At 41.9% G+C, this 144179-nt stretch overlaps 7 protein-coding genes and 2 pseudogenes across 12 annotated transcripts; 5 read left to right on the forward strand and 4 right to left on the reverse strand.

Moving 5' to 3' along the window:
- Positions 1 to 20452: 20452 nt before the first annotated feature.
- On the reverse strand, positions 20453 to 29257 carry LOC115171438 (zinc phosphodiesterase ELAC protein 2). Of its 2 annotated transcripts, none has more exons than XM_029728251.1 (23): positions 28743 to 29257; positions 28563 to 28613; positions 28407 to 28477; positions 27241 to 27305; positions 27015 to 27141; positions 26699 to 26845; positions 26067 to 26122; positions 25920 to 25978; positions 25760 to 25832; positions 25534 to 25646; positions 25320 to 25418; positions 25049 to 25187; positions 24802 to 24887; positions 24450 to 24571; positions 24100 to 24196; positions 23839 to 23977; positions 23692 to 23730; positions 23477 to 23586; positions 23273 to 23372; positions 23026 to 23146; positions 22362 to 22440; positions 21594 to 21738; positions 20453 to 21253 (listed from the first exon to the last, which is right to left on the reverse strand). In XM_029728251.1, exons 1-23 carry the CDS (start codon positions 29084 to 29086, stop codon positions 21008 to 21010), a joined length of 2628 nt encoding a protein of 875 aa, XP_029584111.1. In that variant the 5' UTR covers positions 29087 to 29257; the 3' UTR covers positions 20453 to 21007. The 2 variants fall into 2 exon arrangements, with proteins under 2 accessions (XP_029584111.1, XP_029584110.1); XM_029728250.1 differs by having other exon boundaries at positions 24429 to 24571.
- A 2300-nt stretch (positions 29258 to 31557) lies between these two features.
- Positions 31558 to 51287, reverse strand: LOC115171440 (dual specificity mitogen-activated protein kinase kinase 4-like). Of its 2 annotated transcripts, XM_029728252.1 has the most exons (13): positions 50799 to 51286; positions 49068 to 49103; positions 47528 to 47560; positions 45471 to 45573; positions 42460 to 42631; positions 42116 to 42235; positions 41840 to 41959; positions 41682 to 41733; positions 41383 to 41510; positions 33863 to 33940; positions 33553 to 33701; positions 33179 to 33224; positions 31558 to 32984 (listed from the first exon to the last, which is right to left on the reverse strand). In XM_029728252.1, exons 1-13 carry the CDS (start codon positions 50911 to 50913, stop codon positions 32871 to 32873), a joined length of 1266 nt encoding a protein of 421 aa, XP_029584112.1. In that variant the 5' UTR covers positions 50914 to 51286; the 3' UTR covers positions 31558 to 32870. The 2 variants fall into 2 exon arrangements, with proteins under 2 accessions (XP_029584112.1, XP_029584113.1); XM_029728253.1 differs by lacking the exons at positions 47528 to 47560; positions 49068 to 49103 and having other exon boundaries at positions 50799 to 51287.
- Positions 51288 to 51386: 99 nt separating this feature from the next.
- On the forward strand, positions 51387 to 53487 carry LOC115171443 (transmembrane protein 220-like). Its single transcript, XM_029728257.1, has 6 exons — positions 51387 to 52015; positions 52217 to 52246; positions 52363 to 52423; positions 52643 to 52766; positions 52858 to 52917; positions 53033 to 53487. Exons 1-6 carry the CDS (start codon positions 51905 to 51907, stop codon positions 53160 to 53162), a joined length of 516 nt encoding a protein of 171 aa, XP_029584117.1. The 5' UTR covers positions 51387 to 51904; the 3' UTR covers positions 53163 to 53487.
- A 322-nt stretch (positions 53488 to 53809) lies between these two features.
- LOC115171441 (protein SCO1 homolog, mitochondrial) lies at positions 53810 to 56660 on the forward strand. 2 transcript variants are annotated; one of them, XM_029728254.1, is made up of 7 exons: positions 53810 to 54176; positions 54329 to 54448; positions 54611 to 54701; positions 54884 to 55081; positions 55275 to 55367; positions 55473 to 55588; positions 55712 to 56660. In XM_029728254.1, exons 1-7 carry the CDS (start codon positions 54015 to 54017, stop codon positions 55844 to 55846), a joined length of 915 nt encoding a protein of 304 aa, XP_029584114.1. In that variant the 5' UTR covers positions 53810 to 54014; the 3' UTR covers positions 55847 to 56660. The 2 variants fall into 2 exon arrangements, with proteins under 2 accessions (XP_029584114.1, XP_029584115.1); XM_029728255.1 differs by lacking the exon at positions 54329 to 54448 and having other exon boundaries at positions 53811 to 54176.
- Positions 56661 to 60342: 3682 nt separating this feature from the next.
- Positions 60343 to 61468, forward strand: LOC115170692 (myosin-3-like; annotated as a pseudogene).
- A 342-nt stretch (positions 61469 to 61810) lies between these two features.
- Positions 61811 to 98686, reverse strand: LOC115171439 (myosin heavy chain, fast skeletal muscle-like; annotated as a pseudogene).
- Positions 74399 to 79411, forward strand: LOC115171442 (myosin-7-like). The gene is given in 6 exon segments (XM_029728256.1): positions 74399 to 74639; positions 74707 to 74746; positions 74749 to 74807; positions 74988 to 75083; positions 75204 to 75322; positions 79241 to 79411. Coding segments are annotated over 6 exon segments (603 nt in total). The 5' UTR covers positions 74399 to 74435; the 3' UTR covers positions 79326 to 79411.
- Positions 98687 to 115137: 16451 nt separating the features above from the next.
- Positions 115138 to 134141, forward strand: LOC115171446 (growth arrest-specific protein 7). 2 transcript variants are annotated; one of them, XM_029728259.1, is made up of 11 exons: positions 115138 to 115433; positions 117245 to 117307; positions 122606 to 122704; positions 123385 to 123500; positions 125327 to 125401; positions 125530 to 125608; positions 126350 to 126478; positions 127097 to 127220; positions 129227 to 129306; positions 129439 to 129537; positions 132022 to 134141. In XM_029728259.1, exons 1-11 carry the CDS (start codon positions 115416 to 115418, stop codon positions 132133 to 132135), a joined length of 996 nt encoding a protein of 331 aa, XP_029584119.1. In that variant the 5' UTR covers positions 115138 to 115415; the 3' UTR covers positions 132136 to 134141. The 2 variants fall into 2 exon arrangements, with proteins under 2 accessions (XP_029584119.1, XP_029584118.1); XM_029728258.1 differs by lacking the exon at positions 115138 to 115433 and having other exon boundaries at positions 117085 to 117307.
- Positions 134142 to 136978: 2837 nt separating this feature from the next.
- On the reverse strand, positions 136979 to 138878 carry LOC115171447 (recoverin). 2 transcript variants are annotated; one of them, XM_029728261.1, is made up of 4 exons: positions 138789 to 138878; positions 138336 to 138717; positions 137865 to 137976; positions 136979 to 137712 (listed from the first exon to the last, which is right to left on the reverse strand). In XM_029728261.1, exons 2-4 carry the CDS (start codon positions 138714 to 138716, stop codon positions 137594 to 137596), a joined length of 612 nt encoding a protein of 203 aa, XP_029584121.1. In that variant the 5' UTR covers position 138717; positions 138789 to 138878; the 3' UTR covers positions 136979 to 137593. The 2 variants fall into 2 exon arrangements, with proteins under 2 accessions (XP_029584121.1, XP_029584120.1); XM_029728260.1 differs by having other exon boundaries at positions 138336 to 138730.
- Positions 138879 to 144179: the final 5301 nt, after the last annotated feature.

Genomic DNA, 144179 nt, shown 5'->3' on the forward strand with positions numbered 1-144179 from the left:
CTTCAGATCCCAAGATGCAAATGCATCAAACAGTGGGAAAATCAGCATGACATAGTGTTGGGGCTGTTGTGCCTGCTTCTGCCAGGGTTGTCATCTCTTGATAGGTTTGCAGTTGATGGCATTCTATTGTGCTGGAGGAATTAACTCATTGTAATCTACTGTTGTGACATCAAATGTAAAGAGATTATTATATGCAGAGCTACTCTGGCGCTTGTAGTAATGGAAATTTCAAGCTATGTACCGGAGGAAAATGAATGGCCTTGGATAAGCTCAAGTCCCATAGGTCTTCCCCTCATTGCAAAAGACCTGACATACATTATTAAAATATGAATCAATACAGAGCCTGTCTGCGTTTTGTAGATCTTTATTCTGATCTCTAGCCCAGATGGAGGTAGGCAGGGAGGCCAGGGGGCTGGAGGCCTGCTCTGGTCCACCCGTTGACCTGCTGTGTGTCCACTAGCCTCCTCTACGGATTATGCAGAAATTTCTCCGGCTTGTCTGCGTTTTTCCTCCCCAACAGTGGGACACCTGTTTCTGCTGCCGGCAGCCCTAGACGGGTCATCTAAAGACGATTATGTCAGGAGGCAAAGAGATGAACCGACTCTGCAGGGGAGAAGTGCAACTGACAGTCAAGATCATTTCTTTCTCCCTCCCTCCATCTAGCTCATCTCTCTTTTTCATGACTTTTTTTTAATTCCCGTTTCTTTTGAGTGGAGAATATGGGATTTATCCCTCCAGGGGATCAATGAAATTTTGAGCCAAAGTGAAGAAAGAGAGTAAAAACAACAGAAAATATAACTCAATATAATAGAAGATTCCATTTGGATTATGACAGAGAGCCAATGAAGCAGAATGATCATATTATTTACACTGTAGGCTATGGGTGCTGGTGGGTGCTGGTGGGTGCTGGTAATTTAATTAAATGCTGTATAGCCTTTTATACTGTATACCCTGCAGTCAGGAAAGAGTAAATATTCAAGAAGGAATTTCGAATTTAAATTGCAGCCTTCACACCTACAGTAGCTCCTCTTTACTGCACCCGAAAGGAGTGCAACTACTGTCTGCAGGTATCACTAACAAAAGTGATTATGAACTCTCTTTGGCAAGCAAACTACCTTTTACAAGTATTCAAATGACCTAATTATCCAAAGTGACAAACATTTTAAAGTGCTTTTGGGTGTATTCCAATTCCACCAACAATAACATTAAACTCTGTGAGTTGGATGCTCATCAAGGTTTCTTCTTGCCCTTGAGAAAATCAGAGGTGGAATTTGGAGGCCCATTTTCAAGACCTGCTGATACAAAGTGCATTTGAGGCAATTGACAGGCTGTAAGGACAACATGCTAATCTGCTGAGAAATATAGTGCCAAGGTTGATCAGAGAATTGATTTGGCACAGTTTTGCAATTATTGGGCAATGCAAATTGCAAGGGCTCTAACCTTAAGGAATCTTGCATTATGTTAAAAAAACTCTTCATGCTTCATTTTATAGGAAAACAAGGTGAAATTTCAAACAGCTCTTACACTATAAGTACATTATCATCATTTTCTCAATTTCACAGCATTATTCCAACCTCATAATGTGGAAATACATATAAAACACAAGAAAATCACATTTTTGACTTCACTGCCCCTTTAAATGTAAACAGAACATAGAGCATTATCATTCTTATTTGTGTTACTTCTGCGGTGCACAAAATGTCCATATGTTAAAATAAAATTTCCTTAGAATCAATAGAAAACCACCAGACCAATTTAAGGCCACGTGACAAACAATAATACAGGCACTAGGGATGGGGGTGTGAGCATGCAGGTCTGGGCAGATGGGATGGAGTCGTTTGTGTGCGTCTGTAAGTTTGTATGTGTATGTTTGTATAAGAAGTGAGAGGAAAAAAAGAAAAAAAAGGAAAACCACCAGTCCATCAAACATTCTCTGACTAACCGCCATAATTAATAACACAATTCTAAGACCTGTCGTTCATAGCCATATGTCAGGAACGCTCTGCACTTTAGCTGCATTGTCCGTTATGCTCTGGTTTACACTAAGTGAGGGGGCATTCCTCAATCATTTACATTTCCTTGAAATATTTCATTATGGTCCCAAAAAGCAATTAAGCCACATTAACAAGCAATGGTTTGGCTATTGTCTCTAACGTCAGCCATTAATGTTAGGATTAAGGTTTGTCTCTCTATTCTCATTTGAGACAGTTAATGGCTTTCTGCGTCTCTGGCAATAATGTGATTTATATGTTAGGCCATTTTCCTCCCTTTTAGCACAGTGCTAGTGGATATACATCAATTCTGTTTTTTCCCTGTCAAAGACTCATCACCCTCGGTATTAAGTTATACTTTCCATCAATAGTACAGCTAAAGTCAGTAGCTTGTGTTTTCATCTAACTAGCAACTATTTTTTATTTTTTTATCATGCACTTGCTCCTATTTTGGCCCCATATTTCTTAAACTGTGTGTTGCATTGGTGAAAAACACGGTTTTCATCTAGGCTTGATGGTTCTCAGCATGACTGAGTCAAGTCAGGGCCTTAGTGAAATCAGTGGTTTCCCAATATAAAAAGTGGCTGCTATAACTCCAGTCCTGGGATAGTATGTGAGCTGACAGTAAATCAAAACCAAGGACACTCTTCCACAGCACCGGGGGACTTAGGAGAGACTGAGATGATATCACCATACAGTACAACGATAATAAGCCTGCACACATTCATCACCCCAGGCAGAAAGCCTTACCTCAGCTAAAGGCGCCATTCATTTCCACTGAATAGCCACAGTCTAACTTCATGATCATTCTATTATTTCTGATTCCTCCCATGTTAAATTAAAACGTCCTCATCTTGAAGTTAAAACGATTGGCCTGCTACTGGCTTCTTGTTCCTTTGAGAAGTGCTCACTAGCTATTGTATTTTCAAACTGCCATCATTTCTTTCTCTGCAGAAATAGACAGCTATATTGTTTGTACTTTGTTTCACTTGCAAATATGATCTGTCGTGTGCTGTTATAAAAACATTACCATATGCTGCAATGCCAATACATGATTTTGTTTATATTGTATTGAGCAGTATGTGAAGACAGAGGAATTAACATAGAGCTGAGCATAGCTATTCAGACGGAATACAAGTGAAGGTTATTGCCATAAGAAGGACTTTCTCTATGATGATTCATCATTTAATAACTAATGCACAAAATAATGCAAGGATTGCAAATGTATACCATTTTCTCAGATACCCTTGGTCTGCGTTAGGCATACTAATCATCTGAATAGATATGGTCCTGAATAGTTTCTTCCTAAGGATCATCTCTGGGTCATAAGTTGTTTACGATTGCAATGAGAATCACAATGTATTATTCAAGAAGACAACGCTTCAGAATGTGCTGCACATAAAGAAGGTAAAGCGGTCAGATGATGCGGATGCTACGCTACAGGACTGTTTTGCTAGCACAGACTGGAATATGTTCTGTAATTCATCCAATGGTATTGAGGATAATAATAATAATACCACCTCAGTCACCGGCTTCATCAATAAGTGCATCGATGACGTCATCCCCACAGTGACCATACGTACACAGCCCAACCAGAAGCCATGGATTACAGGCAACATCCACACTGAGCTAAAGGCTAGAGCTGCCGCTTTCAAGGAGCGGGACACTAATCTGGATGCTTATAAGAAATCCCGCTATGCCCTCAGAAAAACCATCAAACAGGCAAAGCGTCAATACAGGACTATGATTGAATCTGACTACACCGGCTATGAAGCTCGTCGGATGTGGCAGGGCTTATATTACGGACTACAAAGGGAAACCCAGCCGCAAGCTGCCCAGTGACGCGCCTACCAGACGAGCTAAATGCCTTTTTTGCTTGCTTCGAGGCAAGCAACACCGAAGCATGCATGAGTGCACCAGCTGTTCCGGATGACTGTGTGATCACGCTCTCTGTAGCCAATGTGAGCAAGACCTTTAAACAGGTCAACATTCACAAGACCGCGGGGCCAGACGGATTACCAGTGTGTGTACTCAGAGCATGCGCGGACCTGCAAGTGTCTTCACTGACATTTTCAACCTCTCCCTGACCGAGTCTGTAATACCTACATGTTTCAAGCAGACCACCATAGTCCTTGTGCCCAAGAATGTGAAGGTAACCTGCCTAAATGACTACCGCCCCGTAGCACTCACGTCAGTAGCCATGAAGTGATTTGAAAGTCTGGTCATGGCTCACATCAACATCATCCCGGAAACCCTAGACCCACCCTAATTTGCATACCGCCCCAACAGAGCCACAGATGACGCAATCTCAATTGCACTCCACACCACCCTTTCCCACCTGGACAAAAGGAACACCTATGTGAGAATGCTGTTCATTTACTACAGCTCAGCGTTCAACACCATATTGCCCACAAAGCTCATCACTAAGCTAAAGACCCTGGGACTAAACACCTCCCTCTGCAACTGGATCCTGGACTTTCTGATGGGCCGCCCCAGGTAGTAAGGGTAGGCAACAACACACAACACCGGGAACCCATCAGGGGTGCGTGCTCAGTCCCTTCATGTACTCCCTGTTCACCCATGACTGCGTGGCCAAGCACGACTCCAACACCATCATTAAGTTTGCTGATGATACAACAGTGGTAGGCCTGATCACCAACAACGATGAGGCAGCCTATAGGGAGGAGGTCAGAGACCGGGCAGTGTGGTGCCAGGACAACAGCCTCTCCCTCAATGTGAGCAAGACAAAGGAGATGATCGTAGACTACAGGAAAAGGAAGTCCGAACAGGCCCCCAATAACATCGACGGGGCTGTAGTGGAGCGTGTCGAGAGTTTCAAGTACCTTGGTGTCCACATCACCAACAAACTATGGTCCAAAAACACCAAGACAGCTGTGACGAGGGCACGACAACACATTTTCCCCCTCAGGAGACTGAAAAGATTTGGCATGAGTCCCCAGATCCTCAAAAGGTTCTACAGCTGCACCATCAACACCATCCTGACCGGTTGCATCACCGCCTGGTATGGCAACTGCTCGGCATCTGACTGTAAGGCGCTACAGAGGGTAGTGTGTACAGCCCAATACATCACTGGGGCCAAGCTTCCTGCCATCCAGGACCTACACTACCGTTCTAAAGTTTGGGGTCTCTTAGAATTCTTTTGTCCATTAAAATAACATCAAATTGATCAGAAATACAGTGTAGACATTGTTAATGTTGTAAATGACTATTGTAGCTGGAAACGTCAGATTTTTTTATTGAATATGGCATACGGCATATGGAGGCCCATTATCAGCAACCATCACTCCTGTGCTCCAATGGCAGGTTGTGTTAGCTAATCCAAGTTTATCATTTTAAAATGCTAATTGATCATTAGAAAACCCTTTTGCAATTATGAAAACTGTTCTGATTAAAGAAGCAATAAAACTGGCCTTCTTTAGACCAGTTGAGTATCTGGAGCCTTAGCATTTGTGGGTTCGATTACAAGCTGAAAATGGCCAGAAACAAATACCTTTCTTCTGAAACTCATCAGTCTATTCTTGTTCTGAGAAATGAAGGCTATTCCATGCGAGAAATATTCAAGAAACTGAAGATCTCGAACAACACAGTGTACTACTCCCTTCACAGAACCCCGCAAACTGGCTCTAACCAGAATAGAAAGAGGAGTGGGAGGCCCCGGTGCACAACTGAGCAAAAGGACAAGTACATTAGAGTGTCTAGTTTGAGAAACAGATGCCTCACACCAGTCTCGACGTCAACAGTGAAGAGGCGACTCTGGGATGCTGGCCTTCTAGGCAGAGTTGCAAAGAAAAATCCATATCTCAGACTGGCGAATAAATAGAAAAGAGTAAGATGGGAAAAAGAACACAGACACTGGACAGAGGAACTCTGCCTAGAAGGCCTGCATCCCGGAGTCGCCTTTTCACTGTTGACGTTGAGAATTGGTGTTTTGCGTGTACTATCTAAACTTGGATTAGCTAACAGCGTGCCACTGGAACACAGGAGTGATGGTTGCTGATAATGGGCCTTTGTACGCCTATGTAGATATTCCATAAAAAATCTGTCGTTTCCAGCTACAATAGTCTTTTGGGGTGGCAGGGTAGCCTAGTGGTTAGAGTGTTGGACTAGTAACTGAAAGGTTGCAACTTCAAATCCCCGAGCTGACAAGGTACAAATCTGTTGTTCTGCCCCTGAACAAGGCAGTTAACCCACAGTTCCTAGGCTGTCATTGGAAATAAGAATTTGTTCTTAACTGATTTGCCTAGTTAAATAAAGGTTACAGGCTGGATTGTAATCAGATTTCAGATACTTCTGAAAAACTACATGATTACTTATTGGATTACATTTAAATTCAAAAAGGATGTTTGCAACAAAAAAAAGACACTATGAAACCTTTCTGTTCTCAATGACATTCAATTGAAAAGAGGTGCAAGTTTAAGTTTATTCCACCTGAGCGAGTGTTGACCACAAGTCAGAGACCACTATGATGACACACCAAATGTGTTTGACCCTTTTTGTCTTCTTCGAATGATTCTTAGGGGGAAAGTAATTGAAAAGTAACTGAAAGTAATCCAATTACATTACTGAGTTTGGGTAATCCAAAAGTTACATTACATATTAATTAATCACTGTATTTCTGATCAATTTTATGTTATTTTAATGGACAACAAATGTGATTTTCTTTCAAAAACAAGTGACCCCAAACTTTTGAACGGTAGTGTATATACTAGGCGGTGTCAGAGGCCATAGACTGTTCTCTTTGCTACCGCACAGCAAGCGGTACTGGAGTACCAAGCCTAGGTCCAAAAGGCTCCTTAACAGCTTCTACCCCCAAGCTATAAGACTGCTAAATAATTAATCAAATGGCCACCCGGACTATTTACATTGACCACCCCCCACTGCTGTTTATTATCTATGCAGTCACTTTACCCCTACCTACATGTACAAATTACCTCGACTAACCTGTACATTGACTCGGTACCGGTACCCCCATATACAGCCTCGTTGTGTAATTTTATTGTGTTCATTTTTATTTTATTTTTTACTTTGTAAATATTTTCTTAACTCTATTTCTTGAACTGCTGGTTATTTTTGATCTATTTAACTAGGCAAGTCAGTTAAGAACAAATTCTTATTTACAATGACAGCCTACACCGGCCAAACCCAGACGACGCTGGGCCAATTATGTACCGCCCTATGGGACTCCCAATCACGGCCAGATGTGATACAGCTTGGATACAAACCAGGGACTGCAGTGACACCTCTTGCATTGAGACGCAGTGCCTTAGACCGCTGCGCCACTAGGGCTTGTAGGTAAGTGTTTCACGGTAAGATCTACACCTGTTGTATTCGGCGCATGTGACATATACAATTTGATTTGATTTAATGTTGTAGCTAGGCATTGTCTTACGTCAGATAGCGCGTTGATTCCGCCTGCAGGGACGAGCGTCGAAAAGGAGCGACGCCATCTGACGTAAGACAATGGTAGCTAGATTGCCTTGATTTTCATGACCAAGCAGCTTGTCAACTATAAACGGACAGGTGCATTCCTTCTTCATCACAATTAAAACATGCTGTTCATCACATGGCCACCTTGAGGGTAGAACAGAGATTTGGCTCAGAATGTTAGGGTGTTTGTGTCTCTTAAGTTTACAAATGAAAGAATTCTGGAAGTGGAAGAGGCACTGAATTCAGGCTTAATTATCCCAGAACTTCTTAAATCAACCTTTCACATGATGCCAGTGTTTGGGTAGATAAGACAGATTCATCTTTGTCTACCTCTGGCTGTCTTCCTTCCTCAGGAGCAAGCTTATCTCTTCACACTATCTCTGGACAGATGCCACACCATCTTGTGATTGGCTCCCACTCATTCTGGCATTTACCATTAAGGGGAAAATGTAGCAACACATTTTGGCAATGTATCATACAGTATTATATCCACGGTTGAGGAGTTACTGATTACCTGTTAAAAGTTACATGTAATCTGATTACCTTTTTGTTTTTCTTTACATCACCAGCAAAAATATTGTTTTAATTTTTATTTTTATTTAACCTTTATTTAACTAGGCAAGTCCAGTTAAGAACAAATTCTTATTTACAATGACGGCCTACACCGGCCAAACCAGGACGATGCTGGGCCAATTGTGTGCCGCCTTATGGGACTCCCAATCATGGCCGGTTGTGTTACAGCCTGGATTGTAATCAGATTTCAGAAACTTTTGAAAAACTACATGATTACTTATTGGATTACATTTAAATTCAAAAAGGATGTTTGCAACAACAAAAAAAGACACTACGAAACCTTTCTGTTCTCAATGACATTCAATTGAAAAGAGGCGCAAGTTTAAGTTTATTCCACCTGAGCGAGTGTTGACCACAAGTCAGAGACCACTATGATGACACACCAAATGTGTTTGACCCTTTTTGTCTTCTTCGAATGCTTCTTAGGGGGAAAGTAAATGAAAAGTAACTGAAAGTAATCCAATTACATTACTAAGTTTGGGTAATCCAAAAGTTACATTACATATTTCAATTTTTGACAGGCAATTAGTAACTGTAACAGATTACATTTAGAAAGTAACCTACCCAACCCTGAATTTATATCATAACGAATATACCTGTTCATTTCCTCATCTTTGTGTAACACCAATTCATCTTGATTCATCTGAACCAAACAAACTCATATTTTTGCTTGAGGAAAAGCTTTTGCTTGAAATGGAAACATGTGTTAGCTGGGTAACAAGATGTCAAAACTTGCAGGCCTAAGTAATACCATAATGAAGTATGACAGTTTCCTCTTCGCAGTTCCAGGTAGACAGTGTGTGAAGACAAGAGCAAGGACAGCTGTGTCAACTTGAACAGCCTCAGAGGCCCACGCATGTGTCAGGGCTACATGTGGGCCCACAGGGAAATCAAAGCAGGGGAGGGATACGTGCAAGCGGAAGGCTAGTGAACTCTAAGTGCTGAGATCTGACACAATGAGATCTGTAGCGCCGGACCACCTGCGGTAATTGTGCTGAAGAAGAGATAGGAGACATTTGTTTGATCTGCTGGATATAATCTTTTTTTTACACTCTTAGAAAAAAAGGTGCTATCTAGAACCCTTTTTGGTAGAACCTTGAACCAAAAGGGTTCTACCTGGAACCAAAAAGGGTTCTTCAAAGGGTTCTAGATAGCACCTTTTTTTCTAAGAGTGTAGCTGTCTGTCCCACAACCACCAGTGAGAGTTCAGCATGCTGACACCACCAGCCTGCTACAGCTTATGCTATTTTAGCTGGAGTTTTGTGTATTCTAAGGTAACCCTATTGGACCCACATCCGACACAAACACACACATAACAGTATCACATGCAAATAGTACATGTACATACACTTTAAGCAGAGATAATGTAACTCCTAAAGACTGCCAGTTGTTCTACTGAATCTGTCCCGTCTTTAACTGTTTTTCAGAAACTCCCCCAGACGTGTCTTCAAATGAGTACTGCTACTACATCTACAATTAGATCACCATTCCACAAGGTGATACAAATTAACCACTGGTCTTAACACAGAATGCATTGTAAGGCGTTTTCTATGTATGCCTCTTTCTCCTTTTGAGATTAAACTGTTAGAATCATGCTTTCCTTTTTCTGAACAGAAATTAGCTATCTCTCAATAGATTCTATGCAGCAAACATCCAGACAGACTCAGTGTGTGGTAAATCTCTAGTTCAATAGTTGGCATTGAGTGTTGGCCACACAACGTCTACGAGTCTCCCCATCTCCCTCAATATGATATTTTAATATCAATTTAAGGGCCTTATTGGCATGAGAAACATATGTTTACATTGCCAAAGCAAGTGAAATATATAAAACAAAAGTGAAATAAACAATAAAAAATGTACAGTAAACATTACATTTACAAAAGTTCCAAAAGAATAAAGACGTTTCAAATGTCATAATATGTCTATATACAGTGTTGTAATGATGTGCAAATAGAGTACAAAAGGGAAAATAAATAAACATACATATAGGTTGTATTTACAATGGTGTTTGTTCTTCACTGGTTGCAGGTCACACATCTTGCTGCTGTGATTGCACACTGTGGTATTTCACCCAATAGATTGTTTTCAAATTATTTGTGGGTCTGTGTAATCTGAGGGAAATATGTGTCTCTAATATGGTCTTACATTTGGCAGGAGGTTAGGAAGTGTAGCCCAGTTTACACCTCATTTTGTGGGAAGTGTGCACATAGCCTATCTTCTCTTGAGAGCCAGGTCTGCCTTCGGGCTGCCTTTCTCAATAGCAAGGCTATGCTCACTGAGTCTGTACATAGTCAAAGATTTCCTTAATTTTGGGTCAGTCACAGTGGTCAGGTATTCTGCCACTGTATTCTCTCTTTTTCGGGCCAAATAGCTTTCTAGTTTGCTCAGTTTTTTTGTAAATTCTGTCCATTGTGTCAAGTAATATTTTTTTTGTTTTCTCATGATTTGGTTGGTCTAATTGTCTTGCTGTCCTGTGGCTCTGTAGGGTCTGTTTATGTCTGTGAAGAGCCCCAGGACTAGCTTGCTTAGGGGGCTCTTCTCCAGGTTTATTTCTCTGTTGGTGATGGCTTTGTTATGGAAGGTTTGTGAATTGCTTCCTTTTAGGTGGTTATAGAATTGAACAGCTCTTTTCTGGATTTTGATCATTAGCGGGTATCGGCCTAATTCTGCTCTGCATGCATTATTCGTTTTTTTACGTTGTACACAGAGGATATTTTTAGCAGAAATCTGCATGCAGTCTCAATTTGGTGTTTGTCCCATTTTGTGAATTCTTGATTGATGAGCGGACCCCAGACCTCACAACCATAAAGGGCAATGGGTTCTTTAACTGATTTGAGTATTTTTAGCCAGATCCTAATTGGTATGTCAAATGTTATGATCCTTTTGATGGCATAGAAAGCCCTTCTTGCCTTGTCTCTCAGATTGTTCACAGCTTTGTGGAAGTTACCTGTGGCGCTGATGTTTAGACCGAGGTATGTATAGTTTTTGTGTGCTCTAGGGCAACGGTGTCTAGATGGAATTTGTATTTGTGGTCCTGGGAATTTTTCATTTTATTTTAGGCCAACAAGCTGTTTTTAAAACAACTTTGCAAGACAGGCAATTTACTGTTAAAGAACTGATACTAAGTTCTTCACTGGCGAGGCTGGTCTTGATCTGCTGGTATGAAGAGGGAAGATGGATAACGAGGTGTTTTCACAGCATGTAGTCAAAAAGCACAAGGCTCTCCCAGGTCATGGGTGCCATATGCGAATATGCGAGTACCTTATTACACTGTCTTGGAGGCTGGAAGACACATAAAGCAATGAATCATAAGTAGACAACGGTTTAACCCAAAAAGGTAATGATATCCATGATACTGTAGCAACAGATCCAAGATGAGACTGTAATATGTTCTGCCATAAGATACTGCCCATTACTCATGTCATAATGAATCAATGAACTATGCAAGAGCATAGACCATCAATTTCTGTTAAGTGCCTCTGTAGACTCGTCCCTAATTTATGTGCTGTCTATCACCTCCGGCCGCATGGCAAATGGCCCAACAAAACAAAAAAGACAATACCCAAGGACTAGTCAGCCCTTCCACCTCTGATGTGCCAAAATGTATCTCTCTGTTACAGTAACCAGAGGACTGATTATTTAAATGTGTGTTAGTGATGCTATTGCTTCCATGTCTGGTATCTATCTAAAACTTGCCATCTATATGGATGTATGATCTCTGTGGTAACTTGTATCTGGACAGGGTTAACTCTAACTGGTCTATGCAAAGGGTTGTATAGTCTTTAGCAATTCTGCCTTATCTCCACTGTCTCATCCCACACACAAGCCTTTAGATGCTGTGACATCCTGTGGAGATTGGGCCTGGGTGATCAGGTTACTGTAACTTCGTATGGTTTAATTGATCAATGGTGGTTGGTTTTGGTTTGAAAGTGTCACACCTTCAAATGTTATAAATGGAATTAAATGCATTTATTCTGCCTCTTATCCTGTATCCTGCCCATGAACTAAGATTGTATGTATGCTTCTCTTGTAAGCTTCCCAGGCCTTCAGCTTGAGTAGGCCTGTTATGTTCATGCTTGGCTTTGGTAACTCTAGGATCTTCATGCCTAGATAATGCCTTGTAATGCTTGTTAATGCTTTGTAACTTAAGCTTATGCCTTGTACAATATAATAATTCATTTTACAATGTTAAATAAATCTATTTGCCTTTGAAAGAAAATTCTTAGACCTTTCTTGATTGCCTATTACTGTAACTCAGCTATAGTTTTGTGCATAAATCTAAATCCTCTTTATGGAGTCAGATAAATACATTTAATAGGCTAAGTGCATAGTCTTATTACGGGTCGCATGTGAGGAGTGTATATAATATACACATATCAGATATTACCCCACTACACCTCTCTTACCATAAGGTAGGCATGAGAAATGCATCACAATCAGAGTCGCGGTGTGAAAGTATTATCAGGATTATCAACAGCAAGAGAGCCCTACCTACACTACAGTGTCAACAACAAACTATACCATCTTCCAAAAAGACACTCAAATATTGATGTAAAACTGGACTGACTGCTATTATTACTGAACAGAGAGAAAGTTTACTTTTGAAGGGCACATTGAAACTTTAGCAGGACATTTTGAAAATAGGATATTATAGAGTGGTTATTCACCATGCATAAACTGAAGTCCATGGCAATGTCATTAGGGACAGAGTGATATGCTGCTGCTTTAGGGATCACTCAAATACTGAGAAAGCAAGTCAACGTCAGAGCAGTATTAAAAGCTTTCCACTCAATGCACAGCGTTTTTCGTTAAAAGCAAAGGATTTGCAAAAAAGTATTAGGCCCCCTTGCAAGATCATTCAAATTAGGCGTCTTCTGCTTTGAATTTTGAAACAATGTTGACAGAGAGAGAAGTGGAAGGGGGAGAGAGAAAGAGGGAAGGAGGAGAGAGGGAGAGGGAAGGAGGAGAGAGGGAGAGAGAAAGAGGGAAGTAGGAGAGAGGGAGAGGGAAGGAGGAGAGAGGGAGAGAGAAAGAGGGAAGGAGGAGAGAGGGAGAGAGAAAGAGGGAAGGAGGAGAGAGGGAGAGAGAAAGAGGGAAGGAGGAGAGAGGGAGAGGGAAGGAGGAGAGAGGGAGAGAGAAAGAGGGAAGGAGGAGAGAGGGAGAGGGAAGGAGGAGAGGGAGAGAGAAAGAGGGAAGGAGGAGAGAGGGAGAGAGAAAGAGGGAAGGAGGAGAGAGGGAGAGAGAAAGAGGGAAGGAGGAGAGAGGGAGAGGGAAGGAGGAGAGAGGGAGAGAGAAAGAGGGAAGGAGGAGAGAGGGAGAGAGAAAGAGGGAAGGAGGAGAGAGGGAGAGGGAAGGAGGAGAGAGGGAGAGAGAAAGAGGGAAGGAGGAGAGAGGGAGAGGGAAGGAGGAGAGAGGGAGAGAGAAAGAGGGAAGGAGGAGAGAGGGAGAGGGAAGGAGGAGAGAGGGAGAGAGAAAGAGGGAAGGAGGAGAGAGGGAGAGGGAAGGAGGAGAGAGGGAGAGAGAAAGAGGGAAGGAGGAGAGAGGGAGAGGGAAGGAGGAGAGAGGGAGAGGGAAGGAGGAGAGAGGGAGAGAGAAAGAGGGAAGGAGGAGAAAGGGAGAGAGAAACAGGGAAGTAGGAGAGAGGGAGAGAGAATTCAGCCAGGGGCCTCATCTGATCTCTCTGGTCTTCTAAATCACAGCTCAAATAAAGTGGTATTTTGGCAAAGGATTTAATAAGTAAATTAAGGGCATGATTTTATTGACTTGTTTAGAATACTACGTAAGTGTACATTGATAGAAATACATCCTCCATCACTACCTACTGTAATGGACCATGGGCAAAAAGGGGTCGTACAACGTGTACTAAGTACCATGAAATTATTCACTTTTCTGCTCTCACTGTTGGCTGCTGGCCATTCTTTCATCATATATTCCCATCAGTCTTGGGTTTGAATAAGAAATCAATGCTACAGTCCATCCACCTAAACCTTCTATGGCAGTCTGTCATTTCATGCAAATGTGCTCTCTAAATCTGAAACTTTGTCAAGCCAGCACATCCCCAATCCCTTCCTGCCCCTCTAATCTCCTGTGTTTTGCATTTATGCGGCAGGTACTTTTTGTTGGGTTACTGCTGGTGAATGTAAGAGCACCCTGTCGTTCGTGGCTGCGTGGGGAGAATCCAACTTCATTCACATGCAGGGCCAGGTAACACCAGTGTTGTTCATGTCTCCTGAGGTTTCTCCTACAGACAGTCTGTTAATGCAGCTTCGTCGTGGGGAAGACAGGCTGACCCTGGCCCTGCCACGTGGAATACTAATGCCCTCTGTCATGCAGAGACCCCTTATACACACCTTATTTCTCTTGTCTTTTCGTTGTGTAGCATTAAAAAGTCTAAAAATCTATTTTCACCGTGTTGCAAAGTTATCAAAGATCTGGCTTGGAACTCTGATCTCCATTTCACAGCTTCCCCCTCTCTCTTTCTTCCTTGCAGGGGAGGGTTCTAGATAGGTCCAGGTTGGATCTTCCTCAGGCGTTAGGATCGACGGAGTAGGACGGAGGGTAATAGATGGATGACAGAGGATGAGGGGTGGAGATGAAGAGCTCGGTATGAGGTGACAGCTGAGTGACAGTCACGTGGGGGTCTCAGGCGAGTCGCCAGGGATGGCTGTCTGCCCACAATTACTGACCTGTCCAGGTGAGCCGTGATGAGTTGGCCAGAACCGTAACCTCCAGTTGGAGCAGCTTAAAGTCCCGGTCCCTCTTCAGTCATCGAATTTCACAGAAGTCCCCTCAGATTCTCACACTTTGATTCCTTCTGGCAGAGAATAGGGCCCCTCTTTGAATCAGCAGCCAGGCAGAAAATGTGAAGAGAGCAGAGCAGGCTGCATAATTGACTTTGGACTGAGGCGACATTCAAGTCTGCAGAGGTGTATCTGATTGGAGGCTGCCCTCCTGCCCCGTTCTGTTTACGTCTGCCGTCTCCCCTCCCAGACAAAAATAAATGACAAACATTAACAATGAAGTGGCTCCCTGTTTGACGATGTTATATTTTAATGACATTCTCTTTTATCTATGGCTATGTGGGGTAGATAAAGTCTCCAGACAAGATAGTTGAATGCAGAGGTGATGGAGAAGCTTCTTTCCTTTATTAGACTTCATTTAGAAATAATCCCTTGAGGGCCTAAACCATATCCACAAATAACCGCTATGAAAAAGAAAGACAAACACCGCACACCTGCCAAAGAAATAACATGCAAATGCTTCTCAGAGAAAGCTAAAACTACTTGTATGGTTAGGGTCAATACCAAAGCCAAATTGGCCCACTAGGGGGCTTTGTCCTGCTAAAAAAACTAAATGCACAGACAGAAACAACCAGACTAGCAAATGAATGATACAATTAAAACGGAAGCTTCATACTATCTGTGTTTTAAATATATGTGCAATGAATGCAAATGTTGACTGCAGATCCAGTACTTCTTCACGGTCACTTTCTGTCTGACAAATTCTAGACACAACAAAAGCTGTGAGAGGGAGATTTAGCCTACTCTGCCCCACTGCTTGTGATTTAGGTGCCCCCAGATAGATTGGGCCATTGTCACTAGAATGGGCCCTAATGGACTGGGCCTGGAAGCATTGACTCTTCAACAGACTGCTTCACACTCCAGAAAATACGATAATCACCTGTCCGTTGAGCCCACTAAGCCCAGAAAAACACTCACGTTACATTCAACTGAGAGTTAAAGCACTTGTCTTATCTACAAAAGGAAGGAGTCTTCTTGATATGTATGCCACACCCTTACACATTCAGCAATGCCTTTTTTGTTGCTGTTTCAGGAAATGCTAAAGGAAAACCTGATAGAAACGTATTGGGAGTACAATTAACAGACACAGAAGTCCCCCAGATTTTCATCTAGAACCTGCTTATTAATCATTCAAGGCCCAGCTAATATTCTGATGGAAATCCATCTGATTGCAGGTTGTGTTGGAAAAGGTCTGCAGTATTCCAACAATTGTGTGCCTCTGACATGACATATTGCACAGGGCTAAGTATCCTCTGTTTCCTGTGAGATGGAGGCTACAGTAAGCCTCAGAACTCCAAAGCTCCCGTTTCAGTTCTCTCTCCAGGTAGAACTTGTCATGTCTCACTTGGGTAACACACACAGACACACTATACTGGAGCTGTGTCATAGGGGGATAAGACCGACGGGCTGAAATAGCCTCCTTGAAGACATGAGACAAAATGTATACACACTTCTTATTCAGTAAAGACTTGCATTACAGAGATAGGGTGGCTGGTAGCCAAGCGGTTAAGAGTGTTGGGCCAGTAACTGAAAGGTTGCTGGTTTGAATCCCAGAGCCAACTAGGTGAGAAATGTGCCCTTGAGCAAGGTGCTTTACCCTAATTGCTCCTGTAAGACTGTCTTGATAGAAGTGTCTGCTCAAATGTAAATACCAGCTTTCTGGAACCCTAATGATGGACTATTGTGGCTCACCACTGTCTGCTATTCATAATTTTAGGAGTGTTTTGTAATTATGTGCCATTGATGATTGGCCCCTCTCATGGGTGAATTCCCTGAGCCTATATGTGCCATTACCTTGTGTTGAGTAGATTTTCATGGTTACCGCTCCCTCAAGTGGTAAATGGAAATAATGACTCTACATCAGTCTCTCTCACGATGCCACTGCAGGATTGGAGCAGACATTAAGCTGCAATGACTTGCAAGTCATATTGGTATTGTGAAGTGTGAGATTTGCCGCAAGACAATTTTGCTACTTCATTGAAGCACAGGTTAGGAAATCTCATATCCACTCGTATTTTGGGAACGAGAGTAAAGATGTCATTGTGTAGAGTCTTAGGCTCATAGTATTATACCTCTCCAGACAGACTCAGAAATACAATACAAATGAGCTCACAATTATAACACAGAGATATTGACTAAATTCTTACTCCCAGAGTATATTTGATACCTCAGTTTTCTAGTTTAGTTTCAAAACAATCATATAGGGAGACACTACTCTGAGTAATGCCACATAATGCATCATGGGGTGGCAGGCAGCCTAGTAGTTTGAGCGTTGGGCCAGTAACTGAAAAGTTGCTAGATCAAATCCCGAGCTGACAAGGTAAAAATCTGTTGTTCTGCTCCTGAACAAGACAGTTAACCCACTGTTCCTAGACTATCATTCCTAGACCGTCACTGACTTGCCTAGTTACAACAAAAAATGATACCAATAGTAGGAAAGTAGGATAACAGACTTTGGGCAGTTCCAACATCATGAATTATCACTGGCCCTTCAAATGGCAACACAACAACAAGTCTGAGATAATCACCTAGTGCTGGATCTAGTCCTCTAGGTGGAGAACGATCAATGTGGAAAGATCAATACCCAATTGAAATGCAAATGTTACCCAAGGGACATGCAGACAAAGTGGCCAGCATTGGACAGGGGATCATGACTGGCCTCAGCTGTTCTCTGTAGGGGTTTTAGTAAACCAATGCAAATTCAACCTCAGTAAACTCTGTGAACATATTCACACAAAAGAGCTGGGACAGAAAACTCTGGCATTACACTACTGTTTACAATAGTTATCAGACTGGCAAGTCTAACAGAAAACAGGACTTTTATTTTAACCTAGTCAGTTAAGAACAAATTCTTATTTACAAAGACAGCCTACTGGGGAACAGTGGCTGAGCTGACAAGGTAAGCCTTATGGGACTGCCTTGTTCAGGGGCAGAACGACATATTTTTACCTTGTCAGCACGGGATTCGATCCAGCAACCTTTCAGTTACTTGCCCAATGCTCTAACCACTAGGCTACCTGCTGCTCCAAGAGAGCATATACATTCCTCACTCCCTCATGACTGCACGGCCAGGCACGACTCCAACACCACCATTAAATTTGCTGATGACACAACAGTGGTAGGCCTGATCACTTACAACAACGAGACAGCCTATTGGGAGGAGGTCAGAGACCTGGCCGTGTGGTGCCAGGACAACAACCTCTTCCTCAACGTGATCAAGACAAAGAGGATGATTGTGGACTACAGGAAAAAGGGGACTGAGCACGCCCCCATTCTCATCGACGGGGCTGCAGCGGAGCAGGTTTGGGAGTTCCTTGGCGTCCACATCACCAACAAACTATCATGGTCCAAGCACACCATGGCAGTCGTGAAGCGGGCACGACAAAACCTATTCCCCCTCAGGAGACTGAAAACATTTGGCATGAGTCCTCAAAAGGTTCTACGGCTGCACCATTGAGAGCATCCTGACTGGTTGTATCACTGCTTGGTATGGCAACTGCTCGACCGCAAGGCACTACAGAGGGTAGTGCGAACGGCCCAGTACATCCCTGGGGCCAAGCTCCCTGCCATCCAGGATCTCTATAGCAGGCGGTGTCAGAGGAAAGCCACCCTAGTCATAGACTGTTTTCTCTGCTACCACACAGCAAGTGGTACCGGAGCGCCAACTCTAGGCCCAAAAGACTTCTTAACAGCTTCTACCCCCAAGCCATAAGACTCCTGAACATCTTGTCAAATGGCTACCCAGACTACTCACATTGCCCCTCTCCTCCCCTCATTACGCGACTGCTACTCTCTGTTGTCATCTATGCATAGTCACTTTAATAACTCTAACTACATGTACATGTTACCTCAACTAACAGGTGCCCCCGCACATTGACTCTGTACCGCCACCCCCCCTGTATATATTGTTACTGCTGCTCTTTAATTACTTGTTACTTTTATCTCTTATTCTTATGCATATTTTTTGAAACTGCACTGTTGGTTAGGGGCTCGTAAGTAAGCATTTCACTGTAAGGTTTACTACACCTGTTGTATTCGGCGCATGTGACTAATAAAATTTGATTTGATTTAGTTGGTGCATTTAGTGTAGGCAAATGATCTCATCTGCAGTGAATTACAGTCAACACTTCATGTCATTTGAGAGACTGACCAGTAAACGGTCTTTGAAATGGAAGGTGGTGAGGCTGTGGCCCTTCCCCTCTCAGACAGCTTCCAGTAGGTCATTGTTGGCCCATCTATAAAATAATAAAACAATGACAGCTCGATACAGCCACCATGTGGAGGGACAGTACTGCATCACACTAGAGTATAGGCTACTGTGCTCTCTGGTATAGACAAAGAGCTGTGATACAGGCACCATGTGGAGGGACAGTACTGCATCACACTAGAGTATAGGCTACTGTGCTCTCTGGTATAGACAAAGAGCTGGGATACAGGCACCATGTGGAGGGACAGTACTGCATCACAGTAGAGTATAGGCTACTGTGCTCTCTGGTATAGACAAAGAGCTGTGATACAGCCACCATGTGGAGGGACAGTACTGCATCACACTAGAGTATAGGCTACTGTGCTCTCTGGTATAGACAAAGAGCTGTGATACAGGCACCATGTGGAGGGACAGTACTGCATCACACTAGAGTATAGGCTACTGTGCTCTCTGGTATAGACAAAGAGCTGTGATACAGCCACCATGTGGAGGGACAGTACTGCATCACACTAGAGTATAGGCTACTGTGCTCTCTGGTATAGACAAAGAGCTGTGATACAGGCACCATGTGGAGGGACAGTACTGCATCACACTAGAGTATAGGCTACTGTGCTCTCTGGTATAGACAAAGAGCTGTGATACAGGCACCATGTGGAGGGACAGTACTGCATCACACTAGAGTATAGGCTACTGTGCTCTCTGGTATAGACAAAGAGCTGTGATACAGCCACCATGTGGAGGGACAGTACTGCATCACACTAGAGTATAGGCTACTGTGCTCTCTGGTATAGACAAAGAGCTGTGATACAGGCACCATGTGGAGGGACAGTACTGCATCACACTAGAGTATAGGCTACTGTGCTCTCTGGTATAGACAAAGAGGCACTCAGTTATCCATCATTCTTTGTACATACTGTACAGGGATCAGAAGCAACAGGTGGGAGGAGCTGTAAGAGGACAGGCTCATTGTAATGGCTGGAATGCAATTTTTGGAATGGAGTCAAACGTGTTTTCATGTGGTTTCCAAACAGGATGTTTCCATATATTTGATGTGTTTGACACCATTCCATTCCAGCCATTACAATGACCCCGTCCTCCTATAGCTCCTTCCACCAGCCTCCTCTGATAGGGATCCATTTAGATTGAACTGTCAGCTGCAAACTCCACCTGTCAGTAAAGTTGCAGTTGCCCCATTAATTGGTATCTAAGCGGCCCTAACTTTATTCTGATTACTGCAATAAATATTACATCAATACATAGTTGTCACACAGAGAGAGCATGCTGCTGGCACAGTGCTTTAGGGGGTCTTGTCTCACTGAAAGATCAGGACTGTTTTTGATGGATATCACTGTTTAATTTTTCATGTTTCAGGCTAGAACAATAGCACATATTGTATTTCATATAAATTATTTACAAAAAGGAAAAAAAGTTCATCTGGTTCGTGAAGCTTTATATCATATTCATACCATCACACAGCACTCCTAGTCCATCATCTATGATGAAATGCAACCTCAACCTTTGCCAATAACTGTTAAGCAACGAGTGACCATGGTGCTGTATGACTTATGTAATACTACTTATCCATGTGTGACAACTTCACTAAATTCCTTTGTTTGGATGCAACTTTTAAGGGTGTGGTTTAATAGGACATAAACGTTGTATGAGTTGTTCACAATATGTTGCGAGAAAACAACAGGCCAATACCATGAAGCATGATTGACATTACTTTACTTTTTAAATGCAAAATCAATGTCTATGTTAATTACATGTTTTATATACACAACAATGGTAATGACAGGAAAAACAGAAATGCTTTATTCACAAGCGATGAAGGCAGCCAGTCCAGCCAAATGAAAATCTCTTATTTTACAGAGCATCCCTCATGCAAGTTTCTCATAAAAAATAATTAAAATAAAGCAAACTCAGTAAAATAACAGTCATTTGATTTCCACTAATCTCTGGTGTAACCCAAAGCTATGGTCAGGGTCTTAGTTTGTTTTGAGTCTCTTACTTCCCGCGTCCTGTGTTGGTTCCTCTGGCTCTCGCTTGGCACCTTTGACCGTCTCGCCTTCATTGGGTATCCTCTGCTCTTCGTTGCTTTCAGCAATGACTCCTTTCATCTGTTTAAGCTCCCTCCTCCCTCTCCTCTCCTCCATCTCTCCGATCTCCTCGGCAAACAGGGCTTTGAGGGGGGGGATGAGTCTGGGGAGGATTCTAAAATCTCCAAACCGAATCTGAGGAGAGACAGGGAATAGAGATCACTCAGAGGAGGTCTTTCAACATACCCAGCGTCCTCTGAGGCAGCTGGAGATGTATCTCTGATAGGAGTCTAACACATTCCGAATGTTACCTTAAAATGCTACCTCTAGATTTAAACTGAAGTTGTCCGAGAGTATTCTACCTGGACTAGGGGCATCGTCTGATCATACCGTAATGAATCATGGTCCTAATTCATTCTGAGGCTACACATATCCAGTGGAAAAGTACATTTCAGATGTGCAGAACCTGCATAAACATTTCAATGTTGCTATGCATAACAAGTGGACTAAAGTACACCATTCACCACTCACTTACCCTCATGTGGTCAAAAGATATTCCCACTCTGTCGTTGAAGTCCTCACTGAAGAGGGGGATCTTGGCATAGCGCTGGCTGAAGTGGTTCAGCATGATGAACTCAGCATTCATCTTCATGCCAATACCGATGGCCTGGGAGGTGGTACTGTCATTTTGGGAGGCAAGCAGAGAAGTATGATGCTACTCTGCTACTATTATAAGAGTAATTACCAGACTTAACCCCATGGTAAGCTATACAGAGTTTGTTCAGTTCAACTCAATGACTTTCAAGTTGTTTTCAATACGAGATGGAGCTCTTTAACCAAAGTCACTGAAATTCCAGCTAGAAGGCAGAAGTGCCTTCATTACCTCCAATACAGAGCTCCAAAAATCAATGGCAATCTCAGAGAAGAATGCAGCCAGTTACAATGCCCTCTAAAAATGACTGGCTTCTCAAAAGCTCATTGAGTTTCTTTGTCAGCTGAAAAATGGCACTAGTCTATTTCTGTTTACCTCCTTCAATGCATGTCATATTTTCACACTTAGGGCTGGATTCAATCAGTATCACAGAAGTATCACGGAAGATATGCATTATGGCTCGATTGAAATTTAAAGGCAATGTCTCCGCGTCTGCGGAGACTGCATTCACGGTAAACACTGCATATGTCGACTCAATCAGAAACGTTTTTACGCAGATCTTCCGCGATATTGATTGAATCAAGCCCAAGAAAGATAGTTTTCTAATAGAATAACGAAGGACACCTCTGAAGAGAAGATCCATGTACTAACCTATGTCTCTTCTCCACAGCCTCGTCCTCCAATCCATCTTCCAATGTGGCTTCATGAATAAGTAAAGTTGCATTCTTTCCTTTGAAAACACAATGACAAACATGAATCACACGACTGCTGCATGGCGCAGCACTTCCAGCCTCTCTTCCTCTCCCAGAGGAAATCAATCACACAGCTCTGTGTAATAAACCATCAGCCAGCCCTGCTTGTCTGGCACACCCAGGCCTCTATAACTCTCTGGGAGTCTTCCGCTGGATCACACCCAGTCAAACAATTTAAAAATGTGGGAGACCTTGTGATTCATAGCGAACTTTGGAACCGATCGATAGCATTAAGCAATATCTGGTAAATGATGCCAGACAGCATAGAGCTTGGATGACAGGTTCAGATCAGACTGGCTACTGTAGATGTCTAGTCCATTAACAGTAATCTATATGTATATCATACCACCAGCAACTGTGTAGAGGATACACTCTGGGTCCAAAATTCGAGTATGGCTCTGTGGAATGCACGCAACGGCAAATCAAATGGCAATGGTGAGTATTTACCATTTGATCCGGACGTCACAAGTGTGGTTCATAGAGTGTGTAAATCTTTTCACATCACACAAATTCTGGGAGCTGTACAAACATTACAATTGGGGTCGAGAACTGTTGGTACTGACCCATATGTGCGAGGGCATCGCAGGGCATTGTGTCCCCAGAGAAGACTAGCTGCCAGCCAGACTGGTGAGTGATGCTGCAGGCAAAGGCATTCTTACAGTGACGCACCGGACAAGTCTGGAACTATGAGAGAAACAAAATATATGTATTTAAGCTTTTACGATAGCCTCAATAAACAGTCGTTGAACCTAACAAGAGTGTAATGAGTCGTATTGAAGCACGAAGAAGCCTGTTCAAGTCTCCACATACCTTTGCTAAATCAGATTTCTTCAGCAGTGCTTGGATGAATGCCTTGGTTTTGAACTTGGACACCTCAGCCCCCTCACACAGGACTTTGCTAGGGACCATGCTGAAACATAGTCAGAATACATCAATATTAGAGACCATGGACATCATATCATCAGGTTTGAAAGCATCAATTGAACAGAGTAAGACGTGTCTTTCCTGACATACTTGACATGGCTGAGGATCTCCTCACAGTGGTCATGGTACTGGTTGAGCCAGGTCATCATCTGGACAGGGCCTATCAGATAGATGGGGCTGAAGGCTTTCCCAAGAGTTGCCTGAACGGTAAAGAGATAAGGACATACATTCATTAAAGTGTTCCATTTTGCATGAATTAAACAGGACTCATCTTCAAATCTGATAAAGGGAAACTCTTTACTGACCAAGGCTCTCTCTCTTTGAAACAGCAAACTCAACAATCCCTGCAAAATAAAGTCATATTCCTTAAAAGTGATTTGAAATTACTTTATGCCAGAATATATGCTATAACTCTGTAATAAACAAATATTTATAGGAAAAATAATCCTTACTGTGTGATGGTCCGCGTGCATGTGAGAGATGAACACGGTTGAAATCTTTGCCAGTGTCTCGTCCACAGTGTCCCCATAGTGTCGGCACAGCTGGCCAAAGGTGCCCTCTCCACAGTCCAGCAGCATTGACTGAGTGGCACTGAAGGACATGGGATATAGCATAAACACAGAGAGACAGACAGACATTTATACTGGCTACCTCACACAGACATATCTTTAAGGATTTTATATAGTAATATGAGTCTAACTGAGGGCCATTACCTGATGTTGACCAAGTTGCCACTAACATTCCTGATCTTCATAGGAAGAGCCGATCCAGTTCCTAAAAAGACCACCTCTGGGTATTTTTCTGCCCGCCCTGCAAGAAACACATTGTCATACGATACAACACATGTTTCTATGCCACTGAAATTTCAGACGTAAAACTATGATATTCTATCAGACAAAAGGACTACAGGAAATTAAACTCTGTTACTTTCTTAAATGCCCAGAGTGAAATGTTTGCAACTCCACTCAAGGAGTAAAGAGAAATTGATGGAGCTTTGTTGGACTGAGCAATGTAACATCTCCCCTTGGGCTTGTAGCCTGACCTGTATCAGAGCAGGGCTCACCAGACAGCACTGCGGCATCAGTCGCACGGAACCGACGGCACTCCTCCACTTCTTGGAGGAAGTTAGGGGCCTCCGCAGCCTCTTTAACAAACTCTTCAGTGTCACAAGAGGGGATGGCATCTCTAATGAATAAGAAACAGTAGAGCACACACACCACTCATCACATAGTGCTGAGAGGGGCAGCAACGCTCTCATTTGACTTTGACAGTGTTTGGCATCTATAAGATCATAGAAGAAATAGTAAGTCACACTTGAAAGTAGTGTTTCATCTGAAATGGTTTTCTTTGACAAAGCAGCCCTTCGTAAGTGGAGACTAATGTCTGGCAAATTGTGGCCTGAAGGACATACTCACCTTTGCCATTCAATCTTGGGTCTGAGCTGGAACTTCAGAAGACACTCGGCTCTGACATTGGGGACATGCAGGGCAGCCTGGGTCTCCTTGAGAAGACCAACAACAGAAGTTTTTACGAAAACAAGAGTAGAAACAGATTAGCACAATACAACGCAAGCTACAAAAGGTTTCCAATGAACACGCTTATCTCTGTGTAACAGCAGGTTACAATGGTGAATAATTAAAGTTCTAGCACTTCACAACTTACCTTTGTTTTATAGTGCTGGAGCTCTGGAAATATCTCTGGATGAATCAGATTGAGCTGAGTTTGAATCTTGTGGCTCCTGACGTTGTGAACAGTGCAAACTTGCTCATTCAGGATCAGGTGCTCCGTGGTAGATGGAAACCTAAAATACAAAAACACACAAAAACATTAAACATGTAGAAAGACCAACAGAAAACAGAGAGACAAGTGAATTGCAGAATATGGAATATGTAAACAGTCTGAAACTGAGTATTACATATGGCTGATTTTGTACCTTTCCATCCATTGCTTGTATTCATCTGTTTTCAGCACAGACTCAGGGCTCATGTGGACTACTAAGGCAGCAGGGTCCTCGGTTCCTCCACGTTGGTATCTGCAGATGAGACAAATAACTCAGAACTTAACTACACTCTCCTAAAGAAGGAGTAATGACGCAGGATGCAGAAGCAGCCGTTGACACATTTGGCCAACTTCGCTCAGGCCATTACCTGCTCAGCTGCTGATGGATGCAGATTGGTTGAACAAACTCCTCAGAGGGACACTCCACAACTATGAAGGCTGGTCCTGGATCAGTGGGAGTGCACACCTCCTCAGGATGGATCTGTAGGACAACCATCAGGACATCATCAGAAAACATGACAATGTATCTAACATTTACAATAGCTAATCCAAAATGCCAGAGCCCTAACAATCAACCAAATATAATTGAAGTACCTCTCTTCCTTCGTAGGTAACACTTTTCCCATCCTTCAGAGCTGCAATGAGAGGACCAATAGCTGCAGTGCCTCTGTGGAGAAAGTGCATCAAAAAAGTCATTATCGGCTCAAGTTTGTTGAGCAGGCAAAACTGAATTTGTATTGAAAAATCAACTTACACTGGTAACCCAAGGTTTTTTGCTTGAGCAACCAAGAAGTTCCCCTTCTTAGGATGAAGCTGCAAGTCAAGGACAAAACTTGACATAAATTTCATCAAAATGCAATAATTCAGTATGTCACTGAGACAATGAGATTGTGTTTCTTACCTTACAAACGAATGCCACAACTAAAGACGGATCCCTTGTTGCTCTTGCTTTTCCACCTGAGATGAAAATGCAATGTGAGAAATGGTGCCCTTTGGAGCTCAACATACTTGAACTAGGGCACTGATGCCCCTGATAGCGCTGCATGCTCCTTTAGTCTCGTGGGTCATCCTTCCCAATCTCTTCCCGTTGACTTGACTATTAGAAGTCTGGATAATATTAGTATTGAATTTTGCGTTTGAATGGGAGCGCTTCCTGGGTTAACACTTGCATTTGATTGGCTCTGAGTATAAATTATATTTTCCTTTAGGAGAGGCATTTCCTTGTGTTTATTTTTTGTTTTTCCTTCCTTCCTTTGTTCGTCAATATCTTCTCCTACTGTTTGTACAACGTTTTAGCAACCTGTTTTGTATCTTATGCTACCTAGCAAGTCAGAAACATTTTCAGAAAAACAACCTGTTTGGAGCTCCATCCTCGCAAAATACTTGATTGGTTTGATAAGCATCACAAGTTTCCATCTAGACTCCAACGTACTTCACCTCTTTCTTATCATCTTCCTGAGATCGTCCCCAGGCTTTCTAACAGTCAGAGTATGCGCAGCCTGGGCTTCCGAGCCCACATGCTCCTAGTCTTACCTGGGCTGGTTGCTCTCTCCTTCCTGCTGTCTGTGCTGGTGTCCTCAAAGTCTTCCGACCTCCACAGCTCCCTCCTCTGGGGACTACTGGAGGGGCTGCTCCTCCCTGAGTTAGAGGAGCACTTTGGCCCGTCCTCTTTGAGCTGGGCTGGTATAATTGGGGTTAAGAGAGTGTCAACTACCAACTTCAGCATGAGAACACAAGTATTCACCATTTTACCCGTCCTAAACTTAACATGCTTTAAGATAAAGAGTATGAGTAACAGTAAATTACTCAATGCTAAAAACAAATTACAACAGGGATTTCTAGTACTCACCAAATATTGGTATTTGACTAACTGTCATTGTGTCATCTGTGTATTGTTTCTCAGTGTATGGTCGAACAGCTAGCTTGATTTCTTCCAGTGGTCCAGAAAATACTCTGATGGCATTCACATATTTCTCCTAGATCAAGAGGAGGCAATGACATATTAGACTCAGGGTACCACAAAAACAGTTGACTCATTACAGACAATCTTTTATACTGCTACAATGTCCACTCACCAGTTGTGGTGGTCCAGAGAGAACAACCTCAGGGACACCAGTGTCTTTCAGTGTCAATATCATCCCTAAACCAGAGAGTACACAGTTTATCACTCCTAAGGACATATGCGGAGACATAGGCTAAGCATGCAATAAGCTTTGACCTGTCTATCTAGTCATCTGAAAAAGCAAGTACACCCCCTGGAAAGTGGTCTTTTTTTGTACATATTTGGACAGATGGCTATGTAATCTTCACTTCAACACTATTGACAGATAAAGGTAACCTAATTTAACAAATGACACCGAAGGATCATACTTTGCAATCATTTATTCATCAAAAATCTACAGAAATGCAATTCCATAGTGTAGGAAACATAAGTACACTCCTAGCTTTAATAGCTGGTTTTGCCCCCGTTGGCTGAAATAACTTCCTGTAGCCATTTCTTGCAACTGTCTATGTCTCTTACATCCACTGGGAGGAATTTTAAAATACTCTTCTTTACAGTACTGCTTCAATTGTGTCATGTTTGAGGGCTTTTTATGCATGTACAGCCCCCTTCAAGTCCCCCCACTGTTTTTTGACACAATTGAGATCTGGGCTTTGACTCGGCCATTCCATACCCTCAATTTCTTATTTTTTTAGCCATTCTGTTGTAGTTTTGAATCATTGTCCTGTTGCAAGATCCATGTTTGGTTAAGTTTCAGCTTTTTGACAGATGGCCTCACATTCTCCTCAATAATTCTCTGGTACAATATTGAATTCATGGTTGACTCAATAATGGCAAACTGGCCAGGCCCTGAGGCAGCAAAGCAGCCCCAAACTATAATGCCACCACCTCCATGCTTTACGGTTGGTATGAGGTTCTTCTGTTCAAAGGCAGTGTTTCATTTTAGCCAAACAGGGCATTTGGCATTGCAGCCAAACATTTTTTTTGTGCATTGTTAAATTGGTTTACCTTTATCAATTAATGTGGTTGGAATTTAGCTCAAATAAATGTGCCCAAATATGTAAAAACAACAAAAAGACCACTTTCCATGGGGTGTACTTACTTTTTCACATGACAGTACACATAGACATAAGCTAATAATGCAATTACCTTTGACCTGTCTATTATCTATGCACAGTTGTTTCCAGGTTGACAGATAACTGACTTGATGTCAAGTGGCTAGAATAACAAGCAACTTACCTGATAGACCACCAACATTCTCCCAGCTCATTCTAGTGAGGAAAATATTGTCCAAGCGAGCAGCTTTTAACCTGACAAGAGGAACATTGAGATTTATTGAGCTGAGACTGAATTATAGATTTTAGTTGAACATTGACAGGAGGCAATTCAACTTACTTGTGCTCTTGCATCAGCCTCTGTGTTCCCTCACCACAGTTGAACAGGTACCTTCCAGAGAGGAAAAAGGGTAAACAAATATGCTGCAGCCAAGTGTCTTTCTGATGATACCCACTGTACAAATATATTTGGCAATGTTACAACAAATTGTCAGACACTCATGTTCACTGGTTAAGTTACCTATTGAACTCAGAGAAGACATAAAGTGATGCGCCATTATCTCGGCTCCCTGCCCCGACGACCTGCGCGTAGACAGTGGCTGGTCCATGCACATCCACTCCACGTTTCCTCTGTTCTCTAGACTTCACATGTCGCAATGTTTCTTTGGGTGCTCTGGGTTTCTTTGATCCCCGATGTTGGTTGTCTGTTGTGTTCGTAGACATTGTCCGCAGAAACTGGAAAATAGTCTGGGGAAAACGATGTTCACTGCATGCGAAGCTTTGTAGGCGACCCGTAGATGTGTGTCTCACAAATAGCCATGCAATAGATTTACAGGGTAGAGACACTTTAGTCATACTAAACATTCGGTTTAATGGAAGTCAGTTCTGCTCGTCGTACAAGACAGCAAACTTATCAATAATCATTGCATAATCTTTATGAAAATACAATTTATCCTATTAGCACACATATCATTGAAATATAAACATTCAGTCAGGACTTCAGCGGTTGAGACACGTGATTTGACGCTCAACTGTGTTTCTTCCGGCGTAGATTGATGACGTCTTTATCACACTCTCGATCATTGGTGTGTTTATTTTGTATTTATTTAACCTTTAGCAGAACATGTCAGTTAAGAACAAATCCGTATTTACAATGACGGCCTACCAAAAGGTATCCTGCGGGGACGGGAGCTGGGATTAAACATTTAAAAAATAGAATATAAATATAGGACAAAAAAACACATCACAACTTCATAAAGAGAGACCTAAAACAACAACATAGCAAGGCAGCAACGCATGACAATGCAGCATGATAGCAGCACAAAGCATGGAACAACCATTATTGGGCACACACAACAGCACAAAGGGCAAGAAGGTAGAGACAACAATACATCACGCAAAGCAGCCACAACTGTCAGTAAGAGTGTCCATGATTGAGTCTTTGAATTAAGAGATGGAGATACAACTGTCCAGTTTGAGTGTTTGTTGCAGCTCGTTCCAGTCGCTAGCTGCAGCGAACTGAAAAGACTAGCGACCCATGACTGTGTGTGCTTTGGGGACCTTTAACAGAATGTGACTGGCAGAACGAGTGTCGTATATGGAGGATGAGTGCTGCAGTACATATCTCAGATAGGGGGGAGTGAGGCCAAAGAGAGTTTTATAAAAAAAAAAGCATCAACCAGTGGGTCTTGCGATGGGTATACAGAGATGACCAGTTTACAGAGGAGTATATAGTGCAGTGTGATGTGTCCTATAAGGAGCATTGGTGGCAGCCTCCAGTATTTATGCTGCAATAGTTTGTGTCTGGGGCTAGGGTTCGTCTGTTATATCTGGAGTATTTCTCTCATATCCGGTGTCCTGTGTGAATTTAAGTATGCTCTCTTTCTCTCTAGGACCATGCTTCAGGACTACTGGCCACCCCTCATAGTCTGGTTCCTCTCTAGGTTTCTTCCTAGGTTCCGGCCTTTCTGGGGAGGTTTTCCTAGCCACCATGCTTCTACACCTGCATTGGACTGGCCACCCCTCATAGCCTGGCTCCTCTCTAGGTTTCTTCCTAGGTTCCGGCCTTTCTAGGAAGTTTTTCCTAGCCACCGTGCTTCTACACCTGCATTGCTTGCTGTTTGGGGTTTTAGGCTGGGTTTCTGTACAGCACTTTGTGACATCAGCTGATGTAAGAACGGCTTTATAAATAAATTTGATTGATTGAAATCAGATGGCCGAATGGTAAAGAACATCTAGCCGCTCGAGAGCACCCTTACCTGCCGATCTATAAATGATGTCTCCGTAATCTAGCATGTGTAGGATGGTCATCTGAATCAGGGTTAGTTTGTCAGCTGGGGTGAAAGAGGAGCGATTACGATAGAGGAAGTCTAGATTTAACTTTAGCCTGCAGCTTTGATATGTGCTGAGAGAAGGACAGTGTACCGTCTAGCCATACTCCCAAGTACTTGTATGAGGTGACTACCTCAAGCTCTAAACTCTGAGGTAGTAATAACACCTGTGGGAGGAGGGGCATTCTTCTTACCAAACCACATGGCCTTCATTTTGGAGGTGTTCAGAACAAGATTAAGGGTACAGAATGTTTGTTGGACTCTAAGAAAGCGTTGTTGTAGAGCATTTAACACAAAATCCAGGGAGGGACCAGCTGAGTATTAATAAATGTGGGAGGTCTCACTGTTATTTTGCATTGATTTGCAATATAGCAATAAAACAACCAATAAATAAACTGGAATATTTTTGATAAAAGCTAATATCTGACAACGTTCCCTTCAGTAATATAGCAGAGCTTATCAATAGCCTCATATGTAGCAGGCCAGGTAGACCGATAAATTGTATGGCAAATTCATGATGTTCAAAAATAAACATTTTATTTTGGATAGTCATATATTTATAAATATGTTATGAATTTAAAATACAATATCCAAATGTTTATTAATATCATAAATTTGGCATTGTATTTATAGGGCTACAGACTCTTCACACTGGCTTGCGAAAAGAGAGGGACACCATTGTGGGCTATTTGTCTTATTTTACCATTTATCCTGCTAGCTTGTACCCCTTGACCCCTGAAATAAGTTATTAATAAATGAGATATTGTCATTGCTATTTCTTTGAATATCAATCTTTTTTATATTACATTTTTCTTCATATTGTGCTTCCAGACTTACAGACCGTTGCTTTCCCTTATTGTGCAGCAATTATCCTGACCAAAAGGAATGGACTAAATAATTCATTACAAAAGAGAAAAAACGAGTAAATAAGGTCTTACATCATGTGTTTCAAATGCTCCATTTCCACTTGCCAGAGTTACTCTGTATGAACACCAGTAAGGCAAATCCATGTACATGTTTTATTTGTTGGATAGTTCTTACATTTTTCTGTGACACCAAGCTCAAAATGTACACTTATATTTTCACAGTCAGATGAAAGATAAATGTATACATCATCCTTATATTTCATAAGCTCATTTTAATATTCTCAGGTCATTAAATATTTTACACATTCTGCCCGGCAAGATATTCTAATTTGAATGTTCTACAGTAAAACTGCAAACATTTGAATGCACGTTGTGTGCAATGATATCCAGCCAATTTAATAGTTTACTACTGTACCAGTATTTTACCAGCAGTCAAGTTTCAATTATATATGGTCATCTAAAAAGATGTGAACTACACTGTGTGTACTAAACCTCTAGATTCTGTGTACATTATGAATATTATCGGAGTCAGTCTGAACACAGTTCAGGTGCCATGCATTTAAGAAACAAATACTGGCATATCAGCTGAAATCATTTGGGGCCGGTCGGGTGCATTAGAACGGTTGCAACATCCAGAACAGCAGGCAATTTCATTACAGATAAATGTGTGGCTATATACACAGGGATACAAGATGGCATTATGAGTAATTACAGATCAACAGCACCATACATACATACAGCTTAGCTTTTAAAAGAGAGTGTTGCATATGCCATGGCTGAGAGCCAGTGAGTGTGTTTGTGTGGTTGCTTGCCTTCTTACATCAATGGATTAACCTGAGCTCAAATAGATGCAGAGTAACTAAATGTCTCTCAAAGCACAATTATTTCTCTCTTTATTTATATATCAGCACAAAGTCCATTGCACAGTGACGGCAGCATCCTCACAACATTGGATGGAGGCCATATGATCCTGTCCATCAATTCTGTTACGTTTTAAATTGCTTTACACCAAAAGAAGCAAGGTTTCATTTAAGATACAAACCACAATGCTTAAAGTCACATACATGGAAGAGGTGGGAAGATTCAAAGAGCATGATTCCAGTATCTCCAAATCATATATTCCACAAGTGATTAAACACTATAAATACATTTCCAGATTTTAAAATCACTGTACTGTATCCACATTAGAGATGAGGTCTCACATCGAGAAGAACCAAGACCATGGTATATTCATTGTTACTAGTTGTACTTACATGTAAGTGTGTGGGTGTAGGATAGAGAAAAGTGTGTGAATGTTGATATCATACAGACATGACTGATCATCAGTCTTAGTACACGTGGTGTTTTAGTTTGTACATTTCCTGTCTTAGTTTAACACTGCAGTATGGGATGAAGCAACTCTTTAGGTCATTGTTTTGTTGTTCCAGGCTTCCATTTCTACTTGTTCTACAGTCAGTCGACGTACATGGGGGAGATGGGAGAAGTAGGCATCTGATCCAGGATTCTGCAGACGTAACTGGCAACATCCACTGAGCGCTCCTCATACATCAGAATGAAAGCATGTTTCTGTATTGGAGACACAGAAACATGTAATGCTGATATAAGTATCTCTGCATGTAATACAATTACATTAATTAATATTTTGTCATTTAGCAGACGCTCGTATGCATACATTTTCATACTCCCCCCGTACCGTGGGAATCAAACCTTGAACTGTAAGTGCCATGCTCTACCAACTGAGCCACACGGGACATACATACCAGAAGCTCTTTGTACTTTGGCCTTTTTGACTCATCCTTTGTAAGGCTAAAGGGGGCAAAGGGAATAAATAATTAAAATTCTGCTCTGCAATAAACTAAACCACATCATGGTTCTTTTCAAGACACTTAAAACAGACATAACATGTTTTGTCCACCAGGGGGAAATCAAATCCAGAGGATGTCTCATGCAAAAAAATGCAGAAGATTCCTTATGAATTTCACATTTTTGTTATTTGTGGGTGAATACTGCGAAAGTATGCACTAGTTTACATTGAATCACTGCAGAGCAATATTGTCAATGTACTTCAACTTATACTATATCATCGTGAAAATAACATTGAAGCAGTGCCAGCAGAAGTATCTTTGTCCTTTACCACAGATTGACAAAGTTGATGAATTTGGGGGAGAACTGCCTGTCTTCTGAGTTGGTAAGCTGTGGAGGTTCTCCCTTCACCACCTGTGTCAACTGGTCAAACACACTGTTCCACTTTGGGTAGGGAAACCGCCCAGTCGCCAGCTCGTACTGTAAAAAAAAACCCACAAAGACAACATGGTGAGTCTACAGTTACAATATTACAAAAACACAAAGAATAATATACTATCTTGTGGTTTTAACATTCAGTGCATCTTCAAATAGCTCTTTGAATGTTAAAAACAATGTGGACAAGAGGGTTGAGGACCCACCAGTGTTATCCCCAAACTCCATACGTCTGACCGGACGTCATAGCCTTGTCTGGAGGCACTTGGATCTATTCTCTCAGGCTGTGGAAGAGAAATGGAAAACATGTTAAAATTCATCGTAGTGATATCATAGATGGGCCTTTAAAAATAAAAAATAAAATGAAGTACAAACAAAAATAAAAATGTTCAAAATAGACAACTTGGGGAGAAAAAAAAAAATCAAAAACAGACAAGTGTGTATACAGTCCTCACCATATGCATTTGGACAGTGAAGCGCATCTTATTTTGGCTCTATACTCCAGTATTTTGGATAATCAAATGATGACTATGAAGCAATGGTATAAAATAATAAAATATATTTGTGGGCATCTGTTTTATCCTTTTGAAATAAAAGCACTTTATATATCTAGTTCCCCCATTTTAAGAAATCACAAGTATTTGGACAAATTTACAGTAATCTGAAGGTTCGTTTTTGGTTCCATATAATTTTTCACACAACTATATCATGCTTGTAACTCCATAAACGCTTTTGCTTTTTGGATGCATTTGCAGTTTGTTTTGGGTGTTTACCTTTTAGGCCAGGTCTTGTTCAATTGTAAGTGAATGGTGAATAGTAGTGATGAGAAAGGCTTCGGTGCTTTCACCGAAAAATGGTTCTACACAGAGCGTCATTATCTGTTCACAATGCACATTAGTGGCATCTGCGTGTGATTATCAGAATATTTTTTTCTCCACTGTTTTCATAAAAATTCAGTGGCACGACGGTAAATTGTTGGATTTAGTAGCCTATGATCAGTTGGAATACCAGGTTCACATCTGACGTCAGGCTTACTTTTTTTGCCCTTCAAGTTAGCCATTTCTCAAAAACACAATCTATGGCATTATTTTTTTATTTTTTTATTTTATTTCACCTTTATTTAACCAGGTAGGCAAGTTGAGAACAAGTTCTCATTTACAATGGCGACCTGGCCAAGATAAAGCAAAGCAGTTCGACAACATACAACAACACAGAGTTACACATGGAGTAAACAACATACAGTCAATAATACAGTAGAAAAAAATAAGACTATATACAATGTGAGCAAATGATGTGAGATAAGGGAGGTAAAGGCAAAAAAATGCCATGGTGGCAAAGTAAATAAAGTATAGCAAGAAAAACACTGGAATGGTAGATTTGTAGTTTGAAGAAAGTTCAAATCTAAATAATATGGTGCAAAGGATATTTAGGATGCTAAAGACAAACGTTTACTATACTAAATGAAACTAATTATTTGAACAGTGCAGAAAGTGTGGTTTGACAAAACACATTTTCTAAATAGTGTGTCTTCAATGGTATTCGACCTCATACCCTCACGTCACTAATGCTGCAGATATTTGCTTTAAAAGCAGTATCCAAATCCATAGGATGTAGTGATCACAATATTATAGCCATATCTAGGAAAACCAAAGGCTGGGCCTAAAATAGTGTATAAGAGGTCATACAAGATGTTTTGTAGTTATTCATATGTTGATGATGTAAAGAATATTTCCTGGTCTGTGGTGTGTAATGAGGAGAAACCATACGCTGCACTTGACACATTTATGAAACTACTTATTCCAGTTACTAATAAGCACGCACCCATTAAGAAAGTAACTAAACTGTTAAATCCCCTTGGATTGATGAGGAATTGAAAAATTGTATGGTTGAGAGGGATGAGGCAAAAGGTATGGCAGTTAAGTCTGGCAGCCCAACTGATTGGAAAATGTACTGCAAATTAAGAAATCATGTGACTAAACTAGATAAAAATAAACTACACTATGAAACAAATATAAATTATATAAAGAAAGTAAAAAGCTTTGGAGCACCTTAAATGACATCTTGGGGGAAAAAAATCCATTCATTCATTGAATGGAGCGCATTCATCACAAAGCCCACTGATATTGCAAACTACCTCAATGACTTTTTCCATTGGCAAGATAAGCAAACTTAGGGATGACACGCCAGCAACAAACACTGACACTACACATCCAAGTATATATCGGACCAAATTATGAAAGACAAGAATTGACAAAAGAATTTCAGCATGCTTATAGGGAAGGACACTCAACAAGCACAGCACTTACACAAATGGCTGATAATTGGATGAGAGAAATTGATAAAATGATTGTGGGGGCTGTCTTGTTAGACTTCAGTGCAGCTTTTGACATTATCGATCATAGTCTGCTACTGGGAAAACATGTGTTATGGCTTTACACCCCCTGCTACAAATGTGGATAAAGAGTTACTTGTCTAACAGAACACAGAAAGTGTTCTTTAATGGAAGCCTCTCAAATATAATCCAGTTAGAATCAGGAATTCCCCCGGGTAGCTGTTTAGGCCCCTTGCTTTTTTCAATTTTTTACTAACGACATGCCACTGACTGAGTAAAGCCAGAGTGTCTATGTATGCGGATGACTCAACACTTTACACGTCAGCTACTACAGCGACTGAATTGACTGCAACACTCAACAAAGAGCTGCAGTTAGTTTCAGAGTAGGTTGCAAGGAATAAGTTAGCCCTAAATATTTCTAAAACTAAAAGCATTGAATTTGGAACAAAACACTCACTAAACCCTAAACCTCAACTAAATCTTGTAATAAATAATGTGGAAATTTAGCAAGTTGAGATGACTAAACTGCTTGGAGTAACCCTAGATTGTAAACTGTCATGGTCAAAACATATTGATGCAGTAGTAGCTAAGATGGGGAGAAGTCTGTCTATAATAAAGCGATGCTCTGCCTTCTTAACAACACTATCAACAAGACAGGTCCTACAGGCACTAGTTTTGTTGCCCTTGACTACTGTTCAGTCGTGTGGTCAGGTGCCACAAAAAAAGACTTAAGAAAATTGCAATTGGCTCAGAACAGGGCAGGAAGGCTGCCCCTTGGATGTACACAGAGAGTTAATATTAATAATATGCATGTCAATCTCTCCTGGCTGAAAGTGGAGCAGAAATTGACTTCATCACTACTTTTATTTATGAGAGGTATTGGCATGTTGAATGCACCAAGCTGTCTGTCTAAACTACTGGCACACAGCTCGGACACCCATGCATACCCCACAAGACATGCCACAAGAGGTCTCTTCAGTCCTCAAGTCCAGAACACTATGGGAGGCGCACAGTACTACATAGAGCCATGACTACATGGAACTCTATTCCACATCAAGTAACTGACGCAAGCAGTAAAATTAGATTAAAAAAAAAAAACACCTTATGGAACAGCGGGGTCTGAAGCAACACAAACATTGGCACAGACATGCATACACACGATAACATACACTATACATAGACATGGATTTAGTACTGTAGATGTAGTGGTGGAGTAGGGGCCTGAGGGCTCACAATGTGTTGTGAAATCTGTGAATGTATTGTAATGTTTTTGTTTTTTAAATTGTATAAATTGCCTTAATTTTGCTGGACCCCAGGAAGAATTGCTGTTGCTTTGGCAGCAGCTAATGGGGATCCATAATAAATACAAATACTGTATGTTCCATAGTTCCCTACTCCATATGCTAAACTACTTGTCAGGTGAAACTACATGTACAAAATCCTAACTACATTTGTAAGTACAGTGTCCAGTAGAAGTCGGTGTTTGAAAGCAGCTTGGGTTTGAAGAAAGCACCGGAACCACGAAATCAGTGGGATCTCGCATTTTGCAACACACGGTTTGAAAAAGCACGTGATCAAACAAAGCGTCGGACATAACGGATGACATACTTCTGATAAAAGATACATGCATCGGCACACTGCTTCGAAGTTATCACTAAGCAGCTTTCGAAGCATGCCTCGGAGCTCCGGTATCAAACTTATCACTATCAAATCATATTTTATTAGTCACATGAGCCGAATACAACAGGTGTAGACCTTACAGTGAAATGCTTACTTACGAGCCCCTAACCAACAATGCAGCTGAATTTATTATAATTTTTTTAATAGATAAGAATAAGAAATAAAAGTAGCATTAAAGAGCAGCAGTAAAATAACAATACTGAGACTATATACAGGGGGTACCAGTTAGTTGAGGTAATATGTACATGTGGGTAGATTTATTAAAGTGACTATGCATAGATGATAACAACAGAGAGTCGCAGCAGTGTAAAAGAGGGGGAGAGGGGCAACGCAAATAATCTGGGTAGCCATTTGATTAGGTGTTCAGGAGTCTTATGGCTTGGGGGTAGAAGCTGTTTAGAAGCCTCTTGGACTTAGAGCTCCGATACTGCTTGCCGTGCGGTAGCAGAGAGAACAGTCTATGACTAGAGTGGCTGGAGTCTGACAATTTTTAGGGCCTTCCTCTGACACTGCCTGGTATAGAGGTCCTGGATGGCAGGGAGCTTGGCCCCAGTGATGTCCCGGGCCGTTCACACTACCCTCTGTAATGCCTTGCGGTCAGAGGCCGAGTAGTTGCCATACCAGGCAGTGATGCAACCAGTCTGGACGCTCTCAATGGTGCAGCTGTAGAACCTTTTGAGGATCTGAAGACCCTGCCAAAGTTTTTCAGTCTCCTGAGGGGGAATAGGTTTGGTCGTGCCCTCTTCACAACTGTCTTGGTGTGCTTGGACCATGTTAGTTTGTTGGTGACGTGGACACCAAAGAACTTGAAGCGCTCAACCTGCTCCACTGCAGCCCCGTCAATGAGAATGGGGGTGTGCTCGGTCCTCTTTTTCCTGTAGTCCACAATCATCTCCTTTGTCTTGAATAGATTCACTGTCCAAATACATATGGTGAGGACTGTATTATTGAGTGCATTAATTATCATAGGCACTCAATTCTGTCTATTCAACAGAATACAACATACACCCAAGGGCTGACCCCATTTAGTCAACTGGTCGATTGTTTAGTCGATAGGCTGTTGGTGAACTGAGATGTTTTTAGTCGAGCAGTCATAAATGTTTATTTTATGGCACACCTGTCTGATTTGCGCTACTCTGAGTGGACTAATCCATTGAGGAGGACTCTGGGCTGCCACGTTCCTAGAAAAAGGGGCGTGTGGCTAAAATCAGAGAGGAAGAGAGGCCCAACTCGGTGGAAAATCTTTTTTTTGTACCTTATCAGTATATCCATAATCTTTACTAAAATGCACGTCTCTCGAGAATGCGCTCTTGCGCATTCACTGTTTCATAACTTCATTGTGTGAACTGTTCGCCCTAATTATTAGTGTATATCAATTCCCCATTGCATATAATCACCAGTAGTAGCCTACATTTACCATTCATTCCCATGTCTAATCTACATTTTTACATTTTACATTTTAGTCATTTAGCAGACGCTCTCATCCAGAGCGACTTACAGTAATGAATGCATACATTTCATTTCATGCATTTTTGTTGTTCTGGCCCCCCATGGGAATCGAACCCACAACCCTGGCGTTGCACACACCATGCTCTACAATGTTTGTTTGGTTACGGTCATTTCTGTTAATGCATTCAATATATTATTAGTCGTTTACCGTTCCCATTGTCAGAGTGGACACATTTGCAGAGCTCACCACCTATGCTACACGTGTGAGAGGGGGTGTGTAAACGATCTTGATCACTGGCTCCCTCGAGTGTTGTGTGTAATTATATAATCAAACTGTGCTTAAAGTACCAGACAAGCTCAATACACATAGTTGATTTTAATAAAACACATAGGGTGAGTATATGAAAAAATGTAAAATGTAAACATTTTAGACCAATACAATGGTCGAAAGAAAAGACTACTGTTGATCGACCAATATACATTTTTAGTCTGGGACAGCCCTATGTCCATGTCCTCATTGCCTGGTTCTACATGCCTTTCATAACAACCACCTCAGCCAGTTACTTCACCTATGACCTCACCTCCACACATATAAAAAAATGCAATGGCAATGCAGTGGTTCTAAACAGTGCCAAGGTCATCAGAAGCAGACTTCTACCAGCCATGCTGCTGAGTGGAGGGAGCACCTCCTCTCCTCTGGCTCATTCATTCATTCATTCATGCACCAGAATTAGATGATGTCACCCATTCACAGCAGTGGGACAGAATTCTCTGACCGCAGCACTGATGTGTTTTATGGCATAGTGGCTACAGCACCAGCTCACCTCTGCCAAGACTGAAAAAGATCTGGCTGCCCAGCTCTCACCTAGGACACAGCTCAGCTACTCAGACTTGTTATGAACTCAAAACACAACTACACTCAGTGTATATTATCAACTCAAAACGACATCGGTGCAAATTTCATTTAGATGTGTAATTGCTTTCAAATACAAAAAGTATTTCCTAATTAAAATGACTGAACTGTTGATTTAAGAATGCTTTGGTACATAATGGTAGTAGCAACATTAACCTGACACTACAGTGTGCAAATGTATTAGTGAGCATATTCCAACATAAACATTCTAGACATGTGGCCCCTTGCCAGCTAAATGAACTAAATCATAACAACCAGAGAGGAACAGAGCTAGACTGTCACCTGAACCAAATACCATGAACCAAATCTAACCTACTTAATTGTAGTGTAGTACATTATATTCCATTGAAGTGAAATCAATCCCTCTCTAATATCTAGACCAAACAGAGACAAATGGTGCTAAAGCAATTAGCAATGGGGTGGCCAAGAAGCACCTGGCAGGTCTGCGATTTTTATATTTGAAAAAGGAAACTGGAGCCATGTGGGTTGGATTCCTGCACTGTGAGCTCACAGCTGTGGGAGCACCCACCCAAACAGCTTTATTCTGACAGACATGAATGAAGTAACCCAGCCCTTCCTTGGCCTTCTGGTAGACGAGTGGCAGAGATATGGCAGAGGTGTGCCCTACGTCCTGATAGGGAGATGCCAAATTTAGAATGGAAACTGGAGGGGCAGGGGCTCCCTTCTCCCATCAGCAATACCCCCGCCAGAAAATAAACCCTGTGATGACGACACGATGAGCTCCTTCCACTGCACTGCCAGCAGTTTGGACGACTTCAACCATGTCACATACACACAGACGGCATGAGATTACTCTGCAGCTAGTCCAAAATAGGAACAAGACAACAAGCATCAGCAAGAACAGATATCAGTAGCAACCATAATATAATTACCAACACTGCCATCAACAATAGGGAAAGGGGAATCAGAGAGGTGTAGGGGGCTGCCTTATATTGGCATCCACTTCATCTGCGCCCGGGGAGCAGTTGTTGTTAACTGCCTTGCTCAAGGGCAGGACGGCAGATTTTTCCAACTTGAATCAGATTCGAACCAGCGACCTTTCGGTTACTGGCCCAACAATCTTAACTACCTACCTCCCCTCAATAACAACACTACAGTCTCCTTACAACTGACGATCGCCACCAAGTCACTAAGTACCAAAACAGTTGAATTCTTATTATGTACTGGATCGTGTGAAAGTGAAATGTATTCTTAGAAAGAGCCTTAGTTGTACATCTTGCACTTGTCTTGTCTTCCAGCCATTAATGAAACATTGCACCGAAATCCCCATATACATATACATATACATATATACATATATATATATATATATATATATTAATATTACTTACTGCCATGTACGGTCTGCACCCTGCATCTCTGGTTTTGGCAATGGAGTCCACCAGCTGACCACTGATGCCAAAATCACAAAGCTTAATGTTGCCATTCCTGTCCAGGAGGATGTTGGATGGCTTGATGTCTGAGAGGAGAAACATATAGAAGAGATGACAAAGCTAGGCTAAGAGTTCTGGGTAAAGGAAGTGCCACTTCTGTTGTGGTACAGTAAATAGAGCATTGTGAGGTAAAAACGGCAATACACATCTCAAATGAGGAAATAAAGAACAAGGTCTCCATTCTGGACTCGTCTTACCTCTGTGAATTATTTTCAAGTATTCTTTTAAGTGGTTAAGTGCTTTCACAGTCTGTAATAAAAACACATAGCAACTAAATTAATATAGAGAAATATGTACCCTTCCTGTCAAATGAATCAGTGTAAATTATGTAAGGAGAAAATGCATGAAAACTTACAGCTAATGTTATTTTGCCTAATATTTCCTCTGGAATCACATCATCTAAAGCACAATATACATATTTGTAGAATTTGTCGAAGGAGGTAGACATAAGTTCCATACATATCCAACAGTCTCCCTGACAAAGAAAAGAATCATAAAGCATAATATTACTGCGTGAAGACAATACACTGCTTATTGCTAACTACACAGAACGATTGATTGACATCCAATGCATTTCCTATATAAAGAAATCAATCAACAAAACAAAGAAGTGAAAAACTTGCATGGTCACCTCTCTGAAAAGAGCCCCGTAAAACTGAACTATGTAGAGACAGTCACTACTCCTCATGACCACATCCAGGTCCATTAGCAGCTGCTTTTGTTCCTTCTCATCAACCGTTGACCTAATCCTCTGTGGGAGACACACATTGTAATCAGATGCATGTTGCTTTCAATTGTGACCATAGTTGGAAGTCACAGGAGGTTGGTGGCACCGTAATTGGTGAGGACGGGCACGTAGTAAATGGCTGGAGTGGAATTAGTGGAAAGGTATCAACATCAAACACATGGTTTCCAAATCTTGCCCTGAACACTTCCTGTAGTTTAGTCAATAAGAGGTCAGTAAGGGGCAGTCACCTTGACAGCCATTATCTGGTTGCTGGGTTTGTGCACCATCTTGTTGACAGAGCCGTAAGCGCCCCGCCCAATCTCCCCCAGGTCCTTGAGGTCCTCAGCCGTGAAGTCACAATCGCCACCGGCGGTCTTCAACTTCCCTGATGACTCGATACTATGCGTACGCAGCCTCTCTCTGGCCACAGAAATAGGTGGGAAACAGATTAGAAACACAATCTTTGTTAGTTAAGTTAATTTCACCTCAATCATATACTGAACAAAAATGTTACTGCAACATGAAACTATTTCAAAGATTTTGCTGCGTTACAGTTCATTTAAGGAAATCAGCCAGTTTAAATAAATTAGGCCCTAATCTATGGATTTCCTATAACTGGGCAGGGGTGCAGCTATGGGTGGGCCTGGGAGGGCATAGGCTCCGACGATCCCGCAGGTGAAGAAGCCGAATGTGGATGTCCTGGGCTTGCGTGGTTACACGTGGTCTGCGGTTGTGAGGCCGTTTGGACGTACTGCCAATTTATTTTTAAATGCCGTTGGAGGCGGCTTATGGTAGAAAAATTAACATTAAATTCTCTGGCAACAGCGCTGGTGGACATTCCTGCAGTCAGCATACCAATTGCATGCTGCCTCAAAACTTGGAGACATCTGTGGCATTGTGTTGTGTGACAAAACTGCACATTTTAGAGTGGCCTTTTATTGCCCACAGCACAAGGTTCACCTGTGTAATGATCATAACATTTAATCAGCTTTTTGATTTGCCACACCTGTCAGGTGGATGGATTATCTCGACAACTGATAAAGTGATCACTAACAGGGATGTAAACAAATTTGTGCACAGAATTTGAGAGAAATAAGCTTTTTGTGCGTGTGGAACATTTCTGGAATCTTTTATTTCAGCTCATGAAACCAACACTTTACCTGTTGCGTTTATATATATATATATATATATTTGTTTATATACACTGCTCAAAAAAATAAACACTTAAACAACAGAATGTAACTCCAAGTCAATCACACTTCTGTGAAATCAAACTGTCCACTTAGGAAGCAACACTGATTGACAATAAATTTCACATGGTGTTGTGCAAATGGAATAGACAACAGGTGGAAATTATAGGCAATTAGCAAGACACCCCCAATAAAGGAGTGGTTCTGCAGGTGGTGACCACAGACCACTTCTCAGTTCCTATGCTTCCTGGCTGATGTTTTGGTCACTTTTGAATGCTGGTGGTGCTTTCACTCTAGTGGTAGCATGAGACGGAGTCTACAACCCACACAAGTGGCTCAGGTAGTGCAGCTCATCCAGGATGGCACATCAATGCGAGCTGTGGCAAGAAGGTTTGCTGTGTCTGTCAGCGTAGTGTCCAGAGCATGGAGGCGCTACCAGGAGACAGGCCAGTACATCAGGAGACGTGGAGGAGGCCGTAGGAGGGCAACAACCCAGCAGCAGGACCGCTACCTCCGCCTTTGTGCAAGGAGGAGCAGGAGGAGCACTGCCAGAGCCCTGCAAAATGACCTCCAGCAGGCCACAAATGTGCATGTGTCTGCTCAAACGGTCAGAAACAGACTCCATGAGGGTGGTATGAGGGCCCGACGTCCACAGGTGGGGGTTGTGCTTACAGCCCAACACCGTGCAGGACGTTTGGCATTTGCCAGAGAACACCAAGATTGGCATATTCGCCACTGGCGCCCTGTGCTCTTCACAGATGAAAGCAGGTTCACACTGAGCACATGTGACAGACGTGACAGAGTCTGGAGACGCCGTGGAGAACGTTCTGCTGCCTGCAACATCCTCCAGCATGACCGGTTTGGCGGTGGGTCAGTCATGGTGTGGGGTGGCATTTCTTTGGGGGGCCGCACAGCCCTCCATGTGCTCGCCAGAGGTAGCCTGACTGCCATTAGGCACCGAGATGAGATCCTCAGACCCCTTGTGAGACCATATGCTGGTGCGGTTGGCCCTGGGTTCCTCCTAATGCAGGACAATGCTAGACCTCATGTGGCTGGAGTGTGTCAGCAGTTCCTGCAAGAGGAAGGCATTGATGCTATGGACTGGCCCGCCCGTTCCCCAGACCTGAATCCAATTGAGCACATCTGGGACATCATGTCTTGCTCCATCCACCAACGCCACGTTGCACCACAGACTGTCCAGGAGTTGGCGGATGCTTTAGTCCAGGTCTGGGAAGAGATCCCTCAGGAGACCATCCGCCACCTCATCAGGAGCATGCCCAGGCGTTGTAGGGAGGTCATACAGGCACGTGGAGGCCACACACACTACTGAGCCTCATTTTGACTTGTTTTAAGGACATTACATTAAAGTTGGATCAGCCTGTAGTGTGGTTTTCCACTTTAATTTTGAGTGTGACTCCAAATCCAGACCTCCATGGGTTGATAAATTGGATTTCCATTGATTATTTTTGCGTGATTTTGTTGTCAGCACATTCAAGAAAAAAGGATTTAATAAGATTATTTCATTCATTCAGATCTAGGATGTGTTATTTTAGTGTTCCCTTTATTTTTTTGAGCAGATATATATATATATATATGATACTGCACCTGAAAAAGGATGGCTAGTTGGCATCCATTTGTTCAGTTTGCATTATCCAGCATCAGTAATTTGCTTGTCCAAGGTAACTTAGCAGGCTCATGTTATCATCTAATTACACAGCCAAGACACAGGGCTTATTCACAACAATGGTGTTGCTCAAACAGGTACTTGAGGCTACATTCAGTTACTCTCTGTTTTCCCATGAGCAGGTGGAGATAGAAATACACCAACTGCTAATCATTCCAACCTCACTTAGCCTGTCTTTATTGTGACACATTGCCTGGGTACCTATACAGTACTGAATGTTACATTGACAATGTGTGGCTTTGGAGATGAAGAGTCTCAGCAGACTAGAGTGCAGAGTCATATAACAATTCATTATGCAGGAGTTTGCATTGTGGCTAATGCAAATTCCGCTCCATGTACATCTTCAGAAAACCACATCCATTGCAAAGTTTGGAGGTGAACTTACATGTGGGGGTTCTGGAATGGGGGTCCTGCTGTATTCAGAGTGAATCTGGTCGTTGGTTTAATCGGGGGATTGGCAAAATTTAACTTCAGTGCTTTGCGTTTACCTGATAGGGAAGAGGCAGAGTTTATGTCAGATTGCACACAAGACATCTATGGCAGGGGTAGAGCCAAGGGCCAGAAAACAACACTTACACACTCAAAAACAACATGAAAACAAACAGTTACCATACCACAGAATGAGAGACCAGTAAAGCAATGGAGAGGTAAATTTAACATGAGTATTCAAGTAAATTTACTGAAGTCATGCAATCCACATCTAGGGACGATGGATGTAAGAGTAATGACCTGCTTCTTACCAAAGACGTCCCTCTTTATATTTCTCTGTGAGAACATAGATTTCTTCTATAGATGCTGATTTTGAGATTTTGGCTGATACTGAACTATATGGGATAGTCAACAAAACAGGTCTTGACCAAATTAAAATGAATCACGAGTAGGTCTAATAACAGGTTCTCAATCAAATATGTGTATGCTATAGCCTCAGTGGCCAGGAACAGAAACCCCCTGGAGGTATTTTTACAAGACATGTCCTGGTTGTACCAGTGACTCATTGCAGATGGTAGGTATATACTTTGACCAGTTCACTGAAGTTGATGCAGAGGCATACACTTCTCAGTAGACACCTGCTGTAAACCATAGCCTAGTACTAGATCACATCCCATACCGTGGCTATTCAGGATGGAGGCTTAGCTACAATCCAACACTCACCTACCATGTTTTAGTAGGTTTTGCTTGGTAATTTAAACAATAATGAGGGAATAGGTGAGAATTTAAATAAAAAAACGGACCATTTCTTTCTTGATTTTTACATGTTTTATTTCATTTAGGCTACTACCCAGAGACTGTGAAACATGACATCGTGTGATGAGATTCTAACTCAACAAAAGCATTGATCTGACAGAACTGGATCTTTGAAATGACAAAATGTGACTTCTGGCTCATAACCATACATAAGAGTAAAATAGCCTACACTGCAGACTAGAAAATCTTGCCAGAGGAGAAGGAGCTTCGCAAGTAAAACTGTTCTGAGTTCACCTTGAAATAAAGGATGCATTCTGTTCTCTCCACCCAAAACACCACAAGAATGCATGTACTCAAATTCCAATAAAATGGCACAAGCCATTGGAAATTACACTAGTGTCTCCATGTCTCAACAGGCAAGTGTTTAAGTACAGCTCATGCCAAAAATCACTTACGTGTTCAAAAACAAAACAGCTGCAAACTGGTTTGGAAAAACAATGTGACAAAACCCCAAGCATTACTAGCTAGTTTTGCTTGTTAGTAGCAAGCTGACTAAAAGTGCTAAAACTAAAAAAAGGTAGAGCTTCCATTACAATGTTTATTAAAAACACACCTAATTAATAAATACAAGCAAAAGGACTACACTTCTGTCAAGATAAAATACATTTCCAACACAGTGCTATTTTGTGTAGAAGGTTATCAGTTCAGGCCGAACCAAACAGCGGTAAAGACCAGTTGAAAGCCAAAGTGTGAATCTATATATACACCAATGCTAATGGAAGCTCTTAGCCCTAGGCTTGTGCCGATGATGGATGATCAGAATATGGATTGGAACGTCTTGGTAAATGAACATTATGAAACTAAATTGTTTGGGGATAATTAATAGTAAGGTAAAAACATACAGGATGGTTAACACCAACTGTTGTTTTTGTTTTTTTGTTGAAACTACAGAAAAGTTAAATCAATAAGACTCACAGTTGGACAAGTCTTTCATTCACTTGCTTTACATCAGTAAAATATTATGACCTAATGTCTTAAATCACAGACCAACATAAGCTGCACTCTAACTCTAGGATAATCAATGTTTAGCCTCAACTATTAGCCTTAACTATCAAAACCGGCACAAGCCTACTAGACACCAACAACTCTTCACTTGGATTAGTTGAGAAAAGAGGACAGACTCCCCCATACCAGACCATCAGGCGGAAGCAAAGGGTTGAGAACTGTTGGTACTGTAGCAAAAGAGGTGTGGCTTACTTGGGGGAGCTCCAGACAGGTTTATCTGAAACCCTAGAGGTGAGAAGAGAACATTTCTTTTCATATTTCATTATTAAGACTACTGTTTGACCGATAAACAAAAAACTATCAAGTTATATTAGGAAACGTGGTGAACAACAAACGCTGTTCTTCTCAGCTTCAGTTTAGACCAGGGAACGATGGAGCAGTTTCCCAACACCCGGCACCACCTTGACTGACAACTATTTGAAGTATCTCAAATCAACTAGATTTTGCTAAATGAGGCTTCATTCCTGGAAAGGTCTATGAATCACAGTTTGATACCAAGTGTGGACAACTACTACACACACTAAAACATGACCAACTAACCCAATTTAAGAAATCCTGACTGGAAATATTTTATCTAGGCCTAACCTATATGCAATAGTTAACTAAATAATTAGGATACTTATCAGATGTTACCAGCTGAAATGGCAGCAGCCTTGTTATAAATGTTGCATGTTAGAGTTAATAATCATAAATGTACTTAGTTTGAAGCAGTAAAAGCTCCTTTGCGTAAACCCCCCAAATTATATAACTTGAACACAGAGACAATTGGCTGAATAGGCACTGGTGCTAAGGAAGGCCTACTAAAAACGTAGGCTTACCTCTCTTGCACATGTCTTCTCTATGCTATGGATGGTACATTTCCCAGACCCTATTGTATTCATGTTGTATGTACTTTTCCAAAAGAAACCAATCAATAACTAAAGAGTTAAAAACATGTTTATTATTCAAATCGGTTATGCTTTTTTTTTTAAACTGTCAAATGTAACACTGCACTTTGAAATGTCCCTGTAAACAAGTGTGGCTATAGGACCCCGTGACATACTCAAATTATTTTCTGCTGAGTGAACTACTGAACTTTTATAACTTGGCCTCACATTAGTGAACTGGTAAACGTTTACGCTGAGCATTCCACCACACAGAAAAATATATTGCTTAGGGGGGGATTAATCTACATGCACACACATATAGCCAGAAACAACCAAGATAACTTTGGTATGATTGAGGATTAGCTCAGGCAGATTCAGTGGAGCTAATTGGGGTAGACCTATAAAAATAACAACCTACAAATGATTTAAAAATGGAGGGGTGTGAGATAGAAAATTAAATGCATCCACAAAATTATCCTAGCAGGGAGACAATGACAATTGAAGAAACTATTCTTGGGACAGCTCACCATCGATCAGCATCAAGTCAGGAGGGTTATGGGAAGTTAGTAGCATTAAGGAAAGGGAAGAAAAATATTACAGAAATGTAGTTTCAATACTTTGACACTGACAGAAGCGGACCATAACATATGTTTCTTTCATTTACTACCTGTTAAATATCAGACTCAGAATGGCATGCAAAAATATAGAACCAGATGCAAAAGGAACTAACGAGCTACGACAGTTATTGTTAAAGCATCAACAACAAAAATGTGTATATATATATATATATATATATATATATATATATATATATATATATATATAATCTTTTTAAAATGTGTAATATTGACAGTAACGTTAGCTACCTGTTTCACTCTGACATCTCCAGCACGTGTTGGATTCTGTAAGTTAAAAAATATATAGTTTGTAAAAACATAGCTAGCTAATTATGCATTGGGTGGAAATTTAACAGATTTCTTCAGGTGGATGTAAGTTAACGTTATTTGAAATCTAAGAGATTCTCATGCACAAGTTTCACTGAGCTAACATTAACTGCCTGGCCTAGGATACGTCGGGATTTTAGTAATAAAGCCCTTTATCTACTTCACAAGAGTCAGATCAAACCATGGATACATTTTTTGTCTCTGCATCCAGTAGTTGAGGTAGTTTCGCGAGCTAATGCTAACTAGCGTTAGTGCAATGACTGGAATTGTATGGTAACTGCTACAGTAGCATGTTAGTAGATACAATGAATTTCCCAAAAAAACATCCCAACGTGATCTTGTTATTTTTAGAACTGCAACATATTGTAGTTAGCTAGTTAGAGGTAACCTGACATGTCGTCTATAAAATAGCCTCCAACACCAAAGCCCCATACACTACCCACCATTGCGACATGTACGCTCTCGTTGGTTGGCCCTCGCTTCATACTCGTCGCCAAACCCACTGGCTACAGGTCATCTACAAGTCTCTGCTAGGTAAAGCCCCGCCTTATCTCAGTTCCCTGGTCACCATAGCAGCACCCACTCATAGCACGCGCTCCAGCAGGTATATCTCACTGGTCACCCCCAAAGCCAATTCCTCCTTTGGTCGTCTCTCCTTACAGTTCTCTGCTGCCAATGACTGGAACGAACTACAAAAATCTCTGAAACTGGAAACACTTATCTCCCTCACTAGCTTTAAGCACCAGCTATCAGAGCAGCTCCCAGATCACTGCACCTGTACATAGCCCATCTGTAAACAGCCCATCTATCTACCTACCTCATACTGTATTTAGTTATTCATCTTGCTCCTTTGCACCCCAGTATCTCTACGTGCACATTCATCTTTTGCACATCTACCATTCCAGTGTTTAATTGCTATATTGTAATTACTTCGCCACCATGGCCTATTTATTGCCTTAACTTACCTCATTTGTACTCACTGTATATAGACGTTTTGTTTTCTTTTTGTTCTACTGTATGTTTGTTTTACTCCATGTGTAACTCTGTGTTGTTGTATGTGTCGAATTGCTATGCTTTATCTTGGCCAGGTCGCAGATACAAATGAGAACTTGTTCTCAACTAGCCTACCTGGTTAAATAAAGGTGAAATAAAAAAATAAATACAAAAAAGACAGTAAGCAACACATGACCACATCCAGATCATTCATGACAGGCCTTCTTATATTCTAGCGAGCTAACGTTATTTAGGCTAGCTAGCAATGCCGCTTGTTAGCCAACCTTAGCTAAAGTTACCTTGCGAGTTAACTTAACAACTATTCACTAGTTAACGTAAGCTATGTGGCTGGCTAACGTTTTTGGTGTTACTTATTTCTAACAAAATACATTTTCAGAACCCATTATTTGATCTAAGACAATGTTTTGGGTGTGAGGGCAACTGATTTTGACAGTAGCTAGCTAACGTTAACTGTAGACACCAAGCTAACTAACGAGTAATAGTGTGTGAATACAACTGAGGCAAGTTATATGTTAGTAAGTAGATAGCTAGCTTGCCAATATAGGAAGCTAGTTCGTTAGCATAGTCATTAGGTTACTCCCGTTAACACCACTCACAAAAAAAGACCTAGTTAACAAGCTGGTATTTTACAATCCTTACCTTGCATACTGCTCATTGTTGTTATGTGTTGCGACTGGGATTGATGGTGATGTGAGCCTGTAGATCCTGCGTTATTGCTGGTAGATGTTGAGTTGTTGGGGCTGGGAGTCGCCATTGTGTTTGAATTCCATCAGCAGCACTAGGCTGCAGTGCAGAGAGCAACTTCAACCTTACAAAACAAGACTGGAGAATAATCAAACTGGCTAGACTTCTTCGACTCAATTGTGGTTGTAGAGAGCGCTACCGAACAAGACCGTAACTACCAACAAACAGTAAGAAATCGGGACAGTGTTTGACAGTCCAGTAACCACCTTTCCACATAGAGTCGAGACTAAAGATGGTGGATAAATAAAGATTATTCAGTCAGGCCTTCTACCATTGAAAAAAAGGTCAGTTCCGGCTTACTTAACTGGGTGTGTCTCTCATAGACACCAATGCAATGGCAGCTTGGTCTGGTCTACTTAGTTTAATTGAACCAGAAAAAAACAGCGAGTGGGGAATCTCGCTTCCTCTTCCGTCTCTGGTCGAGACTCAGTCAGCTGACCTAATGTCACTTGCGAACGTGAACACCCACAGCTTCCAACGCGACGCTGCTGTGTTTGTGGACGGAGTTCGAGGAACACTAATCTAGGCTCAGATAACCGTACCGCCAGCGTTAACCTAAAGCACTAAGGGGAAGACAAATATCTGACCGTGTATTAGTGGGTGGGGGCGATTTCTAGCCTAATTGTATTAGGCTATTGATTACCATACAGTAAACAGTAACATGTCAGTTTACGTACATTAAAGTAGTGTGTAATACTTTTCATTTTAAAGTAGCCAAATCAGTATTTAATCTAACAGTAACACATATGTACCTTTTAATCGTTTTCCTTATTCATATATATTCAGAAAGCAGTTTTCAGGAAAAAATATAGAAAACAACGAGTCTTGGCGACTTTGCAATCGTGCCTATAAATGTTCACTTGTCGAAACTTCATACCCCAAACATCACTCAAAAAAATTAACGGATTCAACGCAAAGTTTATGGCTCAAAGTCCAGGAGGAAGATTTGCTGTCAAATTGCTGATTACGAGAAACTGGTTCTGTAGTTATAGACAGTGACAATGAACGAACCTAGTGAAGTTAAGTGCACAAAAACGAACTTTTCTCTGATCATTTGGAGAGTTTGCAATGGATGCATGTCATTGTTCTTTGCTCTAGCAAGTTATGTGCAGGCAAGTGATTCCCTTATTTGCTTACATTGTTTGAGATACTTTGTTTTTATAGCCTACTGTATTTGGCGTTTGCTGTAGGCATATCTGCTTCTGTTGAACTCATGGATTTAGCAGAGTAATTTAATGAGTGAACATGGTGTATGTCTGTCTCTGAATATTTGTCACAACTGAGTAAATCCCATGTCTTTTTTATTGGCATAGATTAACGATCCGGATGCAGTGTTATGGATGGTAGGATCACGCTTCTTTTAGTCGTTTAATGTTCTTAATGAATTACTATAATCAAAGTGCTTTTACATTTTTTTTTATTTACAGTAATCCACATGCACACCTTTTTCTATTTCCAGGTTGCCTATGCTATTCCAGCAAATCTGTGTTTATTGATTGCCATTAAACCACATGTAACAGGTATGAAGGCATTATGGATGAATAGAGATCCATCAATGACCTTTGCCTATTTTTCCTATTAAATAACATTTCCATTTTAACATTTTTGGCCAGTGAAAAAGGCCATTGACTGTTTAGTATTTTGTAGTTATATCATGAGTGGAGTTAAAGCTAGAAATATTTATACATGAGCCTGCACTGCACCCTGAATGTTTAAATGCTTGAGAGGCTGTTTTTCAGAGACACTACTTTGGAGGAGAATTGCTAAACTTCATGTGCTTATTTCGACTGCTGTTGTTTCCATGATGGGATGGACTCTGTATAAAGAGCGCATCACAAATATCTTCCAGCAAGAGGAGGGAAGGTATAGTCTCACGGTCAAAATATTTTTCTGTTTAGATGAGCATTGTGTTCAATAATTATTTTTTGTCACACCTGTTTCTCTCTATCCCCAGGGAATTCTCTGGTCTCATGTTGATACTTGTCTGGCTTCTCCTGTGTCAACACTCTGGAAGGTAAGGACTTTCAACATAGATTTGGACCTTATCCCAACATGCAATACCTTATTTAAAAAAGACTCAAACTCAGTACATCACTGATATCTGTACTGTCGTAACTATTTTCTATTAGTTCTATTGGGGCTCTCAGACTGTCCGTTGCTGTTGCCATCACAATCTTCCCCTTTGTGGCCTGGCTGTACTACTACATTAACAAGGAGCTGAGGACCAGCTGGCCCCAGCATTGTAAAACTGCACTATAGATATCCATTCATTAAGATAGTCCAGTGACAAGTGAGCAACATATCTGCGGGATGGAACATTTACAAGAGGATATGACCAAGCTACAGAGGCAGTATGGAAATCATGAATGCATTGTTTAAAAAGACACATGTAAAAAAACACCCCTGCTAAACCATACATCTAAATAAGTGACAATGTCACTTATGATTGATACGTTTTCCTTTTTTTTCTGGAATCATACTTTTCTCTTTCTGAACATTTTTGTTGTTGTAGGCAACCCATTGCACTTGTGGTGATATCTGGTGTAATCACAGTAAAATAAAGCAATTTAATAAGAAATATAAATGGCTTTTTATTATTTTTGCATCAGAAATCGAAAGAAATGCATGTACTGTAGCCTACTCAAGGCTCCAAATAATTTGGTATTTTTATTTAGCACCACTGCGCCTCTATAGCTACAGAATATGTGCTTTAAATGTAATGTAGGCTATATCTAAATCAATTTAAATCAAACTCATTTCGTGTTTGGTGCTCCTAACTTGTTAAAGTTGGCAGCAGAAGTAGGCTACTGCCAATGAAAAGTAAATTTTCTGTACAATAGCTAGATGTCAGTAGCGCCCAGAGAACAGAACAAAAAAGGACTCAGGTACGTAATTTCCGGTTCTAACAGTCAGAAATAACTGTGTTCGCCGGCAGGTCCAGGGTCAGCTTAAAAAGTTGATATTGCGAGCCACTCGGTTAATGAACATTGTTGTAAAAGGTATACTGATCCAAGATCAGGAATTTGAATTCGTTTTTACTTTCATGATTCACGTTGTGTAAAATTCTGCCACCACTTCCGCATTGAGATCTTGATAAACAAGCTCAACATCATGGCAGTGGGTCTAATATCGTATCAGTCTTTGAGTTGTCGATTGTTAAATCGTATGATTTCGCACCAAAGCGTGAGCACAATCTGCAGCTTTACACGCGCTTTATCGAGAAGGACTAGCTCTCCGTACACAGATCTCTCACCACGGACAGTCCACGGGCTGGTAGGTTATACATGGCTGACAACACTCAAGACTAGGATCAAATGTGTTTACGGTTTGAAGCGCGGAATGACCTACAGCTTGAAGACAGATATCATTGTACCTTGTACCTATCCATCATGGTAGCATATTGTGTGTACTCATGCACTGCACAGGTAAATCTATGCAGGAGTTGGACGTGCCGGACATCACAGTGGTTGTCTTTTTACGACTCAAGATCATTCTCGTCTTTACCTCCACCGCCACCTTCTGGTGATAAAACCAAAAAGACAGGAGTATGTAACGTATCAACTCATTTCTGAGCGATATGTAAACAACTGTGGCTGGGCAGCTGATAAAATCTGGTTTTAATGTCTATGGATAAAATAAAGCACCATGCTTTTGCTTTGTCTTTAACCTTGTTGCTTTGCCTGTCTCCATTCATCTATCCTCTGCAGCCAGTGACTTGGAAATCATTAGCAATAACATTTGCATTTGGGGGTGTTCTCCTTGCCGGAATGAAATATTTCAAGAAGGAAAAAGAAGAATGTAAGGACATTTCACCTCATGGGTACTCACCATCATGCAGTAGGCTCCATCTAACAGTGGATTTACACAAATTAATTTATGTTCCCGAACTGAAGTTCTCCTGGAGTTAATCGTCAGTTTCTGTACATGTTGGTAACAATCTGTTTTACATTATGTTGTCTTTTTTAACACATGCACTGCAGTGATTGAAAGAGAAAGGACAAAGTCAATGGGGAAACCAGCACTTGGGGGTCCATTCTCTCTTGTGGATCAGAATAATAAACCCTGTAAAAGTGAGGATTTCCTCAGCCAATGGGTCCTTATCTACTTTGGGTTTACACACTGCCCTGACATCTGTCCTGATGAAATCGAGAAAATGATTGAGGTGGTGGATGAAATAGGTAAAGTGTTTTAATTTAAACGTCTCTTATTATGCATCATATTATTTATGAATGTCATGGCAATTAGATGGTTGAATGAGTAGCCAGTCAGTCACTCATATCATGTTTTCACAAAGCATAATGTTAATGCTACAACCCTGGGATGTACAGAAGATTTGTTGTGATCAACACCATGTCTTTCCATGTTTCCCAGACAGGATACAATCTCTTCCAAACCTGATCCCCATCCTCATCACCATTGATCCTGACAGGGACACACCTGAGGCCATGGGGACATATGTGAAAGGTAAAGAGAACAGGCCATTAACTACTGTAGCTTCCATGTTATGGTAAAAGGGGGGCTTACACATTGGTGGAACAATAACATTCCCCCTCTGTCCTCTATCCCCAGAGTTCTCCCCTAAGCTCATTGGCCTGACTGGGACAATGCCCCAAATTGACCAGGTCTCTCGAGCCTACAGAGTCTACTACAGCCAGGGACCAAAGGATGAAGACAACGACTACATTGTGAGTTCGTTGTCTGATCCTGCCCTTATTCAGAACTCTCATTTGTTCATAGTAAAGTAGATATTCCCACTTTTCCCAGCTGAATTGATATCTAAATGAAACCTCCTTTATACTTGGCTGCAGGTCGATCACACAATCATCATGTACCTGGTTGGTCCGGACGGAGAATTCAAGGAGTATTTTGGACAGAACAAGAGGAGCGCTGAGATCTCCTCTTCCATTGCATCACACATGAGGAAATACAAGAAGGGGAATTAAGAGGTGAGATGAAGGAGAACTGGTCAAGTGCACTGTCTGTGTCTGGGAACACCTTTTGTGTACCTCTCTCACAGCCTTCAGAGACTGTCAGCAGCCTCTGGCCGGCCCAGCAGCCTCTGGCCGGCCCAGCAGCCTCTGGCCGGCCCAGCAGCCTCTGGCCGGCCCAGCAGCCTCTGGCCGGCCCAGCAGCCTCTGGCTGGCCCAGCAGGACTGAACGCTGCCATGTTATGTCAATGACATGGAATATTTACTTTTCATTGAATTCAGATGTCTACGAATGACCATTCCCTTGTTGGGATACCATTTAAAATGGTCTCTAATATCATATTTAAGTCTAAGATGATTTAAAGTGATTGTTTGCAAATGGGCGTGGACAGCACTTGTGTTTATTTTTTCTGCTTTGCCCATTATTTAAATCAATGTGAAATACAATTGTTTCGATGTAAAATATGAGAGCCAAACAGAAATACTTGATTTCAAGTACCTTAACAAATGTATCTACCATATTCCCTAGAAATCAATACTGAAGAACTAAAGGTTTCCAGTGTTTACCCTTGGACACTCCTAGTGGAAAAAAACATGAATAGTTGTCGTTGTGCAGTTACAGTTCGGCTTTACTTCCTTTACACTAATTCTCTTTTTTAGCCTTGCTGTTAAGTCTGGCCCAATACCTGGACTCGTCTCAGTGACACCAGAAACATTTATGCACTGTAATAAGTCTTTGGTTACTCGATTTGTACTATTCATAAATCAGTCATATTTCAACTGAATTTCCAAAGTAATGTTTAATTTATTAAACTTGAACTTACAATTATGTCTGTCTGTTGGATCTTTATTTTTTTTACTGCCCATGTAGTTGTAGGCTACCATGCAGGTTGTCAGAGCTTCACTTTGTGCAACCATATTGTAGACTAGCCTGTTTGTCCAACCATATTGTAGACTAGCCTGTTTGTCCAACCATATTGTAGACTAGCCTGTTTGTCCAACCATATTGTAGACTAGCCTGTTTGTCCAACCATATTGTAGACTAGCCTGTTTGTCCAACCATATTGTAGACTAGCCTGTTTGTCCAACCATATTGTAGACTAGCCTGTTTGTCCAACCATATTGTAGACTAGCCTGTTTGTCCAACCATATTGTAGACTAGCCTGTTTGTCCAACCATATTGTAGACTAGCATGTTCCTAGTGGCAAACACTTGCTGGTCAGAATTTAAGGTTTTTCGTATGAGTTGTCAAGAGTAGAGTACTGTCCTAGATAACTAATTTAACAGATTGATTTGTAATCATGTTGCTATTGATATGACCGCCAGGACAGTGTCTTGACTGGGTGCATTGTTCTGCAAATAAATGGTAATCACCAGAGACTCTTTCTGGTTCTAGCCATAGATGCATGATTGGCTCATAGTAACATATCATTTTCGATGAATTTACACACACACATTCCTAATATATTTGTGTTTTATAATACATACAAATTATTTCTCAATATCCTTTCAAACTGAATACGCAGCTGATGACTGTATTTTAGGCAAGAACCTGTTGAGTTCCCCCTTGGTAACCTGAACTAGAGAGAGCACAGCAGTTGTTCAGCACTCTTTGGCAAAGCACTCCACTCATTCCTGGCTGGTTGGTGGTTTGTGATGACTGGGAAGAAATACTCTTGTAAATGAGAAGAGATCACCTTTCAAAGTATCAAATCATCCTTTATGATAATTTTATATTGTATGCTCATGAATTCACCCACTGAACCATTCCATATCTTGATTTGTGTCCCACCTACAGTACATGCCCGTCTCTTTGCAAAATTGGACAGGAGTCCCTTGTGCCTTTTTCAATGTATACTGTTGTCCTGGAGAATTCAGTTTGATGATACGATCAGTGTCTGTCCCTGTGGATGTCTTGTCTGAGACAGTCCCCCTAAAACTGGGTGTCCTTTCAGACTAGAAGTGGTTATCAGCAGCTTTATTTTGTGGTTTCCTGTCCGTTGGCCCTCTAATCTAAGGCAGATGCACCCATCCTCAGATCTATATTCCACCAGGGACAGGCATCAGTCTGCCTCGGACAGAACCAGCCGACGGGGATTGTCTCCTTACTTCTTCTCTCGTTCGCACTGTGACTTCAAATTCCCACAATCCCGCAGTGTCCTTGACACAGTCAATGTACGTACTCTACTGTAACGTGGAGGTCAGCATAAGCCCTACTCTGGTCTAGACAGTGGTAGCCTGCCTACTGCCTGCCCATGACCAATTATACCCACAACTGTTGCCAGCCCTTCAAATGACATTTATGGGATATTAAATCAACACCAATTAGGTTGGCTTTGATGCAGTGTCAGTTTGTGTCATAGTTTATGAAAATGAATGGCCCACACACCGTACAACTCTACTGACTCTTTCCTTGGAGACAGTTCACACATTCATTTGACGTTTTACAGATAAATGTTCTTTGTAACATGTTTATAGGGTAGAATAGGATCATGCATAGAGTGTAAGTCTAAAGAAATTGTTTAGCATTGTGTGCAGCTGAGTTAACCAATAGATATAAAGGAATTTGACAGAAGAATGCAGGCGTTGGCATTCTATTGTCGACTGCATATGACATCACATGAGTTTTAGAGGGTCATGATTATGACCACAGCACTTCTATGCTAGTCAGTTTACATTCTAACTGATGCGTGGTTAGGAGCTTGTCCAAAGGAGTGCATGATATCAGACCAACAGTCTAAACTAAACTACCTGATGATGAGGCAGCATCTATCTAGTCCACAGGTGCCAAACTCATTCCATGGAGGGCCAGGTGTCTGTGGCTTTTCACTCTTTCCTTGTACTTGATCAATGAATTAAGGTCACTAATTAGTAAGGATGTCCCCATACCTGGTTGTCTAGGTCTTAATTGAAAGGGAAAAACCAAAAGCCATGGCCCTCCATGGAATGAGTTTGACACCCCTGATCTAGTCTCTCTAAATGGGATGGCATGATCCTATATGTTGTGCTAGCTCTGGTCCAGGGCATTAGTGACCGTTCCTTACTAATGCGCATTAACACCCTGGACCAGAGATAATTTTGTGTTCAAAATGTACCACAGTATATCAGTCAATTTTCTTTTCAAAATAAGTTTTAATTTGAATCAGTAAAATGTTTATTTCATTGATTTAGAATTGTTCTTGCACACTGCCACACGCAGGAATAAACGGAACATAAACCAATTGAAAACATCTACAGCGCTGTGAATGCATTGTATTGTTTGTCATTGTATTCTTGAAATGCCAGCTGTATTGATGAAATAGATTACTTATTCAACAAAACCTTATATGGCCCTACCAAAGGCCTCTATCAGCACAGGCATCACATGGGTGTGACATATGGTACACTTGAAACACATACTTGTGCTATATTGACATGGGCAACTGAGGAACATTAATAGAAATCCACTCAGGATTTTGTATGGATCTGGAGGGCTTTTTCGGATTTGTTGTTAACTCTGTTGTTTGGAATGCTCTCTTGGCCATGCATAAACGGGGGCCTGGGTTTTTTTTTGAAGCCATGATGAGGCATGGGCTGCTTTTGTATGAGATGTATTCAGGTCGTCTGTAAAGCGTTTTACTACATGTAACATCATCACAATTGGAAGCAGCTTAGATGTTTGTATTGTCAGAAGTCTTGTATTGCTTCAGCGTGCTTCATTATAGAGCCGACAAAGGCCTCTGGTATTCAGTTTAGTAGATCATTTTTGTTCAGAATTACTGTGTCAAATTTGCTGTGTCAGTATGTTTTATTTTTATTTCACATTTATGTATTGGTCACTGTGACTGAATCCAATCTCATAGAGCAACATTACCTCAGTTTAGCATTAGGTCAATAGTCTTGAAAGCAAAACGGAAAAGGTTTTTGATAACATCTCTTCGTCTCAGGTCTTTGAATGACAATGGAATACACAGCAGACGGACATGTCTCTGTCTGTCTGGAACGTGCTAACTGCCATCTGTAAACCCCAGCCCGTATCGGGCCATGCCCTCCCAGTGAGCCCTAAATGACCGTGATCCCAGTCACCCAATGCCAGAATCTGAGCAATGCCCTAACAGACCTAATCTTCCCTGATCCCAGAAAATGAGGAATGTCGTGTCTGGACCCAAAGCCCTCTAAGCTGCCATCCTTAGTCATCATTGCATTTTTAATGGACAGGCTGCAGGGTTACAATTGAAAACATTTAACAAAAATAGAGGATGCATCCATAAAGAGATAGCATCCATACAGTCTTTGTCACTTTTCTGAAACTCCAGGGGTCGTCCTACTGTGATCATAGATTGTGCAACTGCAACACTCAGGTAAGAATGGACCAAATCATATAATTAGGCCTTTGATGTTTATTGGATCTTCTCAAGGAATATAGAGAATTTCTGCAATTATTTGTTTTTATAGTATAATCCATGACAAACAGATCAATATAAAGCATATGATGTATAATCAATTGTCTCCTTACTACACAGCTTTAGAAAATGAGTGATGCTGAGATGGAAGTGTTCGGGGTGACTGCCTCGTACCTCCGCAAGCCGGAGCGGGAGAGGATTGCGGCACAGGTCAAGCCATTTGATGCCAAAACGGCAGTATGTGAAAGGCAAAATCAAGAGCCAAGACATCTCCAAGGTCATAGTGGAGACTGAGGATGGGAGGGTGAGTACATATCAAATGTTCTAGAACATCTGACCATATGTTCTAACCCACTGGGCACAGACGTCAGTTTAATGTCTAGTTTTCATTTACATTTGGTTGAGTTGTCAGCTAACGTGAATTCAAAGTGAAGTCAACAAAACATTCCACCATGGTTAAAAAACACAATATTCACTTATGTTGATGACTTTTTTCAAATCCAATCAGTTTTCCACATTGATTCAACATCATCGCATACATTTTTTGTTGTTGAAATGACGTGGAAACAACATTCAACCAGTTTTTGCCCAGTGGGAAAGCATGATATATTGTACTTACTATGTGAGAGTGACTGAAATTCAGAGTACATGTCATTTCTAAGCCTTTTGGATGCTAAATAAAAAGTTAATTATGCCACCGTGGCATGATTTCGATGTAGTTTCATCCAGTTATTATTCTAGAATGCAACTGGTTCGTTATTTGAATGGAAACTTGCCTCCCCTAACTGCCCTCTCCTTTATTTGATCATGTTGCAGGTTGTCACAGTGAATCCGGATGACATCAGCCCCATGAACCCTCCTAAATTTGACAAGATCGAGGACATGGCCATGTTGACCCATCTCCCTGAGCCAGCCGTGCTGTTCAACCTCAAGGAGCGCTACGCTGCCTGGATGATCTATGTAAGCAGACACAGATCAGATTACATTTCAACTCAGTCATACGTACATCTTCTAATTGCATTGTCAATCAAACATCTACCATCTAGTTTCATGGGTTCAATCAGATCAAGTCATCAATGACATAACCTGAGTTGTTCCCCTATTGCAGACCTACTCTGGGCTGTTCTGTGTGACTGTGAACCCCTATAAGTGGCCCCCGGTCTACAACCCAGAGGTGGTGACTGGCTATCGGGGCAAGAAGCGCCAGGAGGTCCCACCCCACATTTTCTCCATCTCTGATAATGTTTATATATAAGTAGAACATCTGAGCATGGCAGTGAAACTATAGCATAGAGGAATGCTAACATACAGGTACGTACAACAGTGTCAGCAGGCAAACTATAGCACAGAGGAATGCTAACATACAGGTACGTACAACAGTGTCAGCAGGCAAACTATAGCACAGAGGAATGCTAACATACAGGTACGTACAACAGTGTCAGCAGGCAAACTATAGCACAGAGGAATGCTAACATACAGGTACGTACAACGGTGTAAGCAGGCATGTATCTTTGCAACAATAATTATTGTATACTGGATCTACATTGTATCTGAGTTATTGTAATTCTAAACATGAATTACAACACCATCAGCAGAAGATGCCCATATCTCTATTCTTCTCCCTTGACGCCAACATCACGACTCTTAGCTCTTAATTTGTTCACTTGGCATTTTGCTATGTCTGCCCGCTCCTCAGCTTCCTCAAGCTCATGTTGCACCTTCCTGAATTTAGCCAAATTGATACTGGTCTGCTCCTCCTGTGGTTCACAGAAAAGAGATGGATATGAATAAGTTAGAAGTGGTGAACTGTTGTCATATTTATCTAATAATACTATGCACAGTTGTTGCCAATAATATATTGTACTCACCGCCTCCTCACTCTGCCTTTTGTAAGCTTTCACCCTCATCTGCAGCTTGTTGACCAAGTCCTGCAGTCTGCCTACATTCTTCTTATCTTCCTCACCCTACAAACCCAGTGTTTTCAATTACTCACATATTTTATCCTGATTTGGTGAAAGTCAGGAATAAGCAACCAAACATATTTTACCTGATATGTGAGCTCCTTGACTTTTCTTTCATATTTCCGCACACCCTTCATGTCTTCCACACAACGTTTCTGCTCTGCCTCCAGTTCATTCTCCAGCTCTCTAACCTTGAGTGTAAATAATGTATTACGAAAGAATCACAAACTAAGAGAGTGTGAACTGGAAATAAAACATTTATCTTTATCCTTACTCTGGTGTCTAGTTTCTGGAGCTAACTGGGCTAAGGGCTAACTGCTCAGCCTCATCCAGACGCTGCTGCAAGTCTTTAACTGTGACCTCCAGATTCTTCTTCATCTTCTCCACGTGAGCACTGGTGTCCTGCTCCTTCTTCAGCTCCTCAGCCATCATGGCAGCCTATCGATAAAGAATTTGTAATCGACCGAGATATTGTTTGAACAGACTTCATTTGGGCTGAGATTTACACTGAGTTCGGACTTACATCTATAATAGCCTTTTTAGCTTTCTCATCTACATTTCTTGCTTCTTGGACTGCGTCTTCCACCTCTGATTGCAGCTGAGTTAGGTCAGACTCCATCTTCTTTTTTGTGCTGATGAGACCAGTGTTCTGTTAAATGAGTAAAGAGAGAAGGTAACACAATAAGTTAAATTGATACATTTCACTTAAGGCCAAAGTTCTGAATTGTTTATGGGGCCTCACCTGAGAGTGCAACAGGTGCATCCTCTCGCTCACGTCGACCAGCTCCTGCTCGGCCAGTTTACGGCACCTCTCTGACTGCTCTAGTGCTGCCCTCATCTCCTCAATCTCTGCCATCATCAGTGTATTGCGGCGTTCTACAATGGCCAGCTGCTCCTTCAGGTCCTCCTGCCCATGGAGGGCATTATCCAAATGGACCTGAGTGTCCTGAAACAAAGGTCATGAATAAGTCCAATACCCACTGACTAGAACTTTGATAGAGATGATGAGTGTTATGGTTGAAAAACAATGGGTTTCTGGAATCAAACACTAACTTTGAGTTGGCCCTGGATGTTTCTGAGCTGCTTGGTAGCATCAGCTGCTTGGTGGTTGGCATGGCCCAGCTGAATCTCCATCTCATTTAGGTCCCCTTCCATCTTCTTTTTGACTCGGACGGCATCGTTTCTGCTGTGGGTCTCAGAATCTAGAGCACTCTGCAGGGTGTCCACGGTCCTCTGATGGTTCCTCTTCAGCAGGTCTATTTCCTCATCTTTCTCTGCCACCTTTCTGTCAACCTCTGACTTGATCTGGTTCAACTCCAGTTGAAGGTGGAGCCTCTTGGCTTCTTCATGTTCAAGGGAGGACTAGAAGAAGACACAAGTGCACAGAACAGAAACATTTGCGGTCATATTCAAATAATACATGTAGGGGAATGCACAATATGTGTGAGAAAATGGCGAACCTCAGCTTCTTCAAGAGCTGTTTGGGTGTCTATCTTGTCCTGTTCAGCTTGTTTCGCTGCCTTTTCCAGTTCATGGAAGGTCTTTCCAGACTGTCCCACTTGCTCAGTGATATCTGTTATTTCCTCTGAAAATTGACAAAGCAATATGTTTGTTACATGCAGGCATATAAGCTAAAACTCATACACACATTCTATGAGGATATGTTGTTATGATTTTAGAGGGTGATGATGATCATACGTTGAAGGTTTTTATTCTCTCTCTTCATGTTCTCTAAGTGATCCAGGGCTTCTTCAAATGAGTTTTTCATCTTGAATAGCTCTGTGCTCAGAGACCTGGACTCCCTTCGTGAGCCGTCCAGCTCGGACCAGGCCTCTTCATACTTCTGTTTCCATTCAGCAAGATCCTGATGTAAAAAAAATCACATGAAATTCAATCCAATTGTTAAGACCGAACCACACCACAGTATTTAGTAATTGAGACACTAAATAAGTCAATATGATTACGTTGTCAAAGTTCCTCTGTTTCTTGTCCAGGGTGACAATGGCTGAATTGGACCTCTCCACCTCGACCATGAGCTCCTCCACCTCTGCTTGTAGCCTCTGCTTGGTCTTCTCCAGTGAGGCACACTTAGCATTCATTGGCTCTGTCTGCTCTACAGAATCCTGGAGGCGTTGGGCAAGCTTCCTCCTTAAAAGGGAACAAACAGTAGTAAATCAATTGATTAATGAATGAATGTATGTTGCAAAATAATATATGTTTTACCCATCAGTGCACTTTACTTAGCATCCTCAAGTTCCTCAGTGCGCTGGATGGCATCAGTCTCATACTTGGTTCGCCACAGAGCTACCTCACTGTTGGACTTGTACATGCTATGCTGCAGCTCAGCCTTGGACTCCTGCTCCTCCTCATACTGCTCCCGGAGCAGGTCACAGTCATGGCGGGTTGATTGTAAACCATGGGCCAGGGAATTCTTAGCCTAAAGCCAGAGACAATTCATAAAGTTAGTCTTAGCTTATATCGTCGTTGTGAAATAATTATTGCTTGTAATTGGCAAGAGGTTGTCTAACCTTAACTTCCTCCTCCAAAAGTCTCTTCAGCTCTTCAATCTGACTGCTCACTAGTTTCACTCTGCTCAGCTGGGACACAGTTAACTCCTTCTCCTCAAGCTGGCGTTTGAGCTCACCTATTCAAGAGATATTGTAAAAGTAGCACACTAGCAGCGTAGTTCTCAAACTATGTATCAAATCCTAAGTGTCCTTCATGTAAATGAGATTTACCTGAAACTTACCATTTTCTGTTTGCAAGCGAGCATTCAGGGCAGTGTAATCATTTAGAGACTCATGGGCCTCGTCAGATTTGTTCTTGTAGTCATTACTTTGGTCTTCAAGAGTTCTGCACACTTTCTCAAGGTTAGCCTAAAATGTTAAAAATAAAAACAGACAAGATGCTCTTACAGTAAGTAACCAGTGTATCCAACCTGGACGTAACATAGTAAAAGTAAATGTTATGGTTCGTATGGTATGTATTCATTTGCAGATGTCCATCATTAATTTCTATATGTCGCAAATTGTGTTATGTTACGAATTTACAAATTCCAATTTTATGTGGCTAATGTTAGCTAGGCTAGGATGTAAGGTTTGGGTTAGGAGTGAGGTTAAAGTTAGGGTTAGCTATTAGCTAAGTAGTTGCAGAGTAGCTACCCACCCACACAACCTACGGATTGCTAGACGTTCGCATTATACACCCAACCTACTTTCGTTTTTTGCATTAAGCAACCTTAAGTCTTATATAACCATACCAAACATAACATATCATACTCATTTCAACATCCTGGATTTACGTTTACTATGTTACTGCTAGTCTATGAGACCAGGCTGGTGTATAGTGAAAGGGTTTATTTTGTATGTTGAATATCAACATGGTCAACATCTGATGAACCTACCTTGCTTTTGAGAACACTCTCTACATTGCAGGCCAAGTCATCAATTTCCATCTTGTATTCACTTTTCTCCTTCTCCAGTTTCTGCTTAACTCTCTGGAGGTTGTCAATTTGTTCTCCCAGTTCTGCCATGCTGTCTGCCTGCTTCTTGCGGAGAGCAGCAGTGATTGACTCATGCTGCAGTGTGGACTCTTCAAGATCACGACGCAGCCTCTGAAACTCACTTTCGCGCTTCTTGTTTGCATCAATTTGGGAAGAAGTGGCTCCACCAGCTTCTTCCAGTCTCTGACTGATCTCCTCAAGTTCCCTGGAGAGATCAGACCTCTGCTTCTCTATCTTGGCCCGAGCAAAGCGCTCAGCTTCGATTTCCTTGTCGAGTTCCTCAATGCGAGCCTGTGGTAAAAAAAGTTATTCTGTAAAAATTTTGGCAAAAGTTACAATGTATGCATTTAATTTATTTTCACAAACCACATACCTGAAACTCCTTTATTTTCTTCTGAAGTTGAGAGCTCAATATTTGTTCATCCTCAATTTTACCTTGCAGGTAACTGAACTTTAAATCCATCCTGAAAACATTTGAGAATTCATTGAATGGAAATTAGTTGATGCTCCATTGTTTGTGCTGCTTCTATCACTTTCAACTATTGCTCTATCAAAATGTGAATCAAGAGTTTAATCTCCATAAACTCAATGATAATTTCAAAATTAATTTTTAATCTTTCATCCATTTGTTGTCTTTCATTCTCCAGGTCCATAACATTTTCCTGGGACAGCTTGAGATCTCCCTCAAGTTTTCTTTTGGCTCTTTCCAAATCCGCACGCACCTTCTTCTCCTGCTCTAGAGATCCCTCAAGCTGGAAGAAGACCATAGTCCAGAACAATCGATGACTGTGAGAAAATCTTGAAAGAATGCTAACAAAAGACAAAAGTGTATAAGTCACTTGATGCTTACATGATCAACCTGTTGCTCCAGCTTGACCTTTGTCTTAGTCAGAGTGTTGACTGTGTCCTCCTCTGCCTGGAGATCATCCAGGGTCTGCTGGTGCACCTCTTGCAATGCCTTGATCTCCTTTGAAGACTTCAGAAGATGTTCTTCTAATGTGGCCAACTCTTCTGTCAAATTTTTCACCTGTGTTAAAAAATGCACACAGTTACCCTCCATTCATTGTGGTTATGAGATTTAAAGGCATGGGTGATGTGCTTATCAGATGCCCTCACCTTATTTTCTGTGGCATATTTCTCCTTCTCAACCTTGGTAATATTGAGCTCCAGGTCGTCTATATCCCTTTTGAGCTCGGAGCATTCATCCTCCAGTTTCCTCTTCCTGGCAGTGATCTCTGCATTGATCTCCTCCTCTTCCTCAATTCTCTCAGAGAACTCCTTGGTTTTTGCCTCTAGATGGATCTTGCTCTTGATCAACCCCTCACATCTCTCCTCTGCATCAGAGAGGTTCTCTCTTTCCTATTGAAATATGAACAAGTAGCATACCTTAGACAATAAAACCATTGTAACAGGGTTGCTGCTACTGTTTATTATATATAATGCTGCCTGGTCACTATCCTTACTATACAGTGAGGGAAAAAAGTATTTGATCCCCTGCTGATTTTGTACGTTTGCCCACTGACAAAGAAATGATCAGTCTATAATTTTAATGGTAGGTTTATTTGAACAGTGAGAGACAGAATAACAACAAAAAAATCCTGAAAAACGCATGTCAAAAATGTTATAAATTGATTTGCATTTTAATGAGGGAAATAAGTATTTGACCCCTCTGCAAAACATGACTTAGTACTTGGTGGCAAAACCTTTGTTGGCAATCACAGAGGTCAGACGTTTCTTGTAGTCGGCCACCAGGTTTGCACACATCTCAGGAGGGATTTTGTCCCACTCCTCTTTGCAGATCTTCTCCAAGTCATTAAGGTTTCGAGGCTGACGTTTGGCAACTCAAACCTTCAGCTCCCTGCACAGATTTTCTATGGTATTAACGTCTGGAGACTGGCTAGGCCACTCCAGGACCTTAATGTGCTTCTTCTTCAGCTACTCCTTTGTTGCCTTGGCAATGTGTTTTGGGTCATTGTCATGCTGGAATAAATACCCATCCACGACCCATTTTCAATGCCCTGGCTGAGGGAAGGAGGTTCTCACCCAAGATTTGACGGTACATGGCCCCGTCCATCGTCCCTTTGATGCTGTGAAGTTGTCCTGTCCCCTTAGCAGAAAAACACCCCCAAAGCATAATGTTTCCACCTCCATGTTTGATGGTGGGGATGGTGTTCTTGGGGTCATAGGCAGCATTCCTCCTCCTCCAAACACAGCGAGTTGAGTTGATGCCAAAGAGCTCCATTTTGGTCTCATCTGACCACAACATTTTCACCCAGTTGTCCTCTGAATCATTCAGATGTTCATTGGCAAACTTCAGACGGGCATGTATATGTGCTTTCTTGAGCAGGGGGACCTTGCGGGCGCTGCAGGATTTCAGTCCTTCACGGCGTAGTGTGTTACCAATTGTTTTCTTGGTGACTATGGTCCCAGCTACCTTGAGATCATTGACAAGATCCTCCCGTGTAGTTCTGGGCTGATTCCTCGCCGTTCTCATGATCATTGCAACTCCACGGGGTGAGATCTTGCATGGAGCCCTAGGCCGAGGGAGATGGACAGTTCTTTTGTGTTTCTTCCATTTGCGAATAATCGTACCAACTGTTGTCACCTTCTCACCAAGCTGCTTGGTGATGGTCTTGTAGCCCATTCCAGCCTTGTGTAGGTCTACAATCTTGTCCCTGACATCCTTGGAGAGCTCTTTGGTCTTGGTCATGGTGGAGAGTTTGGAATCTGATTGATTGATTGCTTCTGTGGACAGGTTTATTTTATACAGGTAACAAGCTGAGATTAGGAGCACTCCCTTTAAGAGTGTGCTCCTAATCTCAGCTCGTTACCTGTATAAAAGACACCTGGGAGCCAGAAATCTTTCTGATTGAGAGGGGGTCAAATACTTATTTCCCTCATTAAAATGCAAATCAATTTATAAGAAATGACACTTTGCTACAATGTAAAGTAGTGAGTGTACAGCTTGTATAACAGTGTAAATTTGCTGTCCCCTCAAAATAACTCAACACACAGCCATTAATGTCTAAACCGCTGGCAACAAAAGTGAGTACACCCCTAAGTGAAAATGTCCCAATTAGCCATTTTCCCTCCCTGGTGTCATGTGACTCGTTAGTGTTACAAGGTCTCAGGTGTGAATGGGGAGCAGGTGTGTTAAATTTGGTGTCATTGCTCTCACACTCCCTCATACTGACTGGTCACTGGAAGTTCAACATGGCACCTCATGGCAAAGAACTCTCTGAGGATCTGAAAAAAAGAATTGTTGCTCTACATAAAGATGGCCTGGGCTAGAAGAAGATTGCCAAGACCCTGAAATTGAGCTGCAGCACGGTGGCCAAGACCATACAGCGGTTTAACAGGACAGGTTCCACTCAGAACAGGCCTCGCCATGGTCGAGAAGTAGAGTGCACGTGCTCTGCGTCATAGCCAGAGGTTGTCTTTGGGAAATAGACGTATGAGTGCTGCCAGCATTGCTGCAGAGGTTGAAGGGGTGGGGGGTCAGCCTGTCAGTGCTCAGACCATACGTCGCACACTGCATTGGTCTGCATGGCTGTCGTCCCAGAAGGAAGCCTCTTCTAAAGATGATGCACAAGAAAGCCCACAAACAGTTTGCTGAAGACAAGCAGACTAAGGACATGGATTACAGGAACCATGTCCTGTGGTCTGATGAGACCAAGATAAACTTATTTGGTTCAGATGGTGTCAAGTGTGTGTGGCGGCAACCAGGTGAGGAGTACAAAGACGAGTGTGTCTTGCCTACAGTCAAGCATGGTGGTGGGAGTGTCATGGTCTGGGGCTGCATGAGTGCTGCCGGCACTGGGGAGCTACAGTTCATTGAGGGAACCATGAATGCCAACATGTACTGTGACATACTGAAGCAGAGCATGATCCCCTCCCTTCGGAGACTGGGCCGCAAGGCAGTGTTTCAACATGATAACGACCCCAAACACACCTCCAAGACGACCACTGCCTTGCTAAAGAAGCTGAGGGTAAAGGTGATGGACTGGCCAAGCATGTCTCCAGACCTAAACCCTATTGAGCATCTGTGGGGCATCCTCAAACGGAAGGTGGAGGAGTGCAAGGTCTCTAACATCCACCAGCTCCGTGATGTCGTCATGGAGGAGTGGAAGAGGACTCCAGTGGCAACCTGTGAAACTCTGGTGAACTCCATGCCCAAGAGGGTTAAGGCAGTGCTGGAAAATGATGGTGGCCACACAAAATATTGACACTTTGGGCCCAATTTGGATATTTTCACTTAGGGGTGTACTCACTTTTTTTGCCTGCGGTTTAGACATTAATGGCTGTGTGTTGTTATTTTGAGGGGACAGCAAATTTACACTGTTATACAAGCTGTACACTCACTACTTTACATTGTAGCAAAGTGTCATTTCTTCAGTGTTGTCACATGAAAAGATACACTCAAATATGGGGGGTGTACTCACTTTTGTGAGATACTGTAGTTCTTTTCCAAGCTGTGTGGGTAATATAAAGAAATGCGATATAAGGTACAGGTGGACTCACATCTGTGGCCATGAGCTCTTCTGTGTCATTGATGCTTTGCACTGTTATTTCCCCCTGGCTGATGAAAGGGTAGTCATATGGGTTGGTGGTGATGAGCAGCATCTCTGGTGAACATGATAAAGAAGGTGTATATTTACCATTGGGGGTTATATTGGTGTTGGAGGCTGAACTCACAGTACAGCACATTTTCCAGATTGCATATTGCAGCCCCCTTTTTAGATGCAAAACATTTAAAGGGGCAATCTGCAGTTCAAACAACAACAAAGTGGTCAACCTACCACTGTTTTTGGTAGCAGTTGAGGGATGGGGCTGGGGAAATATAACCACTCTCAAATTCATAGACAGAGCTATGGAAGTGAGGACTGACTCGGCTATACAGTTTTTATTTACAATTACATTGTTCGTAAACAATGGAGTAAAACAATCTTATATTTTGGGTTCTGATGGTGTACGACAGTTGACCTAAGCTTATGAGGCATTTATTCTTCAAGAATCAATGGGTATATATCATTCATTTAAAGTACACAAAATGGATGTAGCAATCACAGATTGCCCACTTAAAGTAACCAATAACCTTGCAGTCCAAAACTACAATTACTGTTTATGGCTTTACATTGATCCACCAGCTAGCATTACTCAACTTACCAATTAACTCAGGCTTCTTATTGGACATGATCTGATAGAAGATGTGATAACTCCTTTCTGCTAGGAGCTGAAACGTTACCCTGGATTTTTCCAATAGGTCTAAAGAAGGAAATCGTAGAAATCAAGGGACATCTTGTTCCAATCCACAGCAAAGGCCTTGTATTTGCAAAGAAAATAGGCAAGTCTCAATATCAGCTGAGGACAGCTTCCCCATTGTTCCAAAGTGGATGCGGATGAATTTTCCCTGTATGTTTTCCAAATATTAAATTGTTTTTAAAATGTCACATTTCAGCTAAGGTGACTGGTTTATGAATGCATGCTTGGCTATATGTTAACTCTATATGCTCATACTGTATGTTGATCAAACCCACTCACAAAGCGAGAGGAGTTGTCGTTCCTCACCATCTTGGCATTCCCAAAAGCCTCCAGCAGAGGGTTGGCCTGGATGATTTGATCCTCCACGGTTCCCTTTGAGAATAAAAGTGTTGGCAAGTATGAGTAAATACACTTTACAGTAAATGCAATAGAAATTACTTTTGCAACAGAAAATGCAATAGAGGGAACTATATGGTACATCTTATGTTCATGTAACATGAGTATGGATAGAACCTGAATTTTTCCATTGATTTCCTTCTTCTTAATCACTTCCTCCAGCCATTGCGATTGTGGCAAAATACTGGATGACACGCTTTGTGTTTACAGTCTTCCCTGCACCAGATTCTCCACTGTCAAAATCCAGATTGAACAACACAATTGACAGTAATAATGTAAACATTCCTAGTATATCCAGTTCTTTACAGAGGCAGACCATTAGTAACAGCATGTGCAACAGTACATACGTGATAAGGATGGACTGGTTTTCACGATCTGTTGAAAGATAAAATCAGTGGTGGAAAAACTACCCCATTTTCATACTTGAGTAAAAGTAGAGACCTTAATAGAAAATGACTCAAGTAAAAGCGAAAGTCACCCAGTAAAATCTACTTGAGTAAAAGTCCAAAAGTATTTTGTTTTTTTAAATATATTTAAGTATTAAAAGTAAATGTAATTGCTAAAATATACTGAAGTATCAAAAGTAAAAGTATAAATAATTTCAAATTCCTTCTATCAAGAAAACCAGAAGGCACGATTTTCTTGTTTTTAAAATTTATGGATAGCCAGAAATCATTTACAAACAAAGCATTTGTGTTTAGTGAGTCCACCAGATCAGATGCAGTAGGGATGACCAGGGATTTTCTCTTTAAGTGTGTGAATTATACATTTTTCATGTCCTGCTAAGCATTCAAAATGTAACGAGTACTTTTGGGTGTCAGGGCAAATGTACGGAATAGAAAGTACATTATTTTATTTAGGAATGTAGTGGAGTAAAAGTAGAAGTTGTCAAAAATAGAAGTAGTAAAGTAAAGTACACCCCAAAAAACGACTTATTAAGTAGTACTTTCAAGTATTTTTACTTAAGAACTTTACACCACTGGATAAAATGACCTGTTAAGTATACTGTAATAGCTTGCTGCCACAATATGATACATCATGAAATGAAGATTATACCTGTTAGCATAAACTGATAGGCATTATCAGAGATGGAGAAAATGTGGGGTGGGACCTCCTGGCGCTTCTTGCCCCGTTAGCCAGTCACCACCTCTGGGTTGTAGACCGGGGGCCACTTATAGGGGTTCACAGTCGCACAGAACAGCCCAGAGTAGGTCTGCAATAGGGGAACAACTCAGGTTATGTCATTGATGACTTGATCTGATTGAACCCATGAAACTAGATGGTAGAGGGTTCCCAAACATTTTGCTTCGTGAACCACCAATTGACGTGTCTTGAGTCGCAAACCACCATAAAGGTTGAGCAATGAAAAAAAACATACACAGACCAAAGAATAATTAGGAATTGATGAATAAAACCCTCTTCTTCAAGTCATTTAACTGAATGTAGATTTGATTATGGTCTCTTCAAATTGTATTGGTCACATACACATATTTATCAGATGTTATTGCGGGTGTAGCGAAATGCTTGTGTTCCTAGCTCCAACAGTGCAGTAATATCTAACAGTTCACAACAATACACACTAATCTAAAAGTAAAACAATGGAATTAAGAAATATATAAATATTCGATCGAGCAACGTCGGAGTGGCATTGACTAAAATACAATAGAATAGAATACAGTATATGTCTTGTGACCAATTGCATAGACTATAAAAATGTAAGTTATTTTAGTTATCTCATATTCAAATATATGCGCATGTTAAGGCTCCATAGTTTAAAAGCAAAATGAAACAAACAACAATCTTACTTCCAAGAAAAACAATACCATTTTATACCTGAGCTATGATATTCTTGGGTGGAATGGTTGTGAAAAACTAGAAAACCCATCACAGTATGTACCCATAAATAACGTCTCATAGCCATTCTTCAATTTATGTTAGAGACAGCTCTGGATCCAACTTTGAGTGAATACAGACAGATTCCAGGGATAGCTATCTGACAACAGGTTGGCCTCACTGACCTAGACTTTAGGAGACATACAGCTTGATTCTAGGCGAGACAGAGTGCAGAAAAATAAAATCCAAAAGCATTTGATTAAAAAGCCAGGCATTATTGGAGAAACATTCATACTCCAGGAGATTAGCTTCCCCTCATACAGAGTTATGTCAGAGGTGTCCACTCATCTTTCATTTATCAAAGAGACATCTGTCAGGAGCTACAATACATCAAAATCATCCACTGCTTTCATCAGTAATGATCATGAATACACAATGACTTTCAAAGAATGCAAACACATTGTCCACTTACTCTCCACGTATAGATACTGTACATACCAGAATCCCTGTGAATTCCTGAACCTCTCCCCCAGCTCACTCTAATCATAAAATGCATTACAAATTGCATCTCATTAAAGCATCCAAACTCAGAGCTTACTAATGGAAGAAAAAAACATTGTGTGAAGCATAGAGATCAAGGAACACTGTCTGGTTAATCTGACAGGCATGCTGTTAATATGAGATCCTTAAGATGGTGTGTATACAGTACTTAAAAGCCATTGATAGCCATGGATGTGACAGTAGGTTACATTGATTTGCAAATGAGTGCCTAGGGTTTCAGTCAAAGTTGATCATTAAACCATTCCAGGATGCCCAATTGCACCTTGATGATACTGTCAGAGGACAGGATGATATGAAGGAGCAGGTCACCATGGTGGAGTGCAGGACCACCCTGATGCATGCTGAGATTGAGGAACTCAGAGAAGCGCTTGAGCAGACAGAGAGGCCGCAAAGTGGCCGAGCAGGAGCTTGTTGAAGCTAGTGAACGAGCAGGGCTTCTCTACTCCCAGGTTGGTTGTGTGATATGATTCATTAATCCTGACAGTTTACTCACTTTACAATTGAACTAAACCTCTCTATTCCAAATAGAACACCAGCCTTTTGAACACTAAGAAGAAGCTTGACACAGACATAACTCAACTTCAAGGAGAAGCGGAAGATGCTGTTCAAGAGGCAAGAAACGCAGAGGACAAGGCCAAGAAAGCATTTACTGATGTAAATTCTACAGTTCACAAGCTGTCTCTTTAACACAAACTTCCACAAGCTAAATGAGTTTCTTTCAAATCTTGTCCCATTCTCAGGCTGCCATGATGGCAGAGGAGCTGAAGAAGGAGCAGGACATGAGTGGTCACCTGAAGAGGATGAAGAAGAACCTGGAGATCACCGTCAAGGACCTGCAGCAGCATCTGGATGAGGCAGAGAATATTGCCATGAAGGGTGGAAAGAAGCAACTCCAGAAACTGGAGGGCAGGGTATGTAGCAAAGGTAATTATAATACTGTATTGCATACTGATTTAAAAAACCTTGTCTATTATCTAGGTCCGTGATCTGGAAAATGAGCTTGAGGCTGAGAACAGGAGGTTGATGCTATCAAAGGAGTTCTTAAATATGAGAGGAGGGTGAAAGAGCTCACCGATCAGGTAAGAAATAAGAACGTATTAATGTACCGTATAATCAGGAGGTAAAGTCATATTGTCACCAACATTTTAACAGAGATGTATTTATTTCCCATTCTAGTTTCAAATGAAATTGCAATCCACTTATCGCATTGTCCTGAACATTTAAAAAAAAAAAAAACTGCCATCTGTGATTTCTTACAGACTGAGGAAGACAAGAAGAATGTTACTAGACTTAAGGATTTGGTGAATAAATTACCGATCAAAGTGAAGGCTTACAAAAGACAGTCTGAGGAAGATGTAAGCAAACCATATACCAAGGACCATTCTCCACTAGATTTTGAGTATTAAAGTGAAGGTTAGGCTCTGGCTGCAATAATTAATGTAGGCTAACCTACACTGCATCTCATTCAATTTCAGGAGGAGCAAGCTAATGTTCATATGGCCAAATTCAGAAAGGTGCAGGATGAGCTGGAAGAGGCTAACGAGCGTGCTGAGTCTCAGGTTAACAAGATTAGAACCGCAACATGGAAACAAAGGTATTGATATGTTTGAAGTATATAGTTTTGTTTTGAGTTCCAATTCAACAGAGATAATGGCCTTGTCCCTTCCAATCGTAAACACTAGAGGGTACTCTGTGAGTGTAGAGAGAGAAAGATGCGAAGCAAGACATCTTACTCCGCCCGAAATCTGTGCACGAAAATAAGCCCACCATGTGAACAATTTGGAGTGTCAAATTTGATCAACAAAATGTTTTCTTGCTAATTTGCTATGTGAGGTTTATTTGATCTAATAGAAGTTTCATAATGGTTAGGTTGTTACAAATACACTGATATACAGTCAAAAGTTTGGACACCAACTCATTCAAGGGGTTTTCTTTATTTTTAATACACTGCTCAAAAAAATAAAGGGAACACTTAAACAACACAATGTAACTCCAAGTCAATCACACTTCTGTGAATTCAAACTGTCCACTTAGGAAGCAACACTGATTGACAATAACTTTCACATGCTGTTGTGCAAACGGAATAGACAACAGGTGGAAATTATAGGCAATTAGCAAGACATCCCCCAATAAAGGAGTGGCTCTGCAGTTGGGGACCACAGACCACTTCTCAGTTCCTATGCTTCCTGGCTGATGTTTTGGTCACTTTTGAATGCTGGCGGTGCTTTCACTCTAGTGGTAGCATGAGACGGAGTCTACAACCCACACAAGTGGCTCAGGTAGTGCAGCTCATCCAGGATGGCACATCAACGCGAGCTGTGGCAAGAAGGTTTGCTGTGTCTGTCAGCATAGTGTCCAGAGCATGGAGGCGCTACCAGGAGACAGGCCAGTACATCAGGAGATGTGGAGGAGGCCGTAGGAGGGCAACAACCCAGCAGCAGGACCGCTACCTCCGCCTTTGTGCAAGGAGGAGCAGGAGGAGCACTGCCAGAGCCCTGCAAAAAGACCTCCAGCAGGCCACAAATGTGCATGTGTCTGCTCAAACGGTCAGAAACAGACTCCATGAGGGTTGTATGAGGGCCTGACGTCCACAGGTGGGGGTTGTGCTTACAGCCCAACACCGTGCAGGACGTTTGGCATTTTCCAGAGAACACCAAGATTGGCAAATTCGCCACTAGCGCCCTGTGCTCTTCACAGATGAAAGCAGGTTCACACTGAGCACGTGACAGATGTGACAGAGTCTGGAGATGCCGTGGAGAACGTTCTGCTGCCTGCAACATCCTCCAGCATGACCGGTTTGGCGGTGGGTCAGTCATGGTGTGGGGTGGCATTTCTTTGGGGGGCCGCACAGCCCTCCATGTGCTCGCCAGAGGTAGCCTGACTGCCATTATTTACCGAGATGAGATCCTCAGACCCCTTGTGAGACCATATGCTGGTGCGGTTGGCCCTGGGTTCCTCCTAATGCAAGACAATGCTAGACCTCATGTGGCTGGAGTGTGTCAGCAGTTCCTGCAAGATGAAGGCATTGATGCTATGGACTGGCCCGCCCGTTCCCCAGACCTGAATCCAATTGAGCACATCTGGGACATCACGTCTCGCTCCATCCACCAACGCCACGTTGCACAACAGACTGTCCAGGAGTTGGCGGATGCTTTAGTCCAGGTCTGGGAGGAGATCCCTCAGGAGACCATCAGGAGCATGCCCAGGCGTTGTAGGGAGGTCATACAGGCACGTGGAGGCCACACACACTACTGAGCCTCATTTTGACTTGTTTTAAGGACATTACATCAAAGATGGATCAGCCTGTAGTGTGGTTTTCCACTTTAATTTTGAGTGTGACTCCAAATCCAGACCTCCATGGGTTGATAAATTGGATTTCCATTGATTATTTTTGTGTGATTTTGTTGTCAGCACATTCAACTATTTAAAGAAAAAGTATTTAATAAGATTATTTCATTCATTCAGATCTAGGATGTGTTGTTTAAGTGTTCCCTTTATTTTTTTGAGCAGTATATATTCTACATTGTAGAATAATAGTGAAGACATCAACACCATGAAATAACACATATGGAATCATGTAGTAACCAACAAAGTGTTAAACAAATATATTTGAGATTGTTCAAAGTAGCTACCCTTTGCCTTGATGACAGCTTTGCACGCTCTTGGCATTCTCTCAACCAGCTTCATGAGGTAATCACCTGGAATGCATTTCAATTAAAAGGTATACCTTGTTAAATTTGAACTTGTTGAATTTCTTTCCTTTTTAATGCATTTGAGCCAATCAGTTGTGTTGTGACAAGGTAGGGGTGGCATACAGAAGATAGCCCTATTTGGTAAAAGACCAAATCCATATTATGGCAAGAACAGCTCAAATAAGCAAAGAGAAATGACAGTCATTACTTAAAGACAAGAAGGTCAGTCAATCTTGAAACTTTCAAGAACTTTTCACATTTCTTAAAGTGCAGTCGCAAAAACCATCAACCATATGATGAAACTGGCTCTCATGAGGACCACCACAGGAAAGGAAGACCCAGAGTTTCCTCTGCTGCGGAGGATACGTTCATTAGTTACCAGCCTCAGAAATTGCAGCCCAAATAAATGCTTCACAGAGTTCAAGTATCAGATACATCAACTGTTCAGAGGAGACTGTGTGAATCAGACCTTCGTGGTCGAATTGCTGCAAAGAAACCACTACCAAAGGACACCAATAATAAGAAGAGACTTGCTTGGGCCAAGAAACACGAGCAATGGACATTAGACAGGTGGAAATGTGTCCTTTGGTCTGAGTCCAAATTGAAGATTTTTGGTTCCAACCTCCGTCCGTGTCTTTGTGAGACGTGTGTGTGGTTCCCACCGTGGAGGGGGAGGTGTGATGGTGAGGGAGTGCTTTGCTGGTGACACTATCTGTGATTTATTTAGAATTCAAGGCACACTTTACCAGCATGGCTACCACAGCATTCTGCAGCAATAAGTCATCCCATCTGGTTTGGGCTTAGTGGGACTATCATTTGTTTTTCAAAAGGACAATGACCCAACACACCTTCAGGCTGTGTAAGGGCTATTTGACCAAGAAGAAGAGTGATGGAGTGCTGCATCAGATGACCTGGCCTCCACAATCACCTGACCTCAACCCAATTGAGATGGTTTGAGATAAGTTGAACCGCAGACTGACGGAAAAGCGGCCAATGAGTGCTCAGCATATGTGATAATTCCTTCAAGACTGTTGGAAAAGCATTCCAGGTGAAGCTGATTGAGATAATGCCGAGAGTGTGCAAAGCTGTCATCAAGGCAAAGGGTTGCCAAAATATATTTAGAATTGTTTAACATTATTTTGCTTACTAGATGATTCCATGTGTTATTTCATGGTTTTGATGTCTTCACTATTATTCTTCAATGTAGAAATAGTAAAAATAAAGAAAAAGCCTTGAATGAGTAGGGCTGTCCAAACTTTTGACGGGTACTGTAAGTGGATGCATGTGGCATTATGGAAACTTTGAAAAAAATGACTATGTCAGAGTTGTTCCTGTTGTCATTGAGATAGAGGCTTAGTCATGGATATAACTTGTTTTAGCATGGGCATTGCCATTGAGGGCATCCACCATTTTAAAGTAGTCAACTGGGTGGGGATTCCTATGAGTTTGGAACAATCAGCCGCTGAAAAAAAAAAAAAGTACTACTTTTTAAAATTGAGATAGCATGGGCAGCTCCATTGAGCCTGTCAGACTCTAAACTGGCACAGATACAAAGAATTGTTTACACTTGTATCTGCCCTCTCATTGGCTAGAATGGTCTCACCTGAGCTCACCTCCTCCCACCTGCCTTCCATCTTTGAGGACATGTATTTTCATGGTTAGACCGGTCACTCGAATATCTTGTCATTATAATAGACAATCTTTGATAAGAGCTACATATGAGAAATCAATGGATCTGTGATTATGGTCTAAGTAGCAATCAAAAAAATGTATTCACCCTTCTTTGCTGCAACATGCTTTAATCAGTTTTCTTAACACAGGGCCAAGAGGGAATGGAGGACTAGCAGAGGTTGTCCCCCATTAAATACCAGAAGATGCATGCTCTTTGTATTCACAACTGCATGAGGTTACTAATTAGGTAGTTAATAGCCTATCATAGTCCTACCATCTTGGATGAATTGTAAAACCAGTGTTATGATAAAATAGTGTCTCCGTCATAACAAATAACCCAAAACATTATACAATCAACAAAACCAATCAACTATTGCGTCATATTTTCTATCAACTCAAACACATTGTCCTTCAAACAACATGTGTGCCCCATTAAAATAGTAATATATTATTTAGTGAAAAATTCCAATCATTTTAATTACAAACATGTTCACCTCCTTTAAGTATACTGTACACAGGCCATTCATAAATCAATGAACAGACTAACTTTCAAATAATGAATACATTTTCATTAGCAATACTAATACTGTGCCAATATCATGTTCTGACTCTAACAAAGGTTTATGTCCCTAAATAAATATCATTACCTTAAATTTAGTCATATTGTTTTCACCTTTCATGTTGTCCATGTCCTACTGTAATCATAGTAGTTAGAACAAATAATTATGTACGATGATTAGAATATCAATAAATATTACATTTACATTTAAGTCATTTAGCAGACGCTCTTATCCAGAGTGACTTATAAATTGGTGCATTCACCTTATGATATCCAGTGGAAAGAGGTGGGGTTTCAGGTGTCTCCGGAAGGTGGTGATTGACTCCGCTGTCCTGGCGTTGTGAGGGAGCTTGTTCCACCACGTAGATTGATGGCTCCTGGTGCTGTTCAGTATCACCAGATAGAAGATAATGTCTCATGTTTTAAGGTCAAGACTGAGACGAACACATTTTCAAATCAAATTCAGTGTAGGTAGGCCTATTGCCAATATTCACACCATGTAAAAGTAGGCTTCACAAACCTATTCAATAACATGGTTTGTCCAATAAACAGCGTATGATTTTGTCAATTGCTTTTCTGCACATGCTGAATAGAAATTGGACTTGACACCGCAGATGCATTTACATTATGATTGGAGTATATTGTGTAGAGTATATTTTCCTGGTTTTCTGACTGTCCTAAACAAATGTTAGCCTACAGCTCTGGCTATATAGGCCTAAATAGCATCATGAATGATATATGAGTGATAAAGTATGGTCACATTTTGCTCTGTTACACCTACCCGTTTTTAAGTGGAGATCTCTAAACAATCATTCTCATGATAGCGCGGCTAATAGTAAGTGACAAATATCAAAGCCAAGCAGGGTTGGGCTTGGTTAAAACCCTGGATGAGAGACCAAAGGGTAGCAGTAGGTAGATGTCATAGGAATTTTCTATCCTAATGACAATAATTAACAATCAATAAGCCTTGACTAATTCCCAAGGTTTGTAAGACAATGGGTTAATAATTAGGCAAGGACTCAGCTTTCTGCAAAAGGTCTGTACAGTTTATTCAGAGAACGTTCTGCCCAACATTAACAAAGAAGTTCATTTTATCCTCTCTCTCCGCTTACGCACACACCTCCATACCAACAGTAGATAACCTACGCACACACATACACACAAACAGTAGGCGAACAGTATGCCTCCCTTGACTTCCCACCACTGTTAATCACTATCCAGCACTGCCTGTTCCTTTCCCCCGAGATTAGGAGAACCTTGAAGGCTACTCCCGGTCACTACACACAAACACATTTCTCTCCCTTCCGGGTCTCTACTAGACCTTATGGAACTAACGTTCAGTAATTTAATTATTCATTACCCATGCTACATAACTACTAATTAATAATGGATTATTGATTCATTTACCTTTATTAGATAATTCTCTTATCAGTAGATCAAATCAAATTTTATTTGTCACATGCGCCAGATTCAACAGGTGTAGACCTTACATTGAAATGCTTACTTACTAACCCTTATCCAGCAATGCAGTTTTAAGAAAATACCTACAAAAAAAGTAAGAGATAAGAAAAACAAATAATTAAAGAGCAGCAGTAAATAACAGTAGCAGGGCTATATACAGGGGTACCAGTACAGAGTCAATGTGCGGGGGCACCGGTGTCGAGGTAGTTGAGGTAATTATGTACATGCGGGAGGGCAAATAGTCTGGGTAGCCATTTGATTAGCTGTTCAGGAGTATTATAGTTACAGTTTACAGTTTAGTCATTTAGCAGATGCTCTTATCCAGAGCGACTTACAGTAGTGAATACATACATTTCATTTTCATTTCATGCATTTTTTTAAAAAAAATATATATATTTTTTTTTTTGTACTGGCCCCCCGTGGGAATCGAACCCACAACCCTGGCGTTGCACACACCATGCTGGCGTTGCAAACACCATGCTCTACCAACTGAGCCACAGGGAAGGCTATGGGGGTAGAAGCTGGGGGTAGAAGCTGTTTAGAAGCCTCTTGGACCTAGACTTGGCGCTCCGGTACCGCTTTCCGTGCGGTAGCAGAGAGAACAGTCCAGTAGGAGTTGCTGCTCAGCCTATGTAACGTAGATATAACATAGATATCTGACATTGTTTTAAAGGTACAAATTCAACATATTTTTTGTCTATGTGGTTGAAATATAACCCTCAAAACAGTTGACGTTGTATTCAAATTCAATGAATTTTCCACATATATTCAACGTCACATACATTGTGTCACTATACAACCAGTTTGTGCCCAGTGGGTAGTCATTATGTAATCATGCTAGGCCAGGTTATGAGTCCACCAAATCATTCATAATTGTATCAGTGTTGGATTTATTAAGTGTTTATTTTTAGTTTATTTTGCAGCAATAGGAATTCCATTAGGATACTGCAATGCTATGGGTGGAAGTGGGGGGCAGAATGTGAAAGAAAAAACGTTTCTGTAGGGACATTTTGACATGTTTTTTTGAGCTGAATGCCCGGTAAGCCACTGTCTGCAAATGGAATGCAAGACCTAGGTTTGTCAACTGTGAACCTGTTTTGTGTAGGTAGGCCCTAATGTTGAGTGGATTTTGCGCCATTCAAAATGGGATAGAGCAGAAATAAATACTAGGCTATTATTTTGTATATTTTTTTACTACTGATTTTGTCAAATAGCATAGGCTAACTTTTGTGTATCCAGACAATGAATCAATAAACACAAATCATGTTGAAAGTTTATTATTATAGGGCAACATGCATCCACTACTGCAAACCAAAAATAATACATCTACAACTTCTACATTTCACCTCTTGACCATTTTCTTACAGTTCTCATCAATATCCATTAGACTAAACAAATGAGGTATTTGGAAGTTGGTTAAGAGTATGTTTGGGATAGGGGGCAGTATTGAGAATTTTGAAAAAAATATGTGCCCATTTTTAACTGCCTCCTACACCAACTCAGAAGCTAGAATATGCATATTATTGTTCAGGTTTGGATAGAAAACACTCTGAATTTTCTAAAACTGTTTGAATGGTGTCTGTAAGTATAACAGAACTCATATGGCAGTCAAAACCCTGAGACAAATTCTGACAGGAAGTGGATACCTGATGTGTTGAATTACCTTTAAGCCTATGCCATTGAAACACACAGGGGCTTTATTAATCGTGGAGCACTTCCTATGGCTTCCACTAGATGTCACCAGTCTTTACAAAGTTGTTTGAGTCTTCTACTGTGAGAACTGAACGAACAAGAGCCTTGGAACGGTGGTGGCCGACAAGACTCTGGCGCACGAGTTCATGTTGGGTACTCTCGTTCCAATACGTTTTAAAAGAGAATGCAATCGTCCGCCTTGAATATTATTCATGTTCTGGTTGAAAAAGGCCCTAATGATTTATGCTATACAACGTTTGACATGTTTGAACGAACGTAAATATTTTTTCTCCCCTCTTTCATGAAGAGAAGTCCGGCGGGCTTAGATCATGTGCTAACAACACGGAGCTTTTTGGACATAAATTATGAGCTTTTTCGAACAAAACTACATTTGTTATGGACCTGGGATTCCTGGAAGTGACATCTGATGAAGAGAATCAAAGGTAATGGATTATTTACATAGTATTTTTGATTTTAGATCTCTCCAACATGGCGGTTAGTCTGTATCGCAAAGCGGATTTTTCTGGGCGCAGTGCTCAGATTATTGCAAAGTGTGATTTCCCAGTAAGGTTATTTTTAAATCTGGCAATCCGGTTGCGTTCAAGAGATGTAAATCTATAATTCTTTGAATGACAATATAATATTTTACCAATGTTTTCGAATAGTAATTATTTAATTTGTTGTGCTGATTTGACTGGCGGTATTGGAGGGAAAAGATTTCCTCAACATCAACGCCATAGTAAAACGCTGTTTTTGGATATAAATATGAACTTGATAGAACTAAAAATGCATGTATTATCTAACATAATGTCCTAGGAGTGTCATCTGATGGAGATTGTCAAAGGTTAGTGCATAATTTTAGCTGGCTTTCTGCTTTTGGTGACGCGTGTCTTTGCATTGACAAAACATTACACAGCTATTTTCAATGTACTGTCCTAACATAATCTAACTTTATGCTTTCGCCGTAAAGCCTTTTTGAAATCGGACAACATGGTTAGATTAAGGAGATGTTTATCTTTCAAAGGGTGTAAGATAGTTGTATGTTTGAGAAATTTGAATTATGACATTTAATTGTTTTCAAATTTGGGCTCTTGATATTTCACCTGTTGTTGATAGGGTGTACCAGGGGTGGGACGCTTGCGTCCCACATAGCCCATAGAGGTTAATGTTGCAGGCATTTCCCACGTTTTCTTCAGAATGCCAGCCATCTGCTACTCTTCACTGACTTTTCCCTGTAAAATAAAGAAATAGTAAGGAATATATTGTATGCCACTTCAGTATATCAGGTTTGGTTAGTCAGATTTATTGTATGAACAAAATACAATGCAGTAAGTTTGCTATCCAATCAACTAACCTTGCCCAAGTCACGACTCTTGACCCGCATCTTGTTGACCTGGGTCTCAGCAATGTCAGCACGCTCTTCAGCCTCCTTCAACTCATGCTGCACCTTCCTGAACTTGGTCAGGTGGGTATTGGCTTGCTCCTCCTATAAAATTAAATTGGATCAAGTATCAACATTTTTAAGGGAGGTTCCAAACCATATCTAAACTGGTCTGGATTGAGTTGTACTCACAGCCTCCACCACTTGTCTATTGTAGGCTTTAACCTTCAGCTGTAACTTGTCCACCAGTTCTTGAAGTCTATTTTTATCTTCCGCAGACTGTTTTAAAAAAAGAGTTCTTAGAATTCCCACTCACCAAAGAACTGTGGTGATGAGGAAATCAATGGTGAAGTTTTGCATGCAGTGTATCCATCCAACTGATATTTACCTGATAGGTGAGCTCCTTGATTCTGCACTCATACTTGCGTATGCCTTTGACAGCATCTGAGATGTGTTTCTGCTCTGACTCTAGCTCATTCTCCAGCTCTCTCACCTGATTGAAACCAACAACTATTACCACCACACAATACCAGCATAACATTGTCATCTGCATCTCCAATAGTAGTCAAGGTTCTATTATAATATTAACTATACAAACACTATCCTTGTCTCCAGTTTCTGGAGTTGCTTCTTTCCACCCTTCATGGCAATATTCTCTGCTTCATCCAGATGCTGCTGCAGGTCCTTGACGGTGATCTCCAGGTTCTTCTTCATCCTCTTTAGGTGACCACTCGTGTCCTGCTCCTTCTTCAGCTCCTCTGCCATCATGGCAGCCTGAACATGCAATAAAAACAGTTTAGCACATTGAAAACCATAAAAACAGTTTAGAACATTGATAACCATTAAAGGGACACTGACAGTAAATAAGGCGGAATATAAACTTACATCAGTGATAGCCTTTTTGGCCTTCTCCTCAGCATTTCTGGCCTCCTGAATACTGTCTTCCATCTCACCCTGAATTGAGGTGAGATCAGCCTCAAGTTTCTTGAAACTGTTGACCTGGCTTGTATTCTGTAAAATATGTAATTCAGCAAATTACAATGGGGACATTTTGTATTTTTAGATTAAATTAGTTGTTGCTTTAGGGCAGAGGTGATTAAGAAAGTAGAGTACTGTACCTGTGAGTGCAATAGCTGCGCTCTCTCACTATCACCCACTAGTTCTTGCTCAGCTGTTTTACGGCTTCGCTCAGTATTTTCCAGAGTACCCCTCATCTCCTCAATTTCATCCTGCAACAGCTCCTGCTCTCAGACATGGCAACATGCTCCGTCATATCCTCCTGTCCTCTAATATCATCATCAAGGTGGAGTTGTGCTTCCTATGTGGGAATGAATTGATCAAAGTAAGAGGAAATGGTGAAGTCTCTCCTATAACTGCAAGACAAACAGTATATTCCATGTACAGTACGTATGTTTCCATCAGCTAACCTTGAGCTGAACTTGTATATATCTCAGCTATTTCTGTGACTCACTGGTCTTTCTATTAGCATGGCTCAGCTGAATCTCCATCTCATTGAGGTCTCCCTCCATCTTCTTCTTAACTCGCAGGGCATCATTCCTGCTCCTGACCTCAGAGTCCAGATTGGTCTGCATGGAATCAATAACTCTGGCTGTTTCTCTTCAGCTGGTCAATCTCCTCATCCTTTTCAGAAATCTTTCTGTCCACTTCAGACTTCACCTGGTTCAACTCCAGCTGTACACGGAGGAGTTTAGATTCCTTATGCTCCAGAGAGGCCTGAATGTGTCGATTCTCGATTCTCACGATTCTCTAAAGCTGAACCCAGAAGCAGACCAGGACAAGGTGAGTAAAATGAAGGTGAGTATTTATTTACAGTCTCGAGGTGAAAATAGAATAATCCAGGAGACGGAGCGGCAGCGGAGGTGAGTTGATGAGTGAATAGGCAGATCCAATGATGTCACTGAAACCACCGACGGCCAGGCAAGGGAGTTGAATGTTCCGGGAGGATGACTGTAGACAGAGTAAACGGGGGTGAGTAACCGGCAAAAAGTACAGAACAACAAAACTAACTCTGGTAACATGAGGCTGATACGCTGACACAACATACTGTTTATTGCTAACCATCCGGCAGGGAATGGATGTCAGGTCAGGGCTTATGAAGAGAAGAGGTGATGATCAAGACCAGGTGTGCAGATGGCTGATGAGATGCAGGTGCGGGTAATCAAGAGTTCTCCCGCCTAGCTTCATCGCCTGGCAACCAGACAGGGTGCGTTCAGGAACCTCAGAAAACAGACTCCAAAACAAAAAACAGTCAGCTCAGGCAGAAAACAGACTCAGGAAGCAGGATTCCTGACAGTACCCCCCCTCCGACGAACGCCACCGGGTGGACAACCCGGAGCGTCAGGATGGAGGCGGTAGAAGTCACGAAGGAGGGCATCATCAAGGATCTGACGCTGAGGAATCCAACTCCTCTCCTCAGGACCATACCCCTCCCAGTCCACGAGATACTGGAAACCCCGACCCCGCCGTCTGGAATCCATGATGTGGCGCACCGTGTAGACTGGACCACCTCCAATCATCCGAGGAGGAGGAGGAGGAGGCGGAGGGGGTAGCAGAGGACTGAGGTGCACAGGCTTGAGGCAGGAGACATGAAAGGTGGGGTGAACTCTGAGCGTTCTAGGCAACTTCAGTCGAACCACAACAGGATTGATCACTCTCTCCACCACAAACGGACCAATGAACTTCGGTGACAGTTTCTTCGACTCAGTCCGCAGAGGAAGATCCCGTGTAGCCAACCATACCTTATCTCCGATGGCATAAGCGGGGGCTGGAATCCGGCGATGATTCGCCTGGAGCTGATAACGGTCAGAAACTGTAAGGAGAGCCTTTCTGGCCCAATGCCAGGTCTGGTGGCAATGACGAATGTGGGCCTGGACCGAGGGTACCGCGAGATCCTTCTCCTGCGAAGGAAACAAGGGAGGTTGGTAACCGTACAGGCACTGGAAGGGAGACATCCCAGTGGCAGATGTAGGGAGAGTATTGTGTGCATACTCGACCCATGGCAACTGAGAGGCCCAAGAGGCGGGGTTGGAGGAGACAAGGCAGCGCAGCGTGGATTCCATCTTCTGGTTGGCTCTCTCCACCTGACCATTAGATTGGGGGTGAAATCCAGACGTGAGACTGACAGTAGCTCCAATGGCCAAACAGAATGATTTCCAGACAGCAGAGGTAAACTGAGGACCATGGTCGGAATCTATGTCACTGGGCAACTCATGGACCCTGAAAACCTCCCTAACCAGGATCTTGGACATCTCAGAGGCAGAGGGAAGCTTGGAGATGGTACAAAGTGGGCGAACTTGCTGAATCTGTCCACAATAGTCAGAATGACCGTGTTCGCATCAGAAGAGGGCAATCCAGTGACAAAGTCCAGCGCCAGATGCGACCATGGTCGCCGGGGAATAGGTAGGGGGTGAAGAAGTCCAGAGCTGGCCCGATTGGCACTTTTATTCTGTGCACATACTGGGCATGCAGCAACAAACCTCCAGGTATCTTCTCCCATGGCAGGCCACCAAAATTGTCTGCGTAGTAACGCCATCGTCCGAGCCACCCCCGGGTGACAAGCCATCTTGTTGGCGTGGGACCATTGGAGAATGGCAGAACGGACAGATTCAGGCACAAACAACTGACCGGGTGGACCGTTACCGGGACCGGGCTGCGTCCGAAGGGCCGCCAGAACCTCCTCCTCAATCCTCCATGTGACTGCTCCCACGACGAAGTTCTGGGGAAGAATCGTCTCAGTCTTGGCCCCACTCTCCTCCGTTGGAGAACATCCGGGACAAGGCGTCCGCCTTGCCGTTCTTAGACCCAGGTCGGAACGTCAGGGAAAAATTAAAGCGTCCAAAAAACAAAGCCCACCTGGCGTGATGCGAGTTGAGACGTCTAGCCGATTGCACGTAAGCAAGATTCTTGTGGACAGTCCAGACCATAAACGGTTGCTCCGCTCCCTCCAACCAGTGACGCCACTCCTCCAAGGCCAGTTTCACCGCGAGAAGCTCCCGGTTACCCACATCGTAATTCCTCTCCGCAGACGAAAGACGACGAGAGTAGAAGGCGCAGGGATGGAGTTTACCGTCAGTGGAGCTTCGCTGGGACAGGATGGCGCCAACCCCCACATCAAACGTGTCCACTTCCACAACAAACTGCCGAGCAGCGTCAGGTTGAGAGAGAATCGGGGCGTTGGTGAATCGACTCTTCAATTACAGAAATACTCGGTCTGCCTCAGGATTCCAACTGAAGGTCCTGGTGCTAGAAGTCAGGGCAGTTATTGGAGTGGCCACACGGCTGTAGTCACGGATAAATCTACGATAGAAATTCACAAACCCCAGAAACCTCTGGAGCTGCAATCTCGTATCGGGCTGGGCCCAATCCAGAACTGCCCTAACCTTCTCTTGGTCCATCTTAATCTCTCCCCGGGAGATGATGTACACGAGGAAGGATGTAGTGTGGGCGTGAAATTCACACTTTTCGGCCTTCACAAACAGGCGGTTCTCCAACAATCGCTGCAGAACCTGCTTGACATGCTGGACGTGGCTGGAAGGCTCCTTAGAGAAGATCAAAATGTCATCCAGGTAAACGATCACAAACAAACCGATCATATCTCTCAAGACGTCATTAACCATACTTTGGAATACTGCTGAAGCATTGGTCAGTCCAAACGGCATCACCAGATACTCGAAATGACCGATCGGTGTATTGAAGCCAGTCAACCACTCATCTCCCTCTCTGATCCAGACCAGATGATACGCATTGCGTAGATCCAGCTTCGTGAACACAGTAGCACCCTGTAAGGAGTCGAAAGCAGAGCTCATCAAGGGCAGGGGATACTTGTTCTTGACCGTAATATCATTCAAACCCCGATAATCAATACAAGGTTGAAGAGAGCCATCCTTCTTACTCACAAAAAATAATCCTGCCCCCAGGGGTGATGACGAGGGACGAATGAGACCAGCAGCTAGAGACTCCTTTATGTAGGTCTCCTAAGCTTCACGTTCAGGTCGAGAGATACTGTATAACCGTCCCTTGGGATAGGTAGCTCCAGGGAACAGGTTAATGGCACAGTCATATGGTCGGTGGGGAGGAAGTGACAGCGCCTTCTGCTTACTGAACACTTCACCCAAATCGTGATATGTTTCAGGAACCAGGGACAAATCTGGGAGGGTAGACTCAATGACCTGACTGGGAACAGAATGGGAACAGGCAGTCTTAAGGCAGTTAGCATGACATTCAATGCTCCAACTAGTTACCTTGCCAGTCACCCAATCGAACGTGGGATTGTGTTCTCTCAGCCAGGGGTATCCAAGAACCAGAGGAACATGGGGAGAAGGCAGAATGAAGAATGAGATAACCTCTGAATGATTCCCTGACAACAGCATCTTAACCGGTTCAGTCCTCTTAGTGATACGTGCCAGACTACTGCCGTTCAGAGTGGTAGCTTCAATGGCTTCCGGTAATTGCTCCTTGGAAAGCCCCAGCTGTTCCACCAAGTCGGCATCCATAAAGCTGCCATCGGCACCTGAATCGATAAAAGCGTTAATCGCTAAACTCTGATTCTTGTTCATGAGTGTTGCAGGAAAACGGGGTCTGTCAGGACTATTGAGAGGTTGAAACTGGCTCGCTAAAAGTCCTCCCAACCTTAGCAAGCCGGGCAGTTTAACGGGCGCTGGGGACAAGCGGAGATGTAATGTCCCGAGCTACCACTGTAGAGGCAGCAGTTGGACTCACGTCTACGTTGGCGCTCCTCCTTGGTTAACCCATGCCGCCCCACTTGCATGGTTTCAGGATCTGGAGGCAGGACCCCTCCACTAATCCCGTGAGGTGAATAATGATCGACTCGTTCCGGTCCACTTCCTGACCCGAATGGTAACCGAGTAGCTGATTGATGGGACGTGCCCCATTGCCTCTTCCTCCTCTCTCGGATTCTGTTATCCACCCGAATCGCTAATGCTACCAGACTGTCCAGGTCACTAGGCTCAGGATAGGAGATCAACTCGTCCTTGAGTTGCTCTGACAACCCCTGGTAAAAAACCGCTTGCAGTGATTCCTCATTCCACCCACTCTCCACAGCCAAACAAATTTAAAAAACTGTAGCTATTTCAATATATATTTCAAAACCAAAAACAAACATTAACAAATGTTTGTTAACTTACCTTTGCTTTAGCAATAGCCTCCATGTTGCTTGACAGGTCATCCACCTCCAGTTTTAGCTCACTTTTCTCTTTCTCCAGATTCTGCTTAACTCTTTGGAGATTGTCCATCTGCTCTCCCAGTTCTGCCACACTGTTTGAATGTTTTTTACGCAGAGTAGAAGAGGTAGCGTCATGCTGTAGAGAGGATTCCTCCAGGTCTTGACGCAGCTTCTGAAACTCAGCCTCACGCTTCTTGTTCATCTCAACCTGAGTAGCAGTGGCTCCACCAGCCTCCTCAAGCCTCTCACTGATCTCCTCAAGTTCCCTGGAGAGGTCAGCCCTCTGCTCCTCTAGCTTGGCCCAAACAGCAGGATCAGCCTCAGTTTCCTCCTCAAGTTCCTCAATACGACCCTACAGGTTGACAAACTATGTTCAGTTTGCCTAGCACACCCATAGTGCATTTATCCATAACAGATAACAGATCCTCAAGTTAATTAACCCATTAGGCAAATACAGTAAGATTTTCTTCACCTGAAGCTCTTTGATTTTCTTCTGAAGTTGTGCAGAAAGAGACTGTTCCTCCTCAACCTTACACAGCAGCTGTAACACCTCAAAGTCTTTCCTGTTCAATGCAACATTAGACAATGTCAAAGTACTGTGAGGTTCATACAATATTGGTGTGGTTTTATGTTAAAGGTTTAATCCTGTTTTGTGCATGTGTTTGGGGGAAAACGTAATCATACTTCTTGAGCTTCTCATTCAGCTGCTGCTTCTCATTCTTCAGGTCCATTAAGGTCTCCTGAGACAGCTTCAGGTCACCCTCCAGCTTTCTCTTGGCTCTCTCGAGGTCCATACGAACCTTCTTCTCTTGTTCCAGGGAACCTTCAAGCTAAATTCATACAAATAAAATACTGAGTACTGTACATGTACCTTATTTTACATTTCACACATCATCACACCCATGTTCATTTAATAAACTAACTCACATCATCAACTTGCTGTTCCAGCTTGGATTTGGCTTTGTTCAGAGTGTTGACTTTGTCCTCCTCTGATTGCAGGTCATCTGGTGTTTGTTGGTGGGCCTCTTGGAGGGTTTTCTTCTCTTTGGTCAGTTTAGCGACATTCTCATCTTGAGACATGATCTCTTCCGTAAGATTTTTCACCTGAAATAATAATGAAGTGTTGTTGTGAAACTGTTTAAATGGTTTAAACCCCGAGAAAGCCTAATGGGAGTAGGTGGATCACCTTGTTCTCTATGGCATGTTTCTCCTTCTCCACTTTGGCTAAGGTGAGTTCTAAGTCATCCATGTCTATCTTGAGTTCAGAGCACTCATCCTCCAGCTTCCTCTTCTTTGCAGTCAGCTCAGCATTCCCATCCTCCTCATCCTCCAGTCTTTCTGTTACCTCTTTAAGTTTTTGTTCCATCTGGATCCTGCTTTTGATTAGGCCCTCACATCTCTCTTCAGCATCCAGCAGATGATCTGATTCCTAATTTGTCAGAAATAATAACATTTTGTTGATGTAATAACAACTACTAAAGTGTTATAATGTTAGTTGCAGATGTATTTCACTATTTATTCAACTATTTTGGGAGTACTTACACCGTGAACTTGAAGGAGAAGGTCATTCTTCTCTTGGACAATGGAGACCATCTTCTCCTCAAGCTCTTTTCTCCTGCTTTCTGATTTGGCCAGATCCTCCTTGCACTTAGTGAAGTCCACCTTTTATTTGGGCCATCTCTTTTTCCGACTGCACTCTTCAGAAGAGGCTTGAGTTTGAAATATAGCTTCATCCATGGCCAGTGTTTCATGTTCATGAAATTATATTGTATGGTGTAAATTGACTCCCTATCAAAGTAAAGTCAAGATTATTCTGTTAGATTTAATTCAAAATTGACTTAAGTGATATCCCAGAGTTCACGGTGTTTATATTGCAAAAGACCCGTGTTTCCATACCTTCTGGCCATCATCTTCTGGTACACCGGTCTGACAACATATCCTAAACACAGTGCCTGAGTAGATGTCACAACATGGGCTAAGCGCTCATCTCTCATCTCCTCCAGAGCACCCAGGAGACCAGCTTTAAAAAAACACCTGAAAAAGAGGAGTTTGGTTTACTATCAATATAGGGTTTGTGCATTACTATTACAGTGTGAATGTTGTATGCAGTGTGAAAAGTGCACCTTGGTGTGGCCGAACCTGTACTGAGTATGATCCACCTCAATGGAGCCTAGCAGTTTCTCCACAGCCTTCTTGTTGTCCATGAACTGTCCCTCTGGGATAGCACTGGCATTCAGGATCCTGTACCTGAAACACATGGGACCAAGCATTAGTACTGAATACACTAGAAACCGCATACCAAGTAGTCCCTAATGAAACCGACGTCAGTGTGCTGCTAACAGTTTAGCTTCCTCCACTGTCCCTGTCCCCATACCGAGCTAGAACCAGTGATCCTCTGCTCACAAACACACAGCCGTCCCTCCTTGACAACTTACCAAACATTTGAGCTATTCAAAAGGTACCAATTGAATAGCTCCATCGGTGACATTTTAAGCCAGCTGTGGAGTGAGCTTAAGGCACATTCTTAACTCCGTTACATTAACATGTGTCCCCCAATTTACCTCTGCTTGAAGTCCCCATAAAGGATTCTGCTTGGGAATCCCTTCCTGCAGATTCTGATACCCTCTAACACACCATTGCAGCGCAGCTGGTGGATAACCAATTGGTTCTCCATTGCACCTATGATGGAAGCATAAAATGACATTTAGCAGTATCTCAAGGCAGTAAAGTTTCACTGGAGTTGAAATTGAGCAGATTATCCTGAGTACCTGGTGTTTTGGTCTCATTTGGAATCAAACACCGCATAAAGTGGGTTGTTCTCAAGTTTGTCATGAGCTTGCCAAGGTTCTCCTGAAAATATGTAACATAAAAATGTATCAGGAAGTGTAGGTATATAGACTATATACAATAGCTCATGTGGGGAGAGTGTTAAAGGAATTTTCTATCCTAATGATAATAATTAACAATCAATAAGCCTTGACTAATTCCCAAGGTTTGTAAGACAATGGGTTAAATAATTAGGCAAGGACTCAGCTTTCTGCAAAAGGTTCATTCGGCTTTATTCAGAGAACGTTCTGCGGTCCCAATAACAAAGCATCATTATATACCAGGCTCCTCATTTACGCACACTCCTCCACACAAACCGTAGTTAACCTAAGCATATACATACACACAAATATTAGATGTATGTTTCACTCCCCGGATATCTCACAACCGTTAATCACTATCCAGTGCTGCCCGTTCCTTTCCCCCGAGATTAGAGAAACCTTGGAGATACCTCCCTGCTAAAAACACCCTTGCTTAAACACACACACACATTTTGTCCCGGCCTTCTACTAGACCTTATGGGACTAACCATTCAGTACATTAATTGTTCATTATCCATGCTACATAACTACTAATTAATAATGGATTATTGATTAATTTACCTTTATTAGATAATTCTCTTATCAGAGAGTGATGTCTTATTTTGTCTATGCAGCACTGCACATTGATCAACTGCACATGAACAACTTATTCTGAACAGAGAGGAAACTGTTTGGAACGATGCTCCCTTCTTAGCAACTTTCTTGGCCGCACCACCTGCCGCAGGCTCTAAAGAAACAATGTTGAAATAATTAGCAATACTGCATGGCCTGTTATTTTAGCTATGTGAGATGAATTAAGATGGTCTTCATGGTCAGTTGATCTAATTTGATCAGGTAATATAAACTAAAAATGCATGGTTACTGTCTGTTGCAGAGAAGGTTGCATAAAGCATACACAGTATTTTGACAGATTACTTCTGGTACAGCTGCAGAACACACTCATTCAACGGGTCCTTGTTCTTCTCTAGCCAGCCAGTGATACTGTAGTCCACAGTACCAGCATAGTGCACCAGGGAGAAGTGGGCCTCAGGTTTGCCTTTGACAATCTTTGGCTTTTGGAAAGCTTGGTTCTTTCCAAGATGCTGGTCGTAGAGTTTGTTCTTGAAAGAAGTGTCTATTGACTTAGGGAACATACACTCCTCTTCAAAGATGGAGAAGATGCCCAATGGCTGGTGGACAAGAGATGATTCATTACTGAGAATAACTAGTCAAATGCAGGCCATTCAACATGATTAAATCAATGTATATGGTTTTTGACAATACCTTCTCAATAAGCTCATTGCAGGCAGCCAAGTCCATACCAAAGTCAATGAACTCCCAGTCTATTCCTTCCTTCTTGTATTCCTCTTGTTCCAACACAAACATGTGGTGATTGAAAATCTGATGCAGCTTCTCATTAGTGAAGGAGATGCAGAGCTGTTCCAGTGTGTTGTACTGAGGGAATATGAAAGTATTATGCAAATGAATGACTGAGGATCAATGTATGCTTATTTCATTTCACACAACATTAGTAATGAAAGATATCAATATGTTGGAACCATACTTCAAAGATCTCAAATCCAGCGAAATCCAGACCACCAATGAAATGTTGTCTGGACTGCTTTGTATCCAGTTGTTGGTTGATCCTTAAGACCATCCAAAAGAACATCTTCTCATAGACTGATTTGGCAAGGGCTCCAATGGAGTTGTACACCTATAATGTATAGAAAATATCCTCTTAGTTGACTATTGCTAAGTCTAAACACTCGTAATGTCTATGTCTTGTTGCCACACTTGCTGAACGCTTTATCCTTTGGTGACATACTCATTCCCAACCTTTACTCTGGAATAGCAGAGATTTTTGAGCAGGTCAGCAGAGTTCAAGCCCATCAGGTATGCTGCTTTCTCAGCTTATGTATAGAGAACACAACAATACTTTACAAACAGAGCAGACAACCATCAATTTATGACATTACAACTTTTGTTTTGTTAATACCTGTTCTCTATGACAAAGATTGATGACTACCTGATTAATTGTATTTGATTCAGTTTTGATATACACAATCATATGATGAAGGGTTTTTAGAGTGTTCCCCCTCACCCTCGGTGCCATCAGGTTCTGCCTGTTCCTCACGCTACTTCTGCTTGAACTTCATGTTCCCATGATGCATTATGGCTCCAGTCAACTTGTTGATGCCCACTTTTTCATCAGCAGTAAAACCCAGGATATCAATAGCTTCCTGTGCCATAAAAGAGGGCCATCAAAGCTATCTGAAAAGAAACCATGCATATTTGATCCACTTAACTCAACTCACATCAGTAGCTATCAATTCATCTGCATCGTCTATGCTCTTCACGGTGATTTCTCCTTGACTTATAAAGGCAAAGTCATAGGGGTTGGTGGTGATGAGAAGCATATCTGAAAGGGGGAAATTCAATTAGACTGGGGTCCCTAAATGTCTTCTTTTTTTAAAGTACATTTTTCCCAATGTTTTTAGGAATATCACTAGCAGCAACAGAATAGACAAGTTTGGAATGACATACAGTACCTACAGTAGAAAAGAGGACAATATCTTCGTTTTAACTTTATTTCTCAACTCCTAATATTGAGCAAATTACACTCACCGGAGCCAGTTACACTAACTGGAGTATCTGACATACGTAGACTTTGAAAAAGCACCCACAAACAGGATACTGTACCTGTCACGCCCTGACCATAGAGAGCCCTTGTTTCTCTATGGTGTAGTAGGTCAGGGCGTGATGAGGGGGTGTTCTAGTTTAAAATTTCTATGTTGGTGTTTTGGTTTGGTTCCCAATTAGAGGCAGCTGGTAATCGTTGCCTGTAATTGGGGATCATATTTAAGTAGCTATTTTTCCCACCTGTGTTTGTGGGATATTATTTTGTGTTTGTGCACCACGTAGTCACGTTTCGTTGTTCTTTTATTGATTTATTTGTTTTTGCTTAAAGTTTCACTTTGTAATAAATATGTGGAACTCAACATCTGCTGCGCCTTGGTCCCGTTCTTACGACAACCGTGACAGTATCCGTGCATTTTTCTCTCAATATCAAATTTCTGTGTAACAATTAAGTACCTTACCGTTATTTGTTTTCAATTAAAATGGTCAAAAAGAAACAAAAATAGCTTCTTAGCAAAGAGAATTTTCTCAAGCAAGAATTTTGCTAGGACTGTCTGGGAGAGGTCTGAGTGGGGAGGGGAAAATGGAAAGTTTGCTGTTATTGGAACTCTCTTTCTTATTGGTTTATAAATGAATAAATGATGTCACCATAGAGTGATGTCGCCATGGAAGGCCAAAACTCCATACCACCAAAACGGGCTGACATTTTTACACGAAAAGGACATTATCATAAGTTTCACAATTTCACAGTATTATTCAAACCTTGTAGTGTGGAAATATATATACTGTATATAAAAGCTGCTCTTAGCAAAAATGTATTTGGAGTTATGATTCACCTGATGACAAGACATGCTAACGTATGATGGGGTCCCGTATGATGGGGGTCACATTTGATGGGGGTCACATATGATGGGGGTCATGTATGATGGGGTCCCATATTATTTGCTTGTGTGTGTGTGTGTGTGAGAGAGAGAGGCTTAGTAAGAGAGATACTGCAGTATGTCAAGATTCTACGTACCAATAAGCTCTGGCTTCTTGTTGCAAGTAAGCTGGTAGAATATATGGTAGCTCCTCTCAGCACCCAATTGAAATGTCACTCGAAATTTTTCCAGCAGATCTTTCAGTAACAAAGCAGAATTAATTCAACATCACTCATACAGTATATGGATAAAGTCAGGAAATGAATTTTAGCAACAAAACAAATGTTGTACTTACACACTTCAATATCTACTGAGGACAGTTTACCTGTTGTACCACAGTGTATTGTAATGAATTTGCCCTTTTTGAGAAAATAAAAGTGTCTTAATGTAAGTTTAACGTTGTTCAGCTCTTATTGCTACGCTTCTGCATAAAAAACTATTCTGTTGGATTCTGGTTTCACTCACAAAGCGAGAGGAGTTGTCGTTCCTCACTGTCTTGGCATTCCCAAAAGCCTCCAGCAGAGGGTTGGCCTGGATGATTTGATCCTCCAGGGTTCCCTGCCACAAGAAAGGAAATGTATCTGACATCCATTTCTGTACAGCACCAGTCAAAGCCCATTTCTGTACAGCACCAGTCAAAGCCCATTCCTGTACATCACCGGTCAAAGCCCATTTCTGTACAGCACCAGTTAAAGCCCATTTCTGTACAGCACCGGTCAAAGCCCATTTCTGTACAGCACCGGTTAAAGCCCCTGCACTACAAAAGGTATAGACTTACCTTCATCTTGCTGACTGGTTCTTTTTTCTGGTCCGCAGACACTGCGATTGTCGCAAAGTACTGGATGACACGTTTGGTGTTTACAGTCTTGCCTGCACCGGATTCTCCACTCTTGAAGAAAAATATCCGATTATTGTGTAATTCGAATATACTTAACTGGCAACTACTATATCTGCATCAATTAAAAAAAGAAAAACACATGATACTCGCGTGATTAGGATAGACTGATGTTCCAGATCTAAAGAAAAATAAGCACAATAAGTTGGATGTTCAAAATCACAATATGTAATGAAAAGACATTTAAAGCAGTGGGTGACATACCCATTAGCATGAGCTGATAGGCATTATCAGAGAGGGCGAAGATGTGAGGTGGGACCTCCATCCTCTTCTTCCCTCTGTAGGCGCTCACCACCTCTGGGTTATAGACCGCTAGCCACTTATAGGGGTTCACAGTCACACAGAACAGCCCAGAGTAGGTCTGTCAATACAAAATAAATATATATGCCCTTGTTAGATACATTTAACAATGAGATTATCAATTTAATAAAATGTGTATCAGTGTGAAAGACTTGCATAGATCATCCATGCTGCGTAACGCTCTTTGAGGTTATACAGCACAGAGGGCTCATTGAGGTGGGTCATCATAACCATTTCCTCCATTTTATCAAACTTGGGAGGGTTCATTGGAAAGACTTGGTCCTCCTTGACTGTTAAAGTCTGGAAAATAGAAACAAAATACAGCAGGGTTCTGAAAGCTGCTGAAGGCAAGCCTCCAATCTGGCACATTGAATGGAAATGAGCCCATGTTGCCACTGACTGCAACAACATTGGTTCCACCGTGGACCTACTCTGTCATCCAGGGTCTGGACGGTGACTTTGTCTCCGTCTTTGTTCTGGACGAGCCTCTTCACATGGAGCTCTTTGTCATCACTGACGTAACAGGCTGTTTTGGCGTCAAAGGGCGTAGACTGAGCCTCGATCTTCTCCTTCTCTGACTTCCTCAGGTACTGGGAAGCTGGCCCGAAGATGGACATTTCTCCCTCCCCGCTCATTTTGGCCTCTAAGAATACAGTATAACACATTTAACCTCAGGCTTTTTCTTCCTTGAAAGTCAAAGATTAAATTGTCATTTGTCATTCTACCTACCTATTTCTTGCAGCTTACTGCAATCACTGAATCCCTTGACACCAAAAAAGCTGTGCGTTTGAACGGTCCAGAAGCCTGTCTGAGAATGCAACCACATAACATGGAAATCTGCTTTTTAACATGAAGTTATAAGAATTCAGCTATTCTTGTCAAGCAGGGGGGAGACTTACCTTGTTGCTGATGCTAGGGGGTAATGGGCAAGCATTGTTTGAGCTGCATGAACCTGTTGCCCATGGATAACTCCATTAAGCACAAGGTACTCTATGGTTATATTTAGGCCTACCACTCGTGCACTATGATATGTCACATTTCCATTCAATAAAGAACCTGACATCAATGCATTATTAACCACAACCAAAAGAGATTGCAACGAACTGTGACTGTTTAGTTCTATGCTCAGTGATCTGGTCATACGTTTCTCTCTCTATACATACATATAATAATATATAGAGCCATGGATATTAATGACAATATTACATGATACTCCCAATATTTCATAGATGAAAAACTAGCTGAAATACTGTAACTTACATATAAAGATGATATAGTAACAATGCAAGCCAAACGATAGGGGGGAAACATTTGCGCCAGTAATATCTGTCAAAGCATTCATCTGCTGTTGTTGAGAAGAGCATTTGAAAATGACCCCAAAGCTATAAATATGAGTTGTGCTTAGTAGGCACTTTGGACACACTCCCTATTCATTCATCCAGGTTGTTGCATTAATCAAGATCCAATTTCATAGACTCGGCTACATTTAAAATAAAGTAGGGGTACTCTACTAAATATTCCATATCAGACTTAACATTGGCCAAAGACAACTTTACGTACCATAGTTACAGTATGAGCAAACTATATAAATTATGGGCTAATAGATTTGTCCCTTTTTCCTCTACCCTGGGAAATGTGATATAACAGAGACATCTGACAACCAGCAGCTTGTTTAATGACTGTCTTAGTGTGGTTGCTATTTCAGTGATTGTAGAAAAGTAACATGATTACTCAGACACGTTTAAGCAGATTTGAAGAGGGTTGTTTCCCTTCTTTTTAAAGGATAATTCAGGTTAATTGGGATGGAAATACTGGCGTACAAAGCCCCGGACTTGGATACAGCTGTTTTAACAATAAGTACATAGCCACAGTCCAATCCAAACAGCAGTTACAGTATGAACCCTGTTCTCTCCTGTTCATCAGAATGGCAGAATTAACCGGCATAACTTATATGTCCACTCTACAGACCATATTATTCACAAAGAAGTAAAGTTAATCATTTTCATGTCACCTTTTGTTCATTGTTAAGGGGATACTTCGGGATTTTGGCCTTTTATCTACTTCCCCAGAGTCAAATTAATTAGTGAATGCCTGTCACGCCCTGACCTGAGAGAGCCTTTTTTATGTCTCTATTTAGGTTTGGTCAGGGTGTGATTTGGGTGGGCATTCTGTCCTTTTTTCTATGTTTTTGTATTTCTTTGTTTTGGCCTGGTATGGCTCTCAATCAGGGACAGCTATACTTCGTTGTCGCTGATTGGGAGTCATACTTAGGGGTTTGTTTTCCTTTTGGGTTTTGTGGGTAGTTGTTTTCTGTCTTGTGTGTGTTCACCTGGCAGAACTGTTGGCTTTCGTTTTCTTGTTTGTTTTAAAGTGTTTCATTAAATATAATTATGACCACTTACCACGCTGCATCTTGGTCCTCTCTTCCAGACGATCGTTACACTGCCATAATCAACATCCATGGCACCTGGGGAACAGTGGGTTAACTGCCTTGCTCAGGGGCAGAACAACAGATTTTTACCTTGTCAGCTCAGGGATTTGATCCAGCAACCTTTCTGTTACTGGCTCAAAGCTCTAACCACTAGGCTACATGGTGCCCCTGACTGGAAGTCTATGGGTATCTACTAGCATGCTAGCAGATATTCATAGACTTCTAGTCATTGAGCTAACGCTAGTTTGCAATTGCGCTTGTTAGCAACTTCAGTCAAACTGCACGCAGAGACATAAATATGGTATCCACAAGTTCATCTCACTCTGGGGAAGTCCCGAAGTATCCCTTTAAGACAAGGCTTTATTAGAACATTATTATACCATGTGACTGTAGAGTGCAATGTCACAGCAAGGTGAGCGATAGGACAGTGTACTCACATAGTGACATCCAAGTGTATGCCAACTAGAAATTAACAAAGCAGGATTTGTATTTCACTTTGATTGAACATTTGATATGTCATGGACAGCAGGATAGCCTAGTCTGCAAGGGCTTTGAACTTAATATTCACACAAGGTGTCCTTACACAATGAATGGATGGGATAACAAATGAATGAATGCATACATAAACTGAGAACGATCAAATAAGACATTGCAGTTCAAGTTGTTGGATACTGAATATTGTGCTTTGGGGTGACAAACGTAATTCAATTTGAAGAATTACAGATCATGTATTGAGACGTCAGATACTGTTTATTTATGTATCTGTTGCTTGGTGTAACATTTTATGGATTTTAAATTGTCAAATCAAATATTCTAAAGGCTATTCCTTTTCATTCTGTATGAGTGAAAGCATCACACTGCTTGTTTCACCATTATCTTCCACAAGAGGATGCTTACTTACTGAGCTTAAGCAACTCCTTGTTCTTAACGTAGCTACATCAATCACGTTCTGGTGTGAAAAGCTTCTAGTACAAGATGTCGATGACAATAAGCAAGCCTTTCAAACCTGTCGTCTTTCATGTCAAACTGTACAGTAATAGGGCCTGCCTGACTAGAAGGCCTCCTTCACAGATGCACGCATGCACACAGACAGACAGACAGACAGACAGACAGACAGACAGACAGACAGACAGACAGGCACGCACGCACGCACGCACACACACACACACACAATGTACCTATATATATATACAGTACACTTTACAATAGTGATCAAAGGTACAGTATATGAAGTGTATTTGAAAGTTGAGCAATCTGAAAAGGGACTATTATGCTCTGCAGTCTGATCAACTCATAAACTCATTAACTGATCAGTCTGATCAACTCATGAACTCATTAACTGATCAACTCATGAACTCCATTAACTGATCAGTCTGATCAACTCATGAACTCCATTAACTGATCAGATACTCCACAGCTGCTGTAGGCGCATGTTTGTCTTTTATACCCCTCATATCAGACGAGAGAACCAACATTGAATTATTGCTGCTCCTTCAGTGAAGATTGTTTGATAACATGAAACACTCCATTGAAGTTGGTCAATGATGCTCCAGTATGCTCTGGAGCTAATAAACGGTGCTTTGCCACTTGTCAACAAGTTCAGTCAACAAGAAACACAGTGTCCTCATCTTTGGAACGTTTAGTGTGAGCTTATGTGTTCTTCTAACTCATATTCAAAACGCAAGAGGACAACGTGTTTGTTTCAGACATTATCATGTGTTGTCAATCATCAACATCTCAAGAATCTCATCATGAAGCCGTCCCTATAGTGCACATTGCGTACCAGATATACTACTATAACAGGCTTTGATAACTTAATGCAATTTGGAAGTCGCTCTGGATAAGAGCGTCTGCTAAATGACGTAAATGTAAATGAGTATGAGTTCTGTGTCTTATAGGTAATGTAAGCCTTTGTTCTGATTTGCATTAAGCTGAGTGATTGTGAAAAGGACAAAATAAATAGGCCATATAAACATATTCCACACAAATAGTCCCCCATGGCCTTGATGAGTTCTTAAGGACATATCAGACATCCTGGCTGTAAATTAACTTGATGTTGAACAGGATGACTCCGCTTGAAAGTTGGGTTTCTAAAGATTGAAAATGTGTCTGCTGTCTTCACTGGTTCTTATCGCTTTTTCATTTAGATCTCTGTCTAGCCAGCTGCCAGATGATGTAGCCTGGCCAGCTGCATGCCTTCTTAGAGATAGTCAGTCACAATCAGTCAGTATCAGAAGGGAGTGTGGCAGCTCGAACACACTTCACACAGGGTCAATTTGATTTATAAGAAATGGAGGGACGGATCAACACAAAACAGGCCTTGTTGCCTGCGAGTGCCTCACAGCTCTGTCTCACAGTGTTGGCCATTGTGTGGCCTGCCATGGAGAAGGCCCCTGGCTGCATCTGAGAACGGGCTTCCAGACCCTTACATCTGCTGGACACTAACAAAGATTCATAGAAAACGTCTCATACCACAAGATGGTTCTTCCTGGACCATTTTATTCTTTGTCTTGTAAATAAAGAAAAGAGGCGGAGTAGAAAGATGTTTAGTGTCTGTCCATTCCTTCCATGTCTTAGCTTTGACCCTGGGTGCCGGGTCACTCTGGCCAGTAATGAGAACCCATATGTGTGACAAATGTTTCCTCCTCCTGGTTCTAAAAGAGTCTTGTCCCACTCAATGTTCACTGTGACTCGTTAACGGACACTTCTCTCATTTGGCTGTTTGCTTCCTTACGACTTAGTCTCAGCCCAACATGGTAAGGCTTTGTTTTTAATGCTATTATTATCAGTCTCTGTTATCAATGACATTTTTGACAGTACTTTATGTGCGGTGTTACATTTTTTGACAGATTTGGGAGTTTCTTCAATGGAGCACTGTTGCTTCAGCGGAACAATTGTGGTAGTCAGACAGAATGGGTACAGGAGATTCATTGGCTCTGTTCAAGCCTTTGTGTCGGATGTAGATGTATTTTATTTATCATCCTTTTGAGTTTGGTGGATTTTTATTCTGCTTAGACATGGTCTGTCTGTCTCTGTCCAGATATAGCTCTCATATTCTGCTTCTTCTACAGCACAATGTGTGCCCTGTGGGGGGGCCTGCCAAAACACTTTGATCTTCACTGTTGGTTTTAAATGTCCCTCTGTCCCTCAGCCACCCTGCTCTCCTAGCTCAGTCAAATTCCCTCTTCTTCTGTGTCTTCAGGAAGGCTCTGTTTCCCTTGAAAGATAAAAACAGAACCTGTTAAATGAAGTCTGGATTGTTTATTGTCACGTTCATTGGCCTGTGTAAGAAACAGGGCTCACTGATTTGTCCATGTTCGCCCCTTTTTATCATTATCATGTGTGGAGTTACGGTATGTTGTTTTAAAAGACTTTTCTCATAATTACTGAAATTTACAGTACAGTTAGTACTGTACATGCCCTGGAGCCACAGAGAAAACCATGTAAAAACAAATTACATTTAGTCCACTGTTTTGTAAGTGTTTCAGATTAAGAGTCACTTACCATACTGAACTTGGATGCAACATTTTGTTGCAATATATTATTTAACATGTACACAAATGTGGGTGACTGACAACAAGCACCACAGTGCCTTAATTTGAATTGATGTGATTGGACAGAATGGAAGATATTATGTGCATAGCAGAGCCTGAGGTAGCCGGTTGAATCAATGCAGATGCAGTGTTTTTGAAATCACCTTAGTATGTAGACATTCTAAACAAAGGGTCATACAATGACAATCAACTCGATTGACTGATGACTCAAAGCTAGCACAAGTACCACATTTGCAGTGGGATTTCATCTATTCCTGCCACTCTCGTTCTCTGGAACGTTTCCTAATTACCTTTCGCTAAGCCCTGCCCCCCTTGGTTACTGCTGCAACCTCGGACAACATTTTCCAGAAAAGCCCAATTCCCCATTCAACTACTGGCAAAATCCTCTCAAAATGATCTCAAACTGTTTATAATATACAATGAAATGAAACCCTACCTCAGTGGGTTAAACACAGACTACGCCTTACACAGACTACGCCTTACTAACTCTTGGATATGTTGTGGTGGACTGTCATTACAATTGCTTCAAGGGAACCTGGTAATGTTTGTAGTGCAGCTAGCCACTGAATGGAGCTGAATTCACTCAGCATGCAGTCAAAGCTATAACCACTTCTGGAGCTAACTAGTGCTCTCAAATCGTATCCTGCTGTCGACAGCAGATGAGAGTTGTATTCATAACATTGCAAACTTAGCTAGCTAACATACATTTTTGGAAAACAAGTTATACAATGTAACAAAAGTAGAATTTCGGATTAAAAAAATACTCCATCAACAGACTCTGCACTTTAGGAATCACAATACTCCCTTTGCACTGTTCAATTATTAAGCTATTTCATTTTTTTTAATAACTCAGTTTTTGCCATAGCCCTCACTGGCTTTTATGCAATTGAAAAGTGAGCATTTATGCAATTGAAAATGTGTCGGACTCGACAGTTGTCGCACTGCGATTGGTTGCTAAAAATTCTGGGGCGGAGCTTAGCGAATGGTCATTTGCTGTTGAAAGCAATTTGGAGTTTAAAACTGTTACAGTGCACTCGGTGCACCACCAAGACTTCCTGGAGTGACAGTGAAAGGGCTTTGCCCACCGGACCACACCACTGAGTGAGATAGATAGGCCCTAAGTAGGATACAATAGGCAGAGAGATCAGTCAGCGGTGAGGATTTAACACTAGGCCAGGCTCTTCCTTTAGTACCCCTGTCTCTAACCAGCTTCAGGTGCTGCACTATAATAATCCCCCAATTGCAGGTAGCACAAAGTGGGGTTAATGCTCTCATTCATTCCCAGTCATACCAATGAAGCCACAGAAGGGCATGCTAACAGCAAGAGCCCAGACTCTCCTCTGTAGTGATGGGAGAGAGCCTGTCCTGTTGTTTTGTTGGTATTCAATGGGAACTGAGGAAACTGGAGGGGAGTATACTCTATAAAGAGTCTCCTCCCAGGGGTTGCAGTGGGAGCACCACCCCAGAGGATTGTGGGATTTGGCAGGAGATATCCAGAGGATTTTGTCCTTTTAAATTCTTTGAAAGCCTGGATGCCGTTCCGCTTTATTCAACAGTTTTTTTTGCCAGGGGACATGTGAAATCGCTACAGCTCAGGGAAGTGAGATAAATCACAAATGATATAAATCTCAAGATAAGAATCTGTCATTTACATCTCTCTGGGAGGATTAATTAGTTAACGATTCTTGTCTTCGGCAAAAAGTAACAGTTCACTGCTATTCCATGGTTCAGAGGATGGTATGCTGCCTAAGATGCATTAGGTCAGGGTTAGTAGTGGCCATTATATTGTATAAAGTCTGATTTATGTTAAGCTAACGGACATTGTGCTCTTTGGTGATACAGTATGTTCATGATTTGTCTGACATAGTGTAATCACATACAGTATGTCCTTATTGGGAGCTTGAGGAAGGATAATGCATTTTATGAGCTCATGATAAATGACTGAGGACAGTTTCCTGCAGCACAGCATGGCTCGTCAATGAAGACGAGGCGCTTTGTATTGTACTCACTGCAAACTGCTCACTGCAAGCCCAGTGCTTTATATCAGAAAGAGAGACAGAAAGGAATCCCTTTTATCTTGTACATCAAACGAGTGTAGATATCTGCAGGATCTATCTGCTTTATCATTCCATTAATATCCTTCCCTTCCTCTCCTCCCTTTCCCCCTCTCCTCCCCCTCTGTCCCCACACTCCTCAGTGGATCTGGGGTAGGGTCGTGACTAGCAGCCAGTCACCATGTTAGAAGAGGTACAGGCAGACTTCAGCAGGCCCTCTGTCAGATACAGCAGACAGCTTTGACTGGGCAACACACTGTTGCTAATGACAATGAATTGTCGGTCAGGCCATCCCTGTAGATTAAAGAGGACTTTTGCCTTGTAAAGTACACTGCAGTAAATTCTGCAGTCGCAATGTGACCAGGAGCTTTATAGGTGTGTATGAGGCTTCTGGGAACTGCTGATAAGGTCCAAGAAGCTGTTATTGTTATTTATCCAGATAGTGGATCATTGTGAATAACACCCTCCAACCAAGGGAAGGCACTGTGAAAGCCCTGAAGAAAGCACTGTGAGCCGAAAAGAATAGCTTCCAAATAATAACAGCACATTGGAACGGATGTTGTTTGCACATTTCAAGGAAACATGTGCAGTGGTGGACAAATATATTGGACCCTTTGAACTTCTGAAATAAGTTAAAATGGAAACATTTTTTTTATTGGATTGTCAACATTGCAGAACCATTTTGGAGGGGGGGGACACTTAAGTTTACAATGTTATTTAAGAAAATTTCAACAAATGGCAGCTAATACTTGGTTTAACAGCCTTTGGCGAACATAACTGCAAAAAAACACTTATTGTAATCATCAATGGGGTTGCTGCACATGGAAATTTGGCCCATTTTTCAGCTGCAAACTGCTCCAATTTTTCAATGTTTGAGTGATGCCTTTCACCAACTGCTGTTTTCTGATCTCACCATGGGTTTATGATGGGATTCAGATCTGGACTCATTGCTGGCCACTGCAGAAGAGTCCAGTGTTTATTCTTGAACCATTCCTGGGTGCTTTCTCATGTGAGTTTGGGTTGTTGTTCTGCTGGAAGACCCACAACCTTCAATAGAGACCAGTGGAGGAAAAGAACCCAATTGTCATACTGGAGTAAAAGTGAAGATACCTTAATAGAAAAAGTAAAAGTGAAAGTCACCCAGTAAAATACTACTTGAGTAAATGTCTAAAAGTATTTGGTTTTAAATATACTTAAGTATCAAAAGTAAAAGTATGAATAATTTAAAACTCCTTATATTAAGCAAACCATACGACACAATTTTCTTGTTTTTTTATTTACGGATAGCAAGGGTCACACTTCAACACTCAGACATACTTTACAAACAAAGCATTTGTGTTTACTGAGTCCGCCAGATCAGAGGCAGTAGAGATGACCAAGGATGTTCTCTTGATAAGTGTGTGAATTGGACCATTTCTGTCCTGCTCAGCATTCAAAATGTAATGAGTACTTTATCAGGGAAAATGTATGGAGTAAAAAGTACATCATTTTCTTTAGGAATGTAGTGAAGTAAAAGTTGTCATAAATAGTAAAGTAAAGTACAGATACCCTAAAAAATGACTTAAATAGTACTTTAAAATATTTTTACTTAAGTACTTTACACCACTGACAGAGACACAGTTTTTGGACACTGGGTTGAACATTGCACTCCAGAACACCTTGATAATCTGCTGATTTCATGATGTCTTGCACACGTTCAAGGCCCCCAGTACCAGCAAAGCAAATCCACAGCATTATCAAACCTGCCCAGGTTTAATTGTAGGGAGGATGTTCTTTTCTTTGTTTGCTTCATTTGCTCATCGATAAACATAAGGCTGATCTGTGCTGTCAAAGAGCTCTAATTTTGTTTCATTAGGCTGGTTTAGGTGGGGGTTTGCAGAGTGCAATGGGGCCTTCTTTTCTCTTTCGGCAGTGGGGTCTTCTAAGTTTACCAACAACCACATGAAGGGTTGAAAGAAAAGAACACCCTTCCAACAATCAAACAAGCTTTCCCATTCCTTGCCACAGTTCAATATTTCCTGAATGAAATTATATGAATTATGACATTGTTCCTAATTAAAACAGATCTTTCCTACACAGCTGTGTCTGCTCCTGCAATCAGCCTGCTTTAGAAATGTGGGAGTACTTTGTACTGTAACTGGGTAGAAATGATCAGACACTGCTAATTGGGAACATTAGAGGCTGATGCAACCCCTCCTTGATATGCAGATACGTAGTATGGAATATTATGTAAATTAATCAAGTGCGCAAATCAATTACAGTAAAAAAAACAGAACAAAATCAACATTGCTCAATGAATAGTTAATATTTGTACTCACCATTTATTTGAGCAAGACTGGGAAACAGTCCCAGCTTATATGAACTATCTGGTAGTGAAACGAGTGGTATGTTTGTGACAGAAGCCAGCGGCCACCTGCCCTGCACCGGGGGATGAGACTAAGAGTGTCCCTCTTCCCCAAGGCTGGAGATGTTACATGTCACCCGAGGGATGCAGGTACTACGTCAACACCGGCAGCAAAGGTAAGCCAGGCACACAGCTCCACCACAACCCTACTGACATGCTCACTCATGTGAGAGGAGGATCAATATTATGAGGAGGGTGGAAGAAATCTGGCATATCCTCCACTCCTATTGGCTGTGATTCCCCTTCTGCCAGCACCATAGATTTCTACAATGCCCCTCTGACTATGTATATATAATGTATATATCTGCATTATTACTGTAGCTATATAATCTACCCGATTATGCTGGAACCAATACATATTTCATCATCTCACGAGCCAAAAAATTGTGATGCGTCCACACGCATAAAGCTTACTTCATTTTTTTGGGCATTTTTTTACTGCGTCAGGTTAGCATACACAGATGTTTGTTTTAACAACCTTCTCCAGTGTGTAGGTTCACATCTTTTTAAATCAGAAACCATCAGTTCCATTTGTCAGTGTTTTGTTTGGTAACCATAGTTTCCAATTCTGCTGTGAAATGCTGCCGTCTCAGAGAGCTCATTACCATTCCCCATCATCAACATCTCTCCAGCCCATTCATCTGAAGGAGGGCTTAACATCTCATCCACTTTCATCTGATTAGCCCAAATGTGTGGTGATGGCAGATACTGCTGCAGGTACCTCAGCAGCTCAACCCATGTGTTCCACAAAGCCGTCCTGTGTAATGACATTTAAACAACCCCTGTTTACTAGACAGAAGAAATACCTGCTTGTTTAATACCAGGGCTAATAGGCAGCCAACCTTTTATAGAGATGCTTATCGGACCCTTTTCATTTGGTGGTATGATTCTGCACTACACAGACTGTCTTTGTGTGTGTGTGTGTGTGTGTGTGTGTGTGTGTGTGTGTGTGTGTGTGTGTGTGTGTGTGTGTGTGTGTGTGTGTGTGTGTGTGTGTGTCCCTCAATGGGATAGGAGACAGAGAAAAAGACTGTTTCCCACAGGACAAAGCCAGGCTTCACCCACGGCAGCTCCAACACCCTGGCAGAACACTGCACCTTGGCACACCACACACTGTAGTAGAGATAAAGACCCAGAGGCTATTTTGTAAAACCGTATGCTGCAACACTCATTATTATACTGAATTCCATTATGGACTTTAATTCAACTGCATAATGATTAGAATGTGTTTTTGAATTACACTGATTAGAGATGCTATTTTTAAAGGGCACTCAGTTGTATTTTCAAGCAAATCTAACACTTTTATTACTCAAGAGCATGTAATGTACCGAAGTTATCAGATCATTGTATATACAGTGTCTCTGCCTGATTGATAGTCAGAAAGCATCTCTAACACTGTCCAGATGACAAAGGACTTCTTGCTCCACTAACTGGAATGATGTTTGTTTGATGCCCCGGGAACATTCTGAGAGAATGTCAAGAATCTCAATAGTTTTTTTCTGCAAGTGAATCATTCATTTCAATACTTTTCATTTCAAGTATTCTCTTCCTGTTTCTCTGTTCTCAACTGAAAGAGAACACTGATTATCAGAACACAGTAGTCGCCTGCTATAGTCCTGTGTGACCAGGTCCTCACAATACTTTTTGAACATTTCTGAATGGTTGTGCTCTCCACCTGTGTCCTTTAGAGTTTCATTCAGCGTTCAGGGAAACTGTGGAACTGTGTGTCCATTGTGCCTTACTCCTCATTTGGCTTTAACCATTTATGTGTCCTTCCAGAAACAACATGGGAACGGCCCTCCGCTGCTTATGGAACCCCAGTGAGACCACCGGCACAAAGGAACTCCTTACCAGAAGGTAACATCAAGCCTCTTCTGACTTAAATCTACCATATCTATTGAGTTAAATAAGTGTCAAAAGTGTTGCTTGCATCGATATAGCAATTCCTCTTCTTCACTGTGTAGGAGCTGTACAACTGAAGCCTTAGCAATCTAACTTGACCTAGCTAGCTGGAACCCTTGTTGGCTTATTTAGGGCATTTCAGGTTCTGCCTCTCATTACTGTATGTCTGAGGAACACCATCCCAGGCCAGTAGATGGTATTCCACTGCTGGCATGTTCTCTCCACACACTGGGAGAACAACCAGGGAGAGAACAGCCAGCTGTAGGGATTTGTTAGACCAGACAAGGCTAATCCTTTTTATTTATTTCACCTTTATTTAACCAGGTAGGCAAGTTGACAACAAGTTCTAATTTACAATTGCGACCTGGCCAAGATAAAGCAAAGCAGTTTGACACATACAACAACACAGAGTTACACATGGAGTAAAACAAACCTACAGTCAATAATATAGTAGAAAAATAAGTCTATATACAAAGTGAGCAAATGAGGTGAGATAAGGGCGGTAAAGGCAAAAAAGGCCATGGTGGCGAAGTAAATACAATATAGCAAGTAAAACACTGGAATGGTAGATTTGCAGTGGAAGAAAGTGCAAAGTAGAAATAGAAATAATGGGGTGCAAAGGCGCAAAATAAATAAATACAGTAGGGGAAGAGGTAGTTGTTTGGGCTAAATTATAGATGGGCTATGTACAGGTGCAGTAATATGTGAGCTGCTCTGACAGCTGGTGCTTAAAGCTAGTGAGGGAGATAAGTGTTTCCAGTTTTAGAGATTTTTGTAGTTCGTTCCAGTCATTGGCAGCAGAGAACTGGAAGGAGAGGCGGCCGAAGGAGGAATTGCCTTTGGGGGTGACCAGAGAGTTATACCTGCTGGAGCGCGTGCTACAGGTGGGTGCTGCTATGGTGACCAGTAAGCTGAGATAAGGGGGAACTTTACCTAGCAGGGTCTTGTAGATGACCTGGAGCCAGTGGGTTTGGCGACGAGTATGAAGCGAGGGCCAGCCAACGAGAGTGTACAGGTCGCAGTGGTGGGTAGTATATGGGGCTTGTGGCATTGTGATAGACTGCATGCAATTTATTGAGTAGGGTATTGGAGGCTATTTTGTAAATGACCTCGCCGAAGTCGAGGATCGGTAGGATGGTCAGTTTTACGAGGGTATGTTTGGCAGCATGAGTGAAAGATGCTTTGTTGCGAAATAGGAAGCCAATTCTAGATTTAACTTTGTATTGGAGATGTTTGATGTGAGTCTGGAAGGAAAGTTTACAGTCTAACCAGACACCTAAGTATTTGTAGTTGTCCACATATTTTAAGTCAGAACCGTCCAGAGTAGTGATGGTGGACGGGCGGGCAGGTGCAGGCAGCGATCGATTGAAGAGCATGCATTTAGTTTTACTTGTATTTAAGAGCAGTTGGAGGCCATGGAAGGAGAGTTGAATGGCATATCCTCCCAGAAGGGGCATGGGCAGTAATGGAGCCCAGGTTGAGGGATCTCTCTGCCTGGCTAGTCCAGCCCGGATCCTCCCTGGGCTCCGGATGCCCCAGCCCGGCACTGGAGTCGAGCCCCAGGAAGTTAGGGATTGGGCGGATTGGGGGTAAGGTTAGAGAGGGTGAAGTAGGGTTGAACAGGAAGTGGGCTCAGATTACACTGCCTGTATCTGAGTCCATAACTCAGTCTGCTTGGATAATGCAAAGCATTCATGGAGACAGCCATGGGCTCTAGAATAAGTATGACGGCACCCTATCCTATCTGATGATACCACAGATACCCACCTAGTGAGACTTCATACCATTCCATTTCAGCACACTGTTGTTCTGAGACCTCATAAAATAGCTTGATATATATTTCTGTATGTCTCTCTAATAGAGTGTCCCCTCTGATCCCTATTCGCTGCTCCATTATGTGTGAGGAAGAGCTGGGTTATTATATCATGTCTTTACATGGCTGTGGTGCTCAGCTTCCCTCAGGGGTCATTATGTTGTGTCTTTACATGGCTGTGGTGCTCAGCTTCCCTCAGGGGTCATTATGTTGTGTCTTTACATGGCTGTGGTGCTCAGCTTCCCTCAGGGGTCATTATGTTGTGTCTTTACATGGCTGTGGTGCTCAGCTTCCCTCAGGGGTCATTATGTTGTGTCTTTACATGGCTGTGGTGCTCAGCTTCCCTCAGGGGTCATTATGTCATGTCTTTACATGGATGTGGTGCTCAGCTTCCCTCAGGAGTCATGCTGATGTACAGTTGAAGTTGGAAGTTTACATACACTTAGGTTGGAGTCATTTACATTTTAGTCATTCAGCAGACACTCTTATCCAGAGCAACTAACAGTAGTGAATGCATACAATTCATACATTTAATTTCATGCGTTTTTTTGTGTTTTTTTTTTGTACTGGCCCCCCGTGGGAATCAAACCCACAACCCTGGCGTTGCAAACACCATGCTCTACCAACTGAGCCACAGGGAAGACACAGTCATCAAAACTCGTTTTTCAACCACTCCACAAATTTCTTGTTAACAAACTATAGTTTTGGCAAGTCGGTTAGGACATCTACTTCGTGCACGACACAAGTAATTTTTCCAACAATTGTTTACAAACAGATTATTTCACTTATAATTCACTGTATCACAATTCCAGTAGGTCAGAAGTTTACATACACTAAGTTGACTGTGCCTTTAAACAGCTTGGAAAATTCAAAAAAATGATGTCATGGCTTTAGAAGCTTCTGATAGGCTAATTGACATCATTTGAGTCAATCGGAGGTGTACCTGTGGATGTATTTCAAGGCCTACCTTCAAACTAAGTGCCTCTTTGCTTGACACCATGGGAAAATCAAAAGAAATCAGCCAAGACCTCAGAAAACACATTGTAGACCTCCACAAGTCTGGTTCATCCTTGGGAGCATTTTCCAAACTTATGAAGGTACAATGTTCATCTGTACACAAGTATAAACACCATGGGACCACGCAGCCGTCATACTGCTCAGGAAGGAGATGCGTTCTGTTTCCTAGAGATGAACGTACTTTGGTGCGAAAAGTGCAAATCAGTCCCAGAACAACAGCAAAGGACCTTGTGAAGATGCTGGAGGAAACAGGTACAAAAGTATCTATATCCACAGTAAATCGAATCCTGTATCGACATAACCTGAAAGGCCGCTCAGCAAGGAAGAAGCCACTGCTCCAAAACTGCCATAAAAAAAGCCAGACTACGGTTTGCAGCTGCACATGTGGACAAAGATCGTACTTTTTGGAGAAATGTCCTCTTGTCTGATGAAACAAAAATAGAACAGGACAACAAAGTCAAGGTATTTTAGTGGCCATCACAAAACCTTGACCTCAATCCCATAGAAAATGTGTGGGCAGAACTGAAAAAGCGTGTGCGAGCAAGGATGCCTACAAACCTGACTCAGTTACACCAGCTCTGTCAGGAGGAATGGGCCAAAATTCACCCAATTTATTGTAGGAAACTTGTGGAAGGCTGCCTGAAACGTTTAACCCAAGTTAAACAATTTAAAGGCAATGCTACCAAATACTAATTGAGTGTATGTAAACTTCTGACCCGCTGGGAATGTGACGAAATAAATAAAAGCTGAAATAAATAATTCTTTCTGCTATTATTCTGACATTTCACATTCTTAAACTGAAGTGGTGATCCTAACTGACCTAAGACAGGGAATTTTTACTAGGATTAAATGTCAGGAATTGTGAAACTGAGTTTAAATGTATTTGGCAAGGTGTATGTAAACTTCTGACTTCAACTGTAATAATAAATTAGCTCATTTTGAGATGGGCTGCCTTGATATGCAGTGACAGGCCATGAATCACGGCTGATGAGGAACCATTAGAACCCTGTAGGATGTGAGTAGGGACATCACCGTAGATGTATGCAGGGCTGTGACACACACACACGTACAGACACACAGGAACATCTCCCTTCAGGCCGTTGGCATTATTTTAAGGCCATTGTTTTCTTATGGGCCAGAGGGAGAAGAAGATAAAAACACCTATGAGATATGCTGTGTACTGAGCCGTAGCCCAGTGAGATGGACTGGAGCTGGGACAAAGGAGGGATATAAGGGAGTGAAAACTGTTCTCTGTCTGGACGATGAATGGGGATGTATTATTCCCTACTGTTAGGATGCAAACGACTCCATAACATTAAGATGTCACTTTAAGACATGAGCACAACCTGACCTTTTTACTATAATGGATTGATACAAAGTCCTTCACATGAAGGAGTTGTATGTTCCCCCATCTGTTTATCGTTCTGACCTGATTCAGTAATGAGCGGGTTTAATCTGTCAATCATCTCAATGACATTTCTGATCTTTTCCTCTGTAGTCAATGGAACACGTTACACCACAGGAAGTGCTATGCATCCCACGGACCCCCCTGGCGTGCCCCTACGGAGAGCCACTATGGACAAACAGGTGAGACTTTCAACTCAGCACTGCAGTCTGCAATACCCTCTTTAAAAGGGACTTCACCTGATACACCTATATTTTGTCCAACCCGTTAAGCCTATTACGGTTGGAACATTGCAATCAGCTCAACATATTGATTGGAGTGAAATAGTTGTCTGATTTTGATTTCACATCAACATTAAGCAGCTCAAACTCAATAATGGTTCCTGTAACACCTATAACATGTTGCAGGCAAGCTAATTAACACTTTTACTATTTTAATGCAATAATTCACTGTTTATTCTTGATATGGTATGCTTGAAATCCATCACACGCATCAAACATTCTTCAGGATAAAATTGTCCTGTATGGTCCTCCCCAGTCCTGCTTTGAGCAGCTATGAACCTGGGCCAAGAAGTGTTACACGCCAACCCACGTGACTAATTACTCACCGTTAGTGAGTATCCCGTCATCAGCTAACGGGAGAATAGATGAACAGATTTGGGCCATATGGGCAGCTGAGATTTGGACCACGCCGCAGGGTTTGTTGTCAGCTTTTGAAAGGACACCAGCAAGAGAATCTTTATAGCTCAAACTGGGAGAACTGGGCGTCCTGGGTTTCTGGGAAAGTCCGCTGGCTGGATCGCCACGCTCCGAGCAGCCCGGACACATCGGTAGGCGCTGGTCAACGGCGCCATGTTTCGGAGGAGGAAGGTGAGAGTGCGTTGATGCGAAGCATGAGGCTTTCACTGGATTACTACAGCTGACTGTGTTGTTGTGTTGGCCTCTGCAGCGGGCTGTTGTAATAAGCAGGGGTGGAGAGGAGGGCACAGTGGGGTGGTGTCCTCGGGGCGATCACGTGTACATACGGTGGCAGCTCTGCTTTTTGCTGCAAACATGCTGCAGCCTCTGGTGGAACGCCATCATTAGAGAGAGAGAGAGAGAGAGAGCGAGAGGGAAATAGTAGAAAGAGAGAGAGTAGAACTAGAGAGGGACAGAAGGAGAGCGAGAAAGAGAGGATAAGTGTGGCTGCAGCCCTGCCCACACAGATAACACCACCACACGCGCGTGGGTAAACACACACACACACACACACACACACACACACACACACACACACACACACACACACACACACACACACACACCCCTTCGGCTCCCTCCGCACTCACATACGATGCACTCACACACGTGTACATCAATTCTTCCGCTCATCCACCCTCTGGACCACAACCCTGAAAAACATCCAAAGATGCATCAGCCCTCCACAAACACACCTACCGAACACACCTTTACAAACACCCACACACTATTATCAGACATCCTGTACCCACACACTATTATCAGACATCCTGTACCCACACACTATTATCAGACATCCTGTACCCACACACTATTATCAGAGATCCTGTACCCACACACTATTATCAGAGATCCTGTACCCACACACTATTATCAGAGATCCTGTACCCACACACTATTATCAGACATCCTGTACCCACACACTATTATCAGACATCCTGTACCCACACACTATTATCAGACATCCTGTACCCACACCGCTCTGAATTGTCATTACGCTAACACACACCCACACTGTCAGACAGTATTGTATGCACATACACGTCCCTAAACCACATTGTCTCACACACACACACACAGACCAAATCTGTAAAGCTCAACACACATGTGGGGCCAGAGAGGCTGTTCATTGGTTGTGTTTTTCTCCCTCCTCCTCCTCCTCCTCTTTTCCTCCAACTTGCCTCTTAATCATAATTAGCCTTCTAGTTATCATCACTAAGCCATTTCCTTCAGACCCTGCCCCCCCTCCTTATCCTCTCCTCCCTCATTCAAAACCCTCTCTCCCTCTCTCTCCCTCTTCCTCTCTCTCTCTCTCTCTCTCTCTCTCTCTCTCTCTCTCACACACACTCCCTCTCTCTCTCTGTCTCTTTCTATCTCTCTGAAGAGGGAAGAGTGAGGCATGGTGATTGAATGTGTAAATAAATCCCCACCTCTCCTTCAGTCTTCCATCTCTCAACTGAACTCAAGGGGGCTTTATTGGCATGGGGAACATATGTTGACATTGCTAAAGCACTCTCTCTCGCTGTCTTCCGCTGGCTCCATCCATGTGTTGTCTCAGTAGTTTTCAGTATGGACAGTAAGGAGACACAAAGCTCCTCGCTGCATCCTCCCCCTGCCGTCAACCTCCAGACCTCGTCACGCTTCTAGGACTACGACCAACTGCCTCCACCCCCTCCCTCCACTCCCCACCTCCCCCTCCATTCTCCCCAGCCCCCTACTCACCCCCCCCCCCACCCCACCCCCGTGACGCGTCTCCACTCGACTCACCACGTCAGGCAGGCAGCAGGCTGTGAGAGGCAGCCTCAGTTGCAGGAGCAGGGTTTCCCCGTGAGGAGCAGAGAGAGGAGCAGGAGGAGAAGAGGTGTTGTGTGATGATGGAGGCAGCCAGCTTTGACACCGAGGAGAGCTTTGACGTTGACGATGCCTCCTGTCTCTCCCAACAGAACCCGGGGAACAATTCACCAGCCAAGAGGCAGAACAAGGAGATCAAGGAGACCAAGATAACAGTGAGTACCCTGGAGCTCCAAACCCAGAACCTCTCCATCTCGCTACCCATCTCTCTCTGTCTCCCTCACTCTCTCTTTCTCTCTGTGTTGTTCTTACTCTCTATCTCTCTCTGTTTCTCTCTCTCTCTCTGTCTATCTCTGTTGTTTCCTTTCTCTCTCAGAGCAGCAGCAGCCTCAGACTGTGTTTAGGATACAGATCCTGTGCTCCATTACACCAGGGAGAAACAGCAGATGTGACAGAATGTTTATTTTTAGCTAGGATTATTCCCTTTTGAGATAATTGAACAGAAGAAAGAAGATAATGTTTTACCTGACAATAGGCTAGATGTTTGTATTTCATTCGACCATCTGCCAACGTTAAAATGTACTGCATCTGACCCACTATGCTGTGTTCGTGTAGCAGTGTAGTCTCTGTGTTTGGCTGCAGATCTCTGTGGAGTAATGGGGGAACCCACAGTGCAGGAACACTGCCACCACACCAAACAGCCTATTGGATAGAACATCAGTCTTAATCAGTGGGGTTTCCACAGGTCAACTGCCAATCTTTTTCTCATGGACTGTACTGTGTCTACTCCCTTCTATCAGTCTTGTGTGTTTGGGACTGAGGCTTGCACAAGCTGCATTTACACACAAGAGATGCATCCTCAAGCAATGAGGAGTTTCAGATTTCTCTCAGTTCACAGAAGCTGCCGCAGACTTTGAGTAAGAATAGGTATACCATGCAGCAAAGTCTTTTTCTTTTAATCATTCTCTTTCAATGTATGATGGGCTTTGATTTTCTTGAAAAGCACAAGACCTTTGTAGCTGACAGTTGACATCTCTGGGTATATTTAGAGTATATTTCTCTCTGACAGGTCCAGAATCTGACGAGCCCTCTGAGTCTTCTTCTCTAGAAGACATAGAAATATATTATATGAGCTGCATCCCTCCCATCCCCCAATGGAGCCGACATCTAGCTGCAAGACAATACCGTACACCCAGGACTGCATTCACCAGAACACAACATCAGCACTTCCACATTACAGCCATGATTATAATTCTGTTCTACTCTCCATCAACAACAGCTAATGAAAACATTTACATCACACAAGCAGCTTGAATTCCTACTCCCACGTATCCATAACTAGCATTCATTAAACTCATTAAACTCATTATACTCCTTATACAAATTAGGGATTTGTGTAGACCACATGTAACCAGGTTTTTGTAAAACATCCCTCAGAGTGTTTAAGTTGTTCTGACACTGGACCTCGTGGTTATGTAACCTATGGGTCTATAATGAGGAATGTAGGAGGAGATGGTGAGTGCTGGGTTGAGGGCTGACAGACAGTTCTGTGTGTGCCCAGTGTTGGTTCTGCTCGGTGGGCTCGCTGACCTGCTCCAGCCACGGGAGCTGTCAGTCTGCCTATTGTGAAGCCCCACCGACCTGCACAGAGAGATGCAGCAAGGCCAGTTTCCATGGTTACAAAAGCAATAGCACACTGATTAATGGTGCTGAAATGGAAAACACTGCCATAGGAAACACTGGAGCCATTCAGAAAACGAATTGAACTGATATTGTGGAAAAATAGAAAACAAATATATATTTTTTTATATGTAGATCTTTTTTTGCAGGTGAGCTTTGTTTTGATAGGGCTTGATTGATGGCATTGTTGACAAAGGATTGGGGTGCTGTTGTGCACCCCAATCCTCAGCGTACTATCCAATCCTACATAAGCCATGATGGTAACTGTGCTTTACTAGTCTGTACACATCCTCAACATTTAACCATGATGTCATATCTTCTGTAGAAATATGAATGGATGAAGCACTGAATATCTCAGAAAAGGAGACCACTAGATTAGGCTACATTCATTCCATTATAATGCAGTTTTATACTTTGCGGTGTAAAGAGAAATCGCATGAATGGGTAATTGGTCTGTGATAATTGATATTCATGGCTTTGTTCAGGGACTCATTGCGTAGAAGAAGTGGTGTCGTGGAATGACGGAATAATGGGAGGTTGTAGTCGTTGATGCTGAGTGTGGTGTTCATCATGGTGTAAGTCCAGGAGGGTGTTTTTCTGTTGTGCCATGATGCATGTTGCATCACGCGACCTGTCTTCCAGCTGTCAAGGACAGATTAACGACTTTAACGTCCACCACTGGAGCATGTCTCAGATCCCATATGGGATGGATCACGGCCCCTCCATTAGAGACAGTGGAGGCTGGTGAAGGGAGGATGGCTCATACTAATGGCTGGAATGGAGTGAATGGAACGGTGTGTTTAATGTGTTTTAATCAATTTTATGAGCATATCCTCCCGTTTAAAGTGACACCAGCCTCCACTGATTTGAGACCAGTAAACCCGTAACCTTGTTACCTTGTCTCCTCCATATTATAAGGCTGGTCCTGAGTGTGGTGGAAGGAAGATGCACAGGGCTGAATCATCTGAATAGCCAGCCATGTTTTCCACCTCATTAAACATTCTCAAGTGCTGTTTGACTTGTTGTTAAGAAGAAAGAGTAACAGCTTGTTAGGGTGTCATCTTGTGTCGTTTGGAAGACTGAGATGGGTTATTTGTATTATTATTATTAGAAAATGTTTTCACCAAAGCGGTCACACAATAATCACTCATTAAATTAATGAGTGAACACAGAGTTGAAGGAAGCCACAGCATTCTGAGAATAGTGGAGGACGTCTTGGAATCCTTTGTTATTATGGGGGATTGTGCCTTTACAGCAAAAGTAATTTGTCGCTTAGCAACAGTGGCTGAGCACCCTACTGTGTGTGTGTGTGTGTGTGTGTGTGTGTGTGTGTGTGTGTGTGTGTGTGTGTGTGTGTGTGTGTGTGTGTGTGTGTGTGTGTGTGTGTGTGCACGCGTGTGTGTGCACGCGCGAGTACGTGCCGGGGGAAGAGTTATTTTCTGATAGTGTTAGCTAAGGTGGCAAGAGATTTATGTGTTGACACCCTGTGTATGTCTTTAAGCATGGGTTATTTTCTGTGTTTTATGTCTTTAAGCATGGGTTATTTTCTGTGTTTTATGTCTTTAAGCATGGGTTATTTTCTGTGTTTTATGTCTTTAAGCATGGGTTATTTTCTGTGTTTTATGTCTTTAAGCATGGGTTATTTTCTGTGTTTTATGTCTTTAAGCATGGGTTATTTTCTGTGTTTTATGTCTTTAAGCATGGGTTATTTTCTGTGTTTTATGGCTTTAAGCATGGGTTATTTTCCATGATGTTAGTGATATTAGTCTATTCAGCAGAGCTAAACCATTCCAATGTGTGAAGTCCAGCTCACAATTTTTAAACATCCAGGCAATAAATGAACCTTTCTACATTTGCCTCAGCATTTAGGGTAGAAATGACTATATAATGAATGCAGGTAGAGGACAGACTGTCCCTCTGGTTGATTAGGCAAACTGGCACTTGTCAACACTGTCTGCTGTTGGGGGTAAGTGTAATTCGTCTGTTCTAAACTACAGGAATGACCATACATCATGTGAATCATTCATAAGCTATGACCCTGCCTGCCTCTCTTAGAATCTCCATAACACTGTCAGGCTGAACCATAACACCCTCGATTTGCTGACTGTCCAAAAACATCAACTACTCTAAACCACACAGAGTGCCAACAGTGCCATACATTTCTCCCTGATTTTCCCAGAGGTAATGAATATGACTCTCTGAGTCCTAACAGTGTAGCACCCCACTAAGAGCCCATAAAAGAGTAGTGAGCTACAGAGACAGCCATGCTGCAGATAAATGGTCTCATTTTCTGGAGGAGGTGAGCAGGAGATAAACAACAGCAGTGATAGATGGCGGGTCAGTGTGATGGAAAATCTGGTGTCTGTGACAATCAGTCTGATCTCTCAGGCAGAAAATGAACAAAGTGACTGGGCTCCACCAACTATGTAAATCACGTTGCGTAGCGTTAGAAAGAGTCTACGACACTTCTATGTGTGTGTTTCTACTACTGTATCTCATGTGGTGTGTGGAAGCATGCATATTATGCAGACGTGTGTGTGTGTGTGTGTGTGTGTGTGTGTGTGTGTGTGTGTGTGTGTGTGTGTGTGTGTGTGTGTGTGTGTGTGTGTGTGTGTGTGTGTGTGTGTGTGTGTGTGTGTGTGTGTGTGTGTGTGTGTGTGTGTGATGCACCTCCTTTCTCTTCCCTGTCCATATGTGGGTGTTAGTGTGTACATATTAGATGTCCAGGGGTCATTGATAGAACTGCTTTCAAGTAGGAGTTGGAGATCTCTGCAGACGGCTGGTTGCCTTCAGGAAAGAACGGAGCTCGTGTTAATATTTATTACAGAATAGCTTTAAGGGCTTGCTTCCACTGTTTGACTTTTCTAAATCTCTCCCTAATTCGAAATAGTTTCAACTCCCAATAGGCTCAATGATTTGCAACACAAAGCTTCAAACAATGTCATAGTTACATAAGCAAATATGGTAATCAGCTAGTAGAAATCTGCAGTGTGTTTTTCCTCGTCGTGTGCTTTAGCCAAGCAGTGAACACGTAATACATATTTGTGCATCTGAGATTCAGCATGTCTGGATGTCCATGTAGTCTTCTGGGACATCATTGGCAGTATGGCATAGATAGAGGACATGTTGTTGTGCCAGAAGGGAGAGGTTACAGATGGTGAACATTACATAATTGCAGTCCTCTAAGGGTAATTGAAGACGCTGTGGACCAGAGTGTGTATTCAGTCTGAGTGCTGGGTGTGTTTAGCTGTGACTCCACTCTACAGTGGTTTGGGCTGTTGTTGGTTGTTTCCTCTGTATCCCTGATTGTAGGTCTTTCTCTACGTTATGATGTTGTTGTAGTTTATCAGAAATAAGTGTAAGGATCGTAAGGCCAGGCCTGGACGGTTTGTGCTCTCTCTTCTTCCCCCCTTTTTTCTCTCCCTCTTTCTCTGTCCCTCTCCCCTCCATCTGTCCCCCTCCATTTCTCCCCTCCCTCTCCCTCCATCTCCACCACCGAGGGTTCTCTGGGTCACCATCTTGATGACCAACACCCCCTGAGAGTATTTACTCATTCCTGACCTTTACTCCCATCCTCATGACAGACACAAACCGAGCCTCCATGTCCCGTCTCCAAATGAGAAGCTTCTATGCACATCTCCCACATATGACACCTTTGATGTCTGCTCTAACCATCGCGTTTCTCCCACATTCATTCCTTAGAGTTAAATGTAATTAGTCTCTTATCCTCCTCCTCCTCCTTTCTTTCTTCCTCTCCCTCTGATGTCTCACAGAAACCTCTCTCACTTGTCTCTCACTCTCTTCAATTCGACTCACAATTTTTTGGCATTCAGATCAACTGCGTCACCTTCCCGCTGCCCAGTGTGACGCCAGATCAGCCAGAGCAGCAGCTACTGAAGCCCAATGAGTGGAGCTACTGTGACTACTTCTGGGTGAGATAGCGCCTGACACCTCTAAACCACTATCCAGCTCATAGAATAAGATCCCTACTTCCTATGTTTATAGGAATCTCAGCCCTGTTACATATGACTTTGAATCCAATAGGGTAGATTTTGTCTGTCATATTAACACCAACTCATGTGTCTACAAACATGATTGTAACAGAAGCCTCTTTTCACTGAACTGTGATTTGGATGGTTGTTCTTGATCCACTGAGTCATGTTCTCAGTGGCTGTCTGTATTTCTGTGGCATAATGTGCTCCACTCAGCCAAAGCTCAAGCCCATTGTGTGAAATGAATCTGTCACCTCTGGTTCACGTGGGGCTACCACATCACTCCCTGTCCTATCCACATCCTGTTTCACATAGTGGGATGTGCTGCTCCTTGTTCAACCCTTAGACACACACACACACACACACACACACACACACACACACACACACACACACACACACACACTCATAACTCACACGCAAATGACGAACACACCCACGTGCGCATGCACTCCTTGACACATAGTAGTTCTCTGACTCATACACTCATCCACACACACTCCCCAACACCCCTCACCACTCACACACACTCAATGTAAACAATGTCATTTTCTCCATGAAATGAAGTCTGTGGCTGTATTGGTCTGCGTGTGTGATTGATGCTCCATCCTCTCCCTCAGACTGACAAGAAGGACCCCCAGGGGACCCCCTCTGTGGGCGGCTTTGAGGTGCTGCTGCAGAAACAGCTCAAGGGCAAACAGATGCAGAAAGAGATGGCTGAGTTCGTCCGGGAGAGGTAACACAACATAGTCAGCTTGGAAGGGGTCAGTGGTACTGTGTATTTTGTGTGTTGGAAAATGTTATTGATTCTCTTTATCGTATCTTTTTGATCGTAATCTTATTTGGACTGTTTGTCGTGTCTTATCAGGGTGAAACAGGGTTCTCTTGTCTTTATCATTATGTTATTGTAGAGCATGGGTTATTTTGTCCTTGACAACCTGGCTCCACTCTATACAATCTATTCATATATTTACATTGTATTTATTTAGCAGACGCTCTTCTCCAGAGCAACTTGAAGGAGCAATTAGGGTTAAGTGCCTTGCTCAAGGGCACATCTGCAGATTTTTCACCTAGTCGACTTGGGGTCTGGCCCAACACTCTTGACCGCCAGGCTAGCTGCCGCCCCAGGTATATCATCCCCATGCATTGAGAGTTGAGAGTCAGGTGAACTACTGTTCTGTGGTCTGGGGAAATGCATCATCAAGTGAAGTTAGGAGGCTGCAGATTGCACAGAACAAAACAAAACAGCAAGAATTGTTTTAAGGTGGAGATATGGTTCTTCTGATGCAGTCATGCGCAATGTTCTTGGTTGGTCATCAATGGACAAGATAATTGAAAAAAACATGCTTATTTTATTTCATAATATACATCCTTTAAAACAGCCAAGTTCTATTCACAACGGTATTCAGTTGGTAAGAGACAGACATTCCGTAAATACTAGGAATAGATTGTCCACCATCTATGCGTTATCCAGACAGAAAAGAGAAATAGGCAAAAGAACATTTAGATTTAGAGCAATAAAGAAATTGAATAAATTAACTGAGCAAACCAGAAACCTTTCAATAAATGAATGTAAACATTATTTTAAAACAATTTAAATATAATACATAGAAATGTTGTGGGACTATAGTAGATGAAGAATCAATCTTTTTTAGATTGAGTATTTATTGGGTCATTATGTTAGTATATTATGTATGTTTGTAATAGTGTGTTATATGTGAAAATGTGTTCGTATTATAAATTGTATTTTAATGTTTAAGGACTCTTGGAAGATTAGTCCAAATGGGGACTAAAAATTAAAAAATGCACATTTGAATTCAGATAAATGTGTTGTACTGTACTAGGTTTATAACGTTAAGTTGTAGACGTACACAAAGTGGACATCCTAAACATATGCCTTCATAGGCTTCAGCATAGCAAGAGGCCCCATTTTGCGCCCACAACAAAAGTTCCCATTGACTCAATAGACTTAAGAATTAAGTGGACTTTCACTTTTTTCCCTGACTGCATTCACACAAATCCTTTAAAGGCCCCAGTCCCCAACATCCTAATTCAGGGCTGACCTTTCTTCATTGGTTCAGTGAGACAGCTGACCTGATGTCAGATTCTGGCCATATCCATTTCTTTGGAATGGCCTTCGTGACCTCCCGTAGAGGACAGGTTTACTCAGATGTGTATGGTTAATGGGTATTTGTGGGATAATTGAATGTCACAGAAATATGGCTGGCCTTTCTGAGTCGCCCTCAGGGTGGCCATGAGTAAATAGCCTCACATCATTTCCATCTCTGTCCTTTCCACAGGAAAGTGCATTAACTCATATCCAGGCTGTTGTTATAGGATATTGTTTGATATCTTTTCAGCACAGAATAATAGGCTTCTGCCTTTAAACACTGTGGCCACAGTGCTGTATGTCTTTGGGTGTCAGTGATGTAGTGGAGGACAGTGTCTCCATGCCCCAATGCTCCTCTGAAACTCTGTCAGCTTTTAAAAAATGTTCTCCTCTATTGGTCTTCCCTGGAGTCCCATACTTTAGAGCCCCATGGCTGTCTTTGTCTGTTGCAGGATAAAGATTGAAGATGAATACTCTAAGAACCTCTCCAAGCTCTCCCAGAGCCCCTTGGCTGCTCAGGAGGAGGGGTGAGTGAGTTAACAGAATAGATTTCTATTCGTTCTATATTCTTCACCATATACCTGTTTGCTACCTGGGTGTTTTCCCATCCATTCTATCCAGTTTGGTTGATGTCTCTTGTTTGATCCCATTTCAGAACCCTTGGGGAAGCTTGGGCCCAGCTGAAGAGGAGTTGTCATGACGAGGCTGAAGTCCACCTCAAGTTCTCCAACAAGGTAGCCTACTGTCTTGCTAGAAGATACTGTGGATGTTATAGATTGCATGTACTGTAACAGACCAAGAAAATTCTAAAATCTCGATGTGAACCGACGGAAGTGGACAACATCCATGCTTCACTCATACCCTCAATAACATTATAAGATGCATTTTCTATGAGCTATGGAGCCCTTAGAGAAGGCTTAGTTTATTTATGTGTTCCTTTGGTCAATCCAAGGTCTCTATGACCACGTACTGGGGTGTTTGTTTACCTCACTCTGGTCTGACATGGGCAAAGAAAAAGAGGGGGGAAGCTTACAGCAGCAATTACCAGTGAAGAAAAAAATCTACTGGGTCTTAAGAATGCTTAAAATAAAGCAGAGGTAGCCTTGAAGCTTTACATCGCCTCCATTGTCTGACTAATTAGTGGTGTCTTATGATGAGCCCCAGGCTGCGGACATGCAGCACGCCATGATCCCCTCTCCTCTGAGCTCGGAGACACCCCGGCTGATGGGATGGGGTTAGGTAACGTGTGGTCAAGTGGAAGAGTGAGAAATCCTCTTGAACATATAGTGGCCTAAGTGCACTTTTCATGACTGTTTGTATCCATGCTTTATGCAGCTAGGTTACATATATCCTGTATAGGCCTACTAGGACTCTAAATCGGTGTATAGTAGTTAGATAGGCAGGTGCAATGTAGTTACAGTGTAGTTACACATGATTACATATCAATTACAACTGTAATAATTGTACCTCTTCAGCTCCAGTGTGAGGTGGAGAAGCCCCTGCTGACATTCAGAGACAACTTCAAGAAGGAGTTGAAGAAGTACGATCACCACATCATAGACCTCAGGAAGCAGCTGGCCAGCCGCTATGCAGGCGTGGAGAAGGTATGGACCATTCTAAACCAAAGCATCCTATAATCCTTGTCCTACAATTCAGGTTTTCCCAGAGAAGCTTTAAACGATCCAAAGTGTATGTCAGAAGAAGTGGTTTAGGGATGATCTGACTACACCACAGCATTATTCTGTTGGACTATGGAAACCATTCAACCTATTATAAGATGAACTGTTTTTTTGCTCAGGAAAAACCTGTTGCTTTTTGTCGCCTATCTTTCTCCCCATGGTAATCATATAGACTAGATTAATCAATCGATTGACTTCATACGATCATAACGTCCTGTTCGTTTTATTTTAGTTGGCATCCATTAAACACAGGAGATTTTGTGGGTTTACGGTCCGTGCCTGCCTAGTGCTGTGTTTACATTTCCAACCGTGTTACATTATGACATTGGAGAATTGCCTCAACAGACGAGATGAAGGAAGATCCTGTGATGTGAAATAAGAATAGATTAAGGGATGAGGCCGGGATTTGAGTGGGGAAATAGGTAGCCGACATGAAAGGGCTGCAATGACTGTGGTAATAGCTGTAGGTTCAGTAGATCTGAGGATTAGCATGAAATTACTCATATTGTTTCTGTATTCACACTGCTACTTGGGTTGCTGTAGGCCCGTAAAGCCCTGGCAGACCGGCAGAAAGATCTGGAGGTGAAGACCCAGCAGCTGGACATCAAGCACATGAACAAACACGAGGAGGACATCAAGAAGGCCCGGCGGAAATCCACACAAGCAGGTCAGGGGTTAAACACACAGTGCATCATATGTAGAGCAGCCACACGTCACAGTTCCATGAAACACCAGCATAGCGGTGCCGATTCTACCCCCAGAGAGGAGAGAACATGCACCCAAAGCATGCTGCATTCTCAGGTGTGCTTTTTATTAACTTACCACAGTGTACTTCTAAAGGCGACAAATTGCTTCTCTCCTTTCAAATCTGAGCCATTCAATTCACCTACAGCTGTGTTTCTTGATAAATCAGCCCTGTATCGCTGAGCAGCCGCTTTTATATTGCGTAAGCCACTTTTAAGGCCACTCTTGCGTTGCACGCAAAATGCCTACCCTTGTGATGTTGTGCTGCCATTGTGTAAAGTTGTGGTGGTGTTTTCAGCAGCAAGAGGCATAGCCGACAGAGTGAGAACTCTGTTGAGGAAAGCACCCCCTGGCACAACACCAGAAAACATTGCAAAAGAGAGCCAGTAGTATTTCAACATGGGAACAAGTTGAATGATCTATTTTTGTGGTGGGATAATAAGTCGGCTGGGAGAGGACCATTACCCACAATCCCCAGGGCTAATCTTTCGGTCGCAGTGAACAAGAGTATCAATGGAGGACTTGTCCCATCTGGACCAGCCAGGCATCCCAAACAGTCAGATCTGGCGACATGGATCACATGGCCGGGCCTGTTGTGTAAATGGAGCAGAGACAGGGGTGCGGACAGTGCAGATATATTTCACACGCTCAGGGTTCAGACTTGGGGGTGGAATCCCAGACTGTGTTGTCTAAGAAGACTATGTTTTCCCCAGCAGGAGGCAGAGGGGGTGAGGTGGGGCTGTGCTGCAGTCAGATAGGGAATGTGGGGGAGTTCAGTCAGACATGGATGGGGTTTGAGAGCTCAGACAGGAGGCCGACAACACTAAAGCTCACTGCCAACAGCAGCCAATAGTAATGTAATGATACTAAGCAATTAGCTTAGTCAAAATATTGAGCAACGTCTCTTCATTTATACTTAAAACCATCTGTTATACTGCAAGTCTATTTTCCAGTGTTTTGTGTTGTACTGTGGATCTAAAAAACATTGCATTATCATGTGCTTAGGAGACAAACACATCTTGCTTTGCATTTATATTTGAATGTGGAATCACAGTGAATATGCTTAATTCAGATAACACGAGGCTATGATCAGCCATGCAGTTCAATGCCTGGGGCTCACATTTCTCTGTATTCCAGATAATATGATAGTACAAATAGGTGCCAAGATCGTAATTGCTTTTTCCGTACATATCTATGCACACACTTTAGAGGAAAAAGCCAGCATGAAAAAATAAATAAATAAAAGCCGGCATCTTGTTCATTCTCTCTCCACTCAGGTAATTAGTCTCAGTTCACAGCTCTAATCAATAGATCCCGTTAGGCACGCTTTAGATGATGTCTGCCTTGTGTCTTTCACTTTTTCCAGGGGCAAATGTCATTAAAAACCCTGGCCTCATTTCCATATAGATTGAGATGTGCTGTTATTGGAGAGGCTGGATTGTAAAATATCTTCCTCTAGTTTTGTTTTAGGTTGTTTCTTACACCCTTTCTACAGTAGGCCTTTGTAATATATGTCCAATAGATTGATCTGAAATGTAGAAGAATGTTTCTAGGTCACATTTGCTTTGCACTTTTCTTCAAACCTATTGAACCAAGCTTTTGTAGACTTAGCATCGGAGGTTAGCATCGGAGGTTTAGCCTCTGCATTACGCTGCATCGATAGAGATGTCCCACACTGCAACACACATGGTTACTGAGTGCCCTTGGCTGGAGACATAGGGACTGAGTTCATGCACACCTTTCCTCATGCATAAGTTCATTTAGGGCCTACATTTAATGTAGTAAATACTTCAATCCGGTAGTACTTCATCTTTAACTACCTCAATTTAACTGCACAGGTATACCAGCAACTTAATGTTGATTTGTTGAGTATTACCTCCTTGTCAAATACACTGTGTTGAATGACCACTCTGAATCTGTTCTCTACAGGTGATGACCTCATGCACAATGTGGACCTGTACAACCGGGCCCAGTCCAAGTGGTTTGAGGAGATGGTCACCACAAGCCTGGTAAAACAATTGAACTAACTCTTCATAGTCTCATTGTTGATAACAAACAATAAAAGCTGATCATGTTCATCGTTATCTTTGTTTTGACAGTGAGGTTGATTCCTTGTCTATTTATTTCCCTCTGATCTTCAGGAGCTGGAGAGACTTGAGGTTGAGAGGGTGGAGATGATACGACAAAATTTACGCCAGTACACAACGCTGCGACATGAAACTGACATGTTCAACCAAAGTGTGAGCCATGTGTCCATTTCACTTACAGTACAGGTGGCTGTTCCCTTGAGTCAGCCTTACAGAACATGTGGCTGTTTGCTGAGTCCAGGTTGTCATGACAACCTGCACTCAAGGGTAGAATACGGTTACCGTAACAGACCTAGATGTAACATAGTAAAAGTGAAATCTGGGACACTCCAATTAGCATGATATGTTACGTTTCATATGGTATGTGTTAATTTGTAGATGTCCATCATCCATTTCGTATGATATGTTATGAATTACAATTTGTACAATATGTTACGAATTTGCCAAACATATGATATGTTAAGAATGATGAATTATAATGTTAGCTAGGTGGCTAAGGCTAGGGGTTAGGGGTTAAGGTTGGGTTAAGGTTAGTTTTAGGAGTTAGTTTAAGGGTTAGATTAGGGTTAGGGGAAGATTTAGCTAACATGCTAAGTCAGGGGTCTCCAACCTTTTCTGACATGAGAGCTACTTCTAAAAAATTAAACATGTCACGAGCTACTCATTTTTTTCTAGCTTTAAAATAGTCACATTCTTCTCTTCTCCTCTCCCCTCCAACTCTTCCCTGGGACCTTAGTGTACATGAGAAAGTAGTGCATTATGTTTTCTGTCAATATAGCTGTTTAAAAAAATGGTCAATAACACATCTAAGGGGGGCTCTATAAAATCCAAATTGTTTTATATTTTCCCAAATTATGTTTTTTTCAGTTTTATTTTTCCTATTTTAAGATTGTTTTTGTTTTTCACTTTCAAAATGACACTTGAGAAACATAAAGTGTCTGTCTCTCCCCTCATTGTACTGTGTTCATAGAGAAAAACGAAATTGGATGTTGTGAGTCCATGTCAATGCTTAAATCACACCAGAAGACCCTTTTTTTTGGTCTTGAAGAAAACTAACACATTTAGATTTTTTAGTATAATTGCCCTTTAATTGTGCATCTGGCCCTTTAATTGCGCATCTAGAGAGTGAGCAATGTGCCATCTAATGTGCCGGTCGAGCAATGGTTCTGTACTACTGATGCTTATTTCATGGTAACGTTTGCAAATAATAGACACAAATGATGTACTTACTCATGACATACAGTACTTCTGCCAGGTAAGAAATGAATTGGCAGATATCGTGTTAGGTTTGGCTTTTTAAGCGAATAGTGGCTAACCAATGGTGGGATAATGTCAATGTTACGTTAATTAGATTGTAGATGGAAGCTTGCGGTCTCTGATACTTGTGAGATTTGTTTGTCAGTTTGCGGTGGAACGTGAAAAATACATGTACTTTCAGAATTGTTGGCGAGCTACTCATAGGTGGGCTGCGAGATCGATCTGTTGGAGACCCCTGTGCTAAGTCGTTTCAAAGTATCTAAAAAGTAGTAAGTAGTTGCAAAGTTGCTAATGTTGTCTGTGATGAGATTCGAGTACGCAGACTTTGGATTGCTAGACGTTGGCGTTATACCCGTAACCTTCTGTCTCATGTAACCATGCCAAAGGTAACATATCATACTCATTTGAGTGTCCCGTATTTACACTTACTACGTCTAGTCTATGAGACCAGATTGGCCATGGTCAGCCTAGTTAACTGATGAGCAGTTTTTAACTTATGTTAAATAATTAAATATACAACATAGGTTGCACTTTGTGTGATGATGACCTTCTTTTGGAGAGCATAGTGCTACAGTAAAACAAAATGGTCATCAGTGAAATAGGTCATTTGGAGTGTGTGGTGTATGTTGATTTTTTTTAAAGCAGATCCTTTTAGTTAACAATTCTAGAACAAGTATCCCAATACAAAGAATTTGTGCAATGTACTCAGATCAACGTTTTGGCAAGCATGTTTGTTGTGAAAATCCTGGCCAAACAGTTAAAAGGATTTCACTGCCTCCGAACTCGATCACCATACCTCTGTCACCCCTTCACCAGCTGTTCTCATCCCCTGCTGGCTGCTTCACTGGGCCATACTAGAACAGGGAGAATGAACCCAGATGCTCTCCTCATTTAGGAGGTGTGAACACCTGCAGATCTAACGAGACGTTTAGGGTCCCGTACCAAGGGTAGTGCCGCTTTGGGTGATGGTGAAGGCCAATTACAGGTGGCACACTACTGATCAGCCTAATAAGGAGGTTGTCCTTTAGAAGGCCACTATAACAAGCTCAGCTGATACCTGCTGGCACACTTCTTTGCCTCCAGTTGTATTAGCGAAAGGCAGCTTGATGTGTCTCCAGAAACAGTGAGCTTAACCCTGTCCACTATGGATAGAAGTGTCTGTCTCTTCCCTCATTGTACTGTGTTCTGTATGCGCATCTAAGAGTTCTCTAAGCATTTACATTGTCTATGAGATGTGTCAGTGTTGGCTTCATGTGTGATGAAGGTCCATATATATATGTGTGTGTGTGTGTGTGTGTGTGTGTGTGTGTGTGTGTGTGTGTGTGTGTGTGTGTGTGTGTGTGTGTGTGTGTGTGTGTGTGTGTGTGTGTGTGTTGGCAGACGGTGGAGCCAGTGGATCAGCTGCTTCAGAGTGTGGACCCAGCCAAAGACCGAGAGCTGTGGGTGCAGGAGCACAAGACCGGGGAGCTCCGCCCTGTGGACATGGACATATAGTCAACTACACTGTCGTACCTCAAGCAGCCAGAGGCAACACCTCCATACTGTCAGAATCCCAGGCCTCTCACAGAACATTCCAACTACAGGTGCAGGTGCATGTATGTTCAGGATAAGGTGAGGCCTGTACATTCTGTCTATGATGACATCAGAATAGCACAATGTTATCGCAGTGATAACTGGAGAAAAGTTAGCATTCCCAATGCAGTGCTTTTGAACCTACAATGGAAAAACAAGAGATAGATCAATTGTCCAAATACCAGCATGTTACAGTAATACAATGTTTGATAGTTTTACTCTGTATAATGAATGCCACTAAACAAGCTTAAACAATAATTTTGTTTTTTATCTGTTGTAATATTAGAAGTTTACACTATTAAGAAGGATACATTTTTATGTATTTGAGGAATAGATTGGATGCATTGTAAAACCTTAGAATTTTGGCATATAAACTGAACAACTAATTATTAACATTTCACTTTATTTTAGATACTGGAATATGAAACATTATGTGATATCCTAGATTAAATATGATATATTTTCATATTTACAGCAATTCATTTTACCTGTCAAGATATGCATGTTTTGGGAAATATCTTACATTTACTGCATATTTGTGAAATATGATGGCTGTCTTGGCACTGTAGTACAATGTATATGGGATGTGTTTACAGAAAGTATATACTCCAAGTTACTGCACTCAATGAACAAGAGTGAATCAACTCATTAAGTTTTGTCATGAACATGCATTTATGTACAACAACCTCTCTCAAAGTTGAATAGGGTAAGATGTTTAGGATTGTGAAACAGCATGTTTGTCACAAGTCACCTCATGTGGCAGATTGGAACATAGGCCTGAGTCTATTTTGGATCAGTGGTGAGACAATAATGACGACGATCCATGTTACAATGAACACCTTTTAGTGCCTCAAGGTTATAAACAGTACCTGGAATGTTCTTGATGTATTCTATTCTGCATCAGTGTATATTTGTAGATACAAGCTAGATGTATTTTGCTGTTAACTGTTTGTGGCCTTGCACTTTCGGTCAACTAAATGTTTGTACCTTGTTGTTTGTCAATTAATTATAACAGTATAATAGTCAACAGATTCTAAAATCATTCATTTATTTTGCACGGGCACTTTGGGAGTCAACCATTGCTTAGAGTTGGGAATTGCTATTTTGCATTTATCCTAAATACAGTACACTTTGTATATCCAAGAGGAGTGCTAAGTTGGAAGCTCCAAGTCAAATTTTAATGACTCGCAAAGCTCATCAGAAAAAGTGGTCGGTGTTACTTGCACTGGAACCTGTACTTGTCCATACATTTCATACAGCATGCTATTAACAGATAATAGCATAGCCTTTAGCCAACATATCCACCTAAACAAGCGTACATAATATAAAATACTGCATGTTTGTGTGTCTGTCTGTCTGTCTGTCTGTCAGTCTGTATTTTGCCATCTGTTAGTTATTCTGGAAGTGTAACAAAGCAGGGATTTACTGTGTTTATGGACCATCTCCTCAAACTATCATTCCTTTCATATTCTAATGTGGATAATACATTATCCACATTATGCCAAGACATGCATACAGAGAAAACATCTATTCAGTATATACATGCCTTATCCACATTGTTTCTAGATGAGAAAATATGAAAATACCACTGAAATGATTAGCATTATTCTAGGCCAAACTAATACAGATTGAAATGTTGTACTTATTGTATAAGTTATCCTGCTACAGTATGTGTCAATGTTATATGTGTTATGGTAAAGTTCTTACATTAGAAGTGAATGTACTTAACTTAACCAGTCATTTTGTAGTAATGTTAATGTTGATTCAGTTGCCTTTTGTTAACTGATTTCCATTTCTCATGTACGTCAATTCAAATGTTTCCAATCTTTAAAGAAATGTCAAATCATTGGTGACCTTTGTCCAGACAATATACTGTAGAATGCTGTGTCTACAATAAATCGTTTCCTTTGAAATACGATTTGACAAGACTTAAAAGGGTTTTGTTTCATTATCACATACTGGCTTACATACAGTTTGGCTTACTTCAAGTTCTGGGACATGTTTAAATGAATTGGATTCATCCAAGTAAGCAGATGAAATTCAGCCTTTTGCCTCCGGCTTTTACAGTCAATCCCCTCCCCTCTGACTGTCTGTGGATTGGCCAGGGAGATCCAGGGAGATAGGCCAGGTGGGGAATATTGACATGAAACCAGGCCATGCATTACTGGGAGCCAATCAGGCTTTAGAGAGAGAACGAGTCAACCCGTGTTTCTGACCTTACAGCTTGGACAAGTTCAGTGCCAAGATGACATATGATTGGAGTTAAAGCACATGTTCTGTAATGAATTATTTGACGTGTGTAATGTATGGAGCGGGCTGCTCCTCAATCTAGATCATCTTTAATATTGCAGATAGATTGTGGGTTCTATCAATGTAATTGTTTGCATCATATCCAATATACACTGCTCAAAAAAATAAAGGGAACACTTAAACAACACATCCTAGATCTGAATGAAATAAATAATCTTATTATATACTTTTTTCTTTACATAGTTGAATGTGCTGACAACAAAATCACACAAAAATAATTCAATGGAAATCCAATTTATCAACCCATGGAGGTCTGGATTTGGAGTCACACTCAAAATTAAAGTGGAAAACCACACTACAGGCTGATCCAACTTTGATGTAATGTCCTTAAAATTAAAACAAATCAAAATGAGGCTCAGTAGTGTGTGTGGCCTCCACATGCCTGTATGACCTCCCTACAACGCCTGGGCATGCTCCTGATGAGGTGGTCTCCTGAGGGATCTCCTCCCAGACTTGGACTAAAGCATCCGCCAACTCCTGGACAGTCTGTGGTGCAACGTGGCGTTGGTGGATGGAGCGAGACATGATGTCCCAGATGTGCTCAATTGGATTCAGGTCTGGGGAACGGGCGGGCCAGTCCATAGCATCAATGCCTTCCTCTTGCAGGAACTGCTGACACACTCCAGCCACATGAGGTCTAGCATTGTCTTGCATTAGGAGGAACCCAGGTCCAACCGCACCAGCATATGGTCTCACAAGGGGTCTGAGGATCTCATCTCGGTACCTAATGGCAGTCAGGCTACCTCTGGCGAGCACATGGAGGGCTGTGCGGCCCCCCAAAGAAATGCCACCCCACACCATGACTGACCCACCGCCAAACTGGTCATGCTGGAGGATGTTGCAGGCAGCAGAACGTTCTCCACGGCATCTCCAGACTCTGTCACGTCTGTCACGTGCTCAGTGTGAACCTGCTTTCATCTGTGAAGAGCACAGGGCGCCAGTGGCGAATTTGCCAATCTTGGTGTTCTCTGGAAAATGCCGAACGTCCTGCACGGTGTTGGGCTGTAAGCACAACCCCCACCTGTGGACGTCAGGCCCTCATACCACCCTCATGGAGTCTGTTTCTGACCGTTTGAGCAGACACATGCACATTTGTGGCCTGCTGGAGGTCATTTTGCAGGACTCTGGCAGTGCTCCTCCTGCTCCTCCTTGCACAAAGGCGGAGGTAGCGGTCCTGCTGCTGGGTTGTTGCCCTCCTACGGCCTCCTCCACGTCTCCTGATGTACTGGCCTGTCTCCTGGTAGCGCCTCCATGCTCTGGACACTACGCTGACAGACACAGCAAACCTTCTTGCCACAGCTCGCGTTGATGTGCCATCCTGGATGAGCTGCACTACCTGAGCCACTTGTGTGGGTTGTAGACTCCGTCTCATGCTACCACTAGAGTGAAAGCACCACCAGCATTCAAAAGTGACGAAAACATCAGCCAGGAAGCATAGGAACTGAGAAGTGGTCTGTGGTCACCACCTGCTGAACCACTCCTTTATTGGGGGTGTCTTGCTTATTGCCTATAATTTCCACCTGTTGTCTATTCCATTTGCACAACAGCATGTGAAATGTATTGTCAATCAGTGTTGCTTCCTAAGTGGACAGTTTGATTTCACAGAAGTGTGATTGACTTGGAGTTACATTGTGTTGTTTAAGTGTTCCCTTTATTTTTTTGAGCAGTATATATATTTTTTCTTCTTTATTATTTTCCCCTAACCTTACCACCCCTCCCCTAATTGGAGTAAACTAATGGACAACAATACTTCGACTTATACTTCCTGCTTATACAATACATTTTACAGACACAGTACATTATACCTTAGTTATCCCTCTTCCTTTAGTCCCACCCTTCAGCTACCCTTTAGTCCCTCCCATCTAGCTCTAGTTTTGATTTCTACTTGCCAGATATTTTCAAACTGTGCTGTGGTGTTTCACTAAAGTTCTGAACCTTTCTATTCTCATAGTTAGGCTGCTCCTCAATCTCCTCAATCTCAAAACACTACATTCTCTTAGATTGCAATTATGGTAATTTAGTTATATGTTTACTATTGTTTTTGTAAACAAAGACAGTTATTGTATTTGATACTATAGTGTCTCTTTAACAATATAAACCAACATAGGGTGTTTTATATGATCAAATTCAGGATGATGCCATTTCAAAACAAAGTAACAACTCTACACACTTAAATACACGCTTATTGAAGGTCAATAAAAATGCAAACAAGAAAGAAATCTCATTCCCTCAGGACCAGGCAGACCATTTTTGAAAGCACATCTGTTTTGCTCTTTTTAGAATGCATTGAATCTTTCAAAAAAATGTAATATTACATATCACATTTACTAATTTTCTCTACCGGTACTTAAATCCCTTTAAAAACATAGCTACCTTTTTATTATATAGTTTCCAGCAGTCACTGATAGCATCAACATTAACAATATTAAAGAAAAATACTCCTTTTCCTTTGTTCTACCAGTTGAATACTGTACATTGTATGAGGTTTCAGTCCTGCTAAGCACATTATAAGACACATTCTATAGACATGATTACCTTAATAAGAAACCTCTGCCAGGATGTTTCTAAACTGACCTTCACATACTAATAGGATTGATAGTAAGACAGGGATTGTTAACTTCAGCCTAATTCCCTTCATAAGGAGCTCCCCACTGGGCACAGATGTCAATTCAATGTTGGTTCGACATAATTTCATATAAATATCATGGAAACAACATTGATTCAACCAGTGTGTGCCCAGTGGGTCCTTTCCTGGTGACTTTCTCTTTATTAAACTAATGAACGCAAGTGAACACAGCAGCAGGCAACAGAATCTTGGAAACCATTATTTCATTACGAAATAGAAAAGAATAGCCATAATTCTAGAGCACGGAACAGTTATTTGAGTGGGAAGAAAAGTCCAGGTGGCTCATAGACAAACAGGTCATCCACCACAATGTGCGGTACTTCAATGTGTATGCTAATGTTGTCTAGCGCACAAAGGGCCCAGGTCTGGCAGGAGAGTTGGGTTTGTAAACAGTAAAGCTCTGAACAGTCTTATAGAATTCAAAAGAATGATTTTGTCTGAAAGCTATTGTTTCTTCTCCTTCAGTTTGTCCTTGATTTTCTGGGGCTCATCATACTGAATCAACCGTAGGATGTCCTTGTTGTCCATCACTCCTTGAATGAATTCCCTCTCTGCAATCTTGTCTGGAAAGGAAACATAGAAAATGTCATTACTGAATCAGCATTATTATGGTTGTTTATTTAATGTGTCTAATTGTGCAAGACTCATTAGAAGTCTCTCATGCCAGAACTTCTCATCGTATCACATCTAGAAAATTCTACACAATCAAAATTACCATCTTCTTTCTTTCCAAAAAAGTCCCAGACTTTGTCTGCTCTCTTATCAGGTGTGTTCTCATCTTCAGGCAGGTCGTTTTGGTCTTCCTCAGGGATCATGTTAAATATTGACTGTAAAGCAATCAAACAATAAGGAAAAACATGTAACTTTCAAATGTAGATTAAATACTGAATTCAGCACATGTACTATAATAGCACAGTTCATGAAACGCAGACTACAGAAAGATTATTCTCCCATCATATTTTTACTGGATGACTGAATACGTAGAATATTAAACAATTCACCTAAACATTTCACAAATGTATGAAAAAATATATGTTCTGCTTTTAATTTGATTCATCTTGTTGCACTTTTTGGTTGTAACTAAAATCTTTGTTTATGTCCATTTTGTATACTGTGTGGTTCAGTAACTACCACCACAACCACTGTGTCTACACACTAGAGGCAGAGAAATTGTTTGTTTTTGTACCTTAACAATCTCTTGGATCTCATTTTTGCTGATGGTTCCGTTTCCATCCACGTCGTAGAGGGCGAAGGCCCACTCGAGCTTCTGCAGGGTCTTGCCTCCGGAGGTAAGGTGCAGGGCCACAATGTACTCCTTAAAGTCCAGTTGACCATCTGCGTTGGTATCAAAGCTCCTAAAGACATGCCTTGCATACTCAGTAGGGTCTGCATTAGGGAAGAAGCTGGCATAGATGCCCTCAAATTGCTCCTTGGTGATCCTGCCTGTGGGGCATTCCTTGAGGAAGGACTGGTACCAGACACACAGCTCGGCCTCGTTGTACTTAGTATTGGACTTCAGGTCCTCCAGAAGTTCCTTGGACAGTGCCCCACTCTTAGAATTCCCCATGCTGCAAAGAAACACTATGGTGAAGGGATAATATTGTTATTTTTCTTGTTTTGTGTGTACTACCGCTCTCACCTGACTTGGAGGAAACCTCCTGTTGGCTTCTTCCTGACTTGGTCTGACTCTCCTTCTCACCCTGACCACTTCACAATGTGCTGAACAGGATTATGGTCATCGCTACTTAGATAAAGATAAAGAGGATAACTACGTCATACGAGGTTGACATATTTTCTAGGGTCCAATGAGGTAGTAGTGTGTGCATCATACAGGCCCAATGACATCAAGCTTTGCATAATACAGGTTGATACAGTTTAAGATTAGCCAAGGATTAGATTGAGCTTTCTGGATGTAATATGTCCATTGTTGCCAAAATAACGATGTTACATGATTTCCATAAAAAAAATACTGATACTACCGTCCTATTTCACCTATTGTAGTTGACACTACAGTAATGTTCACTGACTTAACTTTTATTTTACCTTTATTTAACTAGGCAAGTCAGTTAAGAACAAATTCTTATTTTCAATGACGGCCTAGGAACAGTGGCTTATCTACCTTGTTCAGGGGCAGAATGACACATTTCTATCTTGTCAGCTCAGGGATTCAATCTTGCAACCTTTTGGTTACTAGTCCAATGCTCTAACTACTAGGCTACCTGCCGGCTACCTGGTTTATGGTAAACAAGATATGTGAATGAGCAGGGTGAAAGGTGTGCAAGTTTCAGCCCACCTGTAGAGCAGGGTATTTGTGTCTGTGAAGCAGCTCGGGGCTGTCCCTGTAGCTAGCATAGGGAGATGAGATGAATTGTCTCTCCATTGTAACAGTCTCATGGCAGATTACTGGACCATCTGCTGTTTTAGTAATTGGACCTCAATGAAATCAGTAATTGAGCTGAGTAAGTGCTGTGCTGTGAGAGTGATGGCTTTACTCTGACAGCTCTGTCACAGCATCATACACTCCTCTACTAGAACTGGCTTATGCTCAGCGTAATTAGAAAAGTTGGCTAATTTAGATTAAGTTAAATTCCTGAAAATGATTAATGTTTCCACAGAGTCTTTGCCAATATTGAAACCCATATTAGATGACCCTGCTCAGACCATGTCAACATTGCCATGTCATTGACAGATGTCAAGTTTTTTACGTAGTGTTGTAAAGCAATTTTTATTTCAGTATTGGTTACAGAAGGTAGTGATTTAAACAAGGAAACTGTGTTATACACTACATCCTCAAAAGTATGTGGACACCCTTTCAAATTTGTTGATTGGGCTATTTCAGCCACATCCATTGCTGACAGGTGTATAAAATCGAGCACAGGGCCATGCAATCTCCATAGACAAACATTGGTAGTAGAATGGCCTTACTGAAGAGTTCTGTGACTTTCAATGTGGCACCGTCATTGGATGCCACCTTTCCAACAAGTCAGTTTGTCAAATTTCTGCCCTGCTAGAGCTGCCCCGGTCAACTGTAAGTGCTGTTATTGTGAAGTGGAAACGTCTTGGAGCAACAACGGCTCACAGAACGGGACCGCCGAGTGCAGGAGCGCGTAGAACGTAAAAATCGTCTGTCCTCAGTTGCAACACTCACTACCGAGTTCCAAACTGCCTCTGGAAGCAACATCAACACAAGAACTGTTCTTCGGGACCTTCATGAAATGGGTTTCCATGGCCGAGCAGTTGCACACAAGCCTAAGATCAGCATGCGCAGTGCCAGGCGTCGGCTGGAGTGGTGTAAAGCTCACCGCCATTGGACTCTGGAGCAGTGGAAGCGCGTTCTCTGGAGTAATTGATTTGAAAATCAGAATTATTATTTGAAGGATCAATAATATGGAAGCCTATAATACCATCTTCAAGTAAATTGTTATGACTGGCAATGGTATTAACAGCATGAAACTGTAAATGATAGTGAGACAATTAGCATTATGTGTGTTATGGTGTTAGTGGCATGTTGTGTAGATACCAGGCTAAGATGTCACTGTGCTGAGCTCAGCTCAAGGTATTTGCGTTGCCCTCTTGTTACAAGAGAGTGAAGTCTAAGCAACCCGTTTACAGTACTGTACGTCTGATCATCTATGACACAATGGGGGAAATGGTATTGGTGTTAATGTCAGCATCTTTATAACTTTATACCGTATATCTTTATAACTTTATACCGTACCTAAATAACTTTCAGGGTTTTCAGGGTATTTTGGTGGGATGGTGTGTGTGAATGTTTTATTAATTTAACCGCATCTCATTTTAGTTTTGGCAGCCCCAGCAGAGCTCATATCAGCTTAGGTCTTGATCTAATGTGTTACCTAGTAAAACCAACTGACGTCATAGAGGGAATGAAGTGTAACCAGCTTATGTCTGACGTGATGGCAGTGTGACACAGGGGACACAAACATAGTTGTGCAAATCATAACTGCTGAGCACAATGTTCAGCCAGATGGTTTCCTAACTCATATTTATGTACTGAACATTTTAATGGATTAAGCACTCAAAGCACTCCTATGCCATCAATCTGGAATTTCTCGGGCATTATCAGATGGCAAGTTAACCCAATCACAGTATCTCAAATATATGTAAGCAGCATTAAGAAATACTACTGTAAAAAATGTGTTGGTGGGAAATTAGATTGATGTTTTAGTCATTACTGATGTTTATATCTTTATAATGGTCAGGATATAGTAGTGTAAGTTGAGTTCCAGTTATAATAATTTCCAGGCTATTTACAGGAAAAGAAAGAAGTGGACATCTAAATCCATAACAACACACTGAGTGGTGTTGCCTGTAGAGCCTCAGGACATAGCAGCCTACAGTACCATCATGATGCCAAAATCAACATTTCTTACATTGGCATCTAAACTCTCACAAGTATATCAGGTCCAAATGTATTCTTATTTTATGTTTTCTTGCTTCTGTATAGCCCAGTGTATGCATGTTTCTCATGACATCCAGGAGCCTGGACAACAGCTGAGTGTGCTGACGTGTTCAGAGCAGTGTGTATCTACATGGGGTTGAACAAGGTCAATGTCCTCATCCATCAATGGTGCTCAGTTCGCCCGGCAAACATGAAAGGATTCAGATTGAGGATAATCCTGATTTTTGCTGGAATACCTTTGTAAGCTTTTAGTTTTAAGGTTGCATGTTTCATCTACTGCTGGTCATTTTTGATTCTGTAAATTGTGGATTCTGGCCAAAAACAAAAACAATACAGGTATAGTTGAGAGGGGAAATCATGTTCATTTTTTATTGGTTGTTATATAAGAATAGGAGGAATTGGAAGTAGATAGTTGTTGGTGATTGTTTTTCAGCACTACTCTGGAGCTGGACATTGGGCATTTGGCAAGTGTACATTCCAAAATTATATATCAAAATCGCCTCAAACAGTATGGACTCAAAGTAATTGGGTCATAAGCATATCATTGCACATAATATTGTAAATCAACTAAGATGGCCCCATAATCAAGGGTAGACTATATTTCCTAGGGAAAATATTACCCAACCCTCAACATACTACAGAATTGAAAGATAACTACAAGAATACAAGGAAAAATATCTCAAACCCTCGGTCTGGTTCCATTCACTTGAAAGTAATGTTTTGGTATTTGTGCCTTTTTAAGGTCGAATAGCACATGGAAGGCAATATACCAACATATGGATTATGTTTGCAGACTTTCTGACAGAACATTGTTGTGCTGCAATCGTATACTCTCAGCTCACTGGGTTTGCCTTACTTTCCAATAGGAGGTGTCCAATATTATGTCAAATATTGATTGATTACACATCTGTTTTATTGCCCTGTTTTCCCCACCACTTGAATCTGCAGAGTCATCTCTGTCATCTCTGCTTTCTGTTGGATCTATTAAGTGACACTGCCCCATTAAGTCACAAGAGAGTACATTTAAGGCTTGGTGTTACATAAGATGTAATATCATTACTAAGCATTATCATGGTAGTTCCACAGTGTACTGTGTAACTTCTGCCATGAGGAATTAATTCCTCATTCCCTGATCTAACAATCCTTCTGGGTCCTTTGTTTTTACGGTCTGTGCAGAAACGTTTGGTCTCTCAGAAAGCTGAGTACAAATGTCAGTATCAAAATAGAAACAATCATTCAGTGTTGTTGGATGTTAGCTCCATGTCGAGAATTACTGCACCTCACCAACACAGTGGAGATTTTTAGATACCTGTGACCCTGTGTCCATTCTGTTTCACTCAAGTCAGCTCCATGCACTGAACTCCAATAGGTAGGCCACAACTGCTGATCAGTGAAGGAAGTGGCACTTGCTGCCCTCTTGGTATTCATTGGCCTAGTGGAGAGTAGTTATGGACAAGACAAATCAGTTGAAGAAAATGCAGGATCCTTTCTCCCAACATCTGTCATCTCTTAAGCCTATTTCCCAAAGCAGTTTGCCAACATTTGCATGTAACATCCTGCATAAGCCAATCACCAGGCTATCAAATAGGAACAGATTTACTTTGCATGCACACATGTTGATGCTTGATCTGCAGCCTCATGCAATAATGTGTGTTTCACAACCTAAAGTCACTGTCACACGTTGAGTTGATCTGACCTTTATGATAGCAGGTACAGTATGATGAAATTATACACTGAGTGTACAAAACTAATATTGAGTTGTACCCCCTTTTGCCCTCAGAACAGCATCAACTTGTCGGTGCATGGACTCCACAAGGTGTCGAAAGCATTCCACAGGGATTCTGGCCCATGTTGACTCCAATGCTTCCCACAGTTGTGTCAAGTTGACTGGATGTCCTTTGGGTGGTGGACCATTCTTGATACACACGAGAAAAGTTTGAGCGTAAAAAACCCAGTAGCGTTGCAGTTCTTGACACCGTCAAACCGGTGCGCCTGGCATCTACTACCGTACCCCTTTCAAAGACACTTAAATATTTTGTCTTGCCCGTTGACCCTCTGAATGGCACACATATACAATCCATGTCTCAATTGTCTCAAGGCTTTACAATCCTTATTTAACCTGTCTCCTTCCCTTCATCTACACTGATTGAAGTGGATTTAACCAGAGACATCAATCAGGAATCATAGCTTTCTCCTGGATTCACCTGGTCAGTCTATGTCATGGAATGAGCAGGTGTCCTTAATGTTTTGTACACTCAGTGTAGTTTGTGAAAACATGCATCAGTAATGCCCAACTATGCCAGAACATGTCCAGTCCAATGTTGGCAATGGCGAGAGCCTTGTTCCAGATTAAAGAGTAAGCCCAAATTAATCTTTTTTATTACGATGCTCAAAGAAACCGCTTAGGTTTAGATATGACAATAAAATGGAGGTCTAGAATATAATTTGTCCTGTGTAATAAATTACGCATTTGGTGAGTGGGTGGAGAAAGATGGGAGAAAAAGAGACCACAGCAAGCAGAAGAGAAAAGAGAGAGAGAGTTCAAACTAACAAGGGAGAGACAAAAAGAGTGATTGGAGGATTGGAGTATAAGGGAGCGCAAGCAAG

The sequence above is a fragment of the Salmo trutta genome, chromosome 32 (genome assembly GCF_901001165.1).
Source record: "Salmo trutta chromosome 32, fSalTru1.1, whole genome shotgun sequence".
In the NCBI taxonomy this organism is placed as follows: Eukaryota; Metazoa; Chordata; class Actinopteri; order Salmoniformes; family Salmonidae; genus Salmo; species Salmo trutta.

Bases quoted from the DNA above. Each gene is read 5' to 3' on its own strand.
- LOC115171441 (XM_029728254.1), top strand. From the start codon at position 54,015: ATGGCAGTGGGTCTAATATCGTATCAGTCTTTGAGTTGTCGATTGTTA. The intron at 54,449-54,610 runs GTATGTAACGTA...TATCCTCTGCAG, and splicing joins ATAAAACCAAAAAGACAGGA to CCAGTGACTTGGAAATCATT. The intron at 55,368-55,472 runs GTAAAGAGAACA...CTCTATCCCCAG, and splicing joins CATGGGGACATATGTGAAAG to AGTTCTCCCCTAAGCTCATT.
- LOC115171443 (XM_029728257.1), top strand. From the start codon at position 51,905: ATGAACGAACCTAGTGAAGTTAAGTGCACAAAAACGAACTTTTCTCTG. The intron at 52,247-52,362 runs GTAGGATCACGC...TTCTATTTCCAG, and splicing joins CGGATGCAGTGTTATGGATG to GTTGCCTATGCTATTCCAGC. The intron at 52,767-52,857 runs GTATAGTCTCAC...CTCTATCCCCAG, and splicing joins TTCCAGCAAGAGGAGGGAAG to GGAATTCTCTGGTCTCATGT.
- LOC115171447 (XM_029728261.1), bottom strand. From the start codon at position 138,716: ATGGGGAATTCTAAGAGTGGGGCACTGTCCAAGGAACTTCTGGAGGAC. The intron at 137,977-138,335 runs GTACAAAAACAA...ATTGCTTTACAG, and splicing joins AGATCCAAGAGATTGTTAAG to TCAATATTTAACATGATCCC. The intron at 137,713-137,864 runs GTAATTTTGATT...TTTCCTTTCCAG, and splicing joins TTTTGGAAAGAAAGAAGATG to ACAAGATTGCAGAGAGGGAA.
- LOC115171440 (XM_029728252.1), bottom strand. From the start codon at position 50,913: ATGGCGACTCCCAGCCCCAACAACTCAACATCTACCAGCAATAACGCA. The intron at 47,561-49,067 runs GTAGCTAACGTT...TCTCACCTCTAG, and splicing joins GAGATGTCAGAGTGAAACAG to GGTTTCAGATAAACCTGTCT. The intron at 45,574-47,527 runs GTAAGCCACACC...CTTCCCTATCAG, and splicing joins CCTGTCTGGAGCTCCCCCAA to GTAAACGCAAAGCACTGAAG.
- LOC115171438 (XM_029728250.1), bottom strand. From the start codon at position 29,086: ATGTTTAGTATGACTAAAGTGTCTCTACCCTGTAAATCTATTGCATGG. The intron at 25,188-25,319 runs GTACAAAATCAG...TTTGTATTTTAG, and splicing joins TACAAGCAATGGATGGAAAG to GTTTCCATCTACCACGGAGC. The intron at 23,978-24,099 runs GTAATGGCCCTC...CATGTCCTTCAG, and splicing joins GGCAACTTGGTCAACATCAG to TGCCACTCAGTCAATGCTGC.
- LOC115171446 (XM_029728258.1), top strand. From the start codon at position 117,173: ATGATGGAGGCAGCCAGCTTTGACACCGAGGAGAGCTTTGACGTTGAC. The intron at 125,402-125,529 runs GTGAGTGAGTTA...ATCCCATTTCAG, and splicing joins TTGGCTGCTCAGGAGGAGGG to AACCCTTGGGGAAGCTTGGG. The intron at 129,538-132,021 runs GTGAGCCATGTG...GTGTGTTGGCAG, and splicing joins CTGACATGTTCAACCAAAGT to ACGGTGGAGCCAGTGGATCA.